Source organism: Podarcis melisellensis (genome assembly GCF_964234715.1).
Source record: "Podarcis melisellensis genome assembly, chromosome: 5".
Classification (NCBI taxonomy): Eukaryota; Metazoa; Chordata; class Lepidosauria; order Squamata; family Lacertidae; genus Podarcis; species Podarcis melisellensis.
Genome location: NC_138537.1, coordinates 73,379,558 through 73,523,736, shown reverse-complemented (window position 1 = coordinate 73,523,736; position 144,179 = coordinate 73,379,558). Strand labels below are relative to the sequence as shown.

At 43.8% G+C, this 144,179-nt stretch overlaps 2 protein-coding genes across 5 annotated transcripts; one reads left to right on the top strand and one right to left on the bottom strand.

The window, feature by feature from the left end:
- The first annotated feature begins 6,216 nt into the window (after nt 1-6,216).
- CDK1 (cyclin dependent kinase 1) lies at nt 6,217-25,884 on the top strand. Of its 2 annotated transcripts, none has more exons than XM_081913780.1 (8): nt 6,217-6,348; nt 9,058-9,115; nt 10,842-10,998; nt 13,295-13,418; nt 15,124-15,294; nt 16,379-16,542; nt 17,219-17,360; nt 25,555-25,884. In XM_081913780.1, exons 2-8 carry the CDS (start codon nt 9,079-9,081, stop codon nt 25,669-25,671), a joined length of 912 nt encoding a protein of 303 aa, XP_081769906.1. In that variant the 5' UTR covers nt 6,217-6,348; nt 9,058-9,078; the 3' UTR covers nt 25,672-25,884. The 2 variants fall into 2 exon arrangements, with proteins under 2 accessions (XP_081769906.1, XP_081769905.1); XM_081913779.1 differs by having other exon boundaries at nt 6,262-6,418.
- Nucleotides 25,885-37,133: 11,249 nt separating this feature from the next.
- RHOBTB1 (Rho related BTB domain containing 1) lies at nt 37,134-91,154 on the bottom strand. 3 transcript variants are annotated; one of them, XM_081913615.1, is made up of 11 exons: nt 90,995-91,154; nt 82,443-82,542; nt 66,990-67,191; nt 65,245-65,348; nt 54,312-54,497; nt 51,847-52,823; nt 49,484-49,602; nt 41,761-41,911; nt 40,963-41,051; nt 39,770-39,875; nt 37,134-37,647 (listed from the first exon to the last, which is right to left on the bottom strand). In XM_081913615.1, exons 3-11 carry the CDS (start codon nt 67,179-67,181, stop codon nt 37,478-37,480), a joined length of 2,094 nt encoding a protein of 697 aa, XP_081769741.1. In that variant the 5' UTR covers nt 67,182-67,191; nt 82,443-82,542; nt 90,995-91,154; the 3' UTR covers nt 37,134-37,477. The 3 variants fall into 3 exon arrangements, with proteins under 3 accessions (XP_081769741.1, XP_081769742.1, XP_081769743.1); XM_081913616.1 differs by lacking the exons at nt 82,443-82,542; nt 90,995-91,154 and adding an exon at nt 77,383-77,586; XM_081913617.1 differs by lacking the exons at nt 66,990-67,191; nt 82,443-82,542; nt 90,995-91,154 and adding an exon at nt 59,572-59,627 and having other exon boundaries at nt 65,245-65,303.
- Nucleotides 91,155-144,179: the final 53,025 nt, after the last annotated feature.

The window sequence follows — 144,179 nt, the reverse complement described above, 5'->3', positions numbered from 1 at the left end:
TGTTATGGCTACACTGATGGATTCTTATCCATGATACAAGGCCTACACTATAATGGGGCGGGGGACAGTCCGACTAGAAACAAACATGCATGCTACAGCATTGTAGCCATTCAGAGGAATGCAGTAACAAGGGGACTAGAATGCAAATCCTACCAGAAAAGGAGGTACCACCAGGGTGTGTTTGGCCTAGAGAAAAGACCACCAAGGATGAAATATTTAAACAAGTTTTAAACACATTTGGCTACCTAACCAAGAAATCCTAAGTATCATACTTTTGCAAAGCCATTAAAAATTGCCCAGATTTCTCAGCATTCTCTCAAATCTACAATTCCCAGGTTTCTTTGGGTGGGGTGGTAGGAGCTACAATAATCCTGTGTCAATTTACATTATTTATTTAAGTTCAGTAACAAACATGGCACGAACCGGGGGGGGGGGGAGAGAATGGGGAGGGGAAAGGAAAACAGGCACCCACTTTTAGAGTTGCAAAGTTCTTAAAATGACCAGCTTTAATGGAAAGTTGCTCAGGGAAAGAGGAGGAACCAAATGGAGCTGGTATCCCAGCAGAACTAATCAACTAGCTGTGTGCTTCCCATCTCTGCTCAGTGAGATGGAGCCTGTCTTCACCTGCAAAAGAACTCCCTAACTCACCAAAGGCTTGAGACTCATCAGCTACGCTCACCTGGTTTATGTGGCACGTAGAAGCTGTTCCCGGGGATGTGGCTGCTGCCACATGCCAACAACTTCTAGGAGCCACAGGTGAGAGCTGAGTGCAGGGTAGAGACCAAAGGTGGACAAACTACCCTCTGCAAGGAGGGCTGAGCCTAGAACTCTATGCTCTTAACTTCCTCCTGGAGCCTGATTGGTTTTTTCCTGCAAGCCAATCAGTTGTTGCATTCTAGGATCCTACTTGCCTATTGTTCTAAGATCCAAGCTTAGTACATAACAAAAACAAAGACTGCCTTTTACTTGGATTGCTAAACTAGAGTGAGCTTTGCATCCTCTTACACCCAAAGTATGACCCATGCCTCTAAGATCAGGGGTGGGGGAACCTGGGGTTCTGCAAGTGTTATTGGAAACTAACTTGCATAGCCAACATAGCCAATGGTTAGAAAGAATGGGAGCTGTAGCCCAACACATTCCCCATTCTTGCTCTAACCAGTGTTTCCCAAACTTGTGTCTCCAGCTGTTTTTGGACCACAGTTCGCATCATCCCTGACCACTGGTCCTGCTAGATCAAAAAGTTCAAAAGCAGCTGGAGACACAAGTTTGGGAAACACTGTTCTAGAAAAAGACGTTTTTCAGAAGTCTTTCCAGCTGACTGCCTTTCTAAAATGAACTGCATGGAGTTATTGCCTCTGTGTAGCTACACTTTATTTAAGGAACATAGGCTATATATCTGCACATCCATCCGTTTGTCAGCTCTGCCCTCTAATGGGCAACTGTCAGAATAGCCACTAATAACATTCCACCCCCGCCAACTTCCCTCAAGTCTATTATAGATGAAATCCAACGAAGCTGTGATTTCGTCGACTGCTCGCTGCCTTAAAAGAGCACTTCTGTGATTCCAGCATTATTAAAATACGTTTAAGTACTTTAGGTTTCAATTTTATCTCCATTTCACTCAAAGTAAGCCCTGCTGTATAAAATGGGACTCTGAACAGGCATATATAGGATTGCAGGATTAAACTGTTTTAACATGTACAAACTTGTAGGCAGGGCCGGCTCTGTCATTAGGCAAACTGAGGCAACTGTCTCAGGTGGCAGAAGCCCCCAAAATGGCAGCTCTACAGGTGCCCCTCCACTGGTGCAGATTTGTTGCCGGTATCGGCCAAAATTGTATCCAAAATCACACCCAAATTGGGCAAGATCTTGCCAAAAATTGCAGAAGCAGCAGGGTGGGCAGAGAAGCAGTGCCAGCAGCAATAGGTATGACAGCAGTAGGGCAGGGAATGGCAGCATTTTCTGTTTTGCCTGAAGCGATGAAACGGGATGTGCGGCCCCTGCTTACAGTGCAACTGAAAATAATAAAATGAACAAATTAATTATTAAAATTGCAGAGGATGCAAAAATCCTGAGGATCCATGTGCTTTTACCTCCCCTGTCCCAGGCAACCTCCTTTATCTCTAGAGTCCCTTATCTCCCTCCCAATCCCTTGCCGATCAGCTGCTCAGCAGCTTCGTTTCAACACCCCCTTCCCTCTTGTTTGCCTTAGTGTCTTTTCCTTAGCTGGAGCAGTTTTTTGCTCCTCCCTTTCTTCTAATTTCTCTCCTCATTGCTGTCCTGTCTCCTCTCCCTGCAACTTCGCTGTCTTTCCTCCCCGCTCCCAGGCAGCCTCCTTTATCGCTAGAGTCCCTTATCTCCCCTCCTGATCGCTTGCCGAACAGCTGCTCAGCAGCTTTGTTTCAACACCCCCTTCCCTCTTTCTAAAAAAAAAAGAAAGAAGAAGAAGCACAATCTGCTTTTTGCTGATGGGCAGTTTGGCTCCAGGGACCACGCATTCACTCCATAAGACGCAGAGACATTTCCCCTTACTTTTTAGGAGGAAAAAAGTGCGTCTTATGGAGCAAAAGATATGGGATATCATTTCCCAGAATGCTTTTAGAACCTTACACGTCCACCACATAAGATAGAAGGTACCTTCCTTTTGCTTACATTTCCAGAAATATTTGCACTTGTCTTACACATTTTTGCAAACTTAATAGGAGTCAAATACCAACAGTACATCATTTTCATATAATTTTCTTTCAGAGTACAGCATGCTGAGAATTTCACCACCGCCCAAGCCTCCCTGGCCTGGGCATGCCGGGTCTTCCTGTTCTAAAGGTAAACAACTATTTCCTTTAAAAAAAAAGCAACAACTTTGGGGTGTCCCCCCCTCTTCCACCTGTGATCCCCCTAAATCCTTTGTATGGGTTCCCCCAAACCCAGATTCAGGGACAGTGCAGGGTTGGAAGAGAGGAAGGAATGTCCCATTGCAAAAGTGGAAGTTGCTCGGCTCATGAACTTATTCCGCCAAATACTGCCTATATATAATCAAAGGTTGCCCAGAACAGGCCAAGCAGTCTTGTTTACTTTTTCCAGACCAATTGGCAGCAAGATTCTGCTGCCAAAACAGCTCTTCCTTCATGGCCTGGGCAGACCATCCAACCCCCTGCAATGCTTGAACCCACGACCTTGAGATTAAGAGTCTCATGTTCTAGTGTCTGAGCCACTCTGAACAAGTGGGGGACGACCCTGAGGAATTAAGAATGCATTTTTCAGAACAGCACTAGTTCTCAGTGGTATGTAGAGATGACACCTTTCTTTGTTGTTTGTGAAGATATATGGTAGGTGAGAAACTGCGCAGCAAATGACCAAAGAGAGGTTTTGGACAGTAAGGAAAGCCAGTGTGGTGTGGTGATGAAGTTTGCTGGAGAACTTTGGTCCAAGGATTGTTGTGAAGGCAAAATGCGTTAACCCCATTTAGGCTGCCAGGAGCTTCTTGGAGGAACCGTACAGTGCCAACATGATAAATTAGACCATGGGCTCTGAGAAGGAGTGGGGCTCATCTGCAGAACAAGTTGCGACTTACTAGAGTAGTGGACAGGGGAGAATTCATATGACCCAAGATCAAACCTACCTGTGAAGAGAGCCAGATGCCCGTGACACGTGGCCAAGCAGCATGTGACCTGATTGCATCATCGCATAGCCATACAGTTTTTGGCCCCAGAAGGTGGTTAACAGCTTCACCTGCACACTTCCCCAGAGGCTCAAAATCAAAGGCAATGTCTAATCAGCTTCATGTCAGGTCACCCATCATTTGACCCAAGTGGACTTCACTCTTATAACCACTTGCAAGGTGTGTTACAAATACATCCATATTCAGCGAAAGGATTTGACTTGAAAGTTTATGAGCCATGGGGCTTGACCTTGATTTCAGAGAACAGAATGGTGTGTTTTTTTACTTGCATCCACTACGCTCCGTATCTCATGTCATCCATAAAGGGGAGTAAAATTGGCAGGTGTTAATTTTCAGTCACAGCACGCCTAACCCTGCAACTGCAGACTCAGAAAAAATGTAAAGGAAAAAGAACAGCCTGCCAATCTGCTGAATCAGCTGTAGGTGAGTCTCTGCCACCCTCATCACTGCATGTTATGGTGCTTAAAGCCAGTTTTGTCCTCAGAGGGGTGAGCTAACATGCACCTTCCTTCCCGTCCCTCACAGGGATCCAAAATGTTCAATTTTCTTGTGCAGAATAACCACACTACTGTATTTTCCTTCTCTGGGGATATTATTTGCAGGCAGGGCTGTTTTGCCTAATGCAATAGCTCTTTTGGATTCTGTGGCAGATCCCATTCGGGAGATATAGTTGTCTTAGAACCTATAGTGGCTAGATGCTGGCTGGCCTGAGATTTAAATTCCTCCCACCTGCTAAGCTAGGTCAATATACCTGGACCGCCATTGTTAATTAATCCTGCAGGTGCACTACTGCTGGCAAGCACTCAGCCTTCAACTGGTCCACAACTGGATCTTCCCACATCCTGCTGATACCTATCCCTGAAGCACAATCAGTAATATATATTTATTTTTAAAAATCCTGATGTGTCAAAAAGGAAGAATCCTACAAACCAATTGACCTATCTCCTCGATATACAAAATTATTCTACTGCAGGTTTCCCCTTCAGGGAGGAAGAATATTACTGTAATCTACCCACCCTGCAGTATTTGCATGAGACAATGGACCAATACGAGATACCCAGTGTATGTCTCCCATTGGCTGTTAATTTTGTTGGATAGCATTGGAACCTCCATATTCAGTGTACCTCTGGGTAGGGCAGCTACTTACAAGTTGCCTAAAAGAGGACACAGATTTGCATAGCATTTGCTTATGCTTATATGTAGAAATTCAAATGCAGAAATAGAGAGGGGACAGACCCTCCAAGTGTCCCTATTTCCCAGGGACATCCCTGATTTAGAGAAATGATCCCGGTTTCTGATTTGATCCCAGAATGTCCCACTTTTCCTTAGGATGTCCCTATGTTCACTGGATAAATGCTGGAGGGTATGGAGTTATGACTCCTGAGCCATCAGAAGGCAATCCTGTACAGGAAAGTTTTTTTGAAAAAAGTTGATTATATTTTTATATATGTTGGAAGCTGCCCAGAGTGGCTAGGGAACCCAGTAAGGTGTGTGGGGTACAAATAGTAACATTATCATTATGGATTGGGACTTCCCTATTTTCATTGGAGAAATGTTGGGAGGGTATGAGAGGACTGGGATAGCTCCGCTGGTAGAACATTAATCCCAGGGTTGAGGGTTCAAGCCCGACATTGAGCAAAAAAAACCCTGCATTGCCGGGAGTTGGACTAGATCCTCATGGTCCCTTCCAGCTCTACAGTTCTACGATTCTATAACTGAAATAGAGATACAGGCCTAACTGGAATAGCATGCTAAGCACAAGAACTAACCTTGGCTGGGGATGAGAGAGCTCAACCAATGAGCCCTTACTTAGCACAGTGTGTAGCAAAGATGACAGGGGAGCAGCAAGGCAGCTGCAAACTTCTCTCCTGGAGCCCACACTTTCATATGGCCTCACTAACCCAAGGCTTGTCTTAAGAGCAGGGTTTCCAAAACTTGGGCCTCCAGCTGTTTTTGGACTACAATTCCCATCATCCCTGACCACTGGTCCGGCTAGCTAGGGATCATGGGAGCTGTAGGCCAAAAAACATCTGGAGAACCGAGGTTGAGGAAGCCTGGACTAGATGACCCTCAGCATCCCTTCCAACTCTACAATTCTATGAATGCATGTGGCTTTAAAGTTGCGCAGGCAGAAATTCAGCAGGTGAAGCTTTCCCAAGCAACAGGAGAACTTCACCGATGAATTCGCGCCTGTCGTGGAGCGCACTTCAAGGTGCATCGGGGAGATCCGTTTAAGACGGGAGGAGCAGGCGGACTCCCGAATTGCGGAAGAAGTGCTCTGCAAAAACGAAAACACAGCTTGTTCCAGAAAGGCTCTTCCAGCCGAAAAGCGAGCCGAAAATGCAAACCTAAAACGCCAAACACCAATTAGACCCGCCCACGTTCGAATTCCTTGGCAATAACAGGCGGCGGCGGGCGGAGGAGAGCACGCTCTGCAGAACCCTTCCGCTCTGGTTTCTGCGCCCGCCCGCTGCGTGGCAACGGGGCCGCTCTTCTGCCCGGCTTTGGCGCCTGCCCTCCGATTGGCCCTTTTGAAAGCAGCGGCGCGGCCCCATTGGCGCGTTGGGAGTCGGCTCAGCGCGGTCGATTTGAATCCGTCTGCGCTCGGCCTCTCTTAAGCAGGCGCTGCTAAGCCGCCGCCTCCGCTTCCTCCGCCGGTTCTTCGGAAGGTGCGTCCTTGTTTTCGCAGGGAGGCGAGGGGAACGGCTGGAAGCAGTGGGGCTGGCCCGGGCGGAGAGGGTAAGGGGGCTGCAGGGGGGACGTGGGGAGGGGGAGAAAGACCGTGGCTGGGATAGACCAGGGCAGGAGGCTGCCGGGATAAGGGGGAGAGGGAGGGGGAGGGCATTATTATAAAATAAATGTGCAGCTCTTGTGTTCCTGTGCATTCTCCCTTCACTGCTCAACACTTCTGCCGGGATGAGTGGGAGAACTTAAAAAAAAAAAAAGCCACAGAAGAAATGTTGCGTTTTCCCCAATCTGCATCCCTTAACTCACTTCCTCTTTTTTAAAAAAATTGAAAAGTTTTTATTCTGAAGACTGCAAATTTACCACCCACTGGGGATTACTCTTGAGCAACCTCTGTAGGTAGGGCGGGTGGGGGGGGGAAGGCTAGCCAGAGTATTTCTGAACTCTTTCTCTGATCTGGGTATAGCGGGTTAAAAATCTATTCTGTCTAGTGGGTTGGAGGGGAGACAGCTAGAGGTTTGTTCTTATCTCTCCCCCATGTGCTTACCTAATCCCCAAGATCTCTTTCTCCTTGGCCTTTGTAAATCTGCACTTGACTCTCCTGGCCTTAGCATGTGGCCTCCTGTATGGGCAAGCAGACATACTAGTGAGTGCAGCACTTGGGAGCAGGATTGTGGCCTTTTCAGACTGCAGGTTCTGTTGGCTTGACTATTCTCAGGATCACAGGCACAGAAAGGAGTTTTCTGGCATGCATTTAAGCAGATGTCACTTTACGGCTTGTGCAATAACTTAATGGGTCTCTCCCACTTGGCGAACACCTAGCAAATAAATGTAATATTAAGAAGTGCAAACTACTGTCTCTCATTCTTTCTATATGTATCTTGCCAAGTTCTAAAACTATATAAACTCCCAATGTGGACATGTAATGATTGCCCTGGTGAGTAACTTTTGTCTGGGGCTGGAAAGTGGAAGTGCAACCCCCCCCAAAAAAAATCCTTTAGGACTTCCCAGTGTCCTTTGATACCATTAATCATGGCATCCTTGACTGGCTTTTGTTTAGGGAGGTGGGGACACAATACTACAATGGTTCTCTTCTTCTGAGATGGTCAGTATCTTTGGTAGCACTAGGTGATTTCTATTCTGCCTTACTACCTTTGGCTTACGAGGATTCCATCTTATCCCCAATGTGTCATCCATAGGCAGATGACATGCAGCTCTATCTCTTTCACACTCAAGAAAGTGGTCCTGGCTGACTCCAGCTGCAAAAGCCCAGGCTGCCGAATAGGCCACAGACCATTTTGGCTGTGAGTCCTGCCTTGCAGGCCTTTCTCCACTTGGCCTGAGAAGGCGGGGCCCTGGCTGACTCCAGCTACAAAAGCTGAGGCTGCTGATCAGATTCCTGGATCAGGGTGTCACTTGGGTTCTTGTTGCTGTTCACTGATATTTGGTTGTGCTCTTTTAAAACTTTTATTTTTCTTTCTTGTTTGGGACTACTTTTGTAATTATGTAAATCTTCTCATGTTATAAGCTGCTTTGAGAAGTTTTAACTATGGAAAAGTGACATACAGTGGTACCTCGGGTTACATACGCTTCAGGTTAAGAACTTTCCTTCAGGATAAGAACAGAAATTGGACTCTGGTGGCATGGCAGCAGCAGGAGGCCTCATTAGCTAAAGTGGTGCTTCAGGTTAAGAACAGACCTCTGGAACGAATTAAGTACTTAACCTGAGGTACCACTGCACAAATAAAATGATGATGATGATGTGCAACCAGCCCTGGATGTGGTAGAACTCCACCTGAGGAACCAGATGTGCAGCTTGGAGGGTGCTCCTGGATTTGTCACGGTCAGACACAGGTAGCTGTAGTGGCCAGGAGTGTTTTCAGAAGCTCCAGCTTGTATCTCATAAGCAGCCCCTGTTTAGATCAATGATCAGACCTGGCCTTAGTTATCTGGTGACCTGCAAACTAGACTGCTGCATTTTATGAGGAACTGCATCTGAAAACTGTCTGGAAGCTGCATCTGATACAGAATGTTGCAGCCCAAATGTTGGTGGGAGCCAGAAGATCTACATAACTCAAGTTTTCCACTGGTTGGAGTAGCTACCCGTTTGCTTCTAGACCCAGATCAATGTGCTGGTCTTAATCTTTAAAACACTAAATTGCTTGGGACTTAGTTATCTTCTATCCTACCTGAGTGCTCTTCTTGAGTGCCTGCTTTTAAGATATGTTAGGCTGGCATGCTTAAGAGACAGGGCTTTCTTAATGGTGGCGCTAAAACTCCAGAGCTTGCTTTCATTTACTTCTGCCTTGCCCCTTTGATTCTGACACTTATGTGGGCCCTCTCTATGGCTGCTTGTGTCTCTAGGGCAGCTTTTGGTTAAACCTTTACTTGCCCTTTCTCTGCAAATTCTTAGCCTTTTCAACCTTGACGTGAACTGCTTATAGGCCACATTAACTGGAACTAAAGGGAAGGGTGCCTTCTCGTTGACTTCTTTTGCAGGATGGCAGTAATACGGCAAAATACCTTTGCTTTAGCTTAATTACAGCTGGCTGAATTACTACAGGAAGAAAAAGATCTAAGTGCCCCTGAAAACACACCAAAGTGGCTCTGGAAACCCTTCTCTTTGAAAAAATAAATAAATGCAGGGATGCAACTGTCACTACAACTGCTTGACTCTCCTTGTTCTGTTTCAGGCCTTTTCATATTGAGGAATAATGGACGACTACACAAAAATAGAAAAGATTGGTGAAGGTAGGTAACATTTGATCTATTACATAATCTTTCTTTGTCTTGCAAAGAAGGCATCTATATACTTGGAAGCAAGTCTCATTGAGTCAGAGCCATTGATGGCACTTACATGGGTCACGAGAGTCCCCCACTCACTAATAAAATGTAGCACCCCAAAGAACTGCATGGTGTGCTAACCCACATACCTGCCTAGGGATAATCACTGAAAAGCTTGAATTGTGATTCCGAAACTGCTTCCCTCATATTGTATTTGCAATTGGCACCCATTCATTGCTACTAGTGAATTTATGAAATGGGAAATTTTGTGTGGAGAAATGAAGCCCTGGAAAATTATCAGCCCCACCTCACTGAGCACCCCACCACTTTCCCTCGGTTGTTGCACATGCACTTGTAAACTGAATGCCCAAATAGGACATAGATGCTTGCTCAGGGCAACGTGCTTCCACCTTTGGGCTGAAAGGCTTTGTATCATATTAAGCCTATGCCCTGGTTGTCACAACATGGTGATCTTAGTGGAGCAGTGTGGGCTCCTGGAGAGGAGCTTTGCTCCTTTACTCCCATGGCATGCCTAGCTAAGCCAGGCTTTAGCTTGGGCATCACCTAAACCTTGTGCTTGACCTCTCCTTGGAAACCACAAGTCATAGCTAGTAATAAAACTTGGCTACAGTGTGGTTGTTGAAGAGAGAGCTCAACCACTAGCCCAGATTCAGTAGATTAGAATCAGCAAGGCACGCTTTTTGACCAGCGTGGGTCCAATTGCGATCACGTGGAGACCTCTGGAAGCCAGGTTGGTGACTGGGGGTAGCAAAATGTCACTTGGAGAAGGATCCTTGAAGCTTGAATTGATTTTATTCTGGATTGTTTTATTTGATGTTTTAATGTGTTGTAAACCGCTTTGAGATTGGTTCTTTAAAATCTAAAGTGGTATAAAAAGGAAATGAATAAAATAATAATACATTCCTTTGTGGCGACCATAACCCAGGTTTAAGGTGCCATTTGGCAATTAGATTACATACCTGAGTTTCTAACACTGCAGAAGACACTGCTAGCTCAGTGGGAGTTCACACATTTGGGTTGGCTTAATGCAGGGGTCAGCAAGCTTTTTGGGGGGTGGGCCAGTTCACCGCACCACAAACCTCCTGGTGGGCCATAGTGCATGTGTGTGTGTGTGCATGCATGCGCACACGGCGGAGGGGGCTTCTCCCTCCCCCAGCCCCTCCCGTCCTCCTGCGTACCTAGGGTGCTGCCAAGAGGCAGAGGCTGGTGACGGCAGCGTCGGAGGAGGAACGAGCAGCCCAAAAGGTCTGCTTTCAGGCTACTCGCTCCTCCACTGACAGCCTCTGCTGCTTGCAAGGGCAGGCACAGGAGCCGCGCTTGCTCTGACAAGGGGCTGCTGGAAATGCGCTCAGCCAGCTCAGCCCAGCCCCCTTCCTCCTCTCGGCCATGTGCAGCAGCCGCTCGCCCATTGGCCAGGGCCTCAAACCTTAGCAGGTGATTGGCTGGTGATTTGCTACACTAGGAGGAGGGAGGAAGTTCCAGCACGGTGGGGGGGGGGGGGAAATGTCGGTGGGGAAAAATGGTGCCCACTCCACGAAAAATATCCCACAGGTTCCCCTCGCCTATCCATGAAACCGGCCATGGGCCTCACGTTGCCAAGCTCTGGTTTAATGTATTGTGCAAACCTGGTGTCTGTGTCCAGAGGATTAAACTGAAGCTTTCCCCCCATTAGGCACTTATGGTGTTGTGTATAAAGGCAAACACAAAGCTACAGGCCAAGTGGTGGCCATGAAGAAAATCCGGTTAGAGAACGACGAAGAAGGTGTTCCCAGCACTGCAATCAGAGAGATTTCCTTATTAAAAGAGCTACGTCACCCCAACATAGTCTGGTATGTCTACACCTGTATAACCTGGGTTTCAGCAATAAAATGGGGTTTTCGTCCCTTTTTTTGGCACCCAATGCGTCTGCTGAATTACACTTAAAAATGTGAGGGCGTCTTTCATGAGTGATGATGAGGGAATTGGAGTTGGAAGGGACCCTGAGGGGCCCGGTTGGTGATGAGTTAAGCAGCAGCTGATGGCATGATTGGGCTATGATGCTCACCTGACCTTTCTGGCTGCATTGCTGCATGTTAGAACGGGCCGGCCTGGTTGTAAACACACCGGCAGGAGTGCTGGCTATACAGCCGTGACTCCACTCGAGGGAGGTCGGGTTGAGCAGAGCAGCTTGCTGTCCACTATTGGTCTTTAAGACACATAAGGGCTGGTCCTTTCCAGCTTTTCTCGTGTCCCCGTCCCCTGCCCAACAGACAGACACAAAGCAAGTGCTGCATTTAAGGTTGTGTCCTGTGCAAGAGTGGCTGCTGGTAAGCCCCACTGAACAAACCTGAAATTAAGTTCCCCAGCAAAAGTCCTTAGATGTGTTCTGTTCTACATACATATGATTTGTGTTTCTTTAGGCAGGCTGGATACTTAGTTGCCCTCTATAGACACTTAATGTAATTAGAGTTTACAAACAATCTTATGCACGTGGAGAGGAAGAGCACCTCAGTTTGCATATATTCTGGAGGGTTTTTGTAGCATGCGAAGTGGCATGTGTGGTACCAAAAGAAAACGCTTACTAAACAATCGAATGTGAAGGGGTTCCAAGTCCTTGTCTTTCAGTGGGAGAGTTCAGCATATGCTTAAATGCCTTTAAGATCAGTGGGACTGAAATATGCTTAACTGTAGCTGGACCACGCTCATTTTTTTACATCCTTGGTTATTTCAGCATACTTTTAATAACAGACTCAGACTTTCTCAAGGAAGGCTCCATGCTGCTTCAGAGGGCCTAGTTATTTTGACTTGACTTGGTAGAGTTTCTCTGTTGAACCACCACCAGGAATTAAGGCAGTTTAATTATGAGAAGGTAACTTGAGTGGGTGTTACGCCTAAAGCTGGAGATCTGCCCAAAATTTTGGTTAAATTTAATGCGTATCTGGCTTGAATACAATTAAATTTGTTCAGAAAAACATACACTTAGTTTAAATCCAAAGCTCTTCTGAATTCAACATTTCTAAGCAGTGAAGGAATTCTTTCAACTATACAAATCTTTTTTGGGGGGATGGAGCATGTTCATATGAATGCATATTTTGCTCTAGGAGGCTTAGTTTGGTCAGAATCAAGTATACACCTCCAAAGTTAATGCTAAATGCGTTACTTCTGGTAAATGAGTCACCATAGCAGCTAGAGGGCTGTGAAAATTTGTGTCCCGGGCTTTTTAGACTCATCTACCCATGTAGACGCGGGTGGCGCTGTGGGTTACACCACAGAGCCTAGGGCTTGCCAATCAGATGTTTGGCAGTTCGAATCCCCGCAACGGGGTGAGCTCCGGTTGCTCAGTCCCTGCTTCTGCCAACCTAGCAGTTCGAAAGCACGTCAAAGTGCAAGTAGATAAATAGGTACCGCTCCGGCGGGAAGGTAAGCGGCATTTCTGTGCACTGCTCTGGTTTTGCCAGAAGTTGCTTAGTCATGCTGGCCACATGACCTGGAAAAACTGTCTGCGGACAAACATTGGCTCCCTCGGCCAGTAAAGCGAGATGAGCGCCGCAACCCCAGAGTCGGCCACGACTGGACCTAACGGTCAGGGGTCCCTTTAACTTTACCTTACTCGTGTATTACCTGAAACCAAAGCAGAACATTGGTTGCCAGATGTGAAATATATTGGCATTTTTCTCAGCTCTCCCACCCCACTGCAGAAGCAAGGGCTAATAGTACTAAGCAGAACACTATACCGGGTTGAGTGCCTAAATGTTCACCTTTGAAACAAGTATATGCACCCTGGTGAACATATGCTTAAATAACATAAGTGTATTAAGCTAGTTTCATTTAGGCCTCTCTGTTTCACGTTAATTTATAATTCTCAGTCATCCGTCATCTTCATAAGATTTATAGCTGTGAGCTTAATGGATCAGGCAGCATGTGTAATTACCATCTTTCACATAGGCATGTATATGCAGTGAACCTGCAGAAACCTTAGCTCGGCATGTTACGATGGCTGATTAGATAGAAGTATAATAAACTATGGGATGTTCGTCCAGTTAGATGAAGGGGCCTTAGTGCTGCATATAACAAACCCACATTGTATGCTTAGTGAAAAGGTTCGAGCTGCTTTGACTTTCTTAAAAAAAGGAAAATTCTTTTCAGTCTTCAGGATGTGCTTATGCAAGACTCAAGACTTTACCTGATATTTGAATTTCTTTCTATGGATCTCAAGAAATACTTGGACTCCATCCCATCTGGGCAGTACCTAGATCGTATGCTTGTTAAGGTAAGGAAACGATACTGCAAACGGGTAGCTTTTGCCCTACCTGCCCACGGAACCCCGTCTACGTTGATCTGTCTGCCAGAGACTCTTGAGGTGAATTGGAAAGAGTAGGCAAGTTGTGTTTGGCCAATGTTTCTCCATCAACACAGTCCTTGCCATCCAGGATCCTTTTGTAAGCGCTGTGAGGATATCTAGGAACAAAGTGTGAAAATGACTGCTGCGAATTGTTCTGCAGCAAACAGCTACAACAGCCTGGTGTAAGAACTGGTGGCCCACATGGCAGCCAACAGGCAATTCTGAAGCCTGTGTTGACCACGGGTATAGCAGGTCTTTTAGGTGGCTTACTGAATTTTGAAGCTGACCCTTTGTAAGAAGCAGCTTTTCTAGCCATTTTATCTATAAAATCACCCTAGTAAATGATGTGGAGTTGCCACTGCAATGTCATATTGAAGTTAAGCGCGTGTGGATCTGCTTGTCACCATTCATTTGTCTTTTGTTTTAGTTAGTGCCATCAGTGTGCATGATGTTTCGGTTTCACAGAATTGTAGAGTTGGAAGGGACCCCAAGGGTCATCTAGTCCAACCCCCTGCAATGCAGGAATCTCAACTAAAGCATCTGCGACAGATGGCCACCCAGCCACTGCTTAAAAACCTCCAAGGAGAAGCCCCTCGTGGGAGTCTGTCCCACTGTCAAAGAGCTCCTACTGTCAGGAAAGGTCTACCTGTAGTTTTGTTGGAGTCCTCCGTTCTTGTAACATCAGCAAAGATAGGTCCCGAGCCCCAAAAAGCTTGCAAGCTAAAGCTTGATAGTGGACAAGGGGAGCGACGGATGCATTTTGCAAATGAGGTGTATGTGATTGGACTCACGTAATCTGGATTGCAGACCGCTAGGAACCTAGTGTAAGTGCCTCCATTCTTCTAAAACAGCCTTTGTCAACCTGTGAGTCCCCAGATGTTGTTGAACTACAACTCCCATCACTCCTAGCTAGCAAGGCCAGAGCTCAGGGATGATGGGAGTTGTAGTCCAACAACATCTGGGGACCCACAGGGTGGGAACCGCTGTAAGGGATGGAAGTTTTTGTAATACCTACTGTATTTTCGCTCTATAGGACACACTTTTTCCCCTCCAAAAATTAAGGGGAAATGTGTGTGCGTCCTATGGAGCGAATGCAGGCTCCTTGGCTTCAGCGATAGCAACGCGAAGCCTCCAAAGCGCAGAGGGAGCGCTCCCTCCATGCTCCGGAGGCTACGCATTGCTTTCACTGAAGCCTGGAGAGCGAGAGGGGTCGGTGCGCACCAACCCCTCTCACCAGGCTTCAGGGATAGCCGCCTGAAGCCTTTGGAGCGCAGCAGGAACTCACGCTGCGCTCCAAAGGCTTTGGGTTCCTTTTGCTGAAGCCGGGAGAGCAAGACTCTCCTGGCTTCAGCAGAGAGGGAGAGCTGTGCAGCCCCCCTTCAGCGAAGCGGGAGGAGAAATGGAAGGGGCTCCGTTTCTCCTGCCGCTTCGCTGAAGGGGCGCTGAGCAGAGAGGGGGAGAATTTTTTTTTCTTATTCTCTAAAACAGGGTGCGTCCTATGGTCGGGTGCATCCTATAGAGTGAAAAATACGGTATTTTTACCACACCCTTCTTTGGGCAGACAAGAGGTGAAGTGCATGCCCTTCTGAACATGCCGTCTTACAATGCCAACTCTGTTTTAATATTCTTTCAGAGTTACTTGTACCAAATCTTGCAAGGTATTGTGTTCTGTCACTCAAGGAGAATTCTGCACAGAGACCTGAAGCCTCAGAACTTGTTGATCGATGACAACGGAGTAATTAAACTGGCCGACTTTGGCCTGGCTCGAGCTTTCGGCATCCCTGTGCGGGTCTACACCCATGAGGTAAGGGACTGTGGATCTCTCTGCGCTAAATCCTACACTAAAAGGTATAAGCTGTGGATTGTTGAAAGAACCAATGATTTGGGGTTTAGGCAATAAAAACATGTGTTATAAGACAGCTAATACAAAGCAGGGGGGGGGGGGGAACCAAGAAAGATGGAGTGGGGTGTCAAGAAGAGGAAGAAGAAACTATATATGATGATAAATGCCTTGAAATACCTTTGGATAATTAATTTTAAAAATATATGGAAAAAATAATTCCTACACTGAGTCTAGCAAGTTTTTTTTTTCCATTTAATGTTGCTTATTAAGTAGGTTGCTGCATGCTATTAAGCAGAGTCCTGTTGAATGAGACCCAGGTCTGTTCAGGGCTGGGTGACGTCTGGTGTTCGATATCACAATATGTCACCAACTAAACATCATGATATCTCGATATATCATGACATGTATCTGCAGTGGCAGAGGGCCTCACTGCACCTATTCACAGTGGCGGATGACCTCGCCAGGCCTCCCTGCGGCAGCAGAGGACCCCACTGCGCCTTCCCGTGGAAGTGGAGGGCTCTGTGGGTATCCTCGCAGCAGAGGAGGGTCTCACCACACCTTCCCGCAGTTGTGGGGGGCCTTGCTGCGCCTCCCAATGTCAGTTGGGGCTTTTAAGATGTAAGGAAGTAGTAGACATAATACAAAAAACCAGGGAGCTCATGGAGGAGGTTTTTGCTGGATGCTGCTGCTCTGTGTGACCTCCTTTTTGATAGCTATGCAGATGGAATGAGGTTGAGCGTGGGAGAAAGGACAGACAATCGGGGCAAGAATTCACCTCGAACAATTAATACACGAACTTCCTTGAGTATATTTGCTTACAAAATGGGAACTAGAAAACTCTGCGGCTTTTTTTCTTTTTCTTTAAAAAGCGACTTCAGAAACGGGTGTGCTGATTCCAGAAATGTCGTATGCTGGACAGTGTGGTTGAGTGCAGTAATTCATGCATAATTGTTCCAAAGCACGTTAAATCCTCGCCCCCCCCCCCCAGCTGCCGGGGGTTATTTAATTAAAAAAAACCTTCTAATGCCCACTATTCTTGTGCTAGGTAGTAACTCTGTGGTACAGAGCTCCAGAAGTGCTGCTAGGTTCTGCACGTTACTCCACACCTGTCGATATATGGAGCATAGCGACGATATTTGCTGAAATGGCAACCAAGCAAGCACTCTTCCGTGGAGATTCAGAAATTGATCAGTTGTTCAGGATCTTCAGGTATCTAATGTAAAATGAGAAAAGTTTGCGGTCTTGTTTTCCTTCCGCAGAAATGTTGTATCCCATCGGTCTGATATTGTGTAAATTTATTTTTTTTAAAAAAATTATGGTGCAATGAATTGAGGCCTGTGGTTTTCCAGTGTCATAACGGCAAACTGCTACACAAATTGTTCTAATTTGAAACAAAAGTACGGTCCTTGCTATATTTGCTTTGAAGCACGTCCCACTTACTTCAAGGAGACTGGCTTATGATAGGTAAGTATACTCGGGAGTGCAACCTTGATAGCCTGATCCTATGAACAATGTGTTTAGGATATCATAAATAGACTGGGAAGTGTTCGGATGTTGTTGTCAGGTGAGGGCATTGCCGCAGTGTATTGTCAGCTATTTCTCTGGCAATTGCTGTTATTTTCTCTTGCATAGCCTCCTTTGTGGTTCAAAAACACAGTGCAGATATCTCTCTTTTGGCAGTACAGTCTTATTGACGCCCATATGTTTAAAAGCCGAGAGTTCCAACACAAAGCTGCGTAACTTGTGTCTCGGTTATGTTGGATTCTGAAGCATCACTGCAGGGATCTTTCAGTAGGTAACACTCCAAGAAGTGTTTGACTGAATCCATTCGAGCAGATTTGTCAAGGATGCTTAATCAACCCCCCTTTGACTGTTTTCCTTGTAGAGCTTTGGGAACGCCCAACAATGACGTGTGGCCGGAAGTAGAATCCTTGCAGGATTACAAAAACACTTTCCCCAAGTGGAAACCGAGCAGTCTGGCCTCTCTGGTGAAAAACCTGAATGAGGATGGACTAGACCTGCTTTTGGTAAGCGACTGTTTCACTCTCATAAAACTTGTGTATCATTTTTTTTTTAATCATTTTGATGCAACATAGACAGTGTTGTACCTTACTGGAAATCTGTCCAGATGTATGCAGATAAGCTGTTGAATGTTCTTGGGGTTTTGTACATCTATAAAAATACAGTGGTGCCCCACAAGACGAACGCCTCGCAAGACGGAAAACCCACTAGACGAAAGGGTTTTCCGTTTTGGAGGCGCTTCGCAAAACGAATTTCCCTATGGGGTTGCTTCGCAAGACGAAAAAATATTGCGAGTCCCCGCAGGCTTCCCCCCGCTTTTTCCCCCTTTTCCTAAGCCGCTAAGCTGCTTAACAGCTGATCACTAGAAGCCGCTAGACCGCTGTAGCGCTAATCCGCTAAGCTGTCAATGGGCTTGCTTCGCAAGACGAAAAAAATGCTAGATGAAGAGAATCGCGGAACAGATTCTTTTCGTCTTGCGAGGCACCACTGTACAAGACAGAGAGGCCTGCTGCCGCCTTGGAGCAAAGGCCGACACAGTCCAGCCCACCTGCACACCTTTGGAAGCAGGGCGCAAAGGCAAAAACCCTCCCCAGCTGCTATTTATAGGTGTGCTGCCTCTGAACATGGAGGTTCTACTCTACTGCCATGGCTGTCCGCTACTGATGATAAACAAGCTCATGGAGGAGATATCTAATCTGCCCCCCAAAAGCCATCTGAAACCGTGACCATGGCTGCAATCGTACAGGATGAGAATGCCGTAAATATAATTGTGTGGAGAAGCACTTGGGGGTCTTTTTTGTTCATCGGTCCTGAACCAGTTTCATAGGGTGACCCAGAATTCTAGCGCAGTGACAGAGGAGTCTTTCGCTCTCTTGTCTACATATCCACACTGAGTTTTATAAAAGTCCCCTCTCCACCCCATCCTCACTCCTGGTTTGTACCAGTTACCAAATTGTCACAGGACGATTCCATTCTCGCTGGAGAACCTGCGGAGGTTTACTGGGCAATGTTAACAGGCAGTGGTGGGTTACATTACACGTCGCACCACTCTGTTGCTTTCATAAGGTGTGGATGCCCAATTCAAGCCATCTCTTCAGAAAAGGAAGAGTGGAGAAGCGTTGGGTGGGTTGGACATGAGCACATTTGAGTGTCTATTTCATAGGTTAGGTCACCTGTGTAGCAGATAGAAGAGGCACGTGAAGAGTGTGCCATAGAATAATAATATATGAACTGGGGCTCAGCTCAGCAGCCTAAAGTGTTGGAAGGAAGTGATGGTAGGGCTGGGGGCAGGTGAGAACACATCTTTTCCCACCCCAAAGGTTTTGGCCTAGTGTCTAATACTTCTAAAAGAGAAACTTGAATACAGTGGTACCTCAGGTTACATATGTGTCAGGGTTTCTGGGAGAGAGGAGGAGATGACAGAGGAGACGGAGAGCGAGTGGGAGGAGGGGCAGAAGGATGAGGAAGAAGATGACGGAATTCTGAGGGAATCCACGAGTCTGAGCAGCGAGTCAGAGGATTCTCAAAAGGGGGTTACCTTAATCAAGCAAAAGGGAGGAGAAGGGAGAAGCGGAGAGGAGCCCAGTGGAAGACAGACGCAGCAAGAGGCGTCTCAGCCGGAACGGAGTAAAGGGGGTGGAGTCGTCAGCCTCTCGGAGGGAGCAGGATTAGGAGAGAACAGAGAAAGGGGGTTGGAGCAAGGTGTTCAGCCGGAAAGGGTGGAGAGCAGAACAAGGGGTGGTGTAGCGGTCGAAAGAAAGGTCAGCAGCAACGTACGCGCGCCAAGTTCAAACGTAGAGGCGCGCGGAAGTGGAGAGAGCTCAGGGGAGGAGCCCGGCCCTAAAGCCAGAAGGAGGGGGGAAGAGGCGGCAGAGGATTCAGCCTCAGGCGAGTCACGGAGAGAGGGAACCCAGGGGGGCAGGAAGACCCTGCGGAAAAGAAAGGAGAGGAAGAGGTGGTCTAGAGCCAGGCTATTAAGTTGGTGTGGAAGAGGGGAGGAGTCAGAGGGGACTTCAGCGGTCTAACGTGACAGACGTACGGCCACGATGCTGAACTGTACGAGAAGCAGAAATCTTCAATAAACTTTTCCTGTAAATAAACTGCAACGGAGTGAGGTCTCTTGTGAGCTGGGACCCGTCCTGGGTGGCCGTGACAGTAAGTCCCCTCTCAGAAAGCAAAAAATTTTTTTTGCGAAGCTCACGAACGGGAGCAGCCATGAGCGCTGAGGAGCAGCTGGTTGCACTGCGGGATCGGGTTACCGCTCTCACATCGGCAGTCATTGCTTCGCAGAAGAAGAATGACGACTTGGAGAAGACGTGCCAGGATTTGCAGGCAAGGTGGGAACACGCGGACAGGGCGGGGGCCCCAGGTTCCAGAGCGGAGGGCATTGCGCTTGGACGGAGGGGGGGTGCCCTGGTTCCGCATTTTAATGGCAACTTGCAAGACTATCCCAATTTCAGAGCGGACGTCGTATATGCACTGCATTTACTCCGTCACGATTTTAAAGATGAGGAGGAGAAAGTGGGGTTCATTGTTTCGCACCTGCATGGGGAGGCCAGGGCTTGGCTACGCAATCTGTGGCGCGAAGATGGACCGGCCCGTCGCAATTCAACTGCGTTCATCAAAGCGATGGATTCTTGTTTTCAATCCTCTGTGGATGTGGACATTGCGCGCCGTCAAATGCACGGGCTGAGGCAGGGGAAAGCGACTGTGCGCCAATACCACTCTAAATTTTTTGCATTGCTCACCGCCTTAGATTGGCCAAAGGACAGTAAGCCGGTCAGAGATCTTTTTTGGGAGGGATTGAGCCCCCCCATCAAGGATGAGATCGCTAGGGGGGACAGACCCCAGACCCTAGAAGACGTGGTGCAACGGGCTTTAGCTATTGGAATTCGACATGAGGGACGTCCGTGGCACGAGGAGGACGGGCCCCAAGCGCGTGCGCAAGCGAGGACTCTCCCTTTTGTGCACAGGGATTTCAGCCGTGCGCACCCCTCGCCAATGGGGAAGGACAGCGAGGAGCCGATGGAGATTGGTGGTGCTAGGGCTCAGAAGCCATCCCAGAGCCCTGTCCCTGGTGCAGCCAAAGCGAAGCCTCCTAGAGGAACCAGGAAGTGTTACATCTGTGACAGTGCGCACCATATGGCGAAAGAGTGCCCCCAGAGGCTCCAGAAGCACACTGCAGCACTGGCAACTGTAACAGCAGAGGTGCAACCAGGGGAGCAGCTTCAGGGAAACGACAGTGCCTGGCTGGAAGCAGAGCTACTGGGGCTCAGCCAGGCGGATCTGTAGACAAGCCCCCAGCATCACTGCAGAGCGTGGACCCTTTGCCTCCCAGACCGGCAGTTCTGCTCACAGCAACACTCCAGTTGCCTGATGGGAGACTCCTCGAGGTTCCAATAACGATCGATTCGGGAAGCAACGCCGACTTCGTGGGACTGCAGTTCGTTAAGCAGCACAACATGGCGCTCCTGCCTGCAACGACGCCTCTAAACGTGGTCACGGTAGACGGCAGGAAGTTGCTGGGGGGGCAAGTGGTGCAGCAAACCCCTCCCATGATGATGCAGATTGGCAACCATCGAGAACTTATTAGTTTCAATGTCACCCACTTATCGGACACACCCATCGTGTTAGGCATGAGTTGGCTGGAGAGGCACAGTCCCGCGGTTGCGTGGTACCAGCGGCAGATCACCTTTTGTTCATCGTATTGTGCTCAGCATTGCTTTCAGACCGATCAGGGAGGAGAAGCCGAGCAGCAGTTGCATCTGGGTATGGTGCAAACAGTGCCTCACAAGTACCAGGACTTCTTGGAGGTTTTCTGTGAGAAGGAAGCTGACAAGTTGCCGCCTCACAGACCTTACGACTGCGCGATTGATTTAGTGCCAGGGGCGCAACTGCCTGCTGCCAAGCTGTACTCCATGTCGGAAGACGAGATGCAAGAGCTTCGGGAGTTCATAGACCATAACCTCAAGCGAGGTTTCATCCAGGAATCTAAAGCAGCGGGTGGCAGCCCTGTGTTCTTTGTGAAGAAGAAAAACACGCCCCAAAAAAGGCTTATAGTGGATTACAGGTTCATAAACAGCTTGACTAAGCCCAAAGCTTTCCCCATGCCCAAGATTGACGACCTTTTAGCGACCGTCAGGAGGGGCAAGATTTTCACCAAGCTGGACCTACGTGGAGCTTACAATCTAATCCGCATCCGGAAAGGAGATGAGTGGAAGACCGCCATGTTCACCCCTCTGGGCACATACGAATACAGAGTCATGCCTTTCGGTCTCCAAAATGGCAGCCACGTTTTTCAAGCATTTATGCACCACGTGCTAGCAGGTCTCCTCTACAAGAAGTGTGTCTGCTTTCTCGACGATATCCTGATTTTCTCGGAATCGCCGGAGGATCACGATAAGGACGTGAGGGAGGTCCTGCAGAGGCTGAAGGACCACAGGCTGTACGCCAAGTTGGAAAAATGCCAGTTTGATGTCAGAGAGGTTGATTTCCTTGGCTACAAGTTGTCCGACGAGGGACTGGCCATGGACAGGGCTAAGGTTCAAGCGCTGTTGGACTGGAAAAGCCCTCGAAATCGGAAAGAGGTCCAGAGGTTCATCGGCTTTGCCAATTTTTACCGCAAGTTTATTAAAGGTTTTGCGAACGCGACGGCGGCTATCACTGACACCCTCAGTTCCAAGAAGAAGAAGTTCGTCTGGACCGAACAAGCGGAGCGGTCCTTCCGGACGCTTAAAGGTCTTTTCGCCTCCGAAGAGCAGCTGCTCCACGTGAATCCCGGCAGACCCATGCGGGTAGAGACCGATGCGTCAGACAGAGCGGTTGGGGCCGTTCTTTTGCAAGAGGATTCACAAGGCAACTGGAGACCGGGTGCGTTCTACTCCCGGAAGCTCAGCAAGACGGAGCGCAATTATACCATATGGGACAGGGAGTTGTTGGCCGTTCATGCAGCTTTCAAAGCGTGGTGACACTTCTTAATAGGAGCCAAGCACACGGTGCAAGTCCGCACGGATCACAAGAACTTAGAGTATTGGCGGACGGCTAAGTTACAGACCCAGCGACACATGCGCTGGGCGGAGTTCTTTGCGGATTTCGACTTCAAAATAGAATACATCCCAGGAGACTCCAATGTTATTGCAGACGCGCTGTCCCGAAAGCCGCAATACTTGGAGGAAGCAGCTCCAATCGCAGCAAAGCACATTTTCGCACCGCAGGCGTGGACGTGCGCTACCATCGCAGTCGACCTGGACGCGGTGCGACGCGCGTTGCAAAGGGATCAGTTTGCACAGTCCAAGATGGAGGAGCTACGCGGAGGGTCGCGAGACAACGATGAGTTCCAATTGCAAGATGGACTTTTGACTCGTAAGGGTGCCCTTTACGTGCCCACCGACGATCTTCGAGCCAAGGTTCTGCAACAATTGCATGACGCCCCTAGTGCAGGCCATTTCGGCAAAGAGAAGACGATGGAGTTGGTGGCTAGAGACTTTTGGTGGCCCCAGATGAGAGGAGAGGTGGCGGACTACGTCGCCAGGTGTGATATCTGCCAGAGGTCCAAACCAGTGCACCAGAAGCAGGCGGGATTGCTAGAACCGCTGGAGACACCGCAGCAACCGTGGGAGAGGGTAGCGTTGGACTTTGTTACGGACCTGCCCAGCTCCAGAGGTAAGACGGCGGTGTTAGTGGTGGTGGACTTGTTCACCAAGATGGCGCATTTCATCCCTTGTGCCAAGGTGGCGACGGCAGAACAGACCGCAAAGCTCTTCATCGATCACGTCTTCAGAGTGCATGGACTTCCGCAGTCCGTCTTGTCCGACAGGGGGCGCCAGTTTGTTTCCACTTTCTGGCGTAAGCTTCTGGGCATCTTGCACGTCAAAATCAACCTGACATCGGCGAGACATCCACAAACCAACGGTCAAGCGGAGAGGGTCAACGCGATCATGCAGCAGTACCTGCGGTGCTACGCCAACCAGCGACCTGCGGCGTGGGTGGACTATCTGCCGATGGCTGAATTCGCCTACAACAACACCAAACACGCATCCACCGGGGTGACGCCTTTCTTCGCGAACAATGGCCGTCATCCCAGAACCTTCCCGAGATTTGCGGCACCAGGAGGGGGGGGGCCTCAAGATGCCGACCAGTTTGCAGCGGAGTTGCAAGAGGTGCACGAGGAGCTGCGGAGACATTTGGAGCTGGCAAAACAGGCGTATAAGGTGCAGGCCGATAAGCACAGGAGGGCGGGAGAGGACATCCAGATTGGGGACTGGGTGTGGTTAGCAGCCCACGCGATGCCGGCCAGGTCATTGGCCAAGAAGAAGTTAGGACACAGGCAGCTAGGGCCATATCAAGTTGAGGCTAAGATCAATCCGGTGGCTTTTCGTCTAGCCCTTCCGGAGGGTTCCAGGGTGCACCCGGTCTTTCATAGGTCGGTGCTCACTCCCTACAAAACCCCACACAGGTTTCAAGAGTCAGGAGCACTCCCAGAGCCACGTAGGAGGGCGCCTGAGGGGGGGGAATCGCCAAGACCAGAACCTCTTAACGAGGTCACAGAGATACTGGACTCGAGATGGGGGGAGGAGGGAGTTGAATATTTTCTAGCCAGGGAAGGCACTCCGGCCTCTGCCAATAGCTGGGTGCCGGGTTACGCGTTGGACGAACCCCTGTTGAAGGAGGAGTTCCATGCACTTTTTCCGCACAAGCCCATGCCCGAGGAGTATTTTGATGATTGGCTTTTCACGCCCACTTTGTCAGACAGCACGTTCGAGGGTTTCTCCTCACCCGAGGGCCATACGCCCGAAACAAGCCCGACCAGGGATCCGAGACTGGGGGGGAGGAGACAGGCCCTTGTTGGTGGGTGGATCAGCCAAGGGAGGCATGGAGTCAGAGATGGATGGTAGGTCCTTGGCAGGCAGCGCCAGGAGAAGCAGTGATGGAGGAAGAGACTGTGAGGTCTGTGGGTGGGGAACCCGAGTTCGAACACACATATACGGAGATGACAGAGGAGAACGTTGAAGTGGACAACTTGTATCCTGAACCGACCCCGGAAGAACCACGTTTTCCTCAACCTGCACCCGGCGAGCGGAAGGGGGGAAGGGGGGGCTTCGAGGGGGGGATGGATGTCAGGGTTTCTGGGAGAGAGGAGGAGATGACAGAGGAGACGGAGAGCGAGTGGGAGGAGGGGCAGAAGGATGAGGAAGAAGATGACGGAATTCTGAGGGAATCCACGAGTCTGAGCAGCGAGTCAGAGGATTCTCAAAAGGGGGTTACCTTAATCAAGCAAAAGGGAGGAGAAGGGAGAAGCGGAGAGGAGCCCAGTGGAAGACAGACGCAGCAAGAGGCGTCTCAGCCGGAACGGAGTAAAGGGGGTGGAGTCGTCAGCCTCTCGGAGGGAGCAGGATTAGGAGAGAACAGAGAAAGGGGGTTGGAGCAAGGTGTTCAGCCGGAAAGGGTGGAGAGCAGAACAAGGGGTGGTGTAGCGGTCGAAAGAAAGGTCAGCAGCAACGTACGCGCGCCAAGTTCAAACGTAGAGGCGCGCGGAAGTGGAGAGAGCTCAGGGGAGGAGCCCGGCCCTAAAGCCAGAAGGAGGGGGGAAGAGGCGGCAGAGGATTCAGCCTCAGGCGAGTCACGGAGAGAGGGAACCCAGGGGGGCAGGAAGACCCTGCGGAAAAGAAAGGAGAGGAAGAGGTGGTCTAGAGCCAGGCTATTAAGTTGGTGTGGAAGAGGGGAGGAGTCAGAGGGGACTTCAGCGGTCTAACGTGACAGACGTACGGCCACGATGCTGAACTGTACGAGAAGCAGAAATCTTCAATAAACTTTTCCTGTAAATAAACTGCAACGGAGTGAGGTCTCTTGTGAGCTGGGACCCGTCCTGGGTGGCCGTGACAATATGCTTCAGGTTACAGACTCCACTAACCCAGAAATAGTGCTTCAGGTTAAGAACTTTGCTTCAGGATGAGAACAGAAATCGTGCTGTGGCGGCAGCAGGAGGCCTCATTAGCTAAAGTGGTGCTTCAGGTTAAGAACAGTTTCAGGTTAAGAACGGACCTCCAGAACGAATTAAGTACTTAACCTGAGGTACCACTGTACTGTACATTTTGGTCTGAGATTCATCATGGAAAGTCCGGTTCTGAGGACTCTGACCTCTCTAGGCTCCCCTGCATAGCAAGAGGCCAGTGTGTAACCTGCCTTTGTTTCCGCTTGCAGAAAATGTTGACCTATGATCCAGCAAAAAGGATTTCTGGCCGCGTGGCTCTGAATCACCCTTACTTTGATGACTTGGATAAATCCAAACTACCAGCCAATCGGATCAAGAAATGCTAACTGCCCCTGAAATGTGGTTGAAGCAGAAATACTGAAACTCGTGGTATTTCCCCCCCCCCCCACTGTCGAAGTTTATTGATATCCCTGTTTTTATATGTGTCTGTCTTGTCCTATTCTAAAACTGTAGCCCTGTCTATAGAGTGCTTTGGTTTGAATCTTCCTTTAATTGTAAATATTAAGCTATTCACTTTCAATAAAGCTGTACACTGCTCAGTGAAGCCCACTATTATATATATATATATATATAAATAATAATAATTAATAATAATAATAAACTTTAAATCTGTGTGGGAGCAGAGGAGGTCCCAGTTCTTCAGGATCAGCCTCCCAACATAACTAAAGGCATCAAATTTGCACGGTAGTTGCCGAAAAAAGAAATTACGTATCTGAGTTTTGATATGGATTTTGTGAAAGGGATTGCGGCTATTTTGAGAGATTCATCTCTCTCCCTCCCTCTTCCCACCCCCAGCACTACTCCCCACACCGAAGGCTTCCTCAATACTCTGAAGATGTGGGGAAGGGGCAATAAGGTTGCTGCCACACTGATGAGAGCCTTCACTAGACTAGCAGATGGGGCGGGTAGAATCCGATGGATAAAAGAAACTGCTAACTAGACAGGGACAGGCTTGATTCCCCCCCCTCCCCGCATGGTTGGAGAGAACTTAAATGGTTGCAGCCCCTACCCCACCTAGCTGTGAAATCCAACAATTTGCTTACATGGGTTGGAAGTAGGCGTTGTGTAATGGGGGGGAGGATGCGCAGTCGCCCTGTGGGTGTAGCCTGCCCCTCAATGATAGGCATAGCGAATGCGGTATGCGCAGAGCACATAGATGCAGCCCATCACACGTCCTCTCTGTCATAATGGCGAGCATTTTGCTAGTATTTAGTGCTGTTTTTCTAGAGAAAGAGGTGCTGGAAATTCCTCCCTTCTCTTGTAATGGCAATGACACACACCTGGGAGGAAAAAAAGACCTGCTAGTAATGTATGCTTTTCCTCTCGTGTGTGAGATGAAATTATCTGGAGCTATAATTAGGGCTCAAGTGCTGCTGTTACAGATGTAGGATTGCAGCCAAGCTACTTACCCAGGATTATGAAATGTATGGGACTTCTTGGTAGACCTGGTTTGGTTTAGCCATTGGTCAGTTCGACTTGAGCATGCCAGGGGTTTCTTCTCTTCCCAGTCTCTTCTCTGATTCCTGCCCCCCCCCCCAGCAACTTCCCATTTATTATGTGGGTTAGTTAATTTCTCACATGATCTACAGAGGAACTCCCAATTTAATTTTTTTTAAAACGGTGAACCAACGTCTCTTCCTGCCGCCAGGAGGCAGCTTTACCAGGGATGATGGTTACAGGTATGGCTGCTCCTATTTAGATTCTTGCAGAACAAAGAATGCCAAAACTGAAGGCTTATGGGTCTTGGCAGATGGCCTTCGTGTGTGAGTGGTGTTTGGGCTATTCAAGCGCTGGGACTTGGGGAACGGAGATCACTGTTGGTACATTTGATGCTCCAGTCTCTTGATCAGGCATAGGCAAACTCGTTCCTCCAGATGTTTTGGGACTACAACTTCCATCATCCCTAACCACAAGTGCTGTTATAATAATAATAATAATAATAATAATAATAATAATAATAATAATTTATTATTTATACCCCGCCCATCTGGCTGAGTTTCCCCAGCCACTCTGGGCGGCTCCCAATCAGTGTTAAAAACAGTACAGCATTACATATTAAAAACTTCCCTGAACAGGGCTGCCTTAAGATATCTTCTGAATGTCAGGTAATTATTTATCTCTTTGACATCTGATGGGAGGGCGTTCCACAGGGCGGGCGCCACTACTGAGAAGGCCCTCTGTCTGGTTCCCTGTAGCCTCACTTCTCGCAATGAGGGAACTGCCAGAAGGCCCTCGGCGCTGGATCTCAGTGTCCGGGCTGAACGATGGGGGTGGAGACGCTCCTTCAGGTATACAGGACCGAGGCCGTTTAGGGCTTTAAAGGTCAGCACCAACACTTTGAATCGTGCTCGGAAACGTACTGGGAGCCAATGCAGATCTCTCCGGACCGGTATTATGTGGTCCCGGTGGCCACTCCCAGTCACCAGTCTAGCTGCCGCATTCTGGATTAATTGCAGTTTCCGGGTCACCTTCAAAGGTAGCCCCACGTAGAGCGCGTTGCAGTAGTCCAAGCGTGAGATAACTAGAGCATGCACCACTCTGGCGAGACAGTCCGCGGGGAGGTAGGGTCTTAGCCTGCGTACCAGGTGGAGCTGGTAGACAGCTGCCCTGGACACAGAGTTAACCTGCGCCTCCATGGACAGCTGTGAGTCCAAAATGACTCCCAGGCTGCGCACCTGGTCCTTCAGGGGCACAGTTACCCCATTCAGGACCAGGGAATCCTCCACACCTGCCCGCCTCCTGTCCCCCCAAAACAGTACTTCTGTCTTGTAAGGATTCAACCTCAATCTGTTAGCCGCCATCCATCCTCCAACCGCCTCCAGGCACTAGCTAGGGATGGTGGGAGTTGTAGTCCCAAAACATCGGAAGAGCCAAGTTTGCCTATGCCTGCTCTTAATCACTGGAGGTGTAGCATTCTACATTGCTGCTAGGCAAAGCAGCATCTGCTGAACATCAGCCTGCCACGTTGCTCTTAACTACAGAAGAGAGAAGGTGGTAACCTTACATGCAACTGCTGCATTTAAACAGTTACAAATGGAGAATTATATGTTGCAGGTCAACAAATGAGTTAGAATTGTAAAGCAGAACTATTAATATTTTTGGTTGGGGTGTCATATTGTCCTTGACCACAAGATGCCACTGCAGTATCAAAACATTGATTGTCCAATGGCGATCAAATTTTCCATACGAAACGGGTAGTTTAATAGCACATATGCCTAAATGGCAAACATGAGTTGGCTTTGTCTCAGATTAGGTGTTATTTTAATGTCTGAATTTCTGGAACTTGTAATTTGGTAAGGCTGCTGGCTCAGTTTATACGTCTACTTGGAATTGTACCATGAGAGTTTGGTGCCTAAGGCAGAGTAGACCCAATCTGGCGAACTGTGTAGGGAGCTCACCCCCAAGGAACTGGAAGTAGCAGTTTGCTGTGTTCTCTTGGCTAGCAAGAAGACATAAACTTTTGTTTAGAGTTGCTGCCTCAGTCCTGGTTAAAACTATGCTTGCTGAAGTAACTTGGTTGGGAACTAAGTGTTTATGTGCTACTAATTTCACGCATGGCTATATGGCAGTAACAAACCCTTCTTATGTTTAAGAAGGGTGGGGCACCTCCAACAGGTCTAGTTAGGCCTAGCAAAGGTCCTGATTTGACCTGTTTCCCACAAGCCAAGCCCATTTGCTGTCTTCAGTAAATGCTTGGTTGCCATGAATTTGAAGTCTGTTTGCATTGGAAACCACTTTCAGTGGGATGTCAAAACTCGTGGCTCTGAGCAGAATTATTGCAAAGGCAATGTGTCTCAGCAACCATCAGGTGATCGGCGCTGGTACATTGCCTTTAAAATTCACTTTGCAAGCGTGTTTTAATGAGACAACTTGTTCCTCATCTTGTGTGACCCTGAGGGTCAGAGAAAAAGAGTTTGATTCTTTCTTTTTTTAAAACCAAATCCATAAAACATGGTGTGGTAATTAAAATATATCTGTTTAATTGTAAGGGGATAGCAGTCTACATTGCTGAAGCAGTCCTGGCAGGGCCTGGCCAAAGCACTGGGTGCACTTTCTCCTTCCTTGACACTTGAGTAAGGACAGAGGCACCAGTTTGCCCCCAAGATGGGGCAGTACATGTCTTGCATGTGTGTCATCGCACACACAATGTCACACATCTCTCCCCATACCATGCAAGGCCAGTGCAGCCTTCCCTGATGGGCCCCCTCAACATTGGTGGGGCTGGGCCACCTTCAAACAAATATTGAGGGGTCCTAAGACATGTCTGCCCCCTAGAGTTGGTGCACCTGGTTCAGGATAGGATAGTGACCAGCTTTGTGATGTGAACAGAGGTGACCATTTTAAGGCCTGTAAATGTTGGAGCAGACAGCCTTATTTAAGCTCAGAAGGGATGTAGCTGGTCGTGACCAAACACTTTTTATATTGCCTGACATTTTCTTCCTGATAGTGCGTGCGCGCATATATATATGCATGCACTGAATTTCTCCCAGATCAGCACATTTGAGACAATAAGCTTTTTTTCTCCAGCTTGGAGGGGCCTACTTAGGCAGAGGAACGAGAGTAATAAGTGTCGCTCTGTATAATCCTCATTAGCTGCTACAGCTTAGAGAAGGAAATCCTCAGAGGGAATTCAGGATTTCACTTTTAAAAAGAAAGAGGGGAAAGATTTGCTTATGCAATAAAATCTGGCTTGTGCATAATATGACATACACAGAGTTGTGGTTTTTTTCTTCTTTTAAAAAGGAGAGGAGCTGCAAGAGTTAATCCTCACAGAACAAATGCTCAACCTAATAAAACAAAAAGCCTAACCCAAACCATTGGTTGGTGTGTGTTTTTTACTTTGGACATGGTTATAAGGTGCAAAGGAGGTCAAGGACACCAGTATCCATGCAGCAGGCATAAAACTCAGCAGATGCTGCTCGTCCCACTGCAGGTTTACAGGTGCGCAATCTAGGTCAGTTGCTCTGTTTGCTTTTTTTTGTGTACACACACACACTCCTGGCTGGATTAGGACATGGCTAGTGCTTTGGTACCGATATGCCACTTCTACTGTGCATGCAAAGGCTTTAACCCTTCTTACAGCTATTCATTTCAGTATCTCAAGTGTGTCTTACATTGCTCAGTTTTATAGAGTGTGTTAGTAAAGCTTGGTGCCACAGAGCATGCCGCAAGTACCCAATGTTTACTTGTGGCAAATAATATGTATGTGTGGCAAGGTTTTACAAAGCATGATTAGAAAAAGTGACAAAATCACCCAGTCAGTGAAATGTTGACAGGGAACACGCTAGGTACCTACCCACTGCCACAATGTTTGTAGCTGCAGCTCTATACCATACTGCAAGCAATGATCTGACAGGTGTAAAAAGTACAGCCATACCTCGGGTTACCGCCGCTTCAGGTTGCGTTTTTTTTTGGTTGCGGACTGCCGAAACCCGGAAGTACTGGAACGGGTTACTTCCGGGTTTCTTTCGGTGGTCGCGCAAACGCAGAAGCGCCGAATAGCAACCCGTGTGCGCGCAGTTGTGGGTTGCGAACGCTGTGGAATGCGAATGTGCATCCCACATGGATCATGTTCACAACCTAAGTGTCCACTGTACAGTGGTACCTCAGGTTACATACGCTTCAGGTTACAGACTCCGCTAACCCAGAAATAGTGCTTCAGGTTAAGAACTTTGCTTCAGGATGAGAACAGAAATCGTGCTCCGGCAGCACGGCGGCAGCAGGAGGCCCCATTAGCTAAAGTGGTGCTTCAGGTTAAGAATAGTTTCAGGTTAAGAACGGACCTCCGGAACAAATTAAGTACTTAACCCGAGGTACCACTGTAGTCTTTAGTATCTGAATCTGGATAAATATGGTTCTGAACAGGCAGCTTATCCTATTGCTTGAACAGCTCCGATGGAAAGGCTGGAGGTTGTATGGTGACATAGCTCCCTAGAGAGAGAGCAGCTTTGAAGACCTTGGGGGGCAAGTGACTGAATCCAAGCCAAGGTAAAAGCAAGAAGAGCCATAAGCAGGAGCTGTAGGTCAGTTCCCAAAATGAAGTATATGTACTGTGTATGCAATGAATATGCCAAATGACACCAGAGTTGGGGCTGCCCCAAGAGGAAGGACAAAATTCATCTTCCCATCCTTCCATGTACTGACTCCAACCAGGCTGGTGGCTGACTAGATAGCATTCAGCACATTTGAGAGCAGTAGTTTAGGGGAAGGCAAAGCAAGACTCCCAATACCTTTTTGCTATTCCCACCCACCCAAATCTTTACTGCTGCTTCATTCTGGTGTAGTCACATGGTGACAACAGCACAACCACACTTTTGCAAAAGCAAAAAAAAAAAAAAAAGCTAACTGGTTTTCTCTTTTGTGTGTGTGTGTGTGTGTGATATACAAGATAGAAGATATACCGGTACTTGTTTTTAGTAGCTATGATGCTATTGCACCCATAATAAAAGCCTTTATGCACTCACTGCAATATGCTTCCTTCACCTTGTTTCTTATCTGTTTTGGTGAAATTCATTCCCTTTTCTTCCGTGCTTCATGTTGGACCATTTAACTGGAGCATCATCGACAAGTTTGCCAAGGAATTTGATACTGTTTACCTCACTGTTTAGAAAACAAAATAAATTGTTCTCGTTCCTCAAGGTCCTTAGCAGATCAATGCTTTAATAATCAAAGACAACCAAGCAGACTCAGAAACCATCATGTTGCCCTAGTGCTGGGTGGTGGCAAGAGTGGTTAAGAACTTGCAGAAACCCATCAGCACTAGGCGGACACCAAGCAGAAGCACATCATCATGATAAAACACCTAACTCAGGCAGCATTTGTATGTTCATTCACTTGTTAAAGTGATTGAGAGCTTGGCAGCACTTTCGAAGAAGAGTGGGAGCTTGCTTGTCCTCCATGGTGAAGGAAATTGCAAACACTTCTGTTGCTGAGACACTTAAAAAGAAACCCATTCAATTAGTATTGGACAAGTTTCTATGTGTTCATAAAATAATGGCTGTTAGAAAGAAGCGAGCGAATTCACCTTTTTCTTTCCAAAAAGGCATTTTTAAACACATCTTTTGGCGACTTCCTTTATGGCTTGAAATGTAAGGAAGATTAACTTTGGCAATTTAAAAGCCTAGCTGTAAAAAGAAAAATTGCTGCTATATGGCTGCTATTTTTTAATGGGAGTTCCTACATGATGTTTGAAGAATGTCAGTAAAAAAACAAACACTTTAGAGACAAATACATAGTACGCTATAAAACTGCAACAAACCTGTCTGCTACTAGGAGTGAAATCTGTCCGCTTATCCAAAATGGAGGATGTTTCTTGTTGCTTTCTACTTTGTATCTGCCCATGCATGTCCACACACACAGTCTATAAAAACCACACGCAGCTGTTTTAAAATCAGAGGGAGCATGGAAAGCCATGGGTTTGCATTTTTATAGCAAGAAAAGCTGCCTATTCCTTTTCTCCATCAGTATGCATAATCTTGCAATGTTCTGCATTATGCTGAGGTGCAATTCTGCTGCATCACAGTCAAGCAGTGTTTGTGTGTGTGCATGTGTGTGTCAAGTGTTAACGTGGACAAAATTTTGTCCCGCTTTTCCGCATATTGTGCACAGAGCAAATACACTCGAGAAAGAGTGTTGTTCCTACCACTCCCCCCTTGTTTCCATGCATGTGGTCAAATGTGAAACCAGTAGATAGAACCTCATCTCGCCTAAAAGTAGATTTAAAGCAGGCTAGTGTGGTCTTGCTCCTCTGCCTGCTCACCAAATGTAGACTATCTAGGGAACAGGAGGGATCCTACCATTGCCATGTAAGGGTGAAATTGTTAGGTCCTGGAATGATGACAGTGAAGAGGTGGGCATAACCATTCTAGCAAAGTACAGGGGTAAAAAACAACCACCCCACACTGTTGTGAAAGCCAGGCTGGGAGACTGTAGAACTCTACAGTCAGAGCAAAACATCAGGCTGAGTCTGTCTTCTCTCAATAAAGCTTCAAGGACTCAGAGGTTCCTTGAACACAAAGGGACTGATGTTGGTGGGGAGAAAAATTATATAGGGAACAGCAATGGAACAGTTAATTTCACCGGTTCTGAATGAAAAGGACGATGTGCAAACTCTAGCTTGGTGTTCTTCTTCCCTGACCTGTTAAGAATAAACCCGCCCTGAAATATTCAACATGCAATACTTTCTGGCTATATATTTTGGGTGGAAAAAAGCATCTTAAAGGTAAGATTCTTTGTGATGATTTGAAACTAGACCAAATAACCAGGAAACATTTATAGCTAAACAATTTTTTTATTGAGGTTGTTTTTTTGTTTGTTTTTTGCAAAATAAAACAAAAAGAACCCCCCCCCCCCACCAAGATTAAAGGCCAAAGGCAGAATTAAACCAAATGAACCAGCCACTTGGTTACAGTAGCGGATAACTAATACAGCTGGTTATTATTGCATATACCCCTGGTTCATTTATGCATGTCCATGTCAGTTTGGCAAGATTACAATCATAGAGAAGCTTTGGTTTTGTAAAACTTTAGTAATAGTAATACTTATCAAAACATATAACCTGCTAATATAATTCAGGCTCAATCTACACAGAATGGCACAGGCCCATTTGTCTAAATCATGATCTGCCCCCAACCCATGCATATAGCAAGTATCAACTGCTGCACAGGTAAGGGGAGCTAAGCTCTCTCACCTTGTGCCGCCTGTGTACTTTGTCCCTTCTCTCTCTCCATAGGACCTCCCCCCCATCACTACCTAATATTGGATACAACAGGTTGCAGTTAGGGTACTCCTTTTGCTTTACAAAGGAGGCCCTCACGGACCCAGGCTTAAAATAGCAGGTCTGCTCCTTCCACATGAAATTCGAGCCTCAGCAATGGTGGTTTTGCTAATGATGAACCCACTACTGCTAACCATCAGTATATACCATCCAGCTTGCAGTCATTTTTCGCTTCATAGCCCTTTATCAGAGTGCAATGATACTCCTTTTGGGTAAATGGAGCTGGTCATTAATTTCTACACTGAAACATGTTTCTTACTGTCCTCGCCAGAGGTTCTGCCTTCATCTATCACCCAGAATCTGGATTATTTTGGAAAGTTGGGTGGGCTTTGCCACTTTTCCTGTCCTGAGCAACCTGGTTTGGACTCAAGGTTGGGTTAGTAAGAACAGAAAATGGGACAGCTCTTCTAAAGGGCATGTTGAGGTACCTGCAGGAGAGAACAAAGGAAACCAACAAAATGCAGTTGATAAGCTTGACTGGAGAACTATATGTATAGCACGAATATGCGACTCTTTGTTTTTCCTCTAAAGCTTCTGCCACTGCTCCCACCCCACCCCTGGCCTAAGCACAATGCTCATAGCTCTAACCACAACTACCTTCTGTGGCAAAGTTCAGAGCATGCTAAGATGCCACCTCTGTCCACACTGCCTGCGCATAGTGTTTACTCGCCTCCAGTCTGCAATACTCGCCTCCCAAATATTTATTTCCCTCCCTACTTCTCCATATTAATTGGTGGCCAATGTGTGGGTTAGGAAACTCCCAGCATGCTGCTCTTCCACATGGTTGGAAACAGCTGGGGCACCAAAGCAATGTCTAGGCTAGGTCTCAAACACTTCACACACAAAATGAAATGCCACCACATAAGATGTAGTAGTGCATTTACTATTGAACATTAGCATCACTGCCAGTGGGGCTATTGCCAAAGATAAGGGAAGGAAAGTGATGGGACAGGCTTCAAACCAAAACTGGTGTGAGTGGAAAACAATTTTAGGAGTCCATCGTTTAGGTGCATAAACCAAGGCAGGTGGGGAGAGGAATCAGTTGCTGGCTGTGAATGTTCCCCTGCTTGAAAGGCAGTCTTTAAAAGCTCTCTTATGCTATCCTTCCCCCAGGTAGCTCAGAGGACAGAGATCATAGAATCATAGGATTGTTTAGTTGAAAGGGACCCTGAGGATCATCTAGTCCAACCCCCTGCAATGCAGCTGTCCTGGACAGGGATCAAACCTGCAACCTTGGTGTTATCAGCACCACACTCTAACCAACTGAGCTATCCAGTTGCTATGCATCCAAATGGAGTGCATGTTGCATTTTATCCCCGCAGCAACTCTGTAAGGTAGGTTAGGCTGAGAGAGAGAGAGAGAGAGAGAGAGAGATGGCTGCAAGGTCATAGAAGTAAGCTTCACAGCTGAACAGGGATTTGACCTCAAGCCTCCTAAGTCCAGCACATCACCCATTACACTACACTGGCTCTTTTGGAAAGGAATTATCTAGTTTACTGCTAAGACCTGATGCAGAAAAGCCTCAAAGCATTGTAAGCTTGGTGTGGGGCTGTGCATGCATTATTAAAACAAAAAAAGTTTTCTGTCATTTCTCTTTTCTCTCTCTCTTTTTTTACTTCATTAGTTCTAGATATAATTTTATTGTATTGTGAAAACTTTTAATAAAAATTTCTGGGGAAAAGGGAGCTTTTCCTGGGATATCTTTTGCAGCATATTTAAAAAGGCAAGACACACTTGTACACCTTACTGACATGACAGCAGCCATGGGTAATGGGCTTCTCCATATAAGCCTGACTGTTGGTGGCTGCAAAAACCCTTCTTTTGTTACAGGTGGCACAGTTGTGGTGTATCCACCACAGACATCTGGGGTGCGAACTCTATACCTGGGTGGACCAGCTCAAAGTGCATTGATGCCTGATGATGCACATGGAACATCTTACAGAGGCAAGCAGTTTGCCCACGCTGCCATCATGTCTGTTTCGGTGCTCGGAGATTATTTGGGCCAGAATACCATTGATAGTGAATAGGTGGGTGGGTCGCTCCTATATGAATATAACGGAAGGGATCAACTTATCTCCACAGCCCTTACTTAACATGTGGATATTCAACAAGCAAGCAAACAGTTTTAAATATACAGATATTTCTTTAAAAGGCGTAGACAACTATAAAGAAACAAACCAAGTAATTAATTAAAAGTCTTACTGCCTTTAGGTTTAGGTCCCTAGGAAATCTGCAGTGGATAAAGACATAAGCGTAATGAGGTCTTCTAATTATTTTAAAATGGTCCTTTTGAAAATAAAGACATTGAAAGCCATGGAACACATAAAAGAGGAAGTATTAAATTTCACACGGCTGTTGCATTCTTCCCTTACATGGCAAATACTGGAAATACATCGGGTGCAGCTGAAAAGGTAAATTACACTTCATATTCTTCAGCTGGAGAAAAAAAGATATAAATTCTGTATAACTTTGTTGTCACTGGATCATGTTACATCCCATTACTTCAGAAAGAATAAGGATCTAATTGTTGTGAATACATAGTGTTTGAAAAGAATTGGGAGTGGGGGGTGGGGGGTGGGAAGCCAGTTGCCTAGCAAGAGTTGGTTTGTTGCTAGGATGGCAATTTAAGCCAGGGAGGTTTGTCAGAGATGTTCATCATATTTCATTGTACTTGCAAGAGGGGAAACAAAAGAAACATAGTCTAAATCAAAGAGTTCCACAATAACTGTGGTCTGTGAAAGAACAATGCTGAAATAAAGACCTTCACATACATTAAAAAGGTAAAGGTACCCCTGCCCGTACGGGCCAGTCTTGCCAGACTCTAGGGTTGTGCGCTCATCTCACTCTATAGGCCGGGAGCCAGCGCTGTCCGCAGACACTTCCGGGTCACGTGGCCAGCGTGACAAACTGCATCTGGCGAGCCAGCGCAGCACAAAATACTGTCCACTTTGGAGATTGAAATATTAATTGCTGGGATTTGTTGTCGGTTTGTATAAAAAAAGAAAGAAAAAGAAAACCAATACTGATTTTATACAGTATTTTAGCTTATAAACAAACAAACAAACAAACGTTTGACATTTTAAGGAGCAGTTTCACACCCACTTCAGGTGAGCTTGTGCTTGTTGACCGTAGAGATGATAAATGCACACAGGTGGAATAAAAACAAGTGCCCCAAACATCTTCTGCACAACCCACCAGAAACTTCGGTGGAAGCACCATTGAAATGAACTCCCATTTACATCAATGGCATCTGGTACAAGAATGGTTCTCAGTGGACTGAGGTGCTCTCCTTCATGATAAGACTTCCTCTAAAGAAATGTTCTCCAAGCCACTCTATTGGTTTGCCTCTCCTTTTCTCAGACAACAACTGTGGAGGAATTCCAGAAGCACCACTTTCGTTTTGAATGATGTTTATTCAGTGCAATGTCTTCCTTTTCTCTTTCCTTTTTAACACGCTGGAAATGATCTTCTTCTTTAAGGTACCATACAGGAGGCCAGCGGTGCCTCTCAAAATATTCCTGATTATCTGTATTAAAAACAGCAACAAAGAAGTCCCCAAATAACTAATGAATTCTGTAACTAGGACAACATTTTAATTCTGCTAATAGTTAGAAATTAGTTTTTATGGCATCAAGACAGTTAAGAAAAGTAGTTACTTAGAGCTATGTTGGATACAACCCAGTATATCCAGGACTGTTACTTCTACATACCAGAATCTGAAATCTTGTGCAAAAATCCAGGAAAATCTCAGGCTTTATTTTTCAAACAAATATGTCATGTTTCTAGTTCTCATGGTACATGACTGATTATATGTGTAATTGCAAATCTGTGATGGAGAACTAAGCTCTCCTCTCTCTAGTTTTGCATTTTCAGATAATAAAGAAACTGAAAAAGACACCTGTATTTACAAAACAACATAAAATGCTAGAATACAATAGCTTTAAAAATAGAAATTCGAACTCTGCAACGATAAGAGATGCTGCAGAAATAAAAGAAGTACACACACAACAGCAATATATAATAGCTCTGTTCTGATGTCAGACAAATTGTGAGACAAGTCTGATTTTTTTAAAAAATAAATGGTGAATTTTAGCGCAGCAAAAAATAAAAAATCCTCTTAGGAGGTGATACATGGGCTAAGGAACCCATGTGTGAAGTGACATGTGTGAAGAATCTAATGTCAACCTGTGATCCATAACCCCAGATATTACCAGATAAATATAAGGGATTATTGAGCCTATGCATGCATATAATGCTTTGATGTTACATCCAGTAAGTGGAAGTGAGATGGTTCCAGAGGCAGCCACCCCTCAGGGAATGATGGCCAGGTATAATTCTGCTGCCACACTGAATAAGCTTCTAGGCAGGTTTCCTGATGTTTAAACAGTACTATCAATATTTATAATGCAAAGTATTAATGATCAAATAAAAAAGAGGAAGTTCAAAACAAATCCAGTGCATATCAATATTTCCCCCCTAGCTAATGGAGCAAAACCAATTCCTTTCAAATCCATAGGCTAGGCTAAGTAGAAAGCAATATTATTCTCATGTAACTACTACTACATGGTGAGGAGAGCAATGCTATCAATGAAATTCACATGCATCTCAATCTCTAGTAAATGGATAGGCAAACTAAGGCCCTGGGGCCAGATCCAGCCCAATCACCTTCTAAATCTGGCCCGCGGACGGTCCGGGAATCAGCGTGTTTTTACATGAGTAGAATGTGTGCTTTTATTTAAAATGCATCTCTGGGTTATTTGTGGGGCATAGGAATTCGTTCATCCCCCCACCCCAAATATAGTCCTGCTCCCCACAAGGTCTGAGAGACAGTGGACCGGCCCCCTGCTGAAGAAGTTTGCTAACCCCTGACAAGTAGGGTTGTCTTTTGAAGCCATATCCATAACGTCTTTTGTGAAAGCCACAAAGACCATCAAGTAACAAAAGTTTGGGATTTCAGGCCAAAGTTTAACTAATTGTAAACACATCCCCAAATTAATATATGCTTGTCTGCCCTTTCTTAAACCTCTGTTCCATCTCTGACAAACTTCACCTCCGATTCACTTCCTGCCGTCATTCACTTTTTGCAACCTTCCAACTTGAATTCAAACTTTGGTCAATTCAGCCAGGCCTAGATTATCTTAAAACCAAAGGATCACACACGGCAGCAGGATGCCTAATACAGGTAAACAGAACTCTGGGCATGGCTCCTGATGCAGGGAAAGATATGGTAGATGCAGCTCCTACCTGTTGCCTCCTGGCCTTTATGCTTGGTCCCTATCTCACCTAATGTGGTGAGAAGGATTTCATGTTAAAGGTGGGGTGTGCGTAAAAATGAATGGGCATAAGATGTTGAGGTTGCTCCTGCTGTTTCCCACTGCACGGGAAGATTTCAAGGTGTCCTGTGTCTGAATAATTAGATGACAACACCATAGAGACTCCCTTCCCTTCCCATTGTTCTCTGCCAACCCAAACCTTGCCAAAAGCTCAATGAAAACCTCGGTCTTGGGAGCCAAATGAAATAATGCAAAAATGCATGTATGAGCATGTAAATTTACTTGATTTGTAGCCCCCCCATCCTTAGAATAAAGAGAAGGCAGATGTACAAAGGTTGGAAGAAAAGGTGGAGAAAGCTTGCTAAACGGCCTTACCAGGAGATTTAGTTTTGATTTCCTTTCGGAATTTGGAACAAACACTGTTGTAGTTGGTGCAGATATAGTGCAAGCACCAAGCCGCCAGCTGGTTAGCGTTGTGGAACTGGAAAAGAAGTGAACCGAATTTATATTCTGTAGAGTTAACAGTCAGTATGTGGAACAATTCTGAAGTTAAAGGCAAGGGAGAATTACTCAGGGATTGAGACATCACAGTGGCACGTGACAAAAACTGACAAAGCCACAGATACAGTACTATGGAACCAGCAGGGCTGAAAATCAAAAGTGCAACAGCACCCCCCTCCAAAAAAAAGTTGGGATCCAGAGCAGAGCTAACTACTTTGATTCAAGGTTGCAGATGGATTCACAATCAGAAATTAATTGAAAAAGCTGCTGGGGAAGGGCTGAAGCTGAGTGACAGAACATCTGCCTTGCAAGCAAAATGTCTCAGGCATCTTCAGGTAAGACTGGGAGAGACCCTGGTCTGAAATCCTGGTCACTGCCAGTCACAGTAGGCCTTACAGACCAGTGACCTGACTGTAGAATGTAACGTTCCACACTTAGGTAGGAACAATCAGATGCACAAATATAGAATGTGGGACATCTGGCTTGACAACAGCACCTGTGAAAAGGATCCTGGGGTCTTAGTTAGACCATAATCTTTACATGAATAAAGGGTGTGATGCAGCGCCTTCCAACTCCACAATTCTATGATACCATGACTCAGTGTTAAGGCAGATTCTTATGATTCCAGCTTGTCAATGAAAATAAAGTACCAAGGCAGCAGACCGCCAGGAACCCCATGGTATTTATTCAGTGTTTGTCGGTCTCCCAAGACAAAATTTTAGGAGAGAGGGAAATGCATGAGTGTGCATTTGTAGGGGTGAATCAGTGGGCAGGGAAAGAGTTAAGCACCACTCTCATTCTCTCCTATGGATGCCCCACCCCTGCATTATCTCAGCAAACACAGGTTTGGGAACATGTGTCACCTAAGATGATGTACTGACTTTATAAAGAAATAGCAGGTCGGTGGGAAGGTATCAATTCCCAGTAACCATGGTTATCATCACAGAGGCTTTCTAAAAATTGAAATATTCTTTTGATCCTTGGGAAACCTTCCAAGCATTATACATTCATCATCAGGAAGTTCCTCCCCTCCCCCCATGTGTCCACAGATAATATATTATACTAACCTGGGCTATTTCCAAATCGTACAGCACATCTCCATCTATGCTAACACCACTCACTGATGTTTTGGTAAGCTCCTGCACAGCATGCTGCTCTGTTGGGGTTGAAGAGAAACACAAACCAGTTTACTGTGCAGAATAAATCTAGCTCCCTCCAGCCCCTGTTTTAACTGCCTTTCATCCACTGCAAGACTGCCCAAGGAAAAACAATACTACTATCTGGGCTGACATAGATTTCTTTTTTTAAAGTCATGGAACAATCTTGCTTCCAGCCACTTCTCTTTGAAACAATTGGAGGGCGGGGGTGGTGGTGGGGTGGAATAAGCATTGGAATTAACTATCATCATATCACTAACAAAATAATTAACCATCAGATTAGAGCAGTAAAAGTAACTTGGACTGCTCTTTTATGCAATACTTGCTTGAACTGGATTAATTTAAAATTGCCCAAGCTCCATTATTAGACCCTTAAAACAGGAATTTGCAATGGAAACTTTAGTGTTCATGCTCTTTCAATTAAGAGTAATCAAGTTGCCTAATGGGCATTATGAATTGCAGACACTTATTTGTGTTTTGTCGCTTAAGCGTACACAAGAATGTGGGCTAAATTAACTCAGCACAGAAAAAGAGTGGAGGAAGCAATTATGTTTTTCTAACTGAAAATATGTACTGCAGTTTGATTTTAGGAAGAAACACTGCATGTCTGTTTTTGCCAGAGATTGTGGGGAAAAAACAACAGCTGACAATTTCAACATCATTGGCAGGAAGCTGAAGGCGACACCTGTAAAAAGAGAGAAACCTTACCTGCAAGCGCAACCAAGTGTGGGAGGCAAAATCTGTTTGCCAGTGCAATTAATTCAAGCGTATCCAACTCCTGACTGGATGATAGCTGCTTGGTGTACAGATAATCCAGAACTGCTTGCATGGAAGTCTTGTTTATATTGGGAAGAACAACCTGAGGGAGGGGTGGGGGGGGAAGGTATTTTTAATACACTCAGAGCTGGGAGATGATCTACTCAAGGATAAAACACTTGGGCCATATGGCTGTTGCTATTTCCCCCCAAATGCAACTCTGCAATACTTTTATAAAACCAGAGAATGAAGTTGAAAACAAGAACATCTTGTTGCAGAATAATTTTATTATTTATACCCCACTCATCTGACTGGGCTGCCCCAGCAACTCTGGGCAGCTTCCAACTTATATAAAAACATAAAAAACATTAAACATAACAAAATCCCTATGCAGGGCTGCCTTCAGATGTCTTCTAGAGGTTGTATGGTTACTTATCTCCTTAGCACAAGGGGGCCACATAACTCCATACCCTCCAACATTTCTCCAATGAAAATAGGGATGTCCTAAGGAAAAATGTGACTTCCCGGGGTCAAATCAGAAACCAAGACGGCTTCTATATCTGGGACTGTCCCTGGAAAATAGGGACACTTGAAGGATCTGTAAGAGGCCCTCATAGTAAGACAAATGAACAGTAACCAAACTTCCGTCATAAAAGCACTGCTCAGCTTCTGTGTTGTTAAACTAAAAAAGAACAGCAGACATTTTATTTTCAGCAGGTCATCACCATCTGTTTTGCACAGCAATGTATCAAGTGGGAATGTCCTTGCAGATGGGGTAGTTCAAATTGGATACTGAACTATTTGTACACCGGTTTCCATTCTGGGCAGCTGTTTTGCTAATGTCTTGTAAAGGACCAAGTTGGCATAGATTGACCCCTTAGGATGAAGGCTCTCCACAAAGAGCTGCAGGTTAAGCCATGGACAACAAAATCTTCCCCAACAAAATCAAAGAACTTAAAAGTGCTTAACTTCAGCTTGATCGTGCACATGTGTTTGTGCATGCACACATGCACACACAAGCAAGGATCAATGTACATCCATCATGAGCCAAACGCCTGAAGGGGGGAAAAAACCCTACATATATCAGGTGAAGAAAAATAATAGGCACAATATACACAATGTCAAGGGCACTTCACATTGTCATTTTTGGACTTTGCCTCTGCATTAGCTCATTCTTGTTCTTAATATAAACACCGAGCAGCTAAAAATAATTCAGAGATGCTCTCTGGGCTGCTGATTATTTTTCAGCACCTAGCAGTATTACCTTTCCTAGGACAATTGCTTTCAGTAACTCCGTGTTTGCTGCTACAAACAATCCCTTAGCGCTTCCAACAACTTTCTTTCCCCAATAAAAAGTGATTATGGCTATGGGATGAGAGCAGTAATGCAGAAAGAGGCCAACCTAGTACCCTAATGGTATAAATATAGCAGTGTTTTCCAAACTTCCGATACTTGAGACACATCAGTTTTTCTGAATTAAACTTGCAGACACACTTCGCTCCAGGTCTGGAAGAAAGTGCATAAGTGCATCTGGAAATCTCTTTTAAAAAGCAGAGTGGTCCTCTGCACCAGGACAAACTGAGTCACCCTACTATAGCACAACATTGAAGCACACTGGAATTACCTGCCCCTACAGAAAGAAAGGAAGCCTCAGAGCACTCTCTAATTCATTCATTAAATTCCTCACAGAACTCCAACAAGGTCTCATTAAATTACAGAAAGGTGGTGCAGCACATGCTCTGAAATATATGTTTGGGGCTTTAAAAAGGGTGTGTTGTTGTTGTTGTTGTTGTTTTAAGGATAATATGTGGGTCTGTCCCAACTGATCAAGCCTATCCAGCTGCTCCTCGTGGCTGAACTTGACAAATAGGCAACATGGTACCCCTGAATATCTGCCATCCTCCTTGACCACCCAAAGGCACCATTCACGAGATACCTGGGTATCCCTTACAGCTCACAGGGACCACCTATTCACTAATGAGAAGTGCTTGCATTGGTTAATCAGCACTGTTGTTGTTTTCTTTGACATACCTTCCCATTCTTCCTTTCTCCCTTATATCCTGCCATTATTGATTTTTTAAAAATCTTTGTTCTATTTGGAGTTGTATTTTGGAATGACTTAGTGACATTCTTAAGGGACTGTTGCTCCATCTCCTATGCCTTCCTATGAACTAAGGCACTTGGGGTTCAGATGCACACATTTTTGTGAAAATGTGAGGAAAGCAAGTTGCCCTTGCCCAGGGTGATGAGAAAGCTCTCCCTGCTGGATAATTGGCTTGGAGCTCTCTAGCCAGAATGAAAAGCAGATGTGGTGGCACCAATATACCAGAAAGCTGGACTCCTGTACAACTGGCATATCTCATAAGGCAGGGGCAAGCATAGCTTCTCTACAATTATTTTTAAAAAATGTGGCCCATCAGGGAAGATGTAGGTAGGGGTATAAAAAGATCAGAGAGATGCAGGTGTCATAGGTCAGGCCTACATGCAAGTGTCTGCTACAAACTTTGGTTGGGTTCACATTGTTGACTGGTGAAGAGAAGTCATAGAATCATGGAATCATAGAATTGTAGAGTTGGATATCCTGGGGGACATCCAGTCCAACTGCCTGCAATGCAGGAATCTCAACTAGATCATCCATGAGAGATTGCCATCTAAGCTCTGCTTAAAACATCCAAGAAAGGAGAATCCATCCCCTTATCAGGGACTGCGTTCCACTGTTGAACAACTCTGACCATTAGAAAGTTCTTCCTCATGTCAGAATCTTCTTCCTTGTAACGTGAATCCTTTGGTTTGGATCCTAGCCTCTGGAGCAGGAGAAAAGATGCTTGTTCCATCCTCCATGTGACAGGCCTTTAGATATTTGAAGATGGCTATTATATCTCCTCTCAGTCTCCTCTTTACCAGGCTAAACCTACCCCATTCCCTCAACTGTTCCTCATAGCTTTTCTTTATTACAGTTTTCCTCAAAAAAAAAGTGGGGGCATGATCAAATGTGAGAGGGAGTGGTCCTACTGATGTGTGGTTAAAGGACTGAGCTATGAAGACCAAGACCAACAGCTTCCTTTAAAATATTTTGCACTGCTGAGGTACAATTACTATGTACTTTCTGGCAGGAAAATAGGCTTTAAACATCATCATCAAGATGTGGTCAATCCCAGCCTCCACCTTTTCTATAACATGTTAAATGGCCCTGAATGTCAAAGAGCACAAATTTCTGAAGAATCAGAATAAACCCTATGTTCATCACAGGATTAATTTCAAATTGTATTCTCAGGAAGTAGATAAAACTTTCATTGCAACCCAAAAGGCCTAGCAAAACCTGATTAACTCTGGTTATTTTGTCTTACCTTCGCAGCTAAATGTAATTAAAAATGTAATTCCTAAGGCTATATTTGTTAAAAAATATTCAAATACTTTCCCTGTACTTCAGCATTTTTTGTGCATGCAAACAGTTTTCAGGGAAGAGTCATCCAGTCTCTTCCTCACCCGCCCTGTAAACTCTGTGAGACTCAGAAAGAAACAGTGAGGAATAAGAAGCAACCTTGTTCAAATTTCAGTGTGGGAGTTGTGCCAACTACTTCTCGCTAGCGTCCTCCCATTTCATCAGTATGTATTGCTGCTCTCAATTCCAGCGTTGAACAAGAAGAGAGGCATATCCAGAATTACATGGCCAAAACAAAGACTGCCAAAGAAGGAAGTCTTGACTCGCAAGTAGGGAATCTGTCAGTTTCAGTTTCTTCCAGTTTCCAAACTTAAGTTCAGTTCTTCACATCAGATTGTGATTTTAAAAATTAAAAAGTTCTGCCCAATAATTCATCAGCATTTTAGTGCAAATCTCTCCTAATATACACAATTTTTAATATCCAATTTTGTACAATGTACACATTTTTGGAAGGCAATGCTGCCTTATATAATGCATTTTTGTGCGTTATTTTTTCATAAATGTATGCATTTTTATGCACACTTTACCTCAGTAAGTACATTTTTTGTAAACATTAGTTGGCTGCACAAGTGCGCTGTAACATTCAGAGAAGTGCAAATTTTAAAAGATGTCTGTTTCCTGGTTTGTGTATTGTTTCCAAAGTGTGAATTTGGTAGATTTGCCTTTAAATGTGTTTCCAAAGTGTGAATTTGGTAAATTTGCCTTTAAATGTGAACTCAATTAAATTTCTTCCACATCTATACTTGCAAGCTTTGACTGTTTTTTGTTTTGTTTTTTCAATTGAAAAGAGTTAAGTACATGCTTGCACACAGCTTCCTTTATAGGTGAGCAGCTATAAAGAAGCAACAGCCCTCCCAAGAAACAATATAATACAGCTCCACTGTCAAATAAACAAGGTATAGGCTACAGAGCCTTCAGCATTATTCTGACTGCAAGGGGATGGGTTGCCATTTTGCCTCATGTCCTTGACAGGCACATGCAAATCTAGTGTCAGCATGAAGCAACCTTGGGTTCCTGTCACGGCACCAACAGGGCACACCTCACGGAAACTTGCCTCTTCAAAGCTTTCACCCTGGAAGATTTCTCTTTAGTGGCCACCATTGTGTTTTCCCCACAGTGAACTGGTACTACATCAGAGTGGGGATTGAAGAGGTGGGATGATGGGTGCCAGGAAAAACAACAACATGGCTCTCAGAAGCTTTGCCATCTCCTACAGCTAAAAACGAAACAAGAAAAGCCCACAACTGTGCCATAGTGTGAAATAAGTTCTCCATGAATCTCAAGCGGGCCAACCCATATGGATGGAAGGAGGTCCAAATAGGGTACTTTGCCAAGAGCACCCTCAAACATGGGTAAAATCTGCACACATAGAAAAACCGTTCTGAAAATTCTTTTTTTTAAAGTGTTTTTAAAAATACATTGAATTTTCCATAAGGCTCACCATCGCCATCTACTGTCACATTGTATATTGCACTTAAAGCACAGTTAAACGTTTTATTTGAAGCTGTATAGCTGAGGCCCCAGAGCCAGTCCTAGGAACATTAAAAGTTAGGGTGGAGCTCCCCTTCCCGCTTTGGACATCCTCAGTTAAGTGCAACTATATTCAGCACGCCTCAGGGAAACCCTGAGCCACCTTAAAGTAAACGCTGGAGGCATTGCTGCCAAGTGGAAGCTCGTGGATTTCTTGACAGGGAGTGGAGCTAACAGCTAGGCACTGAACAGGAGGCAAACTAATACTAGTCAATCTCCAAAGCCACACAATATACCTATGAAAGCAACCCACAGGTGTTCCAGAGGCATTTTGAGCAGGAGCTGTTCTTGGGGGTTGGCTAGCAAAAGTAACTATTGCAAAAAGTGCAGCAACCATCACCTTGTTTTCCTCCAGTGAAATTTAGCTAATATGATGCTAAATAAATGCAGAATCCATTCAAGCTCAGTTGCAAAATAATAATAGTAACGTTTGGAATCCACTGTTCTAAAAAGACAAGTGTGGTTTCTAGCTGCCACTAGGGGAGGGCAAAGACCCACCATCTCTCACAGAGGCTTAGATTTAGGTGGATTAAATTTGAAAACTGGAGATATTTTCGTTGGTGTCTGTTGCAAGGACTAAGTGTGAATGCATGAGTTATTGCTGCAAATAACCTGTTCTCCCTGCAGAATTTCAAAACAATAAATAAATTAGAAGCAGCTCATTATATTTATGTCAAATTGCCTCAGTCTCTACGTGCAATACACATCTTGGAACCAACTACTTCCCCGTACATTTCCATGGCTGCGCTTGTACTTTTGAACTTAAAGATCTCAGTTGCGGTGCTTTATGTGCTTCAGAAATCCAAGTCTTTGCAATTAATATTTTAAGGTTACCAAGAAGAACACGAGCTATTAGGGTTTATAATTAGGAAGCAGATTGTAGAAAATGAATATATGTTCTTGTTGCAGGAGAGCTGCTTACTAAAAAATCAAGGTATGTATTTTTAATGAGCCACCTGCTGAGCGTGCCTCTGGGGAGGGAATTATGCTTACTGCTGTTTTAAAAGTAATGAGAAAAAATTTAAAGTAGAACACAGACTTCCAGAATATTAAATACAAAAAAGGGGGGGAAAAGAAGAGAAAGAGAAAGAAAGCTAAGCCACAGCATTGCTAAGGGGGATCATTTTCCCTTGATGCGGATGCCTCCCTCAATACTCCAGCAGAAAGCAAAGCTGCTATAGTTAAAATGTGATAAATAATTAGGAAGTTGTCCCAAGCATCTGAGTTTCAACAAAAACTAATCAGGCTGGGATGAGCTGATCTGCCCTTCTTATTTAAAAGCATAAATACGATAGTCTCTTTCCATGTTGCCACTAGCACTTTAGCATTCCAGATGATACTTCATAGCAGTGTAGATAATGAGTATTCTTCACTTTAAGAATGGAGGTGTCTTGAGGATCTTCTTTAAAAAATTATAATTTAAGACTGTAGTAGGTTTTTATTTAGAATTCTCGTTAAGGTCTGGCCAGCGCCATACCAAAGGCAATTTTAACACAAAACTGCTCTGCGGCATTTGCTCTGTAGCACAGAATCATAGAATCTGTAGAGCTGGAAGGGACCACAAGGGTCATCTAGTCCAACCAACTGCAATGCAGGAAATTTTTTTTGCCAAGGGCGGGTCTTGAACCTGGGACCTTGAGATTAAGAGTCTTATGCTCCACTGACCAAGTTATTCCAGCTTGCAGTTGCGGTGACAGGGAAGCAAGGGGCAGATGGGGCTTATCACTCTGGGAAGGCAGCACATCACTGCTGTTTTTTTGACTGAATTGTTACTTACACTGTTGAATTTGTATTTTATTATTTTAATTTGTTTTATGATGCAAACCACATTGAAAGGCGATATAAAGGTAAAGGGACCCTTGACCATTAGGTCCAGTTGCGGACGACTCTGGGGTTGCGGACAAATACCAAAAATAACCCAGAAGGGATGGGATTAACATATGGATGGAAAGAAACCCTCCTCTAAATGAGGCAGTTTGCTTGATATTTAATTATGTTTCCAATAAGATCAGGCCCCTGTGGGTGTGTACTTGGCAGACAAAAAGCTATTGCTTAGGTGTGATTTTCAAGAATGATACAACATGCATTTATTTTGTAGCCTAGATTTAGAACCCGTCCAAGATGTCACAATGATTCCATTTGAAGATATAACGTGCTGCCTAGCAATTGAGACTTTCAGAATGTCTGCTTTGATAACAGAGTCAGGGAAGGAGGGGCAAAACTCCTATTCTCCAGAGAAGGCCTGCTGGAAAATCCTATTGCCAGAAATGCCGATCACACTCTTTGGGTTAAAAATCAGGAAGCCAGACAATACTGCCAGGAGACCAAATTTCATCCAGGGCACTTCTATCTGTGACCCCCCCAGAAAAGTGGCTTGAAGAGTTTTCCTGTTCTTCTAGTTCCTCCCACCAAAGTTCATCTAAAACAATCTTCTTATACACAACAACAGTACAGGGACACCAACATTTAATTTACTTTAAAATTCAAATTTAGGAAACGAGAGAGAGAAATTACCATAATGACTGAAATTTCTTGAGAAAGGAGTCACTTAGAACCTAAAACATTTTGAAAATGCTCTCTGGGCTAGTGATGACAAACTCCAGCAAAATGTCCCCTTTGTTTAAACCACTGCAATTTATCAACCCAAAGGGTAAAGCTTATTGAGGCACATTATTGAGGCTACACACCAAAGAGAACAAGTACCTCAGTGTTTGAGCTTTCAATGAACGATCCTCCAAACATTGCAGACATCCATTCACAGCTACAGATCAGTAGTGGCTTGTGAGCATTAATGTTTCCATCTTCCAGCTTAAACGTCACATCTGCCAATGGGATCAGAGAAACAGAACCATAACCTATGGTGGAAAGTGCTTGGAGCCAAATACAACTGGAGGAGGGCGTTACAGAGCTCTCTCTCTCACACGGATATTACTGCAAATGCATCCAAAAGGGCACATAATAATTATTTCTAAGTGAGACACAGATGACCATTAAAACCTGGGCCTGCAGAGGAGGAACAGCTTTGCACTCTTCACTTTTTGGAAGTCTGGCCTCTGAAGGCTTCATATACACAAATGGAAGCAGTTTAAACTCGTCCACTCAGACATGAGTCGTTTGCTTGTGTGAATACAGGCAGCACCCAGCATCTGACAATATTCCACTTCATGCAATTCACCCAAGAGGATGCATGTGTCAGAATTAAGGAGCATAGCTCAGTGGTTGGTGGTGCACATTATTTCCAAGATACTGAACATTCCCACTTAGGGCTGACCAAAAATCCCTGTTTGAAACCCTGGACAGCTCCTGCTAGTCAGTGCACACAGTTTCTGATATAAATAGAGTAATGCTTTGACTCCGTGTAAGGTTGCTTCTTAGGTTCTTGATTCCTGGTTATGTTAGTTCTTAGGAATGGGCTATAGAAAATAATATTAATGAATCAGTCTGCCTGCATAAGGATGTAACAGGATGTACATATGCAACTTTAATTCCTAGATGCAGGTTTGTATTGATTTGAACTAGCCAGCCAAATCTTTGCTGTGGACCTCTTGTTATTTATATTGTTTCTTGTGCAGACTAATGGTTTTGTCTACATTAAATTAAACTGGTTTAAGAACCACACCCTTAGATTAGGAGGGGGGAGCCCTGTTGCTCTAGTGCAGGCATAGGCAATCTCGGCCCTCCGGATGCTTTGGGACTACAACTCCCATCATCCCTGACCACTGGTCCTGTTAGCTAGGGATGTTGGGAGTTGTAGTCCCAAAACAACTGGAGGGCCTAGTTTGCCTATGCCTGCACTAGTGGGAGTCCTTGCACTGCCTTCTGCTAGTGGAATGGGCTAGCTGAATATGGCGCCAATGACCCTTATTTCACTCCCTCATCTGAGAGGTCATTAATATTATCAATTAACAGGCACAGAACTGCAGCTGACAGACATTTGCACAAGGCCATCTATCATGTGTATGGACATCCAAGATTCACTTCTAATTACTTCCTGTTGTACCACAGTGGCCTCTGGTTCAGACACTCTGTAATCCTCCACATAGCATGGACCTGTAGCTTCAACCACACGGAGGAAGGTAACATATCAGCCAGCATATTTCCTGGCAATGATTTCCATCAATGCAGTAGAAGCATTTTTTAAAAAAGCTGGCATGCTCACACAAATCCCTACCAGGAAACAGCTCATATTTGCATCCTACATGGGCCTGTACCATAGAGCTAGGGATAGAACGATTTCCCCCACATATTAGCGCAATTTTATATTTTACTTTATTTTTAAATCCTCATGAAAATTCACCAGCATTTTACCACAAATCTCTCCTAATGTAATTTTATATGCAGTTTTGACCAATGTGCAAATTTTTGCAAGCAATTATCCCCAATGTAATGCATTTTTGCACCTTAGTTTCACTAATAACTTCATTTCCTGCAGATAGGTAGCCGTGTTGGTCTGCCATAGTCAAAACAAAAAAAATTGCTTCCAGTAGCACCTTAAAGACCAACTAAGTTAGTTCTTGGTATGAGCTTTCGTGTGCATGCACACTTCTTCAGATACACTGAAACAGAAGTCTGGAAACTTCTGTTTCAGTGTTTTCTTCAGATACACTGAAACAGAAGTCTGGAAACTTCTGTTTCAGTGTATCTGAAGAAGTGTGCATGCACACGAAAGCTCATACCAAGAACTAACTTAGTTGGTCTTTAAGGTGCTACTGGAAGCAATTTTTTTGTTTTCATTTCCTGCAGTATATGAGTTTTTGTAAACACTAATTGGAGAACTGCAACACAAAACTTGGAGAAGTTTGAATTTTGAAGGATAGCTTTGTTTTGGTTTGCATATTGTTTCAGACAGTGCAGATTTGATAGATTTGGCTTTAACTGCATTTTGGGTCAAATTTCTCTTCCATCTTTACATAGAGCTGCTGTCCCTGGTGGGGTTTATGATGTTGGAACTGGACCAATGACTTCTACTTGAGTGTTATATATTGCTTTATATATGGAACTATTGTTTGGATGACTTTTGTGGATTAATTCAAAGGGATAATGAGGATGTATTCATGTATTCTCACCAGAAAATGTTTCTTTAGAGAGGCATTCTTTTATCCTGTTAGCTTTTCTGACATGGAAAGCCTTTGTAATTTCCTGGTTCATGAAGGCTTCCTTATTCGTAATGTTCTCCACCATCATCCGCAGGTCAAACACTTCCAATATCTCAGCAATCTGAGCTACTCTGGTAAGATCCTTCTCGTTTTCATCCAGTTGCCCTGTGTACAAAAACTGCAGAACAGTTTTAAAAGGCCCAGGCTGAATAGAAGCATCTATCTTGACCACTGTTACAGCACAAGTCCTCTTTGAAACAGGGTTGACTTGCGTTTCTCTATGCATGCTAACAAAGCCTTTGCCCAAAAATGTTGGCGCTTGCTTCAGGCAACTGGCTTCCCCTGCTTCAAGCTCTAACCTTGTTAAAGGGTTACCACCACCTGCTAATGACGTGAGTTTGGCATTCGAAGATTTTAAGGTTGCCATCTCACTACTCTCATCTGTTTCAAGGCTGCATTTTCTGGCCATAAAGCTTCTACTGGGCCTTTCTTTATTGCAAGGAGTTTCAGATAAGTCTGGGGTTTCTTCACATTCCATTAAAAAAAGGTCATAAAACTTCGAAGAGGAGGTAGCTAGGTAGATCTTGTGAGCAAAAATGTGAGTATCTTCCTGGAGGATAAACATGACATCTGCACACAATGGATTGTCCAATAAGTATCCGGCTTCATTGATACTGGTGATGGGACACTCTGGAATTTTGATAACCGGAGGAGGTGCCTTTGGAGGTAGAAATGGAGCTTGAAGCAAAGGCTTCTGAACTTTCTTCAAATGCGATTTCCAGAACTGTAGATGTCTCCTGGAGATCAGGGCAGCTCTAATGGCATTATCAAACACATCCTTGACGCCAAACTGGTCAAATACACTGGTTTCGTAATATGGTATCCCAAGCTCCTTGGCAACCTCTCTGCCTCTTTCTGGTGGCAAGATGTCTCCCCGTTTGATAGGCCTGTGAAGTAAACAAACAAACAAACAAAAACAAACAAACAAACAAGTAGGTCATGAGAGCTGGATATGGCTTCCATATCTCATTGAAATACATCTATGCATGGGTAGTAGTAGTTGTAATAATAATAATAATAATAATAATAATAATAATAATAATAATCCTGCATTGCAGAGGGTTAGACTAGAGGATCCATGGAGTCCCTTCCAACTCTTATGTTTTTATCTTTATGGAATTCATTTCTGTATCACATGACCATTTCTGTTAGCTTCAGTGGCTTTTAAAAGGGTTTAGGCAAGTTCAGGATGGCAAGCTTTACCAATGAGGCATATCCAAAGGGAACCTCCACATTCAGGGACAACGTAGCTCTGGATATAAAGGAAGAGGGCTATTGCCTTTATCAATGAGCATCTTTCTAGCTATTACTTGAACTCCATTCTGATCCAACAAGGCTCTTATTATTTTGAACACTGTTCCACGCAACAAGAACATGGGCTTTCTGGGTCAATCTGACACAAAATAAACTTCTTATTTTAGAAACAGAAAGCAATTGCACTTGAAAATCAGAAGTATGCATCTAGCACCAAATCAAGCAATTGGCTGCAATTGTTGGGCCAGGTTTTTGTGTGTGTGAAACCTGGACCTCAGCAGCAGAGAATATGCTTTAGAGTCATTTGGTTCAATCCAAACAGTTATAGGGTACTAGGTTGCAGGACTGGTTAAGACTTCTCTTTAAGATCTTGGAGATTCACTGTCAGGTGGAACAGAGAGTACAGTGTTAGATGAACCAACAACCTGACACAGTATAAAGCAACGTGTCATATATGGGGATGGTGAACCAGTGGCCCTCCAGATGTTGCTGGACTACAACTTCCATGACCTCTGACCACTGGCCATGCTGGCTGGGACTGATGGGAATTGGAGTCCCAGAACACCTGGAGAGCCAAAGATTCCCCATCTCTGATATATACTGTTAGGACAGGAGCAGAGAATCTGTAGGCCTAAGCTAGCATAGCCCTCATCATCATCCAGCTCTTACAGTCCACACCACTGTTCTGAGAATTGCTTCCTCTTTGTGCCTGCACACATGTAAGAGAAAAGATGTGGTGGCACTGACAGATAAAAGAGTTTTAGCAGCAGTGGGCAACCTGATGTTGTTAGACTACAACTTCCATCATCTTGACTACTGGACCCTGCTGGCTGGGCTGAAGAGAGATGTAGTCCAACAATATCTGGGGGGGGGGGCAGGCTGCCCACCTGAAGCTATGCAATCCTGCAAGCACTGTCCCCTTTTGGTTGTGGCTCCACCCATCACTAACTCTGGCTCCTGACTGGCTTTTGCCATTAGCCAATGGGCCTTTATAAGAAAAAGGTGAGCCACTCCTGATTTAGGAGGAAGAAGACTACATACTTCCCAGAAGCTGAGATGCATACTAACATTGTCAATTGGAAACATGGATTTCTCCTACTGAATATTGAAGCCAACTTTACCTTGCTAATGGCCTTCTGGCTCGGTTTACAGCTTCCAGATCAGCATATCGAAGATCCAGTTGGCAACCAACCAGAATAACAGGTGTGCGAGGACAGAAATGCTTGATTTCTTGATACCACATGGTTTTCACATGATTCAGGGAGTTAGGGTTAGCAATGGAAAAACACAGGACAACAACATCGGACCTGGAATAAACATGCATTGGGTTAAATGAAAATTATATCACATCCTCTGTGTGTAAAAAGGAAAAGGAAAACAAAAAACACACCCTATATTCCATGCAAAGCATTTCTCTTAGGTGTCTCAAAATCAAGTTCCTAGAGAACACTTCATACTCATGCAAATTATTTGATAAAATCCTACTTTCTTCCACAACCCCCAAGACACCAGAGAACCCTCCTCATCCCCTGACAGGTGTCATCTTCAGTGAGTAAGAGCCATTGCCAAAATTTTACAACAGCAAAATTTTACTACAGATGAGAATGGGCTGCCATTTTGCTTCCATCACAACATGCCAAACACTAATTTGTAGAGAAAAGTTAGGTGGCTGTCCAGCCATTTCTTAATAGGAACATGTAAGGTAACATGACACAGAGATTAGTCAAGAGTGCCTCTCAGATTGGACCATTTCACACAGAATATAGTAAAAATACCAGGTTTGCCACCATGTGTAAATGCAACAGGGAGGTATCTGGCTCTCTGTTGAGGATACCTGTAGGATGCCTGCATTTCCAATATTTTTTGTCTCATTCATACATATTTAGGTGTGCACTTTAAAAACAACAACACTTGCATACGTGCATATTTATTTACAAGATGTGCCCTTAGCTTCCTCAAGCTGGGAAAAGAATGAAGTTTCTTTAAGCTGGCAACAGTCAGCCCCAGTGCACTGAATGTTATAGGCTATTATTATTATTTTTTGAGATTTATTTATTTTTAATCTTGTTTTTTACCCAGCGCTAAGTTCACCAAGGCCAATCACTTCTTCAACGTGTGGAAATAAACACTGACAGAAAGGTGGAATTATGCAGATGCCCTGTTAACATTTTTGCACACTGAAGCTTTTAAATAAAAATAGCTATTGCAAAAAGAGCTGTGCTACATAAGACAGAGAAGGAATAGATCTTTAGAAGCAAGTGATATGGTAATTATAGTGTGTGTGTGTGTGTAGGTATATAATAATTAGGGTTCAGTTCCAGGCAATATAAGCATGTTTTTTTTAAACACACACACGCATATACAAAACATATGATTGAACACTTTTCCTGAAACAGGTACCAAAATAATTAAGGAAATTAAGGGATCAGTTCATAATTCTCAGTCATGGATAGTAACTGCAAAACCTTAATAGGTAAAGTATCAAGTATAACAGTGCTAGAAAGCGGAAATGCTCTTACAAGATTCCTGCAAACATGAGTAACAGCAGCAATGGTGAACCAATAAAAAAAAACCTAAAAAATGCAAACCATTCCATTCCAATTAATTTCTATTAAACTTTAATTCAGCACCAATTTGTTGTGCCTCCACATTTGGGCAATTAACAGAGCGAGACCTGTATGAATACCAACATTTGCCTTCTAAATCATTAATGATCTACCTGTTCCATACTGCTGCTCTCCTCATTTCACAGAGGACACAGCAGCTCTATCTAACACTTCTTAGCAATACCTAAAAATAATCTGCAATAGAATGAAATGCAGATAGTTGCTGTATGTCTATGTTTAATAATAGACAGGTGCATGTGTGTCTTATATAAATGACTGCAAACCCATAGAGCAGAGGGCTTTAATATAAGAGTTTGTGGTAAACACATTCATTTCCCTTATGCTTTTGGGAGGCTACTTCAGAGTCAGATCTTCTTCTCTGGGCACCTCACTAAAACTATCCCACAGTTTGTAGAAACACAGTTGGAAGAAACTGCAACACTTACCTGGGGCTTAACCTATGCTAACATTTGCTATCAGTTGCTTGCATTTCAAGCGTTTTATATTCACCATGACTATATGACAGCTTAATTCATATGAGTGTAACTCAAACCTTTTAAAACATAAAAAAACTAAAAAAACTGTCCAGTAGCACCTTAGAGACCAACTATGTTTGTTCTTGGTATTAGCTTTCGTGTGCATGCACACTTCTTCAGGTATCTGAATTTTCTTAGATGTTTTGACTGCATCAGGCCAACACGGCTACCTAACTGAATCTTAAACCTTTTAAGTTTCAAGTTCTCATCTGCTTGGTGTCTTCTCTCCACCAAGAACCCTTATAGGAGGTAGAAATTCACCAGACATTCCTAATGCGCTGCCTACTTAGGCCTGAAATCTTAAGTTATCCCTGCAATACAGATATGTTTCCATCCTCATAATTATAAATAGAATTGTGCTGCTGTAGAAGGGTTAAGGAGACACAAGCCACATCCACAAAATATATTTAAAACACATTGTTTCCCCCCAAAGAATCCTGGGAACTGTAGCCTGTTAAGGGTGCTGGGAATTGTAGTTCTTTGAGTGGTCAACTACAGTCCCCACAATTCTTTGAGGGAAGCTGTATGACTGTTAAAGTGGTATAAATGTCATTTAAATGATGTTGGTATCAGCTAACTTCTCATTCCTCGCCCCCATGCATGAACCACTCTCCTCAAAGGGCCAAGCATTTCATCTGAGGAAATCTGGACTATAAATTTATCAGGTCAAAACCACACAAGACTGAAATTTCAGGGGTTGTTTTGTGCTGTCAAAATGGTACTAAAGCCCCAGTCCTTTGCACATTCACTTGAAGTCTCATGGAACTCAATGGCATTTCCAGTAAACACACATAGAATCAGGCTGCACAATAGTTTAACACAGCAAAATCTATTCCATACATAACCTTAAGATTGCAGGGACACTTGACCCAGCTGACTACAGCACTCTAATGTTATTTTATGCTGCGTATAGTATCACCTGACCTTCAGTATTTGTATTTCTAGTAAGGCAAGGTACACTGCACTTTCAGTACTGATAGAGATTAATTATTGCCAACCCCAACGGATTTCAAATCCAAATTTTGTAACAAGGACAACCAAATCCATAACCAGAAGCCGCAATTATGCAACCAGGTTGTACTGTGCAATGGTGCATCAGACTGCTTGCTTTTAAACAATTTTGATAGCACAACTTGTCTTGTTACATCATGGAATGCATTTTTTCCCTTTGGTAGGAAAGGGAGTACTAGAGAAAGAAGGGGAGGGGTCATAGAGGCTGTATCACCTACTCTGGAACTCATCCTATTACCTATTCTGGAGCAAACACCCTCTTCACTGTTAATATTTATCTCATTGTGCAACTGCTAAAGAAAAAGGCTTAGTGCAACTCTGCACATTACTGCTGCATTTCTCCTTTCCCCATGTATAGCCTATTATTATGACCAAATACTTGGGATGGGGAGGTGGAAATCCCAGCTGCAGCTTCTCTGACTCAGAGGCACAACAAACAACACAGGGGGTGCAGCAGCTTCTGGTAGGTGTTCGTTGCAGTAAAACATGCAATATGTGGAGGTATGCCACCCCTAAAAACTTGTCCAATCAGATTAGCTGCAGCACCCTGCATTTCTGGAGGTGTAGATCTCCCCCTCACACTTTGGTTGCCTGCTGCAGTAAACATGCAAATTCCTCAGTGGCCCAGGGATAAAGTTAATGTTGGTCAGTCATGTCCAGCGCTGCCTGCTCTACCTTACAGAAGTAAGGATTTGTCCCAGGGAACATCCATAGGTCAGTGGCAGAACACATGCTTCATACTCAAAAGGTCCCGGGATAATCCCTGGTGTCACCAGGTAGGGCTGGAAAAGACTCCTACCTGAAAGCCTGGGAAGCTGCAAACAGTCAGTGATGATAGCACAGAGCTACATCCACAATTGACCTGGCCTGGTATGTGGCAGCTTCCTATGTTTCTATATTCATAAAAGTATTTATATACTGCAATATGTTGGGGTGGTAGACAGCAATGTATGTATACAATAAAACATATAACACCATTATAAACAGTACAAATGTTACAGACCGCAAGGGCTGGTTGCCTGGGTTCCCTTTGGTGGGAATGCCGGGGCTTGACTTTCGACATGCAAATGATGTTTTATACCACTGATCTATGGCCGCTCTCCTGCATAATTTAGCCTAGGCCAAAACCACCATTACAATATCTAATATTTAACAGTCGTTCTCTCTCACCAGGGAAATACAGTTCTTTGGGGCGAGGAAATGACTAAGGATCTCTAGCAGAGAATTCTTAGCACCCTTGCCAAGATACCGTTCCCAGCATGCTTTGGGGGAAGCTGTAGTATGGATATGCCTAATGAAGCTTAAGTATTTGATCAGCATAGCTCTGAAAAAAAGCCAGACCAACTATCTGTCAACTCCATTATATTGTTTATGATGGAGAAAATCTGCTTTTACAAATGAGTTAACCGAGGCACAATTTTTCCCATTAATAAATGCAAACAGCATTCATGCACACATTTCAGTGCAGGGGAAGACAGACCCAAAAAGGCTTGCACAGATAGCTTGTAAGCAAGGCAGTGTCTTCACAGTATTAAAAATTTCAGTAAAATGTAGCAGCAGCCACCATATGAAGATGAAGTTCATAAGTGACTGGGAGGCATAACCAAATGATCTGAAAATGAATGACTATGGCTGTGTTCAGACCATTGTTTACTGTGACAGGAATGTGCCACAGCTAGCCTTGGGGTTACATGATCCCTGTTACTCTCTGGTGTGTTCATAAGGAGTAGCTTGGAAGCTGTCATTTCCATTTTAAAAAAATTAACCATAGCTTGTTATCTCACCAGAATCTGACAAACTGTGATTAATCTTAACTGTGGTTTCTATGAAAGAAGTAAGTGTCAAATAATGGGTTATGAAGCTTGTTTCAAACCACAGTTAAGGCTAACCACAGTTTAGGGGGTAAATGTAATGCTAAAACTGTGGTTAATCAAAAACAGAAGTGAAAGCTTCCAAACTCCTCCTCATGGCTGCACTCCAAGGAGGAGTGGCAAAGGGGAAACATTTGACCCCAAGGTTTGCTGCAGGTTTTCCCCCATCATGATGAACAATGGTTTATCATGGTGCCCACAGTTACAGCCTATGGGTGCACTCTCACAACAAATGGGACTGCAATGCAAGGAATAGACTACAATATGAGGGGCCAAAAAGACATCCAACAAAGGCATGGCAAGACCATGCACCAGCCTGGATGGGAGCAGGAAAGAAAAATCAATTCTATACTTTACCGAGAGCAGTGAGGCTTCTTAAGTAGAGGTGTTATGTGTGAAACTGTCAAAACACCCTGAAATATATATTCAGATTTTGATAGTGAGGAGCATGCAGAGGTGTTTGGTTCCCCCCCCCAAAGAACTTGCGTAACATGAGATTTCAGTTGAAGTCAGTACGAAAAACAGCAGCAGCTCTTGAGGGAAACAGGTCATTTTCAACTTATATTGTTCAATGACATTTCTAGAAGATGAGAATACTTAATTTCTGTACTAACCATGGGCTGCTTCACAACTAACATTTTTTCTGAGGTAGCCCTGCATACTGAAGAGCATATTGACTAGTGTTGAACTGCGGAATACTGTTATTTTCACCAAAACTACACCATTTGCCTTACTCCATCAGCGTATTTGTTACAAGAACTCTCAAGTGGTATGATCTTTTCTTTATGGTTATCTCCATATAGGAAAAAAGTGATGTGTGAAGCAGTCCTAACTAGAAATTGTCATCAGAAAATATACTCTTCCCATTTGTCTTTAAATGCAGCAAAGGAAATGAACACACCACCAAGTTGCACCCACAGAAAACATTAGTAATCTTCACGTAAGTAAAACTTACCATTTCCCTCCCCTATCCCTGATTTTGAATAAAAACTCAAAGCTGATCGTTGCTCCAGTTCATTCTCACATGCTGCTGTTGCCTGCAATGTGCTTCCATCTTCCTTCTGTAAGTCACACGCTGTGGTTGCTTGTCATTCTACTGTTCAAGAGGTACCCACTGAAGACTGGATGACTAACTCAGAGGTACAGAATGCAGCTCAATACATTATTATTATTTTAAGTTCATCTGCACAAGGTTTTGCTGTAATACTTCCTTGGAGATTGAAAAGAGCTTTCCTGATATAAACAAAATTAGCACTGCACATTTCAGAATAATCGGTGCGCAACGACCCCCCTCACTCTCCAGGCTTCAGCAAAAGCCTGCATTCGCCCCATAGGACGCACCCAGATTTCCCCTTCATTTTTGGAGGGGAAAAAGTGCGTCCTATAGGGCGAAAAATACGGTAATTAAAGATCTGTAGATCTCTGGGTAGTTCACTACACAAAAATGTAAGATTAAAAATACATAATACTTAATAACCACCCCCCTTCTCCCACAATGCATTTAAAGGCGTATTGGATATTAATTAGCCAAAGGCCTGGTTGGAGAGGAATGTTTTTGCCTGGCACCTAAAGGTGTAGATAGAATGAAGGGTGCCACTGCAGAAAAGGCCCGTTCTCATATTGCCACCCTCCTGACCTCTCATGGAGGAGGCACAAGAAGAATGGCTCAGAGTATGATATCAGGGTCTGGGTAGGTTCTTATGCAGTCCTAAAAAGATGAGCATGACTTCTTATATTTGTGTTATGATCTACAGTTTGAACAATTTTTATAACCTTCTTATATTATGTCTGACAATTAGTGAGGCCAGGAACCTTTCCCATACCTCATGCATGTCTACTGTAACAAAGCCTCAGTCAAGCAGAATGGAAATAAATTGAACGTGAATTCATGATGATGAGCATGCTAGAAGATGGTTTGATCAGAAACCAAATGGAAAATATAACCCTCAAATAGTACCAAGACACCAGATCAGTTCTGCATGGCACAAAATTAAAACAGAAGAGGAGAAAACACAAAGTAATAGGTTGCAGGGAGAGAAGAGTATGTATGTATGTGCATATACGTGTATCAGAGAGAGGTGTTTTGCACAAATGGAAGAGGAAGTACCATAAAGTCCAAAACCTGTCCTCCATGCTATTTAACTCAGCAGCCAGTGGGGGGGTGAGAAGAGTCAACATTACAAACTCATAATCACAGATGCAAACCAAAACCCCCATTTCACCCATAAACACCATTATAAAGTGTGGGAAAATCCACGATTTAACTATTTCTCTGGTAGTTTAACATCATTGTTAGGGAGTGCTTTGAACTAGCCGTTCCACATTAAGTGATCTCAAGGATGAAAGCACACGTTATGTGCTGTTATGCAATTCTTTTTCCAGACCACTTTTCCTCTTACATACACTGAGGCTACATGATGAAGCAGAAGACCAGCAAAACAAGAGGGGGGGGGGGAGCTTCTTAACCCTTTATCCTTGTGCTGTTTTATGGCTGAAAATCTCTACCCAGCTACTTTTATCCCCACTGGAAAAAAGATGCAGGCATGTTTGATTTTGAATGTCACAGCTTGGCAGCTAGGAAAAACCCTTGATTAAGATTTAGAAAAGTTCGTTATTGCTTTTCGAGATAAGTCAATTTTACCAACATTTTCCATAAGGAAATAACTTTTACAGCACAATTCTAAGCCTCAGTCAATGCTGCTAGGGATGGTGCTGGGAAGATTAGGTGGGCATTTCTGCACCCAAATCATGGGCAATGGACAAGTACAGCTGTGAGCAGCCACAGACATTGCACCCCAAAATAGTTGGAAGGTGGGTAGCTGAGTCAGCCATGAATCCAACAGATCCAAAACTGTTCTAACCCTCTGTTGTGGCAGCCAGGAGCTGGTACAGAAAAAACGCAAAAACTCCCCGCTCACACACCTTCTGGCCAGGCCAGCAGATTTTTGGATTCAGCAGTGTTTTGGATGCAGCTGTCAAGGGTTAGCCAGCAGTAAATCACACTGTGCAAGCTGGAGTTAACTATTAGCAAAAACACGATCAACACAGTAGTATCAGGCCTAATGAGCACAGCAACTCATCTCCGGTAGGTCTTGCCCTCATGAAGCAGTTGCAGAGACTGAAGGTCCCCATCTCCCCACAGCTGCCTAAGTCCCCTCCTCTCCAGGGTTTTCCCCCAATAGACTGCACTTCTGTGTCACTGGTCTCTACTCCACTCTTTTCAAGCCATTTCTAGTTCTGGAGACAAGAGGTGAGCAGAGCTTGTTCACAGCAGGAACCGGAAACACCTGTCACACTTCACCAACCTGACTCATCTCTGCCTCTTGGCCTCTCTCACCCCACTCATTTGCTTCAGCTCCTGCATCTGATCCTGGCCGTGTCTCTGCCACAGACTCTCTCAGCTCACCAAGCCCTGTTAAATCTTCAGCTTCCAACACCTTCTCCTCCCAGTCTTCTCCCTCTCCGTTGTTCCACAACCAGTCCCTGGTCTCTGAGCCTTCTTCCCTTTTGGGTTCCCAGCCAGTTCCAGTCCATGAGATTACATCCCCAGTCCCTTGTTTGGATTGCTCTGACCCTCACATAACTATTCCTGAATAAAATATGCATAACCTTTGTAGGAGTGGGCATAAAATATGTCATCCTACACCTTCTCTCCCCCAAAACTGGAACATGCCTGATTTTGCCCTCTTAATCTATACTAATCTGCTCAGTGACAGAGTGTATGTTGACATAAGGACACAGCAAGCAGGGAGGCAAAGAGTAAACACAGGAACCACTTAATTTTAAACTTGCTAGCACCTAAGTAAATTAGTATTTTGTGACTTTGAAAAATGCATTATATATTTTGCAATCTTTGAACAGTGCATTCAAGTGCAATACTTAAATATAGAAAGAATTTAAACTGTATGCTTTAATTAGGGCTTTGATTGCCTTTCACAAACGAGCAGTTATGGCACTAGTCACCTCTCACAAAGCTCTCTGCATCAGGAGAGTGAATTCAAAGAAGAATGATATAAAACAGCAAGTATGGCCAAAGCGTCCAAATCAAGGAATGGCACAGCAAACTTCTTCTATGTTTGCATAAGCTTCCCTCTCAGCCTGATGCAACACATCTCCTTATCCCTCCCATTGCTTTTGCTACTTGCTCCTGTTGCTTTTCATTGTCCTACAGCCCTGATTTCTGTGATAACTTCTGAGGGTCACCCAGACAATACAGCCCCCATTTAGGGGCTCTAATGTTTGTGAACTTTTGATCACATGCTTCAGCCTGATGGTGTGATAAGTTTTGATACCAGCTTCTATCAGAAACATGCAGTTTTGTGCATGGGGATTCGCCATACAACGAGAGATGTGCACACAGTTAAGAGGCTTGCAAATATTATGACTGTCTCATAAAAGCCATTTCTGCAGCTTCCGCATGGGAGAGCCATAATATACAAGGCTGCCTTCATTGCTGGTTCTTTTTCTCTCCTACCCAGTATACAATTGCTGGGCGAGAGACACTGAAGCTATTACATTTTAAGTGTGATGGAAGTACTGTAGTCTGAAATAACTGCCCATGCCTTGAAAATGCATGTGCATTTTTGTGACACGGTTTATTCTTAGTTCTATAAGCCTGCTGAGAGAAAGCCAGATGTCTATTGGCTAATGCTTATGGTGTTGCTAACATATCTTCCCTTCTCTCAATCCTTCACAGTGTTTATAAACTGCTGACAGAATGTGTAAATTGAAGGATGAACATATATGAGTATGCATGCATGAAATGTCCTATATATTCCATATCTAAGGGGGATATCTTGCCTTAGGCATAAGGGAAAGGGCAATTCTAAAAACCTGTATAAAGGAAACTGTGAGATCATATTCCTACTGTGGATGAAGAACTGTTAAAAATGTTACATCTGTCTCCTCCCATATGACAGGACTAACAGAGTAAAATACTACCACCACTATAAACTGTATTAAACTACTAAATTACTGACCATGCAGACTTCACCCAAGTTGCAATGTACTAAGCCACCAGTACTAAACAAAAAAAGGCAATGCAAACTTATTATCAGCAAATGAAAGGTGAGCTTAGATGCAAATGCCAGAATTGCAAGAACCACACAACTGTTTCTGCATAGCCAATGGGGTTTGGGCTTGTAGCTCTTCATTAGCACCTCCCCCGCCCCACTGGTGCTACAGGCAGGCATACAAAACTACTTCTGATACCCAAAGCTTTAGGGTTATGCTTAAAGTAGCTTTCTGGATCCCGGCCAATGGTCTGTAATGCTGATGAAAGGATATTTGATATTCAGGTAACACAACCTGTTTCCTCTAGTTACATTTAAATCAACTAAATAGGAAGTAAGTCTTTAATGGACTTCAATCAGGTTACAATTCTACATGCATTTTAAGCAATTATTACTCTAACCCTGGTCAAACTGTGCTTAGGCCAATAAATTTAGGACTCAAGGACAAAAAGCATTTCCTTCATCCACACCAACATGCCTATCAGAACTGGACACCCATAAATAGTCTGGAGAAAACAGAGTCACGCTACACTCAAATATGAAGGAGAATCTGTGTTAGTCAAATTTCACATCATATGCTTGTAGGGCAGTAGTAGTTGTGAAAGATTTCTCCCTGTGCAGAATCACAAGCATTTGTATTGTATTCTTTAACACGCCTGGCAGCTATTTTAGCAATAAGTGAATTGATTACCTTTCATCATGGCCAGTCAAGCAATTATCAACACTTCAGGTTTTGTTTTTTTTTACATTTTTGCAAATGGTCTTTGAAATGCAAAATGTTTCAAGACTTTTGCTCGAAACCTTTATGGCAATGATAAACTACATAGATAAGTTATATTCCCTTCAAAGATGTATATATTCATAAACCTTGTGATAGATGCTGTTCTTCGAAAGAAAGAGGAATGTGAACACTCTTGATAAATTTAATACCTCACATTTCACACTTCAAAGCTGCAATTCTTTTCCCACTAGGTTTTACTTGACTTGCAAATAAAAATTTGAGCTAACTCCCACTTACCTTCCATAAGCAAAGCGCCTATCTTTGTGATGATCGCCAAATGTGTCCCAGAGCCTGAGAGAAACACTCACTTCATCAACAACATCCCGGGAACGTTCAAGAACCTGAAATAGGTACATTTCCATCAGTTAAAAGCTTGCTGCAGATACAATTCCCTGAAGAAAGTCCTAATATATCAGTATGCTCTGGGACATGGTCAAAGGCTTACTTGAGAAATTGTGCCAAATCATGGTTACAGAGGCTTGATTATGTTCTGGCATGATTTCTGATTTCTGAACCAGAACCAGAAGTTAAGTTTTGAAGGTCCAGAGTGAATTTATGAAGGTGAGTACTGAGAGGATGGAAAGACAGGCAGTGCTAAACCACAGTGTTGCACATTCATAAAATTCAAAACATGGCCTGGATTATAAACTATGGTTCATACAATACATTGTTTGGCATAATGTCTACATATAGCCGTTTATGTTCTCTGTCAATTAATTATTTTATTATTTTATTATACCTGTCATAAGGTCCCAGTATGGGATACAACAATATAATAAAAGGCTATGATTGTTGTAACCTGCCCTGGAACCTTTAGGTGAAGGGCAGTTTAGAAAACTTTTGAATAGATGTATCACTGGAACTTAACTGCAATTAATTTGGATCCTTATGCACCGGCGTAGTTCATCTCTTTCTCTCTCTCTCTCCCTTTTTCTCCTAACAAACTGTGATTATTTGTAATGAAACAAACAAACCACAAGTACTGATTTGCATAGAATGGCAAGCCAGATTCTAGTTCTGTTTCTTTCCTGGCACACTGAAGAAAGGAGCAGAGGAGGAACAATGCATGATATTTTAAGCAACATGCACCAGCCCACATCAAACTACAGTTTGTGATATGAGAAACAAGTCACTGAGAAGCTCTGCAGCACTGAAACCTGATTTGGGGGTCACTTGTGAATGAACATGGTGAGCTGAAAGGTGAGCAGCTTTCAACTTTGGCACAGGTTTTATTAAAAACACTGTCAGCTAGAGCCACGAGATGCAGCAAAGTTCCTGAACTTTTTTTATTAGAGTTGCACTGAAAATGAAATCCAACAAGCATAGCCTTTCTCATTCTCAAAGGTCTATTACAGGACCTGCTGCACCCACTGAAATTTCTTCTGTCACACTGCTATTGCTCAGTCACCAAGACCAGAAGCCAGAAAGAGAGGGGTGTGGGTGTCTGTGAATCAAAACAGGGCGCTGAGATATTCCCAACTCAACAGGGTCCTGAAACTGAATGGACATCAACCCTTTTAAAAATGAACTACAGGAAGGATTCCATGTATTATCCACAATGTGTGTAAGACATAGGTTTTCCTCTGTTTAAACATCACAGAAAAGCTTAGTTGTCTGTTCAGGAGAGGCTAAGATATTTACAAAATATTATATTTTTAAAACAAAGAAGACTGGATAAATAAACTCTAAAAGGATGTATGTATTCAAACACAACACAGATATTTCAAACAACAACCATATAGAGCTGTCACTTTTGAACAGAATGGTCCAATGATTTCAAAATATGTTCTATCAGCACTGACGGAAGACCAGTCTACTTGGTCCATTTTGAATTACTTCTCTCTCCTGAACACCATGCATTTAGAACACACAATTCCACTGACTGTTACAAAGCAGCAACACTTAAAGCCAATAACTGGTTGATGCCAAGGCAAACTTCCTTTTACATTATTGCACAACTTGATAAAGTGGACAGTACATACCTCTTGGCAGACTCGATACTGATCAATTGCCCAGACTGTAGGAACGTGAGTTGCTAGCAGCTGATACTGCGTTAGGGTGGTGTTACATGCTCTTGCACAAATTAAGCGAGTCTTCCCCACTGCATTGTCACCAACAACCACACACTTGATGGTTTCAACGTTAGGTCTTTCGTAGTCCATGTCAGCATCCATGTACCGGAGACTGTAAAAAGACAATAATGCCAGTTTCTAACAGTAGGAAACCCTATTATTTAAAGACAGGTCTACTTCCGCCCCTTTACTTGCTCAAAGGCAAGGATTGAAGTTCAGACTAAACTATACTGCTGCCAAGGCTGATTTATAAACTCCACACAGTTCATAAAATCCAGGCAGTTCTTTTGACCTTGAATGCCTGCCTTCCTTATTTTCTGCTTGGTTTTCTATAAACGTAAACTTGCTTAAAGGAGATAAAGCATGGTGCAGCTAGGATTGCCAACAGGACCAGACAGCAGTTGCTTTAGCCTTTGCCACACAAAATGTGACACAGCTCCATCATGTTAACATGAGTGCTCACTGCTATTCCCTCACAGCAAACATGAAAGGGAAATACATTTAAAACAACAACAACCAGCTTGTATTACTTTCTGAAAAACCAGTAGCCTCGAACCTGCCATTGCCTTGGAATTCTAATAAACAAAGGCATCAGTGCAGTTTAGAATCCAGTGATTAAAATCACAGGCATTTTGAAAGGTTCAGTCTGTCATCTTGATTCAAAATTGCATCCACCTGTATCCAAACAGACAAAAACCTGCCCCTTGATCTCGGGAATCATCATACAATTAATTTTTTACGATATCTTAAGAGGTGCCCAAACACATAAAGAACAGACCAAAAAAAATCCTTTCCAAAATAACCAGTTTATAGAAGCGAAACTGTTACAAATCATAAGGTAAAGGTAAAGGACCCCTGGACAGTTAAGAAACAATACTTTACATTCTGGAGTCATACCCAGGTTAATTCTAAGGAAATTAGCTGAACAGATTTCTTGAGTGCCCTACAAGCTGCTGGCTCATTATAATATGAGCACCACTTTTGATCTTAAATGCTCACCCTTGAACATACATTGGCCATTCACAGGGCAGGCCATTCACCTGCACCTAATCATTGGTCACCAGTGTGCATATTCATGTGCTTAAGAAAAGGTTCCTCAATGTTATGCTGCAAAGACTATCAGCATTAAAAATGGCACAAATTACTGCTGCATAAAGCATTTTGGCAGCATCTTGACCCATCAACATTTGGATACAAATTGTAAGCTTGTTTTTAAAAGATCCACTTGTGCTTTTGGGAGCATAAAACTGGCTGAAAAAAAATAACACCTGTTAACAACTAAAATAGGAATGCGCTGCTTTACAAGCAAAACTAGAGGAACCTATATTTTATTCTGACTTGTGTCAACTTTATTATCCCATTATACTGTGCACAGAGGATTCCATAAATCTTTGCCCTGCTCTATCTTTTTAATTCTGAATGAAAACCAACCTCAACAACAATGCGAACGATTTAGAGGCAAAAGTTTCAAGATCAACCAGATTAATGTCTAAATTAAGAGTGTACTCTCACAAGGATATGTAAAACTTGTTATCTCATTTCCAAGCAGTGTTGATAAAAATTTGGGGTTGTTTTGTTTTAACAATTTGCTACAGAAAGCACAAGTTCATGTTTTGTACTTCCTTCCCACCGCTCCAAGTTTGGAGGAGAAAACTGGTGATGAAGTTCCACACAAAAGTGAAGAACTGTATTTTGCAGATCATCACATGGGTGCTGGGTCCAAAGGTTCCCTTCTGAATGCAAACAGCACCAGACCTTGCACAGAACAGCACAAGAAAACTGGAACTAAGTCCACAAACATTACCCTGTTTCTGCATCCTCTTGGGCAAAGCATTATTGAGTTTCCCATATGAAAAATGGATAATCATTCAATTGAAGATATCAGTGAACCTGCAAGCCCACATTGTCTAGCATACGAATACATTTCAGTGTGAATGGCTTGTAAGGGAATTAATTCACTTTTGTTTTCCAGTCACCCTACATTTTCTTTTGTATACATTTGGGTGGGGAGGGTAGCACTGAATAATATGACAGTCAAGTCTTGAAACGCCCCTTGTTTTCTCCACCAAATCTCTTCATCTATTTTTCTTTGGTGAGGGGAGGGGTAATCCAGAAATACTCCTCCTCCCCCCCAGCCACATGTGTTGGCATAAAAATGTGCCAAGGTCCAAGACATGAGATTCCTGGGCCTATATGAACATGTTTGTTCACCAGTCTGCAAATGTCATGCTGAAGGGATCCAACTCTAGTGTCCAGAAGTGGCAGGGAGAATAAAGACTCATCAGAAACAAACGAGGACCCCCTAACCTGACAATTTCGCCTTGTATATATGAAGGACAGAGCCAAACAACCACCACAATTTGCAGGTGAGGGAACCCTAAAATTGTTCTGTTTAAACAGAAGCCTTCCTGGAAATGTTCAATAGCTGTCAAAACTTAATTAAATCTTTTATCGTTGCACTGTATTTTTCTACACAGAAAAGCAATTTCAGAATTAAGGAACAGGTATAATTACAGCGGCGAGCAATTTCGCCTTTATGCGTGCTGCATAAGTACAGTCCTCCCCCCTTCATAGCTATAGAATGAGCATTAAAAGCATTCTTCCAGTAGTTTTAAGTGTTATTCTGCTGTTCAATATTTGTTCTGTCCAATCAATTATACCTTGTAAAGTGCAATAAGAGATGTTTTAATAATGGATGGACTGTAACTAGTGTTAATTTTACTTTTGTTTCAGTTGACACAGCTCTTGAGACATAGGTAATGTAAAAACTAAATATTACCTAATCAAAAGTTCACGCATTGAATTGTGAAGGCTAATTATAGGGGGGATCTGACTTATGGTATATTTATTACCAGTCTAGAGTGGAGCAACAACATTACATTAACTGGTCATGCTGCTCTATGCATGTAGGAAGCTAGAGCATTAGGAAAACCACAACGGGGGCAATTCATAGACAACTTTATGGCCACAGGGAGCATAAAAGCATAGTCAACAGAATGACCAGAGGAGGGAAGCTGGGAGAAGTCTAAACAAGTTAAGGGACTCTGACTTGTAGTGTTGTAGACAGCTACAATACATCAGCAACCATTACTGTTTCTAATTTAAGCCTCAGATAAAACTATTTTGTAATCAGATAAAATTAAAATGTATGTACTAAATAAAAAAGCCAAGTGTTTGGTAAGTGTATTTCAAACACTGGTGGCACCCCATAGCTCAAGAGCTAGGGGGTCAAGAAACACTCATTCAATGCTAACTTCTAGAACTGCCCCCAGAGATAAGATTGGGATCAATGGAGAACAGTGTTCCTGGTGGCAACATCCTATAGACTGCAGAAGAGGATACCATGGTTGATAGTGTCAAACGCTAATGAAAGATCTAAGAAGAGCAACAGGGTTGTGCTCCCTCCAGTCTTGGGGCAAAATAATGGATGAGTCATTATAGGGAACAGTGGCATATATATATAACAACACAAGTTCTTTTCCTTTTATTTTTTACAAGTTGTTGAAATCAAAGGAGGAGGGATGAGATAATTGCTAACATTTCTTCTTGGACTGGAGAGGGTTGAATGGGTAGAAGAGTGGCAACTCAGGTGAATAAAAGTAGGTGTAAAAAAAAACCCCACCCATCTAGATGCATCCCAAGTATGAAAAATAACTCCTGGACACCCCCACCCTTACACACCTGCCCCTGACCTCTGTACCCACCACAGAAGCATACAATACTACACAGCTTGTAGGAGCAAGAGAATGACAAGAAAGGAAAACAAATCATTGAAATTGGGATTCGTAACTATAGCCGAAGACTATGCTGAAAAAGCAGTGCAGATGTGGTCAAACAACTGAGCTTTTAAAAAATTTACCAGGAAGAAAGATACGGTGTCATAGTCAGAACCTATAAGGTTACTCTGGTGAAGAAAGGCAATACAAAGTAAAACTGGTTAGTTTCCGAGAAGAAGGCGGCATGAGAAAGCTGGGGCAGATAAAAGGAGAATGGTGGAAAGAATGCAGATGGTCAAGGACATAGAGATAAAACTTCTAGAAGTCAAAAGCACAGGCTGTCCATGAGCTGCAACAGAATAACTTGCAGTTATTCACTTCCTTCGATGCATAGCACTTTGTTTTCTAAAACTGACCATGTCACACTAGGATCTATTATTGCCTTTCCTCTCCCCCTTTTCTTTTCTTCAGGTATGCTAGAGTTCCATTTCAAGATAACTACTAAAAATTGAAGTCAAAAAAGATGACAACCACACTCATGTTAAAATTATTTGCTTGACAGAGAAACTGTGCTGTGTATTCTATTTGAAGACAGAATAGGTTGTTCTTGGTAATTCTGGACTTCATCCCCTTCCAAAGACCAGATTTACATGCTCCTTCCGTCTTGTGATAGCAGAGATGTTTCTTTTTGATCTGTAGCATATGCTGGTGCCTTTGTCGTTAAGGCCCAAGAGGTAGAGGGCATGAGCTTTAACATTCAAAAGCAATATACTGACACATTCTGGATCCCTGAATATCTGCTCTTGTCACCCTGATATGGTGCTGGCCTTGAAACTTTGGGCTTCTCCAAACTCTTGAAAACTCAAACCTTGGAAGAATAGTAGGACAGGGAGTGCAATCATCCGTTCTGTTCTCTTCCCTTCTTCTAAGCTACAGTTATGTACAAACTTTAGTGTATATTAACTCTGAAATTATACTTTGCTAATGAAGAAGAACACACCACAGTTCCCTGATCTTATATGTAATAGGAAGGTGAAGGCATAGTTTAATCAAAAGTGGAAACTTTCACCCTTAGCCTCCACATGCAGAGAAGGATAGCAGTAATGAGCAAGCCTGCAGTTCATCAGGCCTTATTCATGGCTGTTTAAACCAGGGCAGTATCTGAGCTGATGCACGTTTTGTTTAAGAATCCTATGAGATCATTACCCCTTTAAATTCAACTTTAGAAGCAGAAATTAATATACAAACACATGCTGCTTCACTGATAAGAGTTGCTCTAGCTGAAATATTACCTCTTGTGTTACATGGGCTAGCAGCCTGTATCATCTACAAAATCATACTATTTAGTGTTGGGAAAGAAACGTTTTAGGGTATCACCTCAACAAAAAGGTGCATAAAGATGGTCCACAACAATATTATCCATACCAGACAGCCTTTCAGAGGCAATAGCTACAATCAAAACCCAACTGATTCAAATTATAAGATAGGAGATTCCATGTAAACGTTAGGAAGATCTTTCTGACAGTAAGAGCTGTTTGACAGTGGAATGAACTACCCTGGAAGGAGGTAGACTCTCCTTTATTAGAGGTTTTTAAACAGAGGTTAAGTGGCCCTTTTCATGGATTCTTTAACTCAGTGTTTCCCAACCTTGTGCCTCCAGCTGTTTTGGAACTACAACTCCCATCATCCCTGACTAGCAAGACCAGTGGCAAGGGATGATGGGAATTGTAGTCCAAAAACAGCTGGAGGCACAAGGTTGGGAAACACTGCTTTAACTGCAATCCCTGCATTGCAAGGGCTGAACTATATGACCCTTGGTGTCCCCTCCAACTCTACAATTCTACGATCTTCATGTTCTGCTTTTGAACTTCCAAAAATACCTGGCTGCCTTCTGCTAGAAACGGAATGCTGGACTACATAGACCTCGATCTGATCTAAACAATACAATTATTAGGTTCCCATTGTATCATAAAGCAATGTGAAAATAAAAGGGGAATCCCTTCCCTAGTACAAATCCTGGATTTTGCCTTGAAATTACCAGTTTCTGCAGCGCGAGTAAGATTAGAACCAAAAGCATGTTGACACAACAATCAACAGTCAATGCTGAGTTGGTTTATTTAGCATGCAGCTGATGTGCAGTGTTTACACTGAAAACATCTGAAAATTGTTGTAGGAAATCACATTTCACACTGCAATGCTTCTAGTTTTCCAAATCAAAACATTTCACAATACAAAACTGTGTGCAGAAAACCCACATTATGCCGTGTCTGAGTGAGCCTGTCTTTCTGCCTGTGCTCCTCCTGGGCTTGGCTCAAGAGACACTGGCAAGCTCACTTTCCACCACCTGTTTTGTGAGACTTCTGTGCTACCATTTCCTAATGCAGATGTAACAGTGTAATATTTGCAGCATTCTGTGCTCAGCATAGAATCAGGTTCCCAGCACCATCATTGACGGACCTTTATTTTCTTGTTGGGTAATGGTACTTTCTGCTGTGCTGAAGCAGTTAATGTTGTTCCTTGGTACTGGTGCATGAAGCCCGTAAGCCCTGCAAGTGTATGGCAAAAGGGAAAGTGTTTAATTGAGGCTTCCAATGGCCTCTTGCACCTCATCCTAAGGCCCTGATGCTAGTTGGCTGGCAGCTCTGTCAGCATGGTTTTCTCCTTGATTTTGGAGGCCAGCAGAGTGCCCAGCTCTAGTTGCCTTGCACTGGATGTTGCAGCAACTCTCTCAAGACATTGCCTCTAGTTGCACTGCAAGGGATGTAGGATAGGATAAAGCTCAGTGGTCCATTTGTGTGGCCAAATGCCACACCAGCAGATTAGGAAAGAAACAAAAGCACCTTTTTTGTGATGCCTTGGACCAAACCCCAATCAAAATGAAGCATAATTAAATGAAATTTCATTTGCTCACATTTATCCCTGATTGCCCTTGTTTTCCTCTTATCCTCTTCTCTCTTGACTCTGATGTTGACAAAATATATAATATAAACTCCTTGGGGTGGGGGAGAGAGAGAAGGATCGTACATAGTAAAATATGTTACTCTGCAATGTGCCATGCATATTAATGGTGCTTTATGTATGAATGGTAACTTTTAACAAAGTTTGAAGCAACAGCACCATAAAGCACAACAAAGGAGAAAAAGTCATACTGAAATTGTGTTTGTTGTGCTTGTCTCTTCACTATGAATCCCACCCCAATCTGTTTCTTAGTCCCCCTGCAGGATGGCCCCTGTTGTAAAGAATTCTTTTCCCATATGAATCAACTCAACTGTCCAATGTAAACATTCTTAAACAGCCCTCACTGCCATTGGGGTCACGGACAGCTTGCTTGTACAAACACTCTGGCATACAGTATAAATTAAAGATATGAAAGCATACACCAATATTCTTCTTCTTAGGCTCATACAGCTGATGCATTTTCCGAGCTGTGGAAATGCTATTGTCCTCTTCTTGTTGTGTGCACAATATACACATGTATGGCATTTTTCCCTGTTGCACTTTCATCACTGTCAAATCAGTTTTCTGGTGGCATTTTCATATTTTGAAATATACCTACTAAGATTCTAACATCCCCCGGCCCAGGTTTATGCCTGCAACAGCCATCTATTGAATAGTGCCTGTGACATCAATGCCAGTTTCGTGTCATCACTGATGACAAAACATGATCTCTCAATGTCTATATAGACTAAGAGCTTCTTTTCATGGTTTTTACATTAGTACATGGCAGGAAATTTGTTGTAAGCATTCAGCTCAAGAATGCTTCAGTGGCCTCTTAAAGAAAAAGCAGGGCAAGGTTTTCCTTTCCTTTCCACACTGCAGCTCACAATTTCTAGACCCGTTGCTTTTTGTTTGAAAATGTGAGCTCCCTAGTGCCCCCTAGCACTGGAGTACACTTTTCTCTTCTTTATTTTTTAAAAAAGTGCTTACCACCATGGGAGCACTTCTGCTGAAAGCACCGTACGCTATAATAAACGCAAATGACAGCAACAATGTCAGTGTACCATTGCACCTCTTCCACCATTACAACAAGGCTTTAGCTCAATGCTGGTTTATCTGTGTTGCATGAAGAAGATGCTAGATTCAATCCCTGACAACTGTAGGCAGGTCTAGAAAAGTTTTTGCCTGAAACCTTGGAGAGCCACATTTTGTCGGGACAGACCAGCCTTCCCCACCCAGACACCCTCCAGATGTTGGCCTCCATCAGCCCCAGCCAGCATGGCCAGTGATGATGTAAGTTGCAGACCAACATCTGGAGGGTACCAGGTTGGAGGAGGCTCGTGTATACAATACCGAGGTAAGTGAAACTATGTTCCTAAGCCCTCCTCTCCTTTACATTTGTACATCACTTACATTACTGTTGCTGGATTGCAGCAAATGCCACTGTATCATTAGGAGAGAAGTTGTTCCCATTACTCTGAGAAAATAATATCAGGTACAAGTCTTTATAGATGCATTATCTCTCTCCTTCACAACAAGAAAATATTACTTACTGGTATTTGAGAATCAACTTCTATGGCTGCCATATTTTAACGCAAAAGGACTTTACCAAATAATGAAATAAACCGCCTTGTTGGATGTTTCCAAACCCCACATTCCTTCCATTTGTATATTAATATGTTGTTTTATTCTATATATTAATAGATGTAGGGATGATGAGACTTAAACTTAATTATTGCCTTAATAACCCTTATTCTTGTTAGAATGATGCCAAACTATTCATTGTCAAATAAAGCTTTCATGCAATAAAGGCCTAAGAGCAGGCAGTGGGATATTAGTGCAAACATTGTAAACTTAAGCCAAATTCATATATGGATTTTGATCAAACTGTAGCAATAGTGCGTTCAAAGTTTCCTGAGAGATGATGAAAACTATTCTCCTGAGTGTGGATTTCAGTATCTAGCTTTTATTAATGATTGATTTTCTTCCCAATCCACTGAAAAAAAGTGTCTCCTAGCTAACAAGGTACTTCAACTGATCCCAGCTATCAACTATCCAAAAGTAGTCCAGAAGCACAAACTCCTCAGGCCTTTGGAGAACTGCAGATTAGTCACTGGATAGATACCACTAATGAATGCAAAACAACACTAAAAAGGAAATCATGTTTTAACGAAGTCTTGTTTGTTTGCTTTCTTGCTCACAAAACATTTAGAAGAGCTTTGCTCATTAAAACAAAAAGGTAATTTAAAAGGCAATTTCAGGTGTAAGCAAAACATATTTTCTTGAAGAGGGCAAAGGAAGCATGATAGGTATGCAAACCTATCTTCTGCAAACTTCTGACTTAGCAATGATTAATTAAGCGAACCATTGTAATGGCCATTGGCCAAGTTCCAAAAATACATATGACAGGTTGAATGAGCCACATACATGTTTTCTATCTTCTCCTATTTTTAAAAAATAGCCCCAGAACTACTTAGCATTTATTTAATGCCACCAGTTTGCTAGGCGCTACATGCTTGGCTGCTGTTCAAGAGAACGTCCAGGAACAGAAAACAAACGGCGGGTGAGCTACTGTCAGTTGCTGAGAATATTCTGGCATCGCCTGCCAGCTCTCGCTGTGACCATATGCAGAACTTCACGGTTCCGTGCGAACAGATGTGCAAAGCCAGCTTTTCAGCCGCATGGTTTGCGTTATGGCCAGCAGCAGCCAAGTCGGTCAAAAGGACTGGCTCAAACTGCTTGCCTTGCCTTTTCTGCTTTGACAGGGATGCTGGGGCTGCTGGAAACCACAAGGTCCAAGCAAAAAGGAATAGGGGCAGAGAAAGGAGGAGAAGGAACCCAATCGTTCCATTAAAATGTTTATTACAGTATAAATATCATAAGCATGATGCAGCCAAAGTTCAGGACTTCTTAAGATTATTCCTCTTAGTGGCACACCTGCTGTCTTGCAACTGAAATAAATGGCTTGGCTGGGTTGCAACCTGTGTTTCTTCCACTCATTCAAACATTCAGCAGACTTGCTTTCCCCATGACACACACACACACACTGGACATATAATAATATATATGGTGGGCTTCTTCTTCAGACACCAAGAAGCAACCATTGGTTGCTGGCTTGAACTTGTACGCCCCCTAATGTGTCCATTGCAAGCCCTCTCATGCTAGCCCCCTGGCTGTTGTCACAGCAACCCACAACAGACGCCGCAGACACAGCAAAGGCTAGGGCAGGCCAGTGAGCACTTGCACGGACAAAAGGGGACAAGTTATGATGTCTTTAGGTTCTGCGGCCAATACTTCCGAGATGAGCATCCCCTCCCTCCCGCCGGTCAACCGTGCCAACCTGGGAATAGTGTCAGCAAATCTGGCATCACGGGAGACCACCGGTGTGGGAGCGACCCGCCTGTTATGGACTGTCACCAGCTCTCTGGGTCAAAGGCCTGAGATCCCTTGGGGCAACCCCGCTGTTACTGCCCCCGTCAGGCTTAATGTCCTACCGCGCTAACTTTCTGCCATAGAACACTTTGGGAGAGGGTACCTTGCACGTGTGGTCGGCAAACACGCGAGCGAGCGGACGGGCGCGGGAGGAAGGGGGTGTGATGCTGGGATGCAGCGCGCGCAAAACTTGGGCACGATCACGCACGGCGCCTTACCCGGCTGGGACTGGTGCCTTGCAGCCTCCGAGGCTGAGCAACGGCGGTGGCCCCCGGCAGCAGCAGCAGCCGCTCCTTACGCGGGGCGCGCAATGCCAGAGAGCCGCCCGCCAACTTTGCACAAAGGCAGCATGGCGCTGGAGCTGCCCTTCGCCCCGTTCCTGCAGCTGCAGCCGATGCGCTCTCTCCGGCTAGACCCGCTCCTCCCTCCCTCCCTCCCTCGGGATTCAGGGTGAATCTGGAGTGCAATGCAAAAGAGCCGAGCTCCGGAGCAGCGGTAGGAGCCGCTCTCATGGTGACGTCGGCAGCCTTCGGGTCTATTTATACTCGGCCGATTGGATTTCATTCATGAAAACGGGGCCGGGTGGCTCTGCGTAAGGAGGCGGGGACTGAGGCGCCTGCCAGCGCCCAACACAGACACAGCGAGCCAGCGCCAACACTGTGTATGCACAGTCCGGGTCGCTCTGTTTACTCACCGCCCCCATCGGCAGAAATTGCAAGAGAGCCTTAGATCTGCACCGCGCGAGCAGATCTCACGGAGTCGCCATCTCAGGACCCACCTCAAAGGCGTTCGGCTCCCTTGTAGCATCCCAGCCCCGAACGAAGAAGAAACTCACCTCAGCCACCGTCGTGTGGAGAGGCAGCACACAGCACACAGGAAAACCTGCATTTATCACCATCTGTACACTCAGGGAGGAGCTGCAGTCACACCTGGCTCCCTGGTGGGCATGCCTGCATTATGCCCATGCTTGCAAACACATTTGTCACATGCTGCCTTTGCATCTGCTTAGAGGCAAGTGTAGCTAAGCGGCATATACATTGTTTAAGTACATAAATATGCACAATGTCCTAAGATAAAATGTAGTGAATCAAGACCACCAATGAAAAGCCTTTGTAAAATTAAACAAAAGGGGACTGGAAGCTACTCACAGCTAGACTGCCCAACACTATATCAGTTTTTTATTGAGACAAAAGCAGCTTATAGGGCGATTTTGAGCAGGAAAGTAGCTAGAGGAGTAAGGGGGTAAGCATCCCATGCCATTTCTTAAAACAAAACAGGAGACTTGTGTCTGTATCTGTTGCATGTGCCTTAAAAAGTGTACTGTAGTTTGGCTGAGAGGTAGTAATTTGCCCTTGCAAAATCACCTCTTTCATTCCACATCAGACGGTGGATTTCACAAACTAGGCTTGTGGTGTTAGCTCACAGTTGATCTGTGCAACAGACATGCATGCTAAAGGAAGAAGTCTCTTTACACTTAAAAACAAAGCGTGGGCAACAGAGATTGAACATATTAACAACACAACTATAATTTATGACATATATGCAACTTCCCCAAATGTTAGCTGCAATTATAAGAGTACATCACTTTTTCTATCTAGACTCTTGTGCTGTTAACACATGAATGATGAACCACTGCCCACCTCTTGTTGTTGACTCCAATTTCCATCACCCCCCAACCATGGAACCTCTACTTCAAACAACACCTGGAGGTCCACATATTATGCCTGTTTTTGCACAAACCAAACAGGAAGAAACGCAGCAGGGGAAACTTCACCCCATCACTCCATCTCTATGCCAAGATAAATCTTGGTATATATCAGGTATATATCACTTGGCCAAGAAAGAGAGGGCTGAATGAATGAGATGCAGAATGTGCGCACAGTCAAACCTCCTAATCCTTGCGATTGTATATTCATACCTGCTTGTTAATATAGTGAAAGAAATAAGGGGGTTGGTATCTCTCCAGCCCTTCATGTTTGGTAACCCATTTAGTACAGACTGTACAGTGGTACCTCAGGTTAAGTACTTAATTCATTCCGGAGGTCCGTTCTTAACCTGAAACTGTTCTTAACCTGTAGCACCACTTTAGCTAATGGGGCCTCCCGCTGCCACCATGCAGCAGGAGCACGATTTCTGTTCTCATCTTGAAGCAAAGTTCTTAACCCAATGTAATATTTCTGGGTTAGCGAAGTCTGGAACGTGAAGCGTATATAACCTGGAACGTGAAGCGTATATAACTGTGCTCTTAAATTTCATTTGAAATTTGTTGATTTGCTATAAAGAGACTGAACATTTAAGTATTAGACAAGCTGCAGAGTGAGTGCAACTAATCTGAGCAATACATAGAAATCCTGGATGTCAAGGAAAGGGGACCCTGAAATTCCTAAAAGGATTAAATAAGAGGTTGGAGTACTGTGTAGTGTTTATGTTGCTTGGAGCATTTTCCAGATTATATCCAATGCTTCCATTTCTGTTAAACTTGTATAAGCTTCATAACACTGCTAAGGACAGGAGCTTTTTCTTTGTCACTTTGATAGACAACTTCATGGGCAGCCTTGTGGATATGCCATATATTTTGAGCCCTTGCAGCTGCATACACACCCTTGAAAGTAAACCATGCCTTGTGAAATTCTCATAAAGCCAGAGGAGCAGCTGAATAGCTGGGGTGCACCCATCCTAACTCCTTGTCCTTCCTTATGACTAGCAAAAGCCAAGTATGTCACACAAAACAGTCACTGTAGAACTACTACGTGCATTTACACAACTTGCCTAATTTACACAGGTTGCAATATTCAACTCATCCTGGGCAAAGAATTGTAGGCTTTTGGTAGGACATGTGAACAGCTCTGTTCTTGGGCATGAATCAAGTGTCCAGAATGCATCACTGGAGTGCCACTTTTATCCAAAAGCCTTAAGTGATGGAGTCTCACTGCAGGATCCTGTCTGAGTAGCTGATATGGTCTTAGGACTGCTAATGTAGTTCAGAGAACAGGAAAAGAGCTGTCCGTTGTCTTGTTCTCTTCACTATACCAAAACAACAGTGCCAGATTAAATGGTAAAATCAAGGACAGCTTAATCTAACCACTGCTAATCTTTGAGAAAGAGCCTTGTCAAATCCAATTTACTTTGAGAGCATCGACAGAGGCAGTGAAGTAAAAGTCCCCCAGTTGTATTTTCAGTGCCTCACTCAAAGGCCATTTGCATTTTGGTCAGTTCAGCACCTCAGACAATGGCTGCCATAACATTTAGATCCACAATTTTTAAACTTGAAATGGTGACTTGAACATTACCAAAAAGAAAAGAAAACATTTATCTAGTCTTCACTGACACTGAATGATGTAGCTAGAGTGTATTTAACAATCAGCAATCCTGATCCACTGGGTCCCCCCCCCAGCTCATTATTTAATATTTATAATTCTATGTATTGCTTTGATAATTAAAATATATTTCTGGGGATCTGTAATTGCTTTTTAAAGCAACACACACACACACACACAGTTGTAGCTGAACAACAGGTTACAAAGAATAGTAAAGCAGTTTTGAAACATGTGTTGAATCCCTGACATTCATTAGAGGTCTGTCCAGGGACATTATTACTGGGTAGCCCAGGAATTTTATGATGGGCCGGAATATCTTGCCCCTCCCCATTTTTTAAACTTAAAAAGCATGGTTTTAACTTTGACCCCAAGCCAGCTGGGTATACGACAAAGGTCAGTGCTAGTGAAACCTTAGCCATCTGCTATGCTTTACCCAATAGATCATTTATGTATAGAAATTCACATATGTCAGTTTATCTCATAGACATAGACCTGTGCCCTTAGTTCTTTAAGCAGCTAGCAACAACCCTAGGCTCAGGGTTCCCCCCATCATGTTTAGTTAAAGGCATACAGACAAGCATACTTTCATGACTCCTCTTGTGAATACTGGAAACTATGGCTAACTTCAGACAGAGCCATTCCAGTGCTTTGGTGAGCCTACTTGGGAAAGACAGAAAAATAGAGGCTGGTGATTCATTCATTCATTTGCCTGCTACCCATATGGTTGGGTTGCCCCACTCACTCTGGGACACTTACAACAAATTATAAAACCACAGTAAAACATCAAACATTAAAAACTTTAAATCCACAATCAACAGCTCTCTCCAGAGGGTGCCTTCTGTGTCAATGGTACCCATCTTTGAAAAGCAAAGGATGGTTTTGCAAGAGAGTTGCAATGTTAGCCCCCAAATTAGGAGAACAAATATCATGAAGAAAGGTTAAAAAGATTTCTGGTTACATTTGTATCACTTAGATGACAGATAGAAGATGACTGCAGAGAGTTAAAGGTGGATGAAATAAGCATCATTGCTAGAAATTAGTACTCAACTTCACTCTGCCCTCTCTGGAAATAACCAGCTTAATTTTCTAGATGTCCTCTGGATGTCTGTAAAATTAATTCAGATTTTGGTCTGCATTTGGATCAGGACAATTAGCTGTGGCATGTGACTATCCCCTGGCTTGCACATGACACCAAGCCAAACCAAATGGCATGAATGCATGAATTTGCAGACTCTGAGAGAGGATAATGTGGCTGATTTGCTCTTCCTGGCTGTTTTGGTGCTGCGCTACACTGAGCTAAGCTATAGTTTGGGTAGCTTAGCAGTCCTCCTCTTCCCCAGCCCCTGCCTTACACTAGAATCAAAGAGTTGGGAGTAAGGAATTCTTGAGTGATCAATTCAACCCCACAGCACTACATTCCCCTTTCCCCAACTGGCATCCTCCTCCTTTCTTGCTGCAAAAGAGGAAACCAATTTTGATAAGATATGCAAGCCTACATAACTTCAGTAACTATAGTTCAGCAAACAAAATGTATGAGCTACACCTTGATACGGAGTGAAGAGTTTGCACAAAATACATTCAGTACCTGCATTTTAGCTGGTGACCAACATTGCTATATATGCATATACACATACAATTTCCCTTTCAGGAAAATGCATAGAAGAGGTAATTTAAAATATTCTCCAGGATGAATAAAACCAACTTTATTCATAAAATTTAATGTGTCTGCCTTTATGAGTCTCTCTCTCTCTCTCTCTCTGGTTTTCCATAAGAGGGAAACAAGTGCTGTCTCGTCCCACAATGTGGTCCACATGTGAATGAGCCTTTTTCAAGAAAAAGGTTATTTTATATTGCAGATGGCATGTTCTAGAAATAGATAGATGAAGGATGGCTTTAGTGAAGCACTTTTATCTATCACCGCTTCTGTGACAAACATTTTCCAGGAATGAATTTCTACTCACCACCAAGAGAAAAAGGGTGTTCATAGCCATTGTAAGAGCTCAGTCAGTCAGAAAGAAATCCTTTCTTAGAGACAACTGTTCACACGTTTCCTTATCTTCCCTGTGGGGGGAAAAACATGGTGTTTTACACAATGTGAGCGGATTTGTTTTTATTTAGGACTACGCTACATTGCCCCAAACCACCATTTAGGAATCAGCTATTTGGGATAGAAAGAACTCTGAAAGTTCTTACCACCTGCTGTCTACAATTATCTAGAATTACTCACCAATCATTTACTAACCTCCAACCTGCCACCATCACATGCTCTTTGGTAGGAGTGAGTATCTGCTCTGTCTCAACCTCCTGCTTTCTTAACTTGTCAAGTTTGTACCTCTGGGCTTTATTTCCTTTGAAGTCTGGCTATTCCCATTAGAAGTAAGTGTATATCAAAATATGTAGCAAGTTAACCCAATAGATGGAAGGACTTGACACACTTGATCCATTGCTTCCTTGCACTTCTCATACACTTCAGCAAATCTATCTCCCTATTATGTTTATATAGTATCACTGAAAACAGCACAAATGTAATGATTGGGTATAACTGCAAAGCTGACCAACATCAATATTTCTTGCTGCTGAGCAAAACAATCTGGAGGACACATAGTGGAGCTAGCACTGAGAGGCAAACACCTCAACCTGGGAATACTACTTGTGAATAGATTTGGGTTTTCCAGAAAATTAGTTTGAAGCTGGACCATCAACTTAGGTTTTCAGTGACCATCACCTCATCAGTATTTGTAGGTTGTTCTGGAAGCTTTTTACTGCTGAAGAGTGGGATATGCATTCCAGCAGACAAGAACAAAAATAACATTTTGCATTTATATAGTTTACATGTACATTGTAAAGTTGATTAGCCCTGCTGCCCCATATTAATAGGGCATTCCATATTATATAATACAACATACAGTGGTACCTCAGGATGTGAACAGGATCTGTTCCGGAGCCCCATTAGCATCCTGAAGTGAACGCAACCCACGACTGCGTGTCTGGACGTGTCGCAACTTGCTGCTTCTGTGAATGTGTGTGGTATCATTTTGAGCATCTGCGCATGCACGAGTGGCGAAACCCAGAAGTAACGTTCTCCATTACTTCCGGGACGCCGCGGAGCGTAACCTGAAAACGCTCAACCTGAAGCACATTTAACCTGAGGTATGACTGTATTTCAAATTTTGTTTCTTTGGCAATTGGAAAATCTGGGGCATGATCCATCCTCAGCTACAATTCTTACTGGGTGACCTTCCCACCTGCCACTCTCTCAGCCTTATCCATGCAACAGAATTGTTGTGAAGATAGAAAGGGGAAGGGAACTGTGTAGGCTGCCCTGAGCTGCTTGGGAAGATGACAGTATAAATATGCAAAAATAATAGACATACTAGGAAGGAAACTGACAGTAACATCACTGATATAGTGTAGGAAGTTCTCTAAACACTCTAAAGCCACTATATAAATGTCAAGTATTATTGACTGCGCAGCTCCCTTATCTCTGCACTATCCATAGAACACACAGTGTGGGAATCTCATCCTGCCAATTGTTCCCTTTGCTTCCCTTTTTCAAAGTTGTCGGGAATGTAGTTGCAGAGCTTTAATAAGCATACCTCCATTATGCAAAGGATTTCCCCACAAATTGCTATTGCTTATCCTGATCTGACCCCTAATACCAAGTCAATGCCCATGTGGCCACCATGCCCCATAAACTATGCTTTGCCTTGCTCTTAATCTATATATTAGCAGCTCGGATCTCAGCTTCTCTTCATTTGCTTTCAAGATATCAAATCACATGTTTTAAGATACCTTCTTCTCAGGAAGCCTAACACAAACCCACCCACCCCCACAACCACTCAGCTGCTCTCCAGTAATCAGTCATTAACTAAATGACTTGTTTTCCTAAGGCTGTGTCCAGACCATTTCCCTTTATTTAACCCCATTAGTCCCTGTTTCTTTATGTTTCGTTTCCCTTTCATCTGCACAGTTGTGCCTCCCTTCATAAGTGCATCACACTGTGGAGGGGACTCTGCACAGTGGAAACAGTGAATGGGCACACTCAGGAACCATATACCAGCATAAGTTTGACAGGTGCGCTACTGTAGGCTATGCACTTTAAACTGACCCACTCCAGTGATGTGGAGCAGAACTTTTTCCAAGGCTTTATTCCTTGCACCCCCGTGGAAAATGGTCCATTTCCTAAGTTCTTCAGTAACCATGAATGACAGCCAATTGTGAATACAATACTAAGCTTGGCAATTTCAAAGCTTTTAGCTCTGTTTACTGAATTCAAGTGAAATAAACATGCAAATTACTACCTTTATTTGCATATGAATAAAATCCTTTTCAGTATTTTACAGAAAGCCCACATCATTGGCCCTCTCTGACTCATGCTCTGGACTAGAGTGCTGATATAAGGCCTTGAACAGTCTTTATCCAGAGGTCATAGAGCCACAGAACTGCAGAGATGGAAGAGACCCCAAAAGTTATCTAGTCCAATCCTCTGCAATGCAGGAATATCAACATGCTGTCCCCCCATTGAGTTTGAAACCATGCAGGACCCTGCCTAGCTTTGCAAATGTGCTAGCAGTTTCATTGCTGCATCAATGGGCGGGGGGTGGGGTATATTCTGCCAGACCACCAAGCCTCATCCACTCAAGATAGCTCTCAGTAGCTTCTCATTCTCTTCATCATCTCGGCTGCTTATACTCAGGACAACTATCCTTCGTAACCCTTTGGTTCCATTACATATAGGCTCCTCAACTACTCCAACCATAGGTCCTATCTCAGGGGTACTCCAGCTATAGGGACCAGATCCTACCTAGTAAGGCCTTAATAGGTTTGCAGGTTACTTTATTTATGGCATATTGTAAGGCATCTAATAAATAGGTTTCAACTAGTCTTATTCCGGCCCACTCACTTCCAGTGCCTGCTGCCACTGTTGCATTTCCTGCTGCACTCTCTCCTTTGCAGTTTTCCAGCACTGAAGCGATTCCTTTAGCCTTTTATTCCCATCTCTGCTGGCAAGCTCCAGGACACATAAAGCAGATTAGCAGCTGCTGACTAGAATAACCCGCAGTCCAAGCTTGTTAGCTGCTCATTCACCTGGTGGACCTCCACAGCCAGCCTCAACTAGAATCTCTGTAGTTGAGCTTCCGAACCTCTGACTGAAAAAATGTTCTCACTTCTGGAGGATTTTGGACAACAGAGTTCCTCCTTTCTGACTTGCGCCTTCTGGGGTAGTTTGTCCACCTTTGGTCCCCCACCCTGCACCTCCACTGCCTTGCAGGATATCTTTGGGAGAAGAAAAGGCTATGGAGTATATCCTACACACAAATCCAGAGTGGAGTCCCTAAGATGGTTGGATGGCACCTTTTACACTTCCTTCCAGCAACTCCTGCAGCCAAGCTGGTGCCAAACGTATTGCTCAGCTTTCCATTGGATCACATCAGTGAGGCTGAGAGGCTGGTCCTGTTCTCTGGACAGCCCAACATCTCCATATACACTGCTCAGGCTTCCGCCCCATGGAGGTCACTTTGGTGCTGTTAACACAGCAGTTTCTCTTCACCACCAAGGGCACACTCCATTGACTCAAGACAGACGGATGCCAACAATCAACCCTATTAGAAGCGAACAAACTATTGAAAGCAAGCAATATAATTGCCAACCCTGCTTCAGTTTCCACAAAGCAACAGGAAGGGCACCCTGCAGGCTGCTCCCAGTCCAACATACTCCCATCTCAAATCTCTCAGCTATCTCCAAACTCAAATGCCAAACTGCTATCTTTTCTTATATCCTGAGCATTGGGTTTGAAGCCACATCTCAGCTCCTAAGCTTGGCTTCTACTGAAGTAATTGCAGCCCATCATTCCTGTTAGAAAGAAAACAATTTTAACAAGTAATGGTTGCAGAGAAGCATCATAACTTCCACCCACGGAGACTGTAGCACCCACTGCCCCATGGAGAAGCTGTCTGAGAAGCTGAAGGAGATCAGTGCAGAAATACATGGAGGAGACTGATAGAAGAGCACAGGAGGGAAGGAAAGTCCAATGAAACAATGGAGGATATGCTGCCTCTGCTCCTCCATCCTAGCTTCTCAATCAATAACTGTGCTTATTACAGCAGAGTGGCTTGGGAAATGGACTAGCAGGGAGAGCTGCTACTTTCTATTCTTGCTGCTTTCCAATGGCACAACATGCATGGTCATCAACCGGAATGGCATGAACTGCAGCCACTCTAAAAAACTGCAAAGGTACATATATGCTAGTTCACAGCAGGAGTCAAAGCTCATTTAATGAGAGAGGAAAGCACAATCAATAACTTGATGAAAATGACATTTTGAAAATCCCCTAATTTATTCAGAATTACAATGTTTCCAAAGATATCTCACTAATGTACATCTTTTTTAAAGAAATGTAAAATCAGCCTACCCAAAACAAATTCAAAATTCACCCTTACTATTATCCAAGTATTCAAAACGTGGTCAAGGCAATAAGTTTGTAGCAGGAAACATTTAGAAAATATGTTATGAAACATGCTTAATAGATCCCAAAGTCATTAAGCTTCTGCTTAAACAAGGAAAGCAACTGCCTGAGTAAAGCTGTGAAAATTGCTTTCTCTGAGCATTATTCAAAGAGAAGCCAGCTCTCTCAAGAAGACTCTGGCAGGTTGAAAAAATGGAAGGCCCTTTCCAGTGTCTATGGATTCATTCTCTCCTATAATATAAGCATATAAGTCCCTGGTGTTCCATGGAAGTGGTGTATCAAATTTCCATTATGAGAGCTCTAAATGATTAATGAAAGTGGAAAAAAGTGCAAGGTTGTATCTTGCTTCTTCCATTTCAATTTTTATCAGATAAAAATGGCCATGTTGCAAGCATCCCATCTTTTCGTTGCAGCTACGTCATAAAATGGACATAAAGAACTTTTATCTAAATTATTAAAAATGCATAAATGATTCACAATCAGTAACAAAACTTGGATTCAGTGTGCAATGTTCTAGAAAGCAGCGGTGCTGGGTGTAATAGACAACTTGATAGTAACCAATCATCTCATAGCAAAGGCAATTCTATACATTATGTATCATGCCATTTCTATACTTCATTTTAAAAGAAAAGCTTCTTTATAGAAGTTTGCTATCTTTGTCAAAGGTCTACAGTCAGCCTAACGATGAAACCTACAAATGAGTGAACCTGTTTTTTCTTCACTTTCCAGTGAGCACACCAGTTTAAAACTGCTACCCTGACCATACTTCAAGCACTTTCATCAGAAATGCTTGCAAATACAATGCAAGAATGTAATATCAAAACAAAACAAAACAAAAAAAAACCCTAGGGCACATTCCAGCCAAAATTAAGCATATTCCAACGGGAATAAATAGGATTTTTAAAATAATAATAATGCTCAACTGCCCTTATATAGGAAAACATTTCACTGGGTTGTATTCAACTTTTATTCAGAACAGACTCATTGATATGAATGGATCCAACTTAGTCATGGTGATGAATTGCAATGGGTCTACTGTGAATAAAAGTTAGTTAAATGCAACCCCTTGACTCAATGAACCTAGTTAGGTATACTTAGATTATTACATTTACTGGTAGTCTCAGCGCGCCATTCTCCCCCCCCCCCTTTTTAAACATCATTGCGATGAAGTAATTCATAAGGACTCCTGGATCATGGTCTGCTTAAGGAATGAGGTTTGGGGAAGTTTTTAGTCTTAGTTTTCAGATGTTTTTAATGTGTGACATTTTAGTGTATTTTTGGTCTCTGTGGAAGCCGCCCAGGGCGGCTGGCGAAACCCAGCCAGATGGGCGGAGTACAAATAATAAATTATTATTATTATTACACTTATCAATTTACTCATACCGTTGTTCTTTCCAGTTTGTTCGTTGTTTACTTCTCTGTATCCAGTTTTAGACCATCAAGCTGCAATCCTATACACGCTTGCCCAGCTAGCAGTAGCAAGCCTCACTGAACTCTGCTGGATTTACTCCTGAGTGGAAATGTATAGGATTGGATTGCAAGGTGTGTGGGTGTGTTGTTGTTTTTTATTTTAAAAAAGGTTGCCTATGCACACTTGCAACATTATCTTCTTATGTACACTTACTGAGAAGAAATGCCCACTAAATTGAATGGGATTTAATTTCATGTATGATTTAAGGTTGCAGTCTTACATGGGAGTAAAAACCCAGTGTGTTGCAGGGTTCATCCGCACTTCTGTTTGTGTCACAATTTCTAGGCACATGTTCGTGACTTCCAGGCATTGGTTCAAACAGAAAACCTGATTGGTGTTTCTTTTCCCAAGGGAAAGCAGTGGGACAAAAGAACACTTGGACCCGTGCCTAGAAACTGCAGTGCAAACAGACGTATGGATGAGCCCTTACTTGCAAATAAATACGGATTGAGTCAGGACATAAATGTCCTATTAGTATGTATTCACTTGCAGCTGTGGTTTTATTCTGTATTGTAAGCATCCCATGAGTTAGCTATTGGAGAGGTCACATAATACATAATTCACATAATGCGTAACACGTAATTCATTATACTTGTTTTCCCTTAGCAGCTTCCAAGACACTTTGGAAATACTGGGCACCATCCAGCCAGAGTTAATACAATGGAGGAGAATATAGCCTAAGCAAATCAATGGAGCTTAAGTGTGTTTTACTTTGGCTAGATTTGTGCGCACTTTACAAGATACTACATAAAGGAAAGCAAAATCCTACTGGTGTGGGAGTGCTGAAACTGGTTTTGCAGAATACGAGTTACCAGCCTTGAAAAGAAAAACAAAAGAGCAGAACAATGTGCAATTTGTGTGGTGCTCACAAGGCCTTAGTTCTGGAATCACTATACAACATCAGAGATGGCTCCTGGAATAGACACAGAAGTCATTTAAAATATGTCTCAGGACATGTGCAGAGTGCTTGTTCATCACAGCTGACATCACTCATGGAGGACTTTCAGGGGCAAATATGCCTTCCAGGCAGATGTAGTTCTTTAGAAATTAATCTGTTAAGTGGGAAGCAGCTTTAACATCTTCCCTAACTAGCCATATAAGCATTGCTGTGGGAAAGACCAAAAAACAATGAGTAATGTTACTGTACTTTGTTGCTATCCAAGAACATTGTTACAGCTACTTGGTGACCATCCATACTTCCTTCCTTCCTTCTGCTGACTGCTTATTACTAGCCACAGATGAGAGGCAATTTTCCTCAGTGGGAGCTGGCATTTAGGACACTAGATGTTTGTTTGGTCTTCTGAATGGCCAATATACCTGCAGCATCGAGTCTAAGACCATTGCTCTGCAAACAGGTGTAAGAAAAGGAAGCAGTTGGCAGTTCTGAATTTTGAGAGGGGCAAAAGGACTTTCAAGTTTAACCGGATTAGAATCTGGAATGGGGTGCAGGGGTCCACACTGTTACTCTCTGGGATGCAGGCTTAGTGATTTTGTTGCCCGTTGTTGGAATGTAAATGTGCTAAATAAAATGGAAGTGATGCAAGGTCTGCAGAGTGCTCTTGCTCCCAAAGGAAACCAAAACTGTGTCCACATTATACCATTAAAGCACAAGTGAATGACATTCTTTACCTCAGTCCCTAGGCACTGTACAGTGGTACCTCCGGTTACATACGCTTCAGGTTACATACGCTTCAGGTTACAGACTCCGCTAACCCAGAAATAGTGCTTCAGGTTAAGAACTTTGCTTCAGGATGAGAACAGAAATCATGCTCCAGCGGCGCGGCAGCAGCAGGAGGCCCCATTAGCTAAAGTGGTGCTTCAGGTTAAGAACAGTTTCAGGTTAAGAACAGACCTGTGGAACAAATTAAGTACTTAACCCAAGGTACCACTGTAGTTTGTTAAGGGTTGATCGGAAAGTGCAACTGTGAGGGATAAACTACAGGTAAACTACTGTAACCATTCTTCTAGAAAACTATTCTTCTAGAAAAAAAAGGTGCCAGAACTCACCATGAACGCTTCCCTTGTTCTCTTCTAATGGCAATGGTGCCCACCTGAGAGGTGCAGAAACTGAGCTCAGACTGATAAAAAGCCCTGCCTGTAACCACGCACACTTACCTCAGAGCAGACACGTGCAGCGTTGCACTGTAAATTGGTAGTGCTACCCACAGATTTCTCACCAATGGGAGAAGTGGGTACAAAACTAATACAAGTTAATGGCGAAAACTTTCTTCTGGCAAGTTGCACAGTCTCCTTTAGTTGCTGTATATCTGCCGAGGCAGTAGTTTAAGTGATGCATACGAACTGCACAGCTTATATACACTGTGTATAAACATAACTGCTGTTCTGTGCTTAATACCATGCAAGTGCTTCCCGTGCTTAGAGACTGTATGACATTTCTCCAAGTCAAGAAAGGGGAACGGACTGGCTTGAAGAAGAAAACGAAGCTTGCCACAGTTCCGAATTAAATCTCTTTTCCCCTCCAGAGACCCGCCAGCCTCGCTGGCCCCTCCCTCGCAGCTCCCCGCTTCCCCCTTCGCTCCTCGCCGCCTTCTCCGGGTGACCCGCGCGCGCCTCACCTGACAGGAGGAGAGACTTCTCCCAGAGGGGCGCAAGCCGGGGGGGGGGGCGCCGCGACTCGCCCCCGGCGGCGCTTTCGGAACCTGCGCGCGGGCAGCGCTGGCTCAACCTAGTCCGCCTCTCGCGAGCGCCGAGCTTCTTCCCTCCTTCTTCTCCCTCGCCTCCTCTCCGGCTCGCGCCCTCCCGGCTGGCTGCTCCAGAGCGCCACACCCCGCCCAGCCTGTCCTTCCCCTGGCTGGGACAAGCCGCACAGGAGCCGCCACAGGTCACGTGACCGAGGCCGGGAGGCGGGCGGGGGAAGGAGAGAGGATGCTCTTCTTGAGGAGGAGGAGGAGGATTATGGGCTGTATCCTGCGCAGGGACCGAAGTGAATGAATTTCCTCCTCTCTTCTTCTTCTTCTTCTTCTTCTTCTTCTTCTTCTTCTTCTTCTTCTTCTTCTTCTTCTTCTTCTTTTTCTTCTTGGGTTTTAATAATGTCATAAGGCCACTTTTGTCTATCTCTCCCCCGCCCCCAACCATACCTATAATTGTTGTTGTTTAGTCGTTTAGTCGTGTCCGACTCTTCATGACCCCATGGACCAGAGCACGCCAGGCACGCCTATCTTCCACTGCCTCCCGCAGCTTGGTCGAACTTATGTTCGCAGCTTCCAGAACGCTGTCCAACCATCTCGTCCTCTGTCGTCCCCTTCTCCTTGTGCCCTCCATCTTTCCCAACATCAGGGTCTTTTCCAGGGTGTCTTCTCTTCTCATGAGGTGGCCAAAGTATTGGAGCCTCAGCTTCACGATCTGCCCTTCCAGTGAGCACTCAGGGCTGATTTCCTTAAGAATGGACAGGTTTGATCTTTTTGCAGAGCATGGGACTCTCAAGAGTCTCCTCCAGCACCAGAATTCAAAAGCATCAATTCTTCGGCGATCAGCCTTCTTTATGGTCCAGCTCTTTCTTCCATACATCACTACTGGAAAAACCTTGGCTTTAGCTATACGGACCTTTATATCAATACCTATATATCAACATGCATAAGGACATGCCGGAGTTATCCGCAGGTGTGAAGAGCAATCAATTGTCCAAATTAAGGCCCCTCCCTTCCTAGACACAGTTACTTGCAGGTAAGCCCAGGTGAATTCAGACAGACTTTCTTCGTTGTAACTGAGCACAAGGTTGGACTGCAGAGAGCTCTGAGCTTTCCTCCTGACTTTCCTTTCTCCATCCCAGACAAGGTGCCAACCTTTGCTTTGGGTTTCTCACTTGTCACATCAGTGTGAGAGTTTAGCAGGTGACAGTGTCCTTTTAGGATGGAGATCAAGGTGAGGAGGAAAGCGCCGCCTCCCGAATGTCTGCAAAGCCAGCCAGTAATTAAAAGTAACGGAGCAGGGCCAAAACAGCCACAACAAAGCTGGCAACTTTACCATACATAAACTGAGGAGGATTTCCCCTGCTTGGTGGCAGCTATAGTTCTATGAGCCATAAATGCATGGAGAAGGGCCAGTAACCCTATAGTTCTTTTACTATAAAAGGAACACGCTGAGTTAGCTGTGGCAGGGGATATGTAACTCATTCCGGTGTGTTTGTATTATATATGTGAAAACCCTGCTGCAGATGTTTTCAACCTTTTTGTGTCCACGGCTCCCTTGACCTTCTTTCTGCAGCACCCCTGCAGAGCTGGCAGCCTCTCACTCTTTTTCGAACACCCTCCCTTGTGGAGTGTTCCCTCAGCCTCCTCTTCTCTCCCCCCACCTTGGGAGTTCTCCGGGCCTGGTCTCTAAGCTGCCCTCCCCAAAGAGAGGTGTCTCCTCACACTGCCCCACAGGGGCCTGGGACTTGTCTGTCCATTCCCAACAGCAAGGGCAGGCAGACTGGCTGGCTGGGCTCCCTCGCCCGCTTGCTTGCTTACTCCGAGGCCATTTCAGCTCCTGGCAACCATCACCCCCTGGTCAGTCCCAGAAGCACCATTTGCTTGAGGAGCTTGTAGCCAGGGCTGCTGCAACAAACAGCTGTGCAAGCCTTTGGGAGGCAGAGATGCAAGAGGGTATCAGAGGAGGAAAGGAAACAGGGACAGAGGCCAGTATTGCCCATGGCACCCCTGACCACCATTCAAGGCACCCCAAGGTGCCATGACACACTGGTTGAAAACCACTACCCTACTGAGTTCAATGATACTTCCTCAAAGAGTTGAAAGGGGTCTTGTAGGCTAAATAACCCATCAGCTCAAAGAGTATGTGTGCCAAACAACTGCAGCATAATGCATCGCTATCATCTTTTTCTTGGCAAGTTGGCTTTCCTTTAGCAACCACTTAACAGACGTTCAACAGAGGCTGCTCTCTCCAGAACAGTCTTCAGGCATGGGATAAGGAGGCAGGGCCAGCCCTATCGTTAGACAGAATGAAGTAAATGGCAAATTCTTTGGGATGTTAGGGGGAGGGGTAGTGCCTCTGGTGGGGGACACATTTAGCCACCCTAAACTGGATTAACTGGAAGTATCTCCAACTTACTTCCAAGTAAGGATGGGCAAATCTATCAGTTTTGGTTTCACATTGTACCAACCATATTTCCACATCAGTTTGTTATTGTTATTATTTTTAAGTGCTTGCGAAAATTTGTCAGCATTTTAGTGTGAATTTCTAATACGTATACACGTTTTTGCATGTAAATTTGTCCAATATACACATTTTTGCAAGGCATTTTTTTCATAGTATAACACATTTTTGTATGCTATTTTTACTAATAGGTGCATTTTTGTGGACGTTTTCTCCTTAGTATGTGCATTTTTGTACACATTACTTGTCTGGGGAGCCACATTGGTAAATTTAGAAAAATGCTAATTTCCAAGGATGGCTGTGTTCCATTTCTCATATTGTTTTGGAAGGTACAAATTTGATAAGTTTGTCTTTAATTGATTTGAACTTCTCTCCCATCCCTACTTCTAAGTGGGACTCAGATACACATTATTTAGGTGTCTGGTGCCCTTGCAAAGACTGGGACATGCTTTATTGCTGTGACTAATACCCATTAAAACCAACAGGAATGCAAGGTTATTGAACGTGCAATGTGCCACCTTTACGGAACTTCCTAGACCTCTGACATCACAAGGCTGTCACGAGAAAGGCCATCTTGCCCATTTAAAAGCAGCTTAAAGGTAAACCTAGAACAAACAAAGAAGGCCAGTAATTCACCTTTATGGAGGGGAATGCAACAAGGTTATTTGCTCAGAGAGTCATCATGAGAGTAATTGTTTTGGGGCAGTCTAAGCACAATATATGCCAAAACTTGTGATGAAATCGGAAGAATCTAATATTTCAAATGTAAAAACATGATTTCTGAGATAAATTGGGCTGCAGTGGGGACTTCCAGGAAAAGCCAATTTATAGTCGAATCCTAAGAGTCAATGTGGTATAGTACTTATTGTGCTGGGATAGGTCCTGGGGGAGCAGGGTTCAAATCCCCATTCAGCCATGAAACTCAGCATGTCACTGACTCTCAGCCTGACATACTTCACAGGGCTGAGAACAGAATCCACCCTTATTCGCATAGCACTATAGTTAAGACCCTGGGTTCTTTATCATAGACATGGTAGCGTAGGACAAAGAAACAAACCCTGGCATTCACTAGTTACATTCATGTTACACCCTTTCTTAAAAGTGTTTAGAATTGTGCTTTTAGCCTCATAAGAACCCTGCAAACTAGGTCAGGCTAATATAGAGTGACTGGCTCAAGATAATCCAGAAGCTTCATAAAGTGAATATGGGTTGTAACTTGGGCTTCTTACACCTCCAGACACCCTACTACATTAGTTGTGGCCTGTTACAATTTATGGTCTGTCAGCAAGCAAATAATCATGCCCCCCAAACCAACAAAAATCAATAAAAATACATAGGTAACTGTGGTTCTGCCCCCCCCCCAACAAAAATCTACATCCATAGTAAATAAAGATACCATGAATGGCAGGTCAACAGTGCAATCATATATATTAAGATTACCAGATTTTTTTTTCAATGAATCCGGGGACAATGGATTTTGTATGGGGACTGATTTGTAAATCCGGGGACTGTCCCCAGGAAACGGGGGCGTCTGATAACCTTAATATATATGTCTACCCAGAGGTAAGTCCCACTGAGTTTAGTCGGTCATATTCCCAGGTAACTAGTTAATTGCTGTCTGAGTTTCAGTTTGGCAAAGTCTGTATGAAAAGGCATACTTGAGCACTTCACAAACATTTACCTAAGTAGTCCTATTAACTTGATTGTGATCCCAGTAATATATTTGCCCAACTGATGACACTAAGTTGAAAGTCTCATGTGCTTGCTAAAAACATGTCCCTAATTATCATAATACATTGGGCAATTCCAGGCAGACAGGTAACAATGCAGGGTTATCTTTGTGTCAACTTAGATGGCAAAAACAAGACCTAGTCATGGTCCTAGATTTTTTAAGATTGCTGGATTTCATTGTAAACAGCAAGAGATAACAACCAGCTAATTAGCTTGCACTCTGCACTTTAAACCACAGGCCTATATTAATGTTTAATGAGTCTCCACATCTACCATTGGTTTAAAAAATCCCCAGCAACAGTGTACTTTATGTGACATACATGACTGACATAATTAAGAGCTATATTCTCATTTCCTTTTATCCCAGTGAACGCAGGGTAGCAGGGTCTTAGGAATAGCATTCCATTATGTTCACAATATTGTGTGTTAGATTGAGAAGTACTGATTGTTATAAGGCCTCCCAAATTGCTTCATGGGATTTGAACCAAGATTTCTGTTCAGCACTGTATCTGCAACGCCACAATTATTGTTTCCTCCAAGGAGGAAGCTGTCCTAGGGTAACTATCTCTTATCTCCTGAAGTTGTTTGATTACCATACCCTCTGAGTTTGGGCCACACAGACTGGGGCTGATGGGAATGGAGCCCAGCAACATCTGAAGGAACACTGATTCTACATGCCTGTCCTACCTACTACACCTGGATAGGCCACAACAGGAAGATAAGCAGCTGTCTGAAGGAATAAGCCATGGAAGGGATTAGTTTTACTTTGTACCAGGCACTAAAGTAGGGTTTCCCAAATTTGGGTCTCCAGCTGTTTTTGGACTACAGTTCTCTTCATCCCTGACCAGTGGTCCTGCTGGATAGGGACGATGGGAGCTGTAGTCCAAAAACAGCTGGACCCAAGTTTGGAAAACCCTTCACTAGAGGCACTGAAGAGCAGCAGGAATCCCTCACTCTTCTTCTATATGTCTCCAGAGCCCAGCACAAAGTGACACAGTTCCACCCCTAAATTCTCTACATATGCCAGAGGACTTGTAGGTGAGGAAGAATTGGTGGTGACCAGATATAATTGCTAACTCCAAAGGCCAGACAATATTTATTGGTCTTGGGGAACAATGCAAAGTCAGCATGATGTAGTGGTTGGAGTGTCAGATTATGGCTCTCTTCCCACCATCTACCTCCAGCAACTAGTGTTGCTGCCTCTGATTGTATACAGGCATTGTGACTAGTAGCCAATGCTAGCTTTACCTTCTGTAAATATGAGTAATCCCCCTTTAAAGTTGAAGCAGTTTCATTTTCTAGAAATGTTGCATCAAGGTTCCTTCTTTATAAACATACCACCGAATATTCCAACCGACCGAGAAGAGAAAAGAAGATTAAACAGTGAGCAGCAAATGCTGAGTATAAAGTAGGATTGCCACTGAAAATGATTTATTTACTTGACCAGCCAAGAGCTGAAGCTCTCCCCCTTAATTTGATGCCTGCTTCTATATTAGTTCATACTTTCTATCTCCCCAGAGAACCAGAGGTACACTTTGTTTCAGCCACAAGAATGTATTGTTGTTTTAAAACACTAGCTGTAGATGGCCCTTCAGCATAACAAGTGCCAAATATTTGAGCCAGAACCCCTCCAAGGTGGTAGCCCGGATGCAATGAACTATGCAGAAAGGAAGCTTTCAGATGTTCAGGATACCTATTCTACATGAGCTTGTTTGTCAAGGAACACCTGCCATTCTGCTAAGGGCTCTTGTGTGTTGCAGAGGATTCAGGATAGTGTTTAAGCCTGCACACTCAGTTCACATAGACTGCTGTGGCCAGGCCTGTTCAATCAGCAAATTGTTCAGCTGTGACCTTGACAAGAACTCCACAGAAAACAGTGTGGCAAAGCAGCACCATGGAGAGCTCCAAGTGAGCCACCTGCTTCAACAGAGTCTCTAAGGTCACATCCACACAACACATTTAAAGCACACACAAATCCTAGGCATGGTAGTGTGTTAAGGGTGCTGGAAATTCTAGCTCTGTAAGGGGTAGACTCAGGATTCTTTGGGAGAAACCAAGTTCTTTAAATATGTGGAGTGAATGTGACAGGCTCTGCCCCATCCTATGGATACTCAGCTTTCTGCGTATCATCTACAGTGGTGCCTCTACTTATGAATGCGATCTGTTTCGGGCTGCTGTTTGCACCCTGAAAAGCCCGTAAGTAGAGCGCCGCTATTGCGCATATGCAATAGAGCATTTCTGCACATGCGCAAAGTGCGCAGATCGCTTCTGTGCGTGCAGCGAACCCAGAAGTAAACCTGAAAACCGCGTTTGTAACCTAAAAAGCTGCAACGTGAAGCAAATGTAACACGAGATATGACTGTATTTAAAAAGCAGCCTAGGACTGGAAAAAGTCTTGCATCAGCTCCAGTACTAGTATTGGACATAGATGGGAGCCTGTGGCAGTCCAGATGTTGTAGGACTCCAGCTTACATCAGCCCCAGCCAGCATAGCCAACTGTCAAGGATGATGGGAGTTGTAGCATTGGCAGGGCTGCAAGTTTCCCATCCCCCCATCCCATTTCTGTTTCCCCTCTCCAGCTGTTTGTAATCATTCCATTCCCACTGAGCATTCTCAGTTGTTATTGGCTGTTTAGGGGTCTTCACGGCTTAGGGGCTGGTGTCTGCCTCTTGTGCATGAGTTGTACCATTATAGATGTGGAAGGATCAGAGAACTGAGTTTGCTATCTGCGGAAGAGAAGTGTAGGAGGAAACGAGGGAGAAGTGGCTTCATTATCACTCTGCTAATATATTGTAATAAGAATGCTACTTTGCAGTGTCAACTGAGGAAGTAACCTGTTCAGTAGTCTTTTGTTTAGCTCACAGCTTGAGCATGTTTCTCAATAGGCCCTGATGTTTTGGCAGGTACTGTCAGCCAAGACCCACCTACCTGCAGTGTGGGAGCTTAAATGAGTGGTGTATCAGTGTTTATGTGTGTCTTTGAGTGTGGGAGAAAAAGAAAGCAGTATAGCAACATGGAATGTATCTAGAGAGACAGGTCTGATTTTTGCAGTTGACATGCAGGCAGCCATGAAATTTGGGGCATGTTGCTAGCTGTGAGAAAACTGACACTGCTTCACAGATTAATGTTGTCTGCATGAGTGCTGTCTCCTGAAACAGGATTGTGAATTGTGCTTTCGTAAATAAATGGATATTGGAAAAGGTACTCCAATGAAGACGAAAAAGGAAAATTCACAGTGCAATCCTATGCATGTTTATTCAGAAGTAAATCCCACTATGCTCTGCATGAGTTACTCTCGGGGAGGTATCGAGCCATAACACTATAACAATGTCCCTGAAGTAGGGAGCACTATATATACACCGGTATATATAGGATTTAAAATGAGTGTGTCTCCATTACAAAGAAATGAAAATGCTCAAACCCTTTTACGTTCTCTTATTTCAAGCATGCACTATATGCTGCTGCAAACTTCTTTAAATTGCTTCAGCCCTGTTGTATATCTAGGCACTCAGCCCATTCATGACTTAGAACAAATAGTAAAGGATATTGAATGTGACACTGTTCTTAGCCTGGCAAGCTGAGCTCACCATGCCTAAGGCAGCTGGCCAGAACAAGCCAGTCTGTGTAATTATGGATGAAACAAGTCTTTTGCCATCTCTTCTTTCTTCTCACACAGCATGCTTAACCACTATTAAGGCATCTGTCTTTCTTACCACCCTCGCTCAGAAATGGGGAAATGTTATTCAGTTGGTAGAGACTGCTTTCTTGTCTTCTGCCATGTCTTGTGAACATACCTTCCCAGATTTGATAATAGGTAAGTCTCCTTGAAGGAAACTGACTATAAATAGGATTCCTTGATGCTGTCTAATCTTCTTACAGGCGGTTTTCACTTGTTCATTCATTCTGTCTTTGTTCACTGTGTGGAGTAAAATTAGATTTTCAAGGAAACTAGCTAAGAAGGAAATAAACATTTGTTGGTGGATTGGTGCTGTCTGGGAATCATGATCATGAAGTATGCAGATGCCCCTGAATTGGACACTGCTTAAGTAGTTGTAGTAGCTGACTGGACGAGCTATGAGCCTGTAAGACCCAAGTTCAAATGCAATTTCATCCTTGACCTCAGAAGTCTGCCTTAGCGGGAAGACAGATGCTAACTTATTTAGAAAAGTGGCACACGCAGAGAGCCACTTGTGAAGGGTTAAGCTCATATATATATTTGCGGCAGAAGCTGGGTAACTTAATGATGGCCCTACCATTAGGCAGAGTGGACAGCTGCTTCAAGCAGCAAATGTTGGGGGATGGGCAGAGTAAAGGGTAACAGTGAAGTGTTAGAGGGGTGACATTTGACCTCCATCCCTTAAGCTAGCCTGCTGCGTTCAGGTGCAGTGGAGGGCATTGTGAATTGCTAGTGTTAAAAGAGCCAACTGCCGGCTTGGTTAGCTTCTGCACATGAAATTGGTGGTGGGGGTGGGGAGCACCCTGTCCTTCAACTTAGGCATCTTGCCTTGGTTAAGGATGGATGCATCAGCCGCCAATTTCACTTCCAGATTCTCAGTGATCCAGTCTTAAGTACAGTGGTACCTCGGGTTAAGTACTTAATTCGTTCCAGAGGTCCGTTCTTAACCTGAAACTGTTTTTAACCTGAAGCATCACTTTAGCTAATGGGGCCTCCTGCTGCTGCCACGCCACTAGAGCACGATTTCTGTTCTCATCCTGAAGCAAAGTTCTTAACCCGAGGTACTATTTCTGGGTTAGCGGAGTCTGCAACCTGAAGTGTATGTAACCTGAGGTACCACTGTACAGTTCACCATCTTCCCACATCAATTTTTGGATTCCCCCCCCAACTGTTAAAAGGGGCTTGCAACTATTTGTCATCATTATCAACTTGCATTTCACCGAATATATACAGTTTTGCAAGCTATTTTCCCCAATATAATGCACTTCTGCGTGTTAAATTTCATTAGTACAGTATACGCATTTTTATGCAAACTACCATCTAACACACACACACTTCTTTACACTTTTTTTTTTGTTAGGAGAACCACATCACAAAATTGGGATAAGTGTGACTATCAAGGATAGCTGTGTTTTACTTTGAGTCTTGTTTCAGGTGGTGTGAATTTCTTCCCCAGTTTTGAGTCATCTGGTATTGACTGGCATTGGAAATGTTATCAAGAAGTCTCTCTCCACCCTCAGAGTACTTCTGCAATTTTTAAATAAAAAACTTCCTTTTTTTCTTAGTAAGGTGAAGGGTGAAGCAGTTCTTTTAAAAAAATGTATGGAAACACAGAGGGCAAGACGGATTGCTGAACTAGAAATCAATTCACTGACGTATGTATACCTGGCATTGAAGTTGTGAGCCTGGGAAGAAACTGGGTTCACATCATGACTGTGGGGCCTATTCTGAGTTCTCTTCTGCCTTCCACTACTTAGGCATGCCACAATTTCCCACTGTTCTGTTGTTATTATTATGGTCACAACATTGAGAGGGTTCTGAGCGGGGAGGATTTCATGGCCCAGATTTCAGGGTCCAGCAGAGCAGAATTGGGTGAGAAAAGAAGAAGGAAATACAGGTTTCCACAGAGCAGAGTCAAGGCCCAGATCCTGGTAAAGCAAGGCAAGGCTGAAATTCAGGATGTAGCTAGCATCTGTAGGGAGCTCAAGCTAGAAATTTAGGGGAGCAAGATTTTGATGTTATTTCAGCAACAGTCAACTGCAAACAAAGCCTTAAATGGAGTTGCAGTATCAGTGAGATAATCCTCTTCAGTTAAAGGAGTCTTGCTTGCTTATACAACTGTCAATTCCAAGGGGACAAGGAAGACCTCAGCTCCAACAGGCCTTCTGGGCTGGAGTTGTCAGTGAGAAGAGGGCACACCGTGAGTGCTTAGGCAAAGAACTGCTGGCAAAATTATCTACTTTGGGAGCAGAGCTTCTAGGGCAGTGGGGATGTCTAGGGTCAACACTGAGGGTAGTTTCCTCTCCCAGTCTCACGCTGCTTCTGTATCGAAATCGGGTCATTTTAAGAGAGATTTCCTGAAAGTTGTTTATGGGTAGAGAATATAATAATGTTGCTGACACCCATTGCAAGAGTTCTGCTTGCGGACATTTTCTTTTTGAAGTTATGTGCCTGCACTATCAAGCGCTCCACTGAAAGTTATTCTGTTAATTGATTCAGCTGGGAATTAGGTGGGGGTGGGAATAGTATGTAATAGCATTTCATATTGGCATCTCCTTATTCTTTCAATGCTCAAAAATGAAGAAATGAAGGAAGAAATAACCACACGGTGTGACACATCATATGTGCAACTCTGGAACTTCTTTGGCATGGTCTGACTGCCAGGGCACATTCACATAAGAGTTTTGGTGTAGAAATATAGGAAGCTGCCTTATTCTAAGCCAGACTACTGGTCCAACTACCTCAGTGCAGCCATACCTCATTTTATTGCGCTTCGCAGATATTGCTCCTTATGAGTACGTGGGTGCAGCTGCAAACAGCCCAGCCTCTTCCAGGGGAAGGAAACCCTCTGCCCCTGCCGTCCCTCTTCTTCCCAGGAGTGGAGCTGGCTAGGGTTGGAGCTGAGTATTTCCCCTCCTGTGCCTGCAGCTGGGGGGGGGGGCTGCCTTAATAGACCACAGCAGTGGTTTCTAATCAGCAAAGTAAACCAGACACCCTGTTTTTCAAAAGCCAAGCCATGGATAGGCATACACAATGTTAGAAGATGAGCAATTAAATAGGCCTGAGATGGTATGTTTGATATTGTTGAATCTAGTGATGGTGTTGTTTGGTTGTATGTGGCAGCAAAGTTAGCATCTGGGTTTACTGCAGGCTCTGGTACCAGTGTCCATGTTAAGGCTGTATTATTGTGGGTGAGGAGTTGTTTAAGATTTGGTGGCTGTATGTAGGCGATGAAAGGTCTTCCTCCCAGAGCTTGGGGATAGTTGCTATAGTGTCCCGATTAAGGGAAGTAACACTCTGTTCTGCCTTGGTCAGACCATATCTGGAATACTGTGTCCAGTTCTGGGTGCCACAGTTAAAGAAGGCTTGAATGTATGCAGAGGAGGGCAACCAAAATGACCAACGGTCTGGAAACCAAGCCTTATGAGGAGCAGTTGTGGGAGTTAGGTATGTTTATCCAGGATAAGAGGAGATATGATAGCCATCTCCAGATATCTAAAGGGCTATCACAGGGTAGATGGAGCAGGCTTGTTTTCTCCTACTGCAGAGGGTAGGACTTGAATCAGTGGCTTCAAGTTACAAGAAAGGAGATTCTGACTAAACATTCGGGGGAAACTTTCTGACAGTAAGAGCAGTTTAACAGTGGAATAGACTCTGTCAGAAGGTGGTAGATTCTCCTTCCTTGGGGGTTTTTAAGCAGAGGTTGGATGGTCAATCTGTCATGGATGCTTTAGTTGAGATTTCTGCATTGCAGGGGGTTGGACTAGATGTCTCTTGGTGTCCCTTCCAACTCTACAATTTTATGACTTCTGGATCCAGGAAGGTCTTTTTATGAGTACCACAAGCACCTTTTGTTATTATGTAATATACGCGGGTGGCGCTGTCGGTTAAACCACAGAGCCTAGGTCAGTGGTCAGTGGTTCGAATCCCCATGATGGGGTGAGCTCCCGTTGCTCGGTCCCTGCTGCTGCCAACCTAGCAGTTCGAAAGCATGAAGTGCAAGTAGATAAATAGGTACCGCTCTGGCGGGAAGGTAAACAGTGTTTCCGTGCGCTGCTCTGGTTTGCCAGAAGCGGCTTAGTAGGGCTGGCCACATGACCCGGAAACTGTACGCTGGCTCCCTCGGCCAGTAAAGCGAGATGAGCACCACAAACCCAGAGTCGTCCACGACTGGACCTAATGGTCAGGCGTCCCTTTACCTTTAATACATTATTAGTGATGAGTGATGTAGCTCCCATTCCTGTATCATTTTGTAAACTTGGATTTTTAATAATAATAAAAAAGAGAGGGGGGATCACAGTTGCTGTGGGGTACCTTCTGCAGCCACAAGCACAGCACTGAAGTTCTCGCGCAATGCTAGGTTGTTTTCTAAGTTGGAAGAGTGGGGCAAAGCTACTTGCCTTGGCTCTTGTGCCTTTAAAAGCTACTTGATCTACAGCTATTAGCAGGGGATAATGCTTATCTCCATGCTGTGAAAAGCTTCACCTGCTGATCAAACTGCTATTAAAGGAATAATAGCAGGGTCAAGCCAGGCACCCCCCTGCCCCGCCCACTTCTTTGGCAATCTTACTATTCGCTTCCCCATATTGTTTTCATATCACAAACAAACCATACTACATTCAGTTTTTGTCTTCACCTAGCGAAGAAAAGGAAGAAGCATGAGAAAGTAAATTGATGATAACCAGGGGAAATATTTTTTTACCTCTGTGCTCTCTTACTGGAGTTACCGCCTTTCACTTCTTTCTTTCCTGTGCCTTTTAATGAAGCAAACATTAAGCTGGTGAAGTTCTTTCTGGCCTGGAGATGCAGTATCTCTGATTAACTTCTAAGGGTATAAGAATTGGTCCAAGGTGAGGGGGAAGTGGCAATCTTATCCCCTGTGTACATTTCCCTATAGCTGGGAATAGACTTCTTATGACATTTGAGGGGGAAAGGGGCGTTAACTCAGCTCAAATAGCATAGCACTATTGTTCAAGGTGATAAATCACTGCAGCTAAAAGCCAACAATCAATCTGTGCTTGTGACTTTTGCAAACCTGAGACAGCAAAGGCTTACTAGCAGAACAGACTGGTGCCAAGAAGATATCACTTGACACACCTGACCCATGTAAACAAAACATATCATAAAAGCACATTAATAGGGCTTCTCACTCACTAGCCAACCTCCCATTCCCTGCCCTTCATTCATTGTCACAGCCCTGATGTAGAAATAAGGGTGTGTCCTTAAATGCCATGTTATCAGCTGGGAGTCAGAGTCTTGGAAAAGAGAACTGGGATTGTGTCTAAAACCAGTTGCTGCATCATGGGAGATGAAGTAGATAAGTGGCAGATAGTATCACGTAGGACAATTCAGGTGTGGCTGAAGAAGAAAAGGACCTCCTTGGTAGCAATGCTAATGATCTTTCTGTTTTGTGGTTATGAATCAGTGATATCACTAGGACTTTCAGTTTTGGACAAAAGTTGTGCATGTGATGTGTCTGAGACAAATACTAAGCCACCAACTATTCACTTGGCCGTTGTTTCCGCGAGTATCTTCTCCAAGTAACACTTTCCTCTTCGTCCTTCCTGTCCCCAGCCACATTTCTGCACACTGCTACTCAGTGCTTCTTTTCTAGAAAAAGAGGTGCCAGAACTCACCAGGAACAGCTCCCTTGTTCTCTTAGAATTGCAATGATGCCCATGCCAAAACCCAACTGAGAGGTGCCAGAAGTGAGTTCCGGCTGAAAAAAAGCCCTGCTGCTACTTAATCTTATTGGCCATGGCAAATTGTGACTTAATTATGAGCATCTGGATGGCACCACCTTGCATAGTGGCATCAGTAACCCTGAGAACAGTGAGGGCTACCCAGCATAGAGAACATGCTGTTTTCACAGAATGAAAGAGAAGAGTAGACATGTATTGAGGAGACTGTTCCCATGCCATGTACTTACATAGAGTACACCTAAGGCATGGTGGGATAGCTTTTATAGCCTTCTCAGTGGTGGTGCCTCAACCAAGAAGTGCTCTCCCTAAGGAGATTCATCTGGAATCTGCTTTGGGGTTATTTCAGTACTAGGTCCTTTTGCCTTCCCAGGCTTTTAAACCTGTTCTGCTTTATCTCTGCTCATTGGTTTTCTGTTGCGTTCTTTCGGTTTTATTTATGATAACTTTTCCTTGTTTAGATTTAATTTGCTTTTATTATTGCAATTTTGATTATTTTTTTAATCCACTTGGGGAATGCATTGAACGACAAAATATACCTCTCTAAAATGAATGAATAAAATGATATTCATTTAGGCTGCAGATACCTCAGAGTTAAAGCCTTTGCAAACTGATCACTGCTTTAAGAGCTAAACCCACGACACCACTGCTTGTGGTTTGGCCAGTTCTATGTCCTTTCCCATTCATAAGTAGCTGGTGGTGACTCTCAGATGCACAATTGCCATGTGTAGTAAATTATGTATGAAGATTGCCCAATGCACCTCTCCTGTGATATAGTTTACATTAAATTGTTAATCACGAACACAGTCCTTCTCAGCATGTAATTGAATACTGAGCCAAGAGAGAAGCATTTAAATGAAACCTCCCACAAAGCTTCAGATATCTCAGGGAGTTCAAAAGAAAATAAGTTGTGCTATTAAAACAGAAGTTTACAATTAAAAAAAATAAACCCCTGTTCCAAGTTACAGCTGACATTAATTTGTTCTCCAAAATTATTATCTGCAAACCTGGACATCAAATGTTCTGATGATGTTCTTAAATATTAGCCAAATAGTCATTGAATAACACGCACATACACACACATGTCAATGTTATTTGATTCCAACATTCCCAGTCTTGACAATTTATAATTGACATGCAATGGCATTCTTTATTTGACTGTAATAGCAGACATGCAGTAGAATGTAGCATTTGAATGCTTTTGAGATTTAATATTTGATGCCTCCTAGACATTCAACACTTAACTCTAGTTTGTTTGTTTAAAAAAACCTCGTTAGTTAAAGAATCTGTAACAATCCATTATCTACCTTTAATTGATGGATAGCCCTAAATAAAAAAGTTCTAGAAATGCACACACACACCCTCAAAAGAGGGGAGATGTAACTATCAGGATTTTCCCCCCCCCCTTTTCTTTCAATTAATGTGCATGTTGCGGAGGGGATTGCAAAGACAGAGTTAATTGTTTGTTCTCATGATTTTTCCAATCCTTCCTTTCCCTTTTATTAATTCTGTCTAAATTTTACATGGCTCTCCAGAGACTGGCACTCGGGCTTTGCCCTGCCTTCTCAATCAGCATCTTCTTTTTGCACAGGGAGTGCTGCCTGATACTCATCTCTACAGGATCAGTGAGCTGAGTTTTAAAACCATGAAGCCAGTCCTCTGGTTCATTGCACACCACATGTTTCCCAGCACCACTGCCCTGCTTCTACTTTTGCTTTTTAATTATTTAAGGCCGTTGAACAACTTTGCTTGTTTCCTTTTGAGAGGCCTGTTTAGTATGCCATTCTTAATCTGCTTTGTTTCAGTCACATGGATTTCTTGTTTTACTGCATTGAAGGCACCGGCTGCATTCATAACCATGCTGAATACTCTATGTTCTTATTGGGTGGGGGGTCACAATATGCCAAGAATTCAAGACACCTCTCTAAACTGAATTTAATATCTTAGCTTCCTTTGGTCCACTAGTTCAGCCCCCCCCCCTTTTGGTTTAGCTTCATGACCTCCATCCCTACATTACCTAGAATGCATTGCAATAGTCTAGCCTTACATTGCTTACAGCCTAAACTACTTTTAATATCCAGCTGCTGTCCTTAGGCTTCATGTGCGATCCAGGTTCTGTGAGCGATTGTCAAGACGGAGCCAGCAGTAAATCACACTGTGCAAGTTGGAGTCAACTCTTTATTAGCAAAAACAAAATCAACACAGGAGTGTCAGGCCTAATGAGCACAGCAACTCATCTCCGATAGGTCTTGCCCCCATGAAGCAGATGTTGAGACTGAATGTCCTCACCTCCCCACAGCTGTCTAAATTCCCACTTTTCCAGGGGTTCCCCACCCCTCCAGGCAATTGAGGACTGTGTCTGTGTATCACCAGTCTCTCCTCCACCCTTTTCATGCCTCTTCTGGTTCTGGGAGACAAATGGGGAGAGGAGCTTGTAACAGTAGGACGGGGAGACACCTGTGACTCTTCACCAGCCGGACTCGTCTTGGTCTCTCTTCCCCCACCTTCCTGCTTCAGCTTCTGCCTCTGATTCTGGACTTCCCTCTGCCACAGGTTCCCCTAGCTCACTAAGCCCTTACCTCCTCAGCTTCTGACACCTCTTCATTCCAGTCTTTTCCCTCTGACCACTCATCGTTGTCCCACCACCACTCCCCGGGCTCTGAGCCGCCTTCTCTTGGTGGTTGCCCAGCTGGTTCTTCCCACTATTCCCCTGCATCCATGACAGCGATGTATCCATGATAGCCCATCTATTTTGTGGTCTGAGTCAAAAAGGAATGGGCAGGTTTTAGATGTAAACACAACACTATTCCGGTGCTTCTCTCCCCTTCTCTCTCTCTCTCTCTCTCTCTGTCTCTGTCCCTCCTCCCCCCACCCCCCGGTCATGTGTAGAATCACTTACCTACGTTATCAATCTAAGAAATGTTTATGTTTGAAGTATAGCCCAGCTGGGACCTCACACTCTCTTGGTACCAACACTTTCAAAAAGTCTTGCTGCATCTTTCAGATGCCAGTTCCTGCACCCAGATATTCCACCCTTGTTCCATGATGCCACCTGGATCAGGTAACTTCTATCTTCCTTGCTTCTGCTGCTGGGCAGTGACAGTGCTATTTTCCACCAACTGTTTCTCAGCCAACTAGAGGTAATGCATGGGGTGGGTGGTATCTTTTTCTGTCATCATACCATCCAAGCTGCAAGGTGCTGAACGTTATGATGCTACACACCACCCATTTTCAGCTTCAGAGAAACGCCAACACTATGATAATTGATTCAGGCCAGTTGCAGGTAGGAGGAGGAAGGCAAAATATCTGTATCAGACTTGCGCAGGACTTTTTAAAGCAGCACCCAAAATAGAAATGCAGACATTGTCAGCAGCCTGAAAGAGCACGCTGTCCTCATTCACTGAAGTTGTGGGTGTTCCATTCTGTTGTCGCAGATGCTACAGCTACACACAATACAAATGAGATGTGGAAGAATAACAAAGCCTCATAATGAAAGAAGAAAAGAACCCCATCCTCTCACAGCCATGGCAAACAAAAACACAAAATGGCTAGGCGAGCCTGCGGGTCATCAATACCCACCCATCTGCTACCTTTTTTTTTTTTTAGAGAAGGACTTTTTTCCTGAATAGATGTGGTTAGCAAGGCTGGCACTTCCATAAGTTGAGGTGAAGCAATTTGCCTCAGGCGGCAGATCCCTTCCCTACCATTGCACCACTGGCAGTCCCACCCTGACTTTGCCTGTGCAACCACGCTGCAGAGCCCTTGCCCTCACTGCTCACACTGCACCCTTGCTGTTGCATTGTGGGGACAGTGTGAGCGCAGCCATAGACAAGGTGGCAGCATGGGCGGAATAGCAGGGGAAGGGAGGGGCTTATAACTAGGGGGTGGAGTCTGGGGGCATTTTGCCTACAGTGGCAAAATGTCCTGGGCCACCCTTGGTGGTTAGGCTTCATTGTTAGGCTGCAATCCTGTACTCACTTCCTTGGGGCTAAGCCCCACTGAATGTCATATATAGGACTAACCACACCTGGCCCTGCTTAAATTCTGCTTTCACATAATGCCTGAATCATAGTTCCATCTCTGTGGTATATGCAGTGATTCATTTGAATAAATGCTTTCTGGCAGCAGTGATTAGAATTCTGAAAAGCCAGCATAAATATTTTGCAAACATGTTGCTTTAAAATATTTATTTATAGGCCATCTTACCCTCTGGCAGAAAAAAAAAATTAAACAGGTTTATTTTTAAATCTGCCAGACTAAGAATCAAAAGTATTTGATATATACAAGTTCATTGGGTGGTGGCTTGGGGGGGTGTCCCCCACCCCCAAATCTTACTATTACAATGCTTGCCAGCTATATCATATTACAGTGGTACCTCTACAGTGGTTATGGACTTAATTTGTTCCAGAGGTCCATTCTTAATCTGGAAGCGTTCTTAACCTGAGGTACCACTTTAGCTAATGGGGCCTCCTGCTGCTGCCACGCCACCACCGCACGATTTCTGTTCTCATCCTGAGGTAAATTTCTTAATCCGAGGTACTACTTCCAGGTTAGTAGAGTCTGTAACCTGAAGTGTTTGTACCACTGTATATCTTTCATAAAAATGGAATAAGTGTGAACAATGGGTACAAATGGAGAATGTAGACATAGAGGGCACCCCATTAAGTGTTCTTCCTTAGATATGTTTAGATACTGAACAACTTCCATGGTTTTTAGGATGCCAACTGAGGTCCCTTCTATTTGGAACACAGCAAAAAAAAAAGCTGCTACTAGACAGCTGACTTTGTTGGAGGAAATAATCAAGGGACAATAACACATACAATGGGCTCAGTTTCTCTGCTACACAAAGTTTTAATCAATATCTCATTTGGCTCCGTCTAGAGAGACACTGGTGGGAATTCAATTGCAACACTCCCCTTGCAGAAGAGGAATGGAAGGGGATACGGCCCCAGACACATTATAGATCACAGTCAGCCCAGAGAAAATAGCTCTCATTGAAAGTGGTCCATGGCTGAACACGATGACAGCTTTCACTTATACAGTCATGCAGTTCACCCATATGCTGGAGGGGCTGCCAGTTGTAGGCACCTAAAGGGACATGTGGTGGAACAGTGCTAAAGTCTTGGAATTCTGGACTAAGGTGTTTAGCACTGTGCTAACTCTGCTATGGAGAGTAGGACTCTCTCTCCCAAACCTTTCTCTCTGACAAAATTGGCACACAATTTAGGAACTTCTGGCTTAATTAACTGGCAGTTGAAGAACACTAAAAGAAGATAAGGTTTCCCTTAAATTATAGCCACGGTACCTCTAATTGACTGAGTTTATGGTTAAACAAATCCTGTGGCAGTCTGTCAAGGGGGAGCATTAATCTTGGAGCCCGAGGCAGATCTCCTCCTGCATTAACAATATTTCCATGGCTTCCCACTCTGAATGGTAGCTGAGCAAGGTAGCTTAATTTTATTGGTTTATGGAAATGCAGGATTTCTTAAGAACATTGCTGAGCACACTTGAGAGAGTTATTCCCTCTGTGGGATTCAGCCTTATATTAACCCACAGTTTGAAATTGACTTTCAGGAATGGTAACATTAATTTTGCCCTGCTTCATTATTCTTAGAGTGAGTGGCTGGGAAAACTGTTTTTTTCCTTTAGTGCCTTCATAAATGTCTTTCCACAATGTTAGCAAAGAATCATGCCGGTCTCTTAATATGCATACCACACTGCCACTGCTTACTGAGGTATTCCTTTTGTGATATGCAGCTCCGTAAATTCATAGGTAATTCCTGAAAGCCTGGACTTCCTTGCAGCAGTAATGCCATTAAGTATATGTTCTTTGTTAATTATCCAGAAATCCTCCTTGTATTTTGTATGCATGAATGGAGCATTACGATATAAACCCCAGCAGCATTTGAAATGCTAAAGTAGCCTTAAAGCATTTCAAATATTATACATGTTGTAAATAAAGAGCTTGGTGCTCTATTATGGGAGGGGAAAACAAAACTCCATTGGTATAGGAATGGCACCAGATCCAGAGGTGAAAAATGAGCAATTTAAATAGTAGCAAAAATAAATGTGTTATTGTTGCCAGCATTGCATGGTGGTGGGACCCAAACATTTAGTTTGACCTTTTCATCTTCAGTACAGTGGTACCTCGGGTTACAGACGCTTCAGGTTACAGACACTTCAGGTACAGACTCCGCTAACCCAGAAGTAGTACCTCGGGTTAAGAACTTTGCTTCAGAATGAGAAATCATGCGGCGGCAGCATTAGATAAAGTAGTACCTCAGGTTAAGAACAGTTTCAGGTTAAGAACGGACCTCCAGAACGAATTAAGTTCTTAACCCGAGGTACCTCTGTATATTTAATCATGTTTTACTAAAGAATACTCCTCAGGCATGGTTTCAGCATATAGCTGCTTTCTTGTTTTGGGGAAGATTGGGAAGATTTAATACACAAGCTGCTTTCCAGCTAATAATTATTCACTATAAGCAATCTTCTATATGTCTGTGGTGACTCCTTTCATGGAGTCATCCATGATTTCCTGGGAGGCTCACCAGGAACCTTAGTTACATATCTTTAGGTATCAAGCAAAAGCGTTTCTCTATAACCAGGCCTTGGATTGATCAATTAATCTATGGCCTTTCAAATGTTTTTGTGGGAAGGGTGTTATTTGTTTCTGTTACGCATTTTGTGTTCTTTTTTGTGTGAGCCGCCCTGTAGTCTTTCGATGAAGGGCAGAATACAAATTTCAATAATAATAATAATAATAATAATAATAATAATAATAATAGCGGCTAAGGCTCAGTGGAAGAGCACATTTGGCATGTAGGAAGTCCCAAGGGTATCTCCTGGCATTGCCAGATAGGGCTTAGAAACCTTGGGGAGCTGCAACTGAGCTGCATCTCTTTAAGTCTAATCTTTTTACACACGAGTTGGCAGTTTATAAATACCCAAATAAATAAATAAGTGAAGGAAGTCTGGGTCTGGTCTGTGCCAGCACGGGTAACCTGGGAACCACAACTGTGGGAAATATATGTAATAATGTAAATAGATTTCTGTATTCATTTCATCCTCTGTTACTGATTTTGATCTATTTTAGATTACATGTTTGTTTTATTTGCATGCCTTCATTTTAATGGTTCTAGATCTTAATTTTGTAAACTGTCCGGAGAATTTCCAGAGGGTAGAAATATGGCATGCAAACAAAACAAAACAAAACAAAAAGCTATTAGAGATTTTAGCAGAGTTATTGACCAGTCTCAGAGAAGGGCTTCTTTCATATGATGGTAGACACTCCACATAAATATATTTATTTATTTACTCAGTTACTGACTAAATCTAAAGAACCCTTCATCAGAGCTCATCTCGGGGCAGGGTAAAATACTATTACAAATCCCCACAAAACCATGATTAATGTTATAACAATCGCACAGCAGATATCCATTACCCACGAGAGCCAGTAAAAAATAACTGTAATTAAAACCACAAATCCTTAAAAGCTTCAAAGTGGGCTACATACTTTCAGCAATACCAGGTTAAGAAGGCTTGAGCAAACAAAGGAAGTTTTTGCTTGGTGCCAAAATGAAACAACAGTTTGTGCCAAGCTTTCTGTACTTGTGGAGAGGAGGGTGCTCACACAAGCAAGGTACATGCCACAAAGGTGAGGATGACCTGGGCTGGTGTAGGGTTTAAAGAGCAAATCAACAGTTGGGCCTGAGAGCAAAAAGTGGGAGCCAGGAGAAATGGAGCAATGCCAGAGCGATGTTCTGTTTGGACCCAATCGGTTGGGAGGTGAGTGTCAGCATTCTGCAGCAGCTGAAACGCTGGATGTCTTCAGAAGCATCTCCATGCAAGGTGTATTGCAGTAGCCTAAGCAATGTTTTATCACAACATGGAAGCATAGCATTAACCTGAAGAGATTCTGAGATGAACTGCGAAGGAAAGCAACCCTGAAGTCCAGAGTCCTCATCAAAATAATTCAGGTTCATAGCCTTACAACGGATTCTCATTCACCTATGGTATGGATTAAAACCCCAAAAAAGATTTCACAGCACATAGTTGTCTTGAGGCTCCTGCCAGCCTTGGTAACCCCCGTTTGGATCCAGAAGATCATTAGCAGAGGTAGCCAACGTGGTGCTTTCTAGGGGCTGTTGGACTGCAGCTCCTAACACCCCCAGCAGCCACTATGCTATCTGGGGCTGATGGGGGGTTGGCCACCAGTGGCAGGGGGGGCCGGTCGCAACATCTGGGGGTTAGGGTTAGGGGGCGCAAATCCACGTGTTAGGGGGTGCAAATCCACGGGTTAGGGGGCACAAATTACTTGACTTGCCCCGGGTGCTGACAACCCACGCTACGCCACTGTTGGCCACATTTGGAGGAACCCACATTGGCTTCCATTGCAGTAAGGGGATCTGTCACAATGACAACAGAAGCTGGGAATCACTTGCTGATCTTAGGTTTGCAAGTCCCACATCACTGACTTGGTGTCACTCCTGAAGCTTTTATTGAGATAACGCGAGTGATTCAATGCCTTTTCTGAAGATGAAGAAAACTAAGCCCTTCGGCATCTAATTTCTTTTATACTGGCTTAAGCCTCTCTTCCTATTGAACTATCAATCTGTCTCTTCAACCCAAAAGACAGGAAGCATTTGACATCTCAGTAGGACTGCAAAGTTCCTGGGTGGAATTGAACATAGATGGCAGGGTGGGGGATGAAGTCCTTTGAAATAGATGTGGACATGCGTGCAATGGCATTCACCTTTTGGCAACAATAGAAAAATAACAGGAATTCACACTCAGTGTACAAGGGGAAAGATCTCTATACAAATCTAACAATATATTCTCAGTGCCAAATTAAATAACATTGCTGCCAGTTTTTCTTCTTTTAATAGCATGATCAACCCCAGTGCACATTAAAGCATAGACATACAGTACTATTCTAAGTTCTGCTGTGATAACAGTATAACTGGCAAATGCCGAGGCAATTCTTGCTGTTTTCACCCTCTAATTTTTGTTTCTTTTGAAGACTAATCATCTTTCCACTTTAAGATAAAAGCACTATTTATTTATTTTTAGTTTAAAAGCTAACCAACCTAATAAAACAAATATAGTTATACAATGCAAACATCTGAAAAGAATCACAACAAATACGAAAAGCCATCCTTCTGAAGGAGCAGAAGGTGAGCAGGCAAAAAAATAAGGCCTGATTTGGTGCAAATGTTTTCCAATAGCAGGAAGCAAGGGAGGCCTTACCACCTCTTGATCTGAAGAACAGTAGAGCAGATAATGAGAAGGAAATGAAGCAGTAATTAGTAATTCGTTCAGACTGCACAGGCTACTATAGCATGAAACAGAACAGAAAATGAGCTGCTGCAAACCTATCAAAATGCTGTGTCCCAACATTCCATGGCACTCTGTGACCAAAAAAGGGAACCCAGGATGGGTCTTTGCAGGTAAGAGGAGGCTTGATTTTCAGTGATGGGGGTCACCAGGGAATGATTTCTAATGATGTCACAGAATTCCAATGAAAACAAAAGCAGAAGCTGCCCATCCCGTGTCTGAAACAAATCAATCCAGCTGTTTCCCACCACCACTAATCTATGAATGATATGTACCGTAACTGATTACTTCAAAGGCCAATTAAAAATGCATTTCCTTTTTACTGAAATGGATGACCTTTGCATCGAAATGAATGGTGGTGTGGAAATAATTATGCCATTAATCATGTTAAATTCATAATTTATGCAACCTAGGTAAATAATTATGTAAATGATGTTAGATAGCAAACAGCAATGTGAATAATGTTGTATTTGGTGGAAACCAAACTACAGCAGAATGGGAACAGCACTGATTGTTACGAAGACAAGCTAGAAAGGAAATTGCTGCCTTTTTATATCCCCATCAGGCATAGATTAAGTTTTCCCTCAGATGGTCCCCCCCCCCCATATTTACTCCTTTACTTTCTTCCATGGGACACTGTTGCAGTAAAGGTAAAACGTGCCCTGAAACTGATTGGTCTACCTTGCGCTATCCAAGGGTAAGCTGTAGGTGACAGTGGGGAGATCTGGTCCTCGCAACATGCACCACTGCCTCCACTCTCATCTCTGGCAATGGAGAGCATCTTGCTGGCATATCCTTTGCAAGCCATTTTTACATCTTTCACTGATAGCAGTGTTTTAACCTCCGTTGTCGTTGCTTAATACAACATAGGTCCTGATTGATCTGCCCTGCAATCAATTGATCAATTATGAAATCTATATGTAGAGGCTCTCTTTGTAACAAAATGCCTTTGCTGAGCTGCAGATGGGTGATTTAAGAATGGCTTAGGTGCATTTATAAATCTCATAAACTTTGTGCCAAGAAGTTAGAGCAGAACAGGATGTTACCCAACCCACAGAAGTGGAGTGGATGCTTAAAGCAGCAGGCCCCTAATCCGCCCTTGTACTAATAAACCATCTGACATGACATCATCACATGGTGTATTTCCAGACCACCCTCCCTCCACGCCATTGGCTGCTACACAATGGGGTGGGGGAACACATGGTAGGACAATATCATGGGGGACAGGAGAGGGAACAAGATCATGAGATGCTCTTTTCAATGGCAACTTGTACTGGGCGATAAACCTTCTTTTCTAGAAATGTGATGCTTTCATAGAATCTCAGCACTTAGGTATGCAAAAAGCACATACCGCATCAATGGACTTTTGTCAGGTGATAAGGAAAAGCAAGATAAAGGGGGTAACCATAGAGCACAAGCAAGACAAACAGTACTGTTTGGACATAAGGCACCAGGGTTTTTTTTAAAAAAAACAACACACACACACAAAAATGCAGAGAAAAAGCACAGCCTTGAAAAGGGATTTGCTGCTAAGGTACATGAAAGCCTGCATGTCTTCATGCAATTATTGAGGGCAGGAAGTTAAGCATCTCCCGGGGCACAAACTCAGAAAAGCATTTCTCCCAGGATTTCTGTGCAAAGACATAAACCATTTCTTCCCTGTGTTGATTGTTTCGTTGGTGTGCTAAAATCTGCAAGAACCTCTCTTCCCTTGTGGTGTTGTGTCCTCAGACATGTGTGTGACCCCTTTTATAGTAGTAACCTCCTAATGTTGAATGAGTAGACCACATCCATCTCCCTATTAATATGTAGAGTGGGTTTGTGAGAGAGACACAGAGACAGACACAGACGGAGGAAGGGGGAGAGAGAGAGTGAGAGAGATGGGTTGGGTTGTATAAGAAACCAGAACAAATATGAGGGGGAGCAAGTGCTTGGATCTCCCATGAGTGTCCTCCATATGCTGTTTGACTTAAAAAATCCAATTATGGCATATAAATGGCATGGGCTATTAATAACTATTATAATCCCTTACCATTGCTGATACTGATGTGAGTTAAACAGAGTTTGGAAGGCACCACATTGGCTACATCTCTTAAGGACTTGTATACAGTACATAAACCTAGGAGAAGTGCATGTTGTGTTATCAGAGCAGTGTTAGATAGATCAGATTGATGTACAACTGATAAGCAAGTGCCATTGCTGCCCCACCAGCAGTGATAACTGAAGGCATTCATTGGATTCATGGATTAACAATGTAGTATAGCCCATTGAAAGGGACACGGGTGGCGCTGTGGGTTAAACCACAGAGCCTAGGACTTGCGGATCAGAAGGTTGGCGGTTTGAATCCCTGCGGCGGGGTGAGCTCCCATTGCTCGGTCCCTGCTCCGGCCAACCTTGCAGTTCAAAAGCACGTCAAAGTGCAAGTAGATAAATAGGTATCGCTCCGGTGGGAAGGTAAACGGCGTTTCCGTGCGCTGCTTTGGTTCGCCAGAAACTGCTTAGTCATGCTGGCCACATGACCCAGAAGCAGTACGCTGGCTCCCTCGGCCAATAAAGTGAGATGAGCGCCGCAATCCCAAAATCGGCCACGACTGGACCTAATGGTCAGGGGTCCATTTACCTTTACCTATAGCCCCTTGATAATCATCTGGGTTTTTCCTCTTTCTCTAGCTCTCTCCGCCTAGTATACATGAACACTTTTAGTTATTTGCAGTACCGGATTTACGTATAAGCTAAATAAGCTATAGCTTAGGGCCCTACTCTCTTGGGCCCCTCAAAAAAAATTAAAGGGAAAAAACCTGGATGTACATTTCCAAAATATAAGATAAAAAACAAATAAAACCTACATACAGCAACAGTGTTTTGTGTTGTGTATGGCCCTATTAGGTCCATAAATTACCATATAGTATATATTCAACATAAAAAACAGTGACAATTTGTTGTTGACAAAGGACAGCTGGGCATATAAAGGGCCCCATTACTTTCAGTAGCTAGGGCCTCATCAAACCTAAATCCGGCCCTGGTTATAGGTACAATCCCCTACACATGCAGTGGTAGTTATGATAACTGAGCAGGTTATGATGAGCAGGGGAAGTTGGAGAAAAGGGTTATTTCTGAACTCCCTCTTCAGGAGAGTTTGCCACTTCATGTCTGAGACTGAAGATGAAGACACTTCATGTCTGAGACTGAGGTCCTACATCTGAATTCAAACAAGTGCTGCCTTTTGGCTGCAAAGGAGGAACCCTATTTTCCTTTAGCCACGAATGTACCTGAAATATACTTGGAGTCGAGTGTGAATTTCATGCTCTTTATTCAGCTCGTAGTAGCAATGAATGAAACTTTCCCCAAAACGTCTAGCTATATATACATTATTTACACAATGGGCCCTGCATGATTGGCTAATTCCGGGCTGCTCCTGTAGGCCAATCAGGTTGCGGATTCACTTCCTCTAGAAGCCTGATTGGCTGCTCCTGCAGGCCAGTCAGGTTTCTGATTCACTTCATCTAGGAGCCTGATTGGCTGCTCTTGCAGGCCAATCAGGTCACTGATTCACTTCCACCTGGAGCTGGATTGGGTGGCTCCTGCGGACCAATCAGACTGCTGCATTCTGGATCCTATTGTTCTAGGATTCAGCTCAGTACATAACAGTATCCATGCCCAACATCCTATATGAAACCAGGTCCAGGAAAGGTGCATTTGGTTAGCTCAAAAATGACCTGGTGGTCATTTTTCAGCCCATAGGCCAGAAATATCCCACCACTGATGTAGAATAGCCCTGGGGATGAGTCTGCTCAGAAGATCAGAGAAAGTAGCCCAAATATAAAGAAGCTAGAGACCCAGCTACATGGTGAAGGAACAAACAGATGTGAATACTTGTGGGAGATGGGTAGCCTCCTTCATACATGTTACCTCGAGCTCTTTGGAGGAAAGGTGGAATATAAACGTTGGTTGGTTGGCATCCATCTGTCTCAAGAGACAATGGAGCATGGCTCCGGGGGTGAAGTAGCAGCACCCAAGTGGCCTCCCTGGGACGCAAGCCTGGGCAGTGTGTGTGGAGGTTCTGGGCTGTCCAGACGAGATAAAATAAATAGGTTAGGAGTCTATGTGATATCATGAAAATTCTGCATTCTGAGTGCAGGGGACCAGTCTGTGTAATTGATATATCTTGCTATATTTAGATATATATTTTTGCCTCTTTCGCAGACAGCCCTCTCACAGTGACTGCTTTATTTTTGGTTGGCAAATGCATTGCATTGACTGGAAGCGCTTGTTATAGAGGACTACTACATGGCGCTCTGTTGTGGGGAGACATTAGCAGCATTAGAAAGAGGATAATTAAGGGTTGTGTTTTAAAGAGAAGGCTATCAAGTACCACTTCCTTGCGATGTTTCAGGACAAGGGAGGAGGAGGCTCACTAGGACTGATATAGTTAGTCACCTTATGCACATGGAGAAAGGTGGAAAGATGTATCTCAGCGAAACACGTCGACAAGAGAATGAAATATTACGACAATCAATAGAACTATGTACATTGCTTTATGTCATAATCCAAGAGGGATGTGTGGAATCAAGTTTCTGTTATTAATTTTTGTTTGTTGCTTAGTTTCTTAATGAGGGTTTACTTTTCCAAACAAAACAACAACAACATAAAATAAAAAATACACCGCCCACTGCCAAAAAGGTATAACTTTATAATTGTTCTTCTAAGGAATTTTCCCACCTTGTACAAAAGGGTTTTTTAAAAGAAAATATCTCTCCAAACATTTCCAACGTTACCTCATCAGCATATCATACTGCATACAACATTTAAACTCACTAAACAGCTGTTCCCTCTTCCCTGGAAGCTCCTGTAATTGTAGGTCAGTGAGGAAGAAAAAAAATGTAGATGACCGTTGCAATCCCTTGCAACTCTGCAGTTCTATAATTCTACAGTAATTCTCAGTTCCTCACCAGACTACAGCTCCCAGAATTCTTTGAATGTAGCTGCAGCAGTTAAAATGACATCAACCACAAAGTTTGACATAAACAAGGCTTTAATGTCCCTAGATTCTTCATCTATGCTTTTTTATTATTATTTCTGTAAGTTTGCCAGCTTCAACCGCTGTACAGTTCCTCCCCCTTCCAAGAAGGAAGATACACACATACAATTAATGTAATTGATCTGGTGGGAAGGCAAGAGATTCAGTATGGTTTAAAGTCCCACTCCTCACCCCCTGGATATAGTCAAGATTAAACTGTAAACAGCCACAAAACCCGACAGCATTTATTATAGCTACTTTTTATGTCCTGGCATTTGTTATTCTAGTATAATGAATTGTTATAATTCATTGTCAGGAACTGAGTATTATCATAATACTGTTTAATAGACGACATAATTTGGAACATTGCATTTATATCTGCTGTGGATCCATATTGGATACCATAATTGCTGAAAAGAGGTACGTGAATCTCATCTGACTTGACATATCTCTCAATAACTATGATGTTGGGTTTTATTCAACTATAAGCCATAGTAGGCCCATTGATTTTAGTGGGTCTTCTCCTAGAGTGGCTTAGATGGATACAACCAAATGACATCAGCACAAGATGAAAAGTCTGCCTCCCGCCATGACCAAAGCAAAAGAATTTGTGCTTTTGGCAGTTATTGCATACCTAGTATGTAAGGCCATTTGTTTATAACAATAGACTGATGCAGAACAAATGCATATGTGCAAAAAGCAGGTGCTCCTGAAGAATAACCACATGTAATATGAAACCACATAGAAACCCCAGATATACCCTTGCCCTTAAAAGAGAGAGAGAGAGAGAAAAGAGAGATGAATCCATTTACCAGGCCCTCCAAGTGTCCCTATTTTCCAGGGGCAGTCCCTGATTTACAGTTTCTGAATCCCGGTTTCTGATCCCAGAATGTCCTGCTTCCTTAGAACGTCCCTATTTTCATCAGAGAAATGTTGGAGGGGATGGAGTTATGCAACCCCCAAGCCAAGGAGAGAAGTACAACCTTTAAAACACATCTAAAGGGAAACACATCTGCATAGGGAAGTTTTTAAATGTTTTATTATGTCGTTATATATGTTGGAAGCCACCCGGAGTGGCTGGGATTATTATTATTATTATTGAATAGGACCTCCCTATGTCCATTGCAGAAATGTTGGACTGTATGCATTTTCTCAGTGGAGATATGAGAATGGTACCAAGTTTAGGACAGCCCTGTATACTAATTTCTATCATTTGTAGATAAAGCATGTGATTCAAAACAAGGTCGCTGCTATTAAATAAATAAATAAATAAATACAACTGCAGAAGGTTATCCTACTGTATCCTCCCCACCCCCTAGCTCCAGAAATGCTGAGTTACAATTTCAAAGAGAATTTCACATCATTGACATAATCTATTACCTCTTGGGTTTCATTGATCAAGGGATATGAAGGGTTGGGTTATCCATTATGCTAAATCCACTGTTGAGAGTAGGCCGTAGACCTGTTTCAGCAAGGCCATGGGTCTGTAGGGAAGAGACTCACCTTCAGCAGGAGCAATCCATCATAGGATGGGACAATACAAAGCACATTGCCCTAAATAAAGACAGGATTCTCAATGTGACGGATAAATCAATACATTAAGCTCTTGGGAGTCTCAAAGTCCCGAGAATAGGGCTGGTGGTAGCACAGCCACAGAGTACTGGAACCCCAATCATTTTACAGCATGAAACATTCAGGTAGGGGAGGCTCAGGTTGGCATTTCCCTCTTAGATTCAGCCACCCACAAAGAGCATCATTTAGCTGAAGAATAAACTTCAAAGAAAAAAGAGCTATGATGCTGCTCCAACACAGTTAACTGCCTGCTTCACTACTTCAGAAGGAGAAAGGCTGCTTTCATGTTTTATTTCCTACACTTGAAACCACCAAACTGGGAACAAGTCCTAATTTAGCTTTGTAAAGTGAAAATAAAACTTCAGAGGACCATTTGCCTCCGAAACACTGCCTAACTCAGTGGGGGGCTAGAAGGAAGCCTACAATGAGGGGAGAAACATACCCAGCAGAGACTTCAAGCTCCTTTTGTTGCTAAATTCTACAGCGCGCATTTATAGGTGGTTAGATTCACTTCCTTTTTTATTGACAAAGCAATGCATTATTTCAATCTGAAGCAAGAGAATGGTCAAAGAATATAGGCTAAAATTTCAAAGGTTTAGCGCTTTAATCCTAAAGTTAATCAGAAGACCTCAAAGAACTTCCATGGGGAGAGAATGCCATGGATTTCAGTGGGGCTAACATAGAATATAGGTGGTTTGTTGACATTCTAGTCACTTGACCAGGTGTGGGCAGAAGGCAGAACAGGATCTATAGGGAGATCTCTGGCTGATTTACATTCAACGGGCAACTGTTTCTAATTTAACCATTTAAAAAAACAGCAAGAGGAATGCTTTTCCCAATTAAATTAGGCAGCTGGAATGAGGGAAACATGAGACAGGGATCATATGTTTGCGAAAGGACTGTGAGGTCCGTAATGGTACTGAAAACAAAATCCTGGGCGAGCATATGCTCAGAGGCAACCTGCTATTTAATTCTGTGTCCATCCCCTAGGGGCATACTATTGCATTTGGTGGATCCTAGGTTCTAGTAAAGTAGATCCCACAAGCAAGAGAGAGGGCAGCAAGAACTTGTAACATATTCTTATCCCTGAAACGTGGTTACGAGATTGACAATGTTATGTCTGTACCAAGCCTTTACAGCTGCATACTTAGTGGGAAGGAGTCTACTGAATGGGATTGGCTTTGGAGTAAACATGCTTAGGGTTGTATCCAATGTAGTGCCATGTAAATGTTCCATCAATGAAAGGGGTACTGCTTGTACAATGGAAATTTGGGGAGGGGGAGGAGAGGAGAGGAGAGGAGAGGGGAAAGCCCTTTTGTGCAAGCAGAAATCCTTGCACTGATGGGACGTGTTTGTTGAATACCATCCTTAGGAACAGGCTGCATACAACCACATATTAGTAAATTCTCCGGGCATCAAAACGGTCTCTTTTGAGGCTTCAACTTTGCTTTTACATAGTTACACACACAAAGAGAGAGAGAGAGAGAGAGAGAGAGAGAGAGAGAGAGAGAGAGAGAGAGAGAGAGATTTTAGCTACTGAATAATTTTGTCTAGTTTTTGAGAAGGTAAAATTGGTCTGAAAGGAGTAGTCAATGAGGAAATAGGTTATTCCGAAATATTAAAAGACTATGAATGGCAAAACGGGTTTAAAAACCAGTCCCAATGTAGTTTTGTTAAATCTGAAAAGGAGTAGCCCTGGTAATGTGGATTGATTCTTGTTCAATGGCGAGCCTAATTATTAGGCGGAAGAAACCTCTTATATCAAATTATTCTTTCTTTTGTAACTGACTCTTCAACATTCCTCTAGGTAAATATTCCCTCCCCTCATGTCATATGCATAATGTATTTATTTTAAAAAAAAATTTGGCTAGCTTTACTGCACCAGAAACATGTTTGCAACTTATTTCCAGTTGGTTGCTTTTGAAGAAACTGCATTCTAAACAGGCATTCCTTCTTCCCACTAACCCTAGAAGCTTGTTGTATGTTAGCATCTTGTGGGGGACAAAAGTGCTGCATCCAGCGTAAGCCCTCATCCACCATGTAGCTATTAATGCAGGGGATTCAGGGATGGGGAAAGGAGCGGGAAAGAGTACCAATAATATTCCTAGTGCATGAACAGCCTTTTCACCACTGAGGGAGCTGCTTGCATTTTGGTTCCTTTCCAGGAGGGAAGTTAAGTAATGAACTTGTTATAAGTGACAGTCACTTGGGAAGAGATGAGGCAGCAACAACTCTCTCTCTCTCTCTCTCTCTCTCTCTCTCTCTCTCTTGTATGTGTGTGTGTAGGGGCAAGACAATTCTCTGTGAAAAATGCTTCTCAACAGCAGTAGTCTAGTGGAGGGGGGCATTTGGAGGAGTGCATCTCTGGGCCTTTTTTTCCAGAAGAAGAAGAGGAGTTTGGATTTGATATCCCGCTTTATCACTACCCGAAGGAGTCTCAAAGCGGCTAACATTCTCCTTTCCCTTCCTCCCCCACAACAAACACTCTGTGAGGTGAGTGGGGCTGAGAGACTTCAGAGAAGTGTGACTAACCCAAGGTCACCCAGCAGCTGCATGTGGAGGAGCGGAGACGCAAACCCGGTTCACCAGATTATGAGACTACCGCTCTTAACCACTACACCGCACTGGCTACAATGTCATTGGCTGGAGCACCAGAATAATGGGCAAATCATCCCGGCAAGTGAAAGAGGTGATAATGAGGCTTTCAGGTTTTGCTATGGTTTGTGACATATATGCACACAGGAAGTCAAGAATGCGGCCATCTTACTCTGCTATGACCGTCATCTGATCCTGATATATTGAACATAACCAGTGCTTTTTCCTGGTGATACACAGTACCAGACGCCCCCCCCTCAAATCTTGTGATGCCAGCAACAAGGCAAGGCTTTGGAGGCGCCCACGGTGCAGGTGCCTGGGTGTTGCGCATGTTCACTGCCTTCCCATCCTTTAGTCAGTGGGCAGGGAAGGAGGGAGAAAGAAGGAGCCTGGGGTGCAGGGAGGGGTGGGTGCGACCTCCGCGAGCCTGCGTGTGTGTGGCCGGGTGGCAGTGCAGGCACAGTGTGGCCAGGCAAATATGAGAGGACAGGACAGGGTGGACGGCTGTCTGCCTGGCTTGTTGGGCGGCAGACATTTTGAGTGGTCCCACGATGCACATCCTGTGAAAAGGGCGGCAGATCGTCATGAACCAGGTGTGTACAGGCACACTTTTTCCCTAGAAAAAGACACTTGGTATAATGCTATATGCTGGTGTGTGTGTGTGTGTGTGTGTGTGTGTGAGAGAGAGAGAGAGAGAGAGAGAGAGAGAGAGAGAGAGAGAGAGAGAGAGACAGACAGACAGACAGACAGACAGACAGACAGACAGACAGACAGACAGATGGGCCCCTGAGCTCCTTCAGTATCTTCCCTATGTAGGGAAATGCCTGAAACCCTGACTGTGTTGTTAACCACCAGGGACCAAAAGCGGTTGTCATACTTATCATTATCCCTTTTACAATTGTACTATTATAATCATACCTTTAACTCTAAGCTGCTTTAGCTGAAAGGTGAATAAGATAGTTTTAATGTAATAAATAAATAGAAACACTTCTTTTAAAAATTAAATGCCCCCATTTTCAAATTGCCGAACTATTTGCTAGAAGCCAGCATCCGCACCAAAGCAATAAGATTACGGTCGTATGAAATAAGCACAGCCTTGGAATAGAAAAGGAAAAAGAATGTGACACATTAAATTAAATGCCTCACTGACGAATCAGGTGTGGGGTTTTTTGTTGTTGTTTTTTTTAGCAAAGCAACAATATTTTCATCATCTTCTTATAGCCCTGATATCATTTTATTTCCTCCTTGAGGGCACTTTATGATCACTTACTTAGCTATTGTGTACAAAAGAATTCAATGTATGCAGGTTTCGGTTGCATGCATTTTCGCATTTATTCCAGGAAATAGATACATCTTTGCTGGCCAGGAGGGGAGCAGTGGTGGTGGAGGAAACACCTCTCTTCATCCAAGGAAAAATAAACCGCTTAAATACTCATTTTAACATTCATGTCAACAATCAAAAGGAGGAACGGCATGAAACAGAGCACCGGGAAAACTGTGTGGAAAACAAGTGTATTCAGTAGGAGCAAAGCTCTTCTGTTTATTTTATTGATCATTTATTGTTTGATTTTAAAAAGATGCATAAACCACTCACCTTATAAGAGAGCAGTGTACACACACTAAAAAATAAGTATAATATCGACACCAAGAAAAAAACAGGTAAAATAGGAGTACAGTGGTACCTCGGGTTACAGACACTTCAGGTTACTAGACTCCCCTAACCCAGAAATAGTACTTCGGGTTAAGAACTTTGCTTCAGGATGAGAACAGAAATCATGCGGCGGCACGGCGGCAGCGGGAGGCCCCATTAGCTAAAGCGGTACCTCACGTTAAGAACAGTTTCAGGTTAAGAATGGACCTCCAGAATGGATTAAGTTCTTAACCCGAGGTACCACTGTACATTAGAAGTCAATCAATAGACGGTAGTTTAAAAATGCCAGTCAGAAAACCTTGGGGAATACAAAGGTCTTAAGCATGCACCTGAAAGAATAGGTGGTTGGAGCATGCTTTATCTCAAATGGTAATAAATTCTACATTGAAGGGCAGAATTATCAAATGCATTGTGTCCTTTGAATTTCTATTAGACCATAATATACGTACATTTGGTGGATTTTTAAGTCTTAGTATATATTTACTAATAAGAGGTGTGCTGGTCAATGTTTGAATGACCATTTACATTTTGTCAAGTCTTCATCCGTGCATTTATGATGAAATGTTACGTTTTGTACATTTTTCGGATGCCATGAGCTGCTGTGAGCAGGGTGTACTATGGAAAAGTAGTGCCTGAAAAACGCTAATGGTAATGGGATCACCTTTTTCAGATCCTTGAAGCTCTACTCTAAATCAGGCACCCCCAAACTCAGCCCTCCAGATGTTTTGGGACTACAGTTCCCATCATCCCTGACCACTGGTCCTGTTAGCTAGGGATGATGGGAGTTGTACTCCCAAAACAACTGGAGGACTGAGTTTGGGGATGCCTGCTCTAAATAATCATTGTGTGTGTGTGTGTGTGTAATCAGGGTCAGGACCATGGCATGCAAGGAGTGGATGCTTAACCCTTTCTTCCTATGACACACTCCTGGTAAAAAAATCCCCCCTCTTCAGAGCTGCTGTTTGGTTCTGGGGGGAGGTTGTGATGGCAAGAATGAGAGCAGCCCTTCTGAGCCAAATAGTAGCTTTAGGGAGGGCTTTGTTGTTATTGTTGAGACCATATTGTGGGATGGAAAGACTTTAAAGTGAATCTCTTCACAAGTGTGCTATGATGGTCCTGATCCTGTTTCTCTAATTAGGGTAAGTTAAAAGCTACACATACAACGCAACATCAAGTAATGTGCTTAGTAATGCATGCGTTTCAGCCCTTTTGCAAGCGGCTATGCACCTCTCCCAGAAATTCCCAAATTCCCAGATTTTAGTGTGTTTGTCAGAGAGAGCGCTACACAGGTAAAGAAGTGATGGGGTGGTACAGAGAAAGAAGGAGCGATTTAATCCTGCAGTGCCAGGAACTCTGCCCACTTTTGGCTCTAGACCCATCAATCCTTGCTCAACTCTCGCATGCAGCGCTGTCTGCATTCTGCTACAGTACACCTTCCGCCAAACGCTACATTGCTCACCTTATCATCCACTGTGGTGAAATCGCATAACCTATGTTAACTTACATAATTATGTTGTCATTATTGCACTCCGTTCATTTCTAAGTAATGCCGATGTGGGGGGGGGTGGCAAAGGTAAACACAATCAATTACATATCATTTGCGGACTGAAAGCAACAGAAGCAGCCAATATTGATTGCATCCGCTGGATTGATTTCCGTTCTGGGCATGGGATGGACAAGCAAGCACAGACAATTTCCATTTCTGTTTCCATTTTCATCAGGATTCCCCCCCCCCCATGCTCCACTCACCATCAGTGGTGCCCCCCATGACTTTCCCCATGGCTCAACAGCCCTTCTAGGAAAAAGATTGCCTGACCCCTTCTTTTTGCAGAACAAGCTGCCCACCAGAATGATGCCCATACGCAAGCGTCCCGACATACACACCCAGACATTATTACTGATCCTGATTAATCCCACTGTTGAACTCTTTGCTCTCTTAACTATCACCCTTTATACTTTCAGTGGCTATATTGTATTAGTCTGGAGGCTTTGGGTGTTAATGAATCAGCTGGTAATCGTACCCCAAAGGAAGGATGAGAAAGCACCAGCTCATTCAAACAGGGTTCAGTGCAGTTTACGTAGTGAATGGCTTTCTGCCAGCCAGCATAATACAGCAGCGCTGCAGTTATTAACCTAGAAATCTTTCCTTCAGAGTCTAAAATATCACCCAATGAGGGGCCACAGGGGAATGCCATGCGGTGTTATAAATGGCAAAGCTGCTTTCCAACTTAAAGGATAGTGTGGAAGCATTGCTTTAGCTTTGATATTTACCAATGTGGAAGGGAACATGTTTCTGAACACGTAGCTGGCCCTTAAGCAAGCAATTTCTCTCTCACTCTACAACCCCCCCCCCCCCAGATTAGATGCTGCTTAGCTTGTGCTAGTGTAGTTAGAGAAAATCCTGGCATTCTTTGCATTTTGCTTCCAAACGATGTGAGTCTCCCCACTCCACCCAGTTCTCAGTTTTAGATATAATACGATGCTTTTAAAGATTATCAAATAAACATGGGTTTTCCTTTTCCTGCCACAGATCATAATCTGCCAAGTAAATGTGCACAAATGAATTGCTGGCTTTGGAAGCAGTAGCTGGTCGCTTTAAAGAACTGGTAGTTTGTAAGTAGGCCATGGAAGGGGAAGAATGTATTTTTGGATAGATTTTTCTTTTTTTAAAAAAAATGATCAGATAGCATTTTCAGATTGAGACAGACAAGCACAGTGCCAAAAGGTGCCGTGTATCAGAGCCATGCTCACTTAGCTTCAGCAATACCAAATTGTCTGTCGTTCCCAGACTATTCATTGGGTTCTCTCATGGTCTATGCTAGATGTGTCTCTCCCTTCCCATTCATTCCTCTGTCGCCTTCCCTACCACCAACATTCAGATTGTAAATTCCTCGAAGGAGGGGGTCCAGGTTTGCCATTCCTTCCTTGGAGGCTTTTGAGCAGAGGTTGGATGGCCATCCGTCGTGTATGATCTAACTGAGATTCATTCCATTGCAGGGGGTTGGACTAGATGACCCTCAGGGTCCCTTCCAACATTATGAGTCTGTGATTCTAAGAGGGAGGTTGCTCTAAGGTAGGGATGGAGGAACCTGTCCGTTTCAGTTACCCTGATTTTCTCATTTTCCCCCATCTTAAGTTTAGTTCTCCGCATTTCCACTTCAGTTTGCATTAAAAAAAAACAACGTGAAAAATCCACCAGTGTTTTAGTGCAAATTTCACCACGATGTCCCTTCTAACTCTACAATGCAGGAATCTTTTGCCCAATGTGGGGTTCGAACCCAGAAACCTGAAATTTAAGAGTCTCATGCTTTACACACACACACACACACACACACACACACACATTTTTGCTTAATATACACATTTTTTACAATGCATATTTTTCCTAATATGATACATTTCTGTATGTTATTTTCACTAATATATGCATTTTTATTCACATTTCATCCATGTGGGGTAAAGCAGGCCTCTGAAGAGAGTAGGATTGAGCTCTCCTCTTGTCAGCTGGTGAGCAGAGAGTTCAGTCCTGCAGGATGCTGCTTTGCCAGTGCATTCCCTGTAGGGAATACTGATTCTCCCTCCTCCCCCCCAATCCCATGGGGCAGTGTTGACAGGTTGGCAAGACTGCCCACCTATCAGCCACATGGCACCATCATGATGCAGGGTCTAGAAAGTAGACAACAGCAAACGCAATGGAACTTACCTCTGAGTAAATGTGCGCATTGGTTCATGCTACATGGTGCATGCATTTATTACGCACCATGAGGAAGTGCTTTTGAAAATGTTCCCTTGTCTTTCCCACTGAAATCCTCCCCAGTATTATATTACTATATCTGGACCGACACAGGTCAACATCTGAAAAATAAGGAGCTATGGAATTTGGATGCTTGAAATAAGGAACATATATTACACTCCACAGAAGTGAGACACTGCGAAATAAAGTGTAGCCACTTTATCTTATATAAAGGACAACCAGTTGCAAGATGCCATTCTATGAAATAAGTCCTTTCTCATAACTTTAGGTCGATAAATATCAAGCCAGATGGGAGAGTGCCACCTACTGACTCGCTTGCTCATCTTCCTTTCAAAATCCTAAGTTGCCAGTTCTGAAGTTGCAGTCCTTATTCTGAATGCTGCTTACTTCTGAGTAGGTATTCATAGGGTTGTACTGTAAGGGAATGGTAAACTGTGCACCAGGAGATCAAAGATGGATCCTAGTTTCCATACTTCCCTTGCCACAGATGGAAAAGAAGTGGATATTAGCAGCAGGTAAAGGTAAAGGGACCCCTGACAGTTAAGTCCAGTCGTGAACGACTCTGGGGTTGCAGCGCTCATCTCACTTTACAGGCCGAGGGAGCCAGCGTTTTGTCTGCAGACAGTTTTTCCGGGTCATGTGGCCAGCATGACTAAGCTGCTTCTGTCAAACCAGACAGTGCACAGAAACGCCGTTTACCTTCCCGCCGCAGCAGTACCTATTTGTCTACTTGCACTGGCGTGCTTTCAAACTGCTAGATTGGCAGGAGCAGGGACCGAGCAACGGGAGATCGCCCCGTCGCAGGGATTCGAACTGCCGACCTTCTGATTGGCAAGCCCTAGGTTCTGTTGTTTAACCCACAGCAACCCCCTTGTCCCATCATTAGCGGCAGGAGGGGATCATAAAAACAACCTGCAGCGGGAATAATAATAATAATAATAATAATAATAATAATAATAATAATAATGCAAAGGATTCCCAAAGTGTCATTGCTGTGATCAGATCTGCAGCCTCCGAAGCCTCAATTTCCCTTTAAAACAAAACACCAGCACTGAAAGATCACAGTCCTCCCAGGGCACATGTAGCTTAGCTCTGAATTAAGTAATGTTTGCTCATTATTTTAGTAGCTGTGCTCTAGTGCCTTAAACACTGGCCTGGCAGACAGAAATCAAACAGGCAAAGCTGTTTGTCGGCACTGTGATTAATGAATCGGGAAAAGTTTCAGTCACTATTTTTTTTCTTCCAAGACAGACGGGTTGATATTAGAAGCACAGAAGCAGTGGCAGTGATAGCTGTCAGCCCTGAATATATCATTTTTAAAGAAGCTCAGCAGACACACTGTAGTCCTCTGCATTGTCCTGGTCTCTCCTCTCTGCCCCAACCCCATCACATATTTTTTTTTAAAAAAACTTTTGTTGAAAAAAATACATTGTCTTGTAAAAAGAATCTAAATGGCCACAAAAACATTTCCTATGGACTGGATGCCTCTGGTAGTATATGATACTTAAGCAAAAAGAAAAAGTACTGAATAATTTATTTGGTGAAATTGAATTGTCATATATGCAGATATTATAGTAATATTAATGCCTGCCTTTAATGTACTGTTGTCATTTTATGTTCTAGGAGCTCTAGGCAAATTTTGCATTTTAAATCCATCCTAACAACTCATTTATCAACAGGGAGGGTTCCTAAAGATATGAGTTTTCTGTGCCCTCAATCTGCACTGAGGTTCCCTTGCTGGACCAGGAGACATGCACACAGACTAGATGTGTTTGCAAATCTGCATGCAGTTCACATTCAGAAAGGAAACATTGCAGCCCTCATTTGTCGCCCCTCATTTGCACTACAAATGGCTGTGCTCGTTTCCATCTATATACCCATCTCCTGCCTTGGACTACATGTATGGCGTGGTGGTTCTCCAATGGGCTCCCTCTGGCTTCTCTAGCAGTGACAGTCAGCTTCCAAGGTGGCAGGGGCAGTCAGCTAGGCTCAGGAGTGGCCATAATTTCAAATAACGCCTCTAATGCATAATTATAATTATAATTTATTATTTATACCCCGCCTATCTGGCTGGGTTTTCCCAGCCATTCTGGGCAGCTTCCAACAAAATATTAAAATATAATCTATTAAACATTAAAAGCTTCCCTAAACAGGGGTGCCTTCAGATTTGATATCTGGTGGGAGGGTGTTCCTTAGGGCGGGTGACACTACCGAGAAAGCCCTCTGCCTGGTTCCCTATAACTTGACTTCTTGCAGCGAGGGAACCGCCAGAAGGCCCTCTGCACTGGACCTCAGTGTCCAGGCAGAACGATGGGGGTGGAGACGCATACCCTCCATCATACTGGGGACCAATCCTTTGTTGGTCCTGAGCTCTCACACCTATGTGTGAGAACACAAGACCAAAAATGAGTAGCTTTCATGCGCTCTGGAATGACCTGGCTGACTCGCACCAGACCAAAAAACAGGACATTCTGGGATCCAATCAGAAGCCGAGATTGGCTTTTATAATTCCAGGATGTCTTCTTAACTTAGGGTGGTTGAGTGGTATGCTGATGTAGCAATTCCCCCAGGGGATTGTGGGAAATCTAAGCAGTTGCTTCCTGACCACTTTTTTAAAAAGGGGTTTATGACAGGCATCAGCAGTGTGTCTTTCTGGAGTACTGTGCTAAAGCCCTGGCAGTTACTCAAGGACGCTGCATGCTGACACCAGGTTTGGTTGTTGTGTGCTGTGATACTTGTATGGGAACCTAAACTGCACTCCCCAAGCCACAGAATCCTGAGCAGTTTCCCTGAAATGCACACACAAACATCCAAGTGACTACACTAAGAGCACTTGCAGTAAAAGGGTTGCCAGACTGCCAGTTAAAAATTCCTGGCACCAGCCAGTGTCATTTAATCTTTGCAAAGATTAATATATTTCTGGCTGCTGCTTTGTGTCTTCCGCAAGCAACGCTCTCCTTATTGCTTTCAACGTAGCTTGGAGTTTCTTGCATGTTTTCTTTTGCTACTAAGGTCAATTTCCACTGTAATTGATGTGCGTGTTTACTTAGCTCCCTTGGGTGACTTGAACAGCAAATAGAGCCAGCAAAATGCTGTAGTTTCAGATGCTGCCATACAGGTTCCTGCAAAGAACACTGTAGATCAGAGTGGGGTGGGGGAATCATTTTGTAAGGTGCTGAATAAGGAGAAAGTCACAGCATCAGCCACAGCCTTCGTTTCTGCTACTGTTCTTATCCTGTTTCTTGAATTGATTCCTTCAGGGGCTGAACAAGACTTAATCTGAGCCTATTAGTGTTCAGACACTTATTGCTTCCATGCATTACCTGCATTAAGGATTCTCCGGGGCTTAGCACGTTTTTAGTGGTTGGAAAATGTGAAATAATAAAGGATCGCCTGCATTTGAGTACATGCAGAATGTTTGCCTCCTCAATACTGTGTCACCACACACACACTTGCAGATTCAGCAGCAGGGCTGGTTCAAGACATTTTGCTGCCCAAGGCAGAACATCAAATTGTGCCGCTGCCGCTCCCATCCCTGCTAGTCAACATGGAATGTACCCAAGGCTGGTCAATATGTTTGGGCTCCCTAGGCTGAAAATCCCTCAACTATTACTCTCTGGAAGCAAAGATACAGCGATGGTGCATTTAAGAACTAACCATTTGCTACCCTTTCATGATATCCTTGGAACAGTTGCCCAAGTCACATGCCCCCATTCTGCCTAACAGTAGGGCCGGCACTCTTTTAGTGGAAAGGAACTGATCAAACTGGTATGTTGTGGGGAATATGGGTTGAGTGAATCAGTCAAGGTTTGGATGTCATAAACTCAGTGGTTAAAGCATCTGCTGAGCAGGCAGAAGGTCCTAGGTTCACTCCTCAGCATCCCCAGGTAAGATTGAGAGAGACCTGTGTCTGAAACCCTGGAGAGCTACTCTGCCAGTCAGTGTAGACAATATTCAGCTAGAATAGATGGACCAATGGTCTGGCTCTGTAAAAGGCACCTTCCTATGTCCACTATACATATTTATTTTAACTTTTTTGCATGCATATCCTGCCTTTCTACCATGCATGTGGGTCTTGAGTGGCATATCATACAAGCACATCCCAGGCCCAGTCTGCTTAGCTTTAGCAAGGTGGGGGTGCTGGTCTTGAATGCCTTCAGACCCTGGAACCCAGCTTGCCATTCAACCAACTTTTAGCACATTACGGCTCAGCTCCAATTCAGATGAAAATGTGGGAACCCAGTGTAGAGCACAGGTTCAGCTGGAAACAGCACATGTGGAAAAGCAGCCATATGACCACTTCTGCATGCCAAGCTCCCAGAAATCCATGAAAACTGGTAGATCAGCTGACATATTGCAGACCTGCTGACCCCCAATGGTAAAGGTGGTATAATTCAGGGGATATCCTGCAGGTCCAACAGTGGATGCTGGAAAGATGACTGAGTAGTCAGCTGTGGGAACATCATATTATCTCCTCTAGCTTCTGCCATCCCTTACCAGAAAGGCAGGAATTTTACTGGCCATGATAGAATTTTACTTTTCTATTTTCTGTAAGGTTTTTTAAAAGGGAGAGAGAGAGAGAAGAACTTTATCTGAGTACATCGCTTAAAGGTAATTCATCCTTTCTTAAAATTCAGGTTCCTGTCAGAAGAGAATCATGCTCTGTGCATGCTCAGGTGCCCATGGCTGGTTACTGAGCCACATTTTACGAACTCCAGCGTTAGGCCTTTGCATTCAGTGGGGCTTAGAGCCAATTCTGTCTTTTTAAAAAATCAACAGGTCGTCACTTTCCTCCCTCCTACAAAAGGCCAAAGTACTGTAGATATAACAGCAACAGATCCATGCGCTTAAACCTAAGATCTGCTGCAGCCGCACTGAAAGCAGTGGATGAGGGTCCTTTTTGAAGAGCAAAATGGGCACATGAATGAAGAGTCCAATGCTCTTCTTACCACCTAACTTCCTTCAGCTCCTCCCCCAAAGCCTTTTCTCCCAGCTGGGCACATGGTATCAGAACATGGTTGAAGGGAAATCAGCCTTGCGGGATGGAATGAGGAGCTAAGCTGGGGATGGGTATGTGAGAGAGAGTTCTGGATTCCTCACCTTCCTGTTCTTTTTCACTCTCAAACCTCAGTGCCACACCTGCATTCACTTTGACTACCCCTAATCATGAGTTTTAATTAAGCGTCTTGGCTCCTGTCCTGTTCAATATATACAAAAGTGGCATTGTTGCCTCCTTTTTTTTTCCATTGCCAAATTATGCCTCCAAGCTGGCCACAAAAAAGTACTACTGTTTCCTCGTGTTCCAAACGATGCTGTAATTCTATCCCAGGTGAGGTAGGCCAGGTTGAGAGACTCTGACTGGCTCAAGGGCATCCAGTGACCTTCATGGCTAAAGAGGGATTCACACCCTTGTCTCCAAGGGACTGCTAGCCCAACACTCTAACCACTGCACTGCACTGGCTCTTACATACTGATTGGCTGCCGCATCTAGTGTGGCCCCAGGAGCAGGTGGCAAATCTTCTGATTTGAGGAAGCATCCCACACCATCCACAAACATTTGTGTGCAAGGAAAAGGAAATAACCATCCTTGTCTTTGTTAAGTTCTTTGAAAATATCTTTCGCTAGAGCAGCCCTAATGAATTATTTATCCGTTTTTGGTGTGTGTTCACAGCCGTTTTAATTTGAAGAGATCAGCAGTTTTATTCAAGTTATTTATTCAAGATGTTAAATGTAAATACGACATCTTTGCATCCGGTGCGAACCATTTGCATTAGAGTTCTAAATAGCAGTTAATAAATTTCAAGGATTTTGCTTGGGGGGTGGGGAGCGCGTACATTTCCCTTTTTTAAAAAAGAGAGAGAGAGAGAGAGAGAGAAAGAACACACTGAGATGATGAGTTAAATAAATCAAGGTTGCCACCATGTTTATGAACAGAAGCACTGTGAACTGCTGCATTACAGGCAGAAATCAGCAGGTGAAGTGTTTTCCTTTAAAATACCCTTGCTCAGGCACTATTCCCAAACAGGATACATCCCACACCATGCACAAGGTCACACACGTCAACCTGACCCCCAAAGTCTCTGCATGCACTGTCCCTGCCAGTTACACCCCTAAACTTTCCATATTGAGCAGAAGTGTGCAAAAGAGGGCTATATGTGTGTTTGGCTATCACAGGAGCCAGCCAGGAATCACACAGTTCAAAGTTGGAGTTAACACTTTCTTAGCAAAAACACAATCGCTACAGATTAGACTGAGTGTCAGGCCTAATGAACACAACAGCTCATACCTGGTAGGTCTTGCTCCATGAATCTGTTTCTGGGACTGAAAGTCCCTGCCTCCCCACAGCTGTCTACATCCCCAGGGCTTTTTCCAAGCAATTGGAGACTACACCTGCAAACAGCCAACCTCTCCTCTGCCCTTTTCATGCATCTTCTATTTCTGGGAGATGGGGAGGGGAGAGGGGAGCTTATTACAGCAGGTGGGGGAGACCCGCGACTCTTCACCAGCCTGACCCATCTCTGCCTCTTGGCTCCCCCTGCTCCCACTTGCCTGCTTCAGTTTCTGCCTCTGCTTCCGGACTTCTCTCTGCCACAGGCTCTACCAGCTCATTAAGCCCTGTTTCCTCTTCAGCTTCCGTCACCTCCTCTTCCCATTCTTCTTCCTTCTGACCACTGAATGTTGTCTTACCACCAATCCCGGGGTCTGAGCCTTCTTCCCTCAGTGGTTCCCAAAGCTGGTTCCTCCTACCCTTCCACTGTGTCCATCCAGGCCATGACAGATGTGGTGGCGAGTTAAAACAAAAAGCGAAACACAATTAGCAAGCAATTATGATCATGTTTGGCTCCCCAAGTCCTGAAAAGCTGTGCATTTGTGCAGAGTTCTTTGTGCCTTGGACTTGAACCAGCTTCCTCATCCCCCCCACCCCCATTTCTTTTCTGGACAGTAGGTAGCCTGCCATCGTTAAGCCCATCAAAAACCTGCCTTTCCTCTGTGACATTTAGACTTTTATTGGGAGAAATGTTCAAAAGGAGACCGTCAACCCTTTCAAGATAAAAAGAAAGGCCAGATTAAAAATGGACAAAGCACTGCCACGAACCAGCTGAGAGAATTGGTGTGTGAGCATCTTTATTCCCCCACTTTTCATCATTCTCCAGAATGAGATGAACTGATGATGGGCGTGTGAAAGTACACGGCTACTATAAGGATCCAAACCCATGATTCTGACAGCTGTTCCAAATATGAGCACTTTTCCTAGAGGAAAAAGTGCAGTGCCAGTGTGTATGTGACAAAGACATGGATTTCCCCATATGAACCCCCTCTCCCCATATGAACCAACCAGGACCCCGTGATCATCACCTATTAACAGATGTGAAGCAAACAGCAATGGCTTTTTGGTGGTGGCTCCTCAGCCTTGGAGGAATAGCCTTCCCATAGAGGTTTGCTGGGCACCTTCTCTATTGTCTTTCCCACCACCACCAGATGAGAACCTTTTCAATTGTGTTTTGAGTCCCAGTTATAAATTCAGCCTTACCTTCCCCCATGACAGAGCATTTTATGTGCCTTCTCACATACAACACCTCACCTGCAGCATGAAGAGATATAGGGCAGAAAGTTTTAGCAGTTCTGTTGTATGTACAAAATGGCATGGTGCTACCTCTGCATTGCCTAACACTTCCTTGCTGCAAAGAAGCTTTGGCCCCTTCCTCTGCTTGCTATTTTGCCTGAAGCTGCTGCCCCCCCCCCAAATATTCCAGTTCTATGTTTGTGAAAGCCATATAAATTACCACCAGGGTACTCACCCAGTCCCAATTCTAGCTCCAAATTTTGTGTGTGTGCATGCATGTGTGTGTGCATTTTCCAATGAACTCCAGAGGTGCAATTCACACCTCTGTATAGGTGTCAGGTTCTCCTGAGTATAAAAGCTATATTTGCCACAGTCCTGTGGGTAAGGCATATTCATAGAGCAGCATTTTAATGGAAAATCTTCCTATAATCTTTGGCGCAATAGAATGGGGGGAAGCGGGAGGAATACATCACAATTGCTAACTTCCCCCAGAGAATTCAGACCAATATTTACATTGATTTTGTATTTCATTTGACACAAAATATTTTCACCCCCGGGGAAATCACGGCCATTTGTGGCTTCTCCATAAACTGTCTTCTAAGGACTAATTTGTTCCATACAGTTGCTTGGCAGTGGACATGAAAGAGCAACACAATAAGCAAAAGCACTCAGTGTAAACTCTGGAAATGGGTTTTAGAAAAACTAGAATCCTTATGGAGTCCCTGGAGTTTGAAAGTTGCTCTGCTTTTTAATGGATCATAGGTAGACAAACAACAGCTATTAAATCTGATGGCCCCATTTATTTTGGCGAATGGCTGATTTTCTAAACATCCATAAAAGCCTTCTGTGAGAGAATACAAGCTGGGCTGAGTTTTACACTTGCTCAACGCCAGCTATATTTCCCCCAGTTTAAGAAGAATGCCCATTGATTTAACACCTTTGTAAAGATGAGCCTGTGAAATGGTCAGGAAAATGGTTATTTTAGCTGGGAAGGGGGGGGGGGCGAACACATCTAAATATCATGCAAGATAATATGTGGAAACCTGTCTGAATTTTTGTTAGGTGTACATGCTTCCTTGCAAATGCACCTCTTGCGTACATGCATCCCCCAAAAATTGTTTGTTTATTTTATTAAAGTTCTGGGCCACCCTTCATCTGAGAATCACAGGGCAGTGTACAATATAAAAACACCAAAATGCATACCATAATAACAAACAAAAACAATGCACACACACACACCCCCCCCCAGTTTAAAAAGCCATAGATTGTTTAATTAGCCAAAGGCTTAGGAGAAAAGGAATGTTTTTGCCTGGCACCTAAAGATATGTAATAAAGGTGCCAGGGGAGCCTCCCTGGGGAGAGCATTCCACAAACTGGTGAGCCACCACCGAAAAGGCCTGCTCTCATGTTATCGCCCTACGGACCTCTCACAGAGGAGGCACACGAAGAAGGGCCTCAGGTGATGATTACAGGGGCCGGGCTGGTTCATATGGGGAGAGGCGGTTCAGATGGGGAAATCCATGCCTTTGGAATTGTCACATGCAATGCCCTACACACTGGCAATGCACTTTTTCCTCCATGGAATCCTAAAATAGGGTTTGGATCCTAAAATAGATTAACAAGGTGGTTCGCTGAAGGGAAGCTTTCCCTACTTTCCTAGTCCCTACAGATACCTTCAGCCCTTGAAAAACATCTTATAGAAGAGTTGGGTAGCCTCCTGCACAATGTGGGATGGGGTGCAGAGATGGGAAAGTCGCCTTTTTTAACTTCCTTAAGTTAACTTCTCAGGATCCAAGTCAAATTTTGTGGCAGGAATTGGATTGGACTCAGTGAGCTTTTAATGCATACTGCTCAACCATCCTCATTAGAGGAAGCCATTTTTGCCCAGCGCTCTGGTGCAAGTCAGCTGGCTCATGCCAAAGTGCCAGACCAAAACACACTTGCTTTTTTTGTGGTCTTGTGCTATCATGCGAATCAGCTAGCTTCCTCAAGAGCTCAGGACCAAAAAAATGACCACCCCAGTTTTGATCAGTGGGATGTTGTAGAGTACATTAAAGGCTTCTGGCTGAATGGTTTCATCATTGTGCCAGAGGGTAGGATCCGAACCAACCGATTCAAATTACAAGAAGCAAGGTTTAGATTGAACCACAGTGTATGGATTGCAATCCAACGTTTAGCAGTCTATTTAGGAAAATCATAAAGCCACAGCAGCACGGTTCACTGTGCCACTGCTGTGGATAATAAGTTGAAGAACATTTTCCACATATTCGCTCGTCAGTGTCACACAACAAACCTATGAGGTGGGTAGTATATTCAGTTTCACCATTGCAAAATACTTTAAAATAATTTCGGTCATCTTGATGCTCCAGACAGACAATAGCCCTGGAGGCAGATGGCTACTTGACAGGCAGTTAGCTGGCTCATTAATTTGTGAATGGAAACGATCAGGAAACATATGGAGATATCATATGGAGATATCAGCAATAGTTAGATAGATACTGTCCATATACGTCTATATGTGAGAATCCATTAAACTATTGATAGGCTAGACAGCAGCAGCAAGGTTAAATTACGCCATGTTACATAGAAACTTCTTCCTCACTCCAGTTATGAGCCGATTTTCCCTGGATGGGGGCATCCTTCCCAAATTCAGTTGAAGTCAGACAGGTCTCTGCTGCCTGTTGAGCTTCTGGCACCTACTCAATAGCTTTTTAAAAATTCATCAGGTATTTTAACGGAATTCTGATTTTATGGCTTTAGACAAATTTCATCTTCATTGCCTTTAGTTCCTTGTACTTCTTAGAAACTATTGCAATTAAGTGGCATGTAAATTGTAGAAAACCAATCAAACAATAAGACAGGCATGTACCCATTCGAAACTCACTAAATCAAAGGCAGCATGTGTAGCGGCCTGCTGAGTGAATTGATAATCCCTTATTCCTGCAATTCCAGGAAGTACACATGGGGAGTTTATCAAGTTCTTGTGTGTGGCAATACATAGCCATTGGCTGATATTAGTCTTGGTGGGTCATGTTGTGCAGGGAGGGAGGAGAGTGCTGGAGGAGACTCTTGAGAGTCCCATGGACTGCAAGAAGATCAAACCTCTCCATTCTTAAGGAAATCAGCCCTGAGTGCTCACTGGAAGGACAGATCTTGAAGCTGAGGCTCCAATACTTTGGCCACATCATGAGAAGAGCAGACTCCCTGGAAAAGACCCTGATGTTGGGAAAGATTGAGGGCACAAGGAGAAGGGGATGATGGAGGATGAGATGGTTGGACAGTGTTCTCGAAGCTACGAACATGAGTTTGACCAAGCTGCGGGAGGCAGTGGAAGACAGGAGTGCCTGGCGTGCTCTGGTCCATGGGGTCACAAAGAGTCGGACATGACTAAACAGCAACAACAAAGGCAAGATAACTCATCTGCACACCCACAAACCAACAGATAGAGTGGGACCCAACTAGGTAGTAGTAGTTAGTCTAGCTAGTTCTTGCTATTCCATTCAATGAGGATAGTTCCAGGTGTATTGATGGCTGGCCTTCCTCTAGATTCGGTCTGAAAGGACTTAGGTGCTGGATATGAAACAAAGTAAAAAAATTCCTCCCAGTAGCACCTTAGAGACCAACTAAGTTTGTTCTTGGTATGTGCTTTCGTGTGCATGCACACTTCTTCAGATATCTGGTCTCTAAGGTGCTACTAGAAGGAATTTTTTTACTTTGTTTTGACTACGGCAGACCAACACAGCTACCTACCTGTAGCTGGATATGAATGAGACCCAACTACATATTAAATTGAATGCATGGTTTGCACTTGCATCTTTAATTTCAAACAAACTAACAAACAATGGATTGAGAGGGGGCAATCCAGTCAGGACTGTGCTGGGAGTGGATGGGAGGTTAGCCCTTTTCCTTATACTGTACTCTAGATGAAATCCCCCTCCTCCCGAGAGCTGCTATTTGCCCAGGTGGGGAGCTCTTATTGGTGTCACTAGTTGCATTTCTCCCTGTGCAAATAGCAGCTTGAGGGCAGAGGATTTCCATCAGGACTTGGCCTGGCGAGGAGAGGATTAAGCCCAAAAGTAGAGGATCAATGGCAGCTGTCGGAAAACCACAAGAACTAAAAGGACAGTTGCACAAATAGAGATGATTCCCAATGCATTTTGGGAAAAACTCTTGACAAGAGAAATTGTTTTTTAAATAATAATAATAATAATAATAATAATAATAATAATAATAATAATAATAATAATGCTTCTGTTTAGGTGAGCTGTAGTAGGAAAACATCCCAAGCAGTTTAAAAAATAAAGGAGCTTGAAACATTTCCTTTGATAGTTTCCTGAAATGCATTAGGACCCTTGTCTTTTAGAAAAGCATTATTAACCTTTTCTCCACCCCAAACACACCTCAATCTGGACCACCCCCTCAGCCCTCCTCCTTTTAAAAAACACAAGCCATGCACTTAATATAAAGTGCTGTTGGATCTAAGTCTTGAGTTGAATGGTTTATTCCCAGGTAAGTGGGTATAGGATTGCAGTCCAATACATCAAAACAGAGGTGTTATCTGCCTCTGTCTGAAAACCACTTAGGTTCTTTGTTTCCAAACTAGGAAAAATATGGAATTGCAAACCTCTAATTAAAACCCTAATGTATTAATAGTTACTGTCGTATTTAATCTGAGCAAGCGTTTCTTCTCCCCTGCAAACAAAATTGGCATGAAATAGATTGCTCTGATCTCTATTGAAATCACAGAGAGGGGGAAAATGAGTTTGATTTCCTTGCAGTGCTCTTTCACATGAGCTTATGAACCCTGTAAGTAACCAAGAGGTACAACACTCTGCAAATATGTGCTTCCTTTTATGAGGTCTACATTTGCATCTGCTAAATTCCAAATGACCTCACTGGCAGAAAAATTACAACCTTGCAGCAAGGAAATGATAATGCAGGCTACAATGCAGATGCTATTTCCCCCTTGTGTCAATGAAAGCAAACAGACACAGCTGAATAGTACTTGGTTTTGCAGATCCCACTGCAACTTGAATTGAATATCACATTGACTGTGCTCAGGTCTGATGCCACCATACACGCTCCACGATTTACATGTAGGGTCTGTACTATTCTCAAGCGGGTCGCTCATGCAGTTGCACACCTCCCTCTTAACTAGGCACCATGGCAGATGCCAGGTGAACAGCAGAATGGTTGCTTTATTGGACAAATAATAAGCACAATCAGCTCCAAGGACAGCTTACACAGAACTGAACTGATAGAGGGCTGTAACACACTCAACACGAATCCCACTCACTGAGTCATAAGAGGAGCAGTGGCTGCACTCAATTTCCTTCTATTTTTTTTTTATTATTATTATTATTATTATTATTATTATTATTATTATTATTAAAATTTATATCCCACCCTCCCCAGCCAAAGCCGGACTCAGAGCGGCTAACAACAATAAAATGATACAACATTCTAAAATCATTTCATTATAAAATTATTTCAGATCAGATTAATGGCAACCATTGGGCTAGAGTTCTGTGAGGATTGCCAAAGGAGGGGGTCAGGCTGTGCCCTGGCCAAAGGCCTGGTGGAACAGCTCTGTCTTGCAGGCCCTGCAGAAAGATGTCAAGTCCTGAAGGGCCCTAGTCTCTTGTGACAGAGCGTTCCACCAGATCGGAGCCACAGCTGAAAAAGCCCTGGCTCTGGTTGAGACCAGCCTAACCTCTTTGTGGCCCGGGATCACCAAGATGTTTTTGTTTGAAGACCGTAAGTTCCTCTGTGGGACATACCAGGAGAGGCGGTCCTGGTATGTCCCACAGAGGACATGTCCCACAGGGTACTCCTTTACATACCCTGTAGCAGAGGGTATGTGTGTCTCTGTGAAATCAAGACTCACCCCCACACCTGCCATGGGCTGGTTGGACACAGAGGAACCAGCTGGGGAACCACCAGGAGAAGAAAGCTCAGAGCCCGGGATGTGGTGGTTGGACAACAATGAGTGGAAAGCCCTGGAGAGGAGGGGACTTAGACAGCTGTGGGGAGTTGGGGACTTTCAGTCTCAGCAACTGATCCATGGGGCAAGACCTACCAGGGATGAGTTGCTGTGCCCATTTAGGCCTGACACTCAGCCAAGTCTACGGAGACCATGTTTTTGCTAATAAAGCATTAACTCCAACTTTGGACGGTGTCAGTGGCGTAGCGTGGGGGGTGCAGGGGGGGCCGGCCGCACCACACGCAGCATCTGGGGGTTAGGTTTAGGGGGCGCAAATCCATGCGTTAGGGGGCACAAATCCACGGGTTAGGGGGTACAAATTACTTGCCTTGCCCCGGGTGCTGACAACCCATGCTACGCCACTGGACGGTGTGATTTAATGCCAGCTCACTTTTTGACAACACTCTACTGGGCGCATGTGTCAGGAACCAGGATAGGGAGTGTATATTTGAATCAGGGTTGGGGTGTCCCAAGCCAGGGCCCCTGCCTGAAACTTGAATGCAAGGCTTGAGAGAGAGACCAAAGTGCAAGTAGGCAGATGTTAGAGCAGAAAGGGCTGAAGATCAGCCATGCTACTGGTTTCCCAGGCTTAGCCAAGCTGCTTGGGATTGATACTGCACATTCCTCTTTCCTTCCAGGCCTGATGAGCACAGCTCCAAATGCCTCACTAGATGATTTTTGAGCCTTGGCCCATAAGGTTGCTCATTCAAGCCTCAGAGAACCCCAATAGCACTCCAAGCCATGGTGTGAACCTGCTGTGGGATGTATCTGCATTTCAGTGTGCAAATACACTTCACAGTACATATAGAAGGAAAGCAAAAATAGAAGTGATGAGAATCCCCAAGAGTTATGCTTTCCTTCCATCTGCACCTTGTTTATTCCTGGCAGCTATTGTTTATTTTTATTTTTTTCCTCCTCCCCTCTCAGCCAATCCTTTAATGATATGGGTCTTTGTTTCCTTTGGGCTGTAATCAGACGTTTTCTGTAAACATCTGTTCCTGCTTTAAATGGTTTTAAGAGCATCTCATATACAGGCTATTAAGGGATATTACGAAAAGGGTTCATTTTTTTCTCCAAATGTAAGCAAAGAATACCTTCAACATTATCTCAGGACTGGAAGGCAGGGCTAGTAAAATGAAAATGAAATCCGACAAGGGCGAACATATATACAAGGCCCACAATTACAAAATGGGGCCAAGGCCGTAGTATTTCCAAAATAGATTAAGTGGTTATAGTCTGACACTAATGGCCTCATCACACTGGCTCTCTATATAATGTGTATGGCTAATGGGGTGTCGTAGTCCCCCATTGACTCCACTATTTTGCACTTGACTCTGAGCAGCGGACCTTGAGGTTGTAGTAAGAGACAAAGTAGGCGTCATGTCCAAAGTCTGCCAACTTTTGTATGAAAGGAGCCTTGGCCAGATAGGGGTACCAGCCACCCATCAGATCTGTGTTAGGTGATGCAGAAGCTGCAGCTCCACACTTAATGGAATAGCTTGAAGTCTGATCTCTACCTTGTTTCCAGAAGATCAGGCAACACTCTCTCTCCTAGAATATGCTCTTTGTATCAAAGGCAAGCATCCAGAAATAATTACAGGTAAATGTGTTTCCAGAGATATTTAAGTGCCAAAGCATATTTTGTCACAGTGAGGAAATGTAGGCAGAGAAAGAGGAGAGTGGTATTGCTTTGCAGTTTCCTTGCTTGTTTGTTTGTGGGGAGGGAGGGAGGGAGGTAAATAAAAGAAAGGATTTATTTTTTTAAAAAAAGTTGAAACCTTTTTTTTAAAAAAGTTGAAACCTTAAGGTGACTTAATGATCCCATTCAATAGGATTCATGACTGACTTATTAGAAATTAGCTGATTATGTTAACCCATCGATTAAATCTGAATAAATTTGCATATTACGGTAACATCAGTATTGATGCTTCCCCCTCCCACATTCTCTATTGCAGTGGCCCAGCAGGTAGCCTCAACACATATGCTGCTATCACACAGCCCCATGCCATGAGTCAAAATTTGCCTTTAATGATTAGAATTGGTCTCTGCTTATTAATCAGTTCAAGCATAA

What these genes read in the sequence shown, in the direction of transcription:
- RHOBTB1 (XM_081913615.1), bottom strand. Translation starts at nt 67,181, where the DNA reads ATGGATGCTGACATGGACTACGAAAGACCTAACGTTGAAACCATCAAG. An exon ending in CTCTAAAGAAACATTTTCTG is followed by an intron (nt 49,603 to 51,846) that starts GTGAGAATACAT and finishes TCCCATTGGCAG; the next exon opens with ATGTGACGTTTAAGCTGGAA. An exon ending in ACACTTGGTTGCGCTTGCAG is followed by an intron (nt 41,052 to 41,760) that starts GTAAGGTTTCTC and finishes CAACCCCAACAG; the next exon opens with AGCAGCATGCTGTGCAGGAG.
- CDK1 (XM_081913780.1), top strand. Translation starts at nt 9,079, where the DNA reads ATGGACGACTACACAAAAATAGAAAAGATTGGTGAAG. An exon ending in TAGATCGTATGCTTGTTAAG is followed by an intron (nt 13,419 to 15,123) that starts GTAAGGAAACGA and finishes ATATTCTTTCAG; the next exon opens with AGTTACTTGTACCAAATCTT. An exon ending in CAGTTGTTCAGGATCTTCAG is followed by an intron (nt 16,543 to 17,218) that starts GTATCTAATGTA and finishes TTTTCCTTGTAG; the next exon opens with AGCTTTGGGAACGCCCAACA.